The sequence below is a fragment of the Nicotiana tomentosiformis genome, chromosome 1, assembly GCF_000390325.3.
Source record: "Nicotiana tomentosiformis chromosome 1, ASM39032v3, whole genome shotgun sequence".
Classification (NCBI taxonomy): Eukaryota; Viridiplantae; Streptophyta; class Magnoliopsida; order Solanales; family Solanaceae; genus Nicotiana; species Nicotiana tomentosiformis.
This window is the reverse complement of record NC_090812.1, coordinates 16,696,801-16,840,979: the sequence shown is the minus strand read 5'-3', so window position 1 is coordinate 16,840,979 and position 144,179 is coordinate 16,696,801. Positions and strand designations below refer to the sequence as shown.

Sequence of the window (144,179 nt, the reverse complement as noted above, 5' to 3'; positions counted from 1 at the left end):
TTGGTATCAGAGCTCTAGGTTCATAGGTGTCATGAGTCACAAGCAGGTTTAGTAGAGTCTTGCGGATCGGTACGGAGACATCTGTACTTATCTTCGAGAGGCTATGGAACTGTTAGGAAATATTCACTTCTTTGACTCTTTATCATGCGATATTGATTTAGCTTGAAACATATATCTTATATTCCTTTGTATCCACTCGTGTATGACATTGCGCACTCGGTATCAATTGTGCGTCGACGGTTCGTGATGCCGTAGATGGACTATGAGGGAGCCTGAGATGCTCAAACATTGCCTCAACGTGTGGTTCCGACTAAAGATGCGGGCGTATTGAGAGATCACCTAGTGAATCATGTGGGGGTGCAATGGACGTTGGCGTATGGTTGATTTATACAAGCTGTGAAGGTTATTATTGTGGATCATCGGACGTTGTGACCTATGACTTCGCTCCGAGTGGGGGAGTCCACTACCAATGGGTGGATTGAGGGGTCATGTGTTATATCAGTTTTGGCCTGAAATGTATATATGTGGTACTGAAAGGTTCCCTAAAATTTACACATGTTTAAGACCTGAGATTTTGTAGAGGATAGGGTTGGGACTTGCAGTATGTCCATCTCCTTAATAATCCTATACTTCAATACCAAAGGAGTTATAGAAACAACTCTAAATTTGTAGAAGGTCTACTCAGCGTGGACGTCACTGTTGCGGATTTGGGGGGTGCTTCGGAGGAAGTACACTTGTTGACGAGAGTCTGGACTATGTGGTTCGTGACAAGATTTGTCTATATGGAGCTCTACTTTTGTGATCGTTGTGTATAAATAGGGGTAAGGGTTACCCCAAAGAAGAATCGAAGAGTATGTTAAGAAATGGGTTATCTCAACAGTGTTGAGTCAGCATAACAAAAGAAGAAATTTACCTTGGGAGAGATAATTATCCACCGGTGTTCGTGGCAAGCCTATGAAGAGGGCAGACCATCCAATGCAACACTGCCCACTTGGCTCAGTTCTCAGAAACGCTTTTGAAAGAGTGTGTTTCCCGGACTCTCCGTAATGCGTGGCGCATAGGGTTTGAACGGTTGCGTCAGGTCACCATTGACAGTGTCAGAATATGCCATCAAGTTCAATAAGTTAGCCCGTCATACCCCTACTTTTCTTCCTATAGCCAGAGGGAGAGTCCACGGACTCATTAAAGGACTCAATTATGATCATAAAATTTTGTACGACTCGGGAGCTACAAGCTGATACTTCATTTTTGCTAGTTGTACAAATTGCCAAGATATTAGAATGTGTTCGGGGTGAGGAAAAAAGGAAACTAAGGAGACCAAGACGTCTCTAGGTTTTGGGGGATTCAGTAGATTCTACTCTGCAAGTATAAATCATTATGGAAGGGGCTCGGGCAGTCGGCCAGCCCAGTCCGCACATCGGATTACTCGGGGTGCTCCAGTAAGTTCTTTTAATGCACCACCAACATGAGTTCCTACAATGGTTATTCCAGTTATCTGGCAAAAACTCAATATGAGCAGCCTAACCCGCAAAGGGGTTGTTATGAATACGGTGATACTAGGCACATCATGAGAAAATTGTCCCAAACTTGGGAGAGACTTATTTCATCAAAGCACTCAGGCTACGTGACCCATTGCAGTTACTCCACCACCCACACGACCAATTAGGGGTGGAGGACAGACGGGTAGAAGGCGTCCTAGAGGTGGAGACCCAGCCGTTGATATATTTATTTTATGGTATGGCGGAGGTCGCTACATCAGTTGGTGTCGTTACAGGTACGACCTTGATATAATATAAAGGAATAATTTCCTTAACTTGATTCGGTTCTGAGTATCGATACGAGTCCTCCTATTGTGCTCCACTTATGAGTGAGTTTCATAATTCTATAATCTACTTATATGTTTACTCCTGTTGGGAGATTTCATGGAGATAACTATGCCTATCATTCCATGCTGGTCACTAATAAGACCTATGAAGCTAAATGTGGTTTTCTGTTACTCATTTCGGTAAGTTTTGATGTAATTTACGGATAATTAATTATAAATTGTGAATTATATGCCCTACCGATGTGGGGTTCATTATGTGTTGTGATTTTCTTTTTTAACGGAAATTATTTAGAAGGAGCAAATGAAAAGTTTCGATTGGCACGATGTGCATATTACTTGTGACTCAGAACCGAGGACGAGATCCTCGCATTTTAATATAAACTAATATGTTTAAACTGGGCTACGAGCTGTGGTGGAAGTTATATAAGGACGATATCCTTGTGAGGAAAATTCTTGTGTTTAAGTTCTCCCTTGTGAATTTTAATTTGTACTATAGTACTAATAGGGAGTCATGCCTGTTAGGCTTATTTGAAAATTCTATATGAAATTCTCTATGCATACTTGCCAATTTTGTGTTGTAATTATTGAGTTTTAACCTACGAGGTAGGTTCCCTCCCAGGTGATGTTAAATGTGACTCATTAATTCGGGTAAATAATTATGAGGTTTTCATGCCTCGTATCTCGTTATCAATATTGTGAAGGTTTGAAACGAGATTTTTGTTAACATGAAGTTAATTGACGATTTTGTAATTGATTATGAACAACTATTAAGACCAGATTGACCTAGAAGGGTGCTCCATTCATATGGACCAAGGAATGTGAGAGAGCTTCCAAAAGCTCAAGACAGCTTTGACTACAGCCCCAATGTTGGTATTACCTACAGGTTCAGTGTTTTAGATTATGTATTGTGAAGCGTCGCGTATTAACCTCGGCGCAGTGTTGATACAAGATGGTAGGGTGATTGCCAACGCGTCCAGATAGTTAAAGGTGCATGAGAAGAATTATCATGTACACAACCTTGAGTTAGCAGTTATTGTTCATGCCTTAAAGATTTGGCGGCATTATTTGTACGGTATCCATTGCGAGGTCTACACCGATCACTGAAGTCTACAACATCTGTTTAAACAGAAGGATCTTAATTTGCGGCAGTAGAGATGGTTGGAGTTTCTTAAGGATTATGATATCACCATTCTCTATCATCCTGGGAAGGCCAATGTAGTGGTCGATGCCTTGAGTCGTAAGGCGGAGAATTTGGGCAACTTAGCATATTTACCGGTAGCAGCGAGGCCTTTAGCCTTGGATGTTCAGGCATTGGCCAACCAGTTTGTTAGACTAGATGTTTCCGAGCCAAGCCGAGTTTTGGCTTGTGTGGTTTCTCAGTCTTCTCTTTATGACCGTATCAGGGAACGTCAGTATGATGACCCTCATATGTTTGTCCTTAAGGACACAGTTCAGCACGGTGATGCCAACGAAGTCACTATTGGAGATGAAGATGTATTACGGATGCAGGGTAGGCTATGTGTGCCAAATATAGATGGTTTGCGCGACTTGATTTTCCAGGAGGCTCACAGTTCGCGGTACTCCATTCATCCGGGTGCTGTAAAGATGTATCAAGACTTAAGATAGCACTATTGATGGAGGCGGATGAAGAAAGACATAGTGGAATATGTAGCTCGGTGCCTAAATTGTCAGCAGGTGAAATATGAGCATCAACGACCAGGTGGATTGCTTCAGAAGTTGGAAATTCCAGAATGGAAATGGGAGCGGATCACTATGGATTTCGTTGTTGGGCTCCCACGGACTCGGAGGAAGTTTGATGCAGTTTGGGTGATTGTGGATAGATTGACCAAGTCAGCTCATTTCATTCCTGTGATTACTACTTACTCTTCAGAGCAGCTGGCTCAGGTATATATTCGCGAGATTGTCAGACTTCACAGTGTACCGGTATCTATCATCTCTAACCGGGGTACATAGTTCACCTCACGAATTTGGAGGGCTGTACATCGAGAGTTGGGTACTCGTGTGGAGTTGAGTACAACATTTCACCCTCAGACGGACGGGCAGTCTGAACGCACTATTCATATACTGGAGGATATGCTTCGTGCGTGTGTGATAGATTTTGGGGTTGCTTGGGGATCAGTTCTTACCACTTGCGGAGTTTGCTTACAATAACAGTTGCCAATCAAGCATTCAGATGGCTCCGTATGAGGCCTTGTATGGTAGGCGATGCCGGTCCCCAGTGGGTTGGTTCGAACTGGGCGAGGCTAGGCTATTGGGTACAGACTTGGTTCAGGATGCCTAGGAAAAGGTTAAGTTGATTCAGGATTGACTTCGTACTGCCCAATCTAGACAGAAGAGTTATGCGAATCGGAAGGTTCGTGATGTTGCATTCATGGTTGGTGAGCGGGTATTGCTCCGAGTTTCGCCTATGAAGGGTGTGATGAGGTTCGGGAAGAAGGGCAAGTTGAGCCCTAGGTATATTGGGCCTTTTGAGATTCTTGAGAGAGTTGGAGAGGTGGCTTACAAACTTACACTACCACCTAGTCTCTCTGCGGTTCATCTGGAATTCCATGTTTCCATGCTTCGAAAATATCACGGCGGCCCGTCTCATGTGTTAGACTTCAGTTCGCTCCGGTTGGACAAGGATCTATCTTATGTTGAGGAACCAGTGGCTATTTTGGATAGGCAGGTTTGAAAACTGAGGTCAAAGAACATTGCTTCCGTGAAAGTTCAGTGGAGGGGTCATCCGGTCGAAGAGGCGACTTGGAAGACCGAGCATGATATGCGCAGCTGTTATCCACACTTATTCACCAGCTCAGATACTTTTTCTAACTCCGTTTGAGGACGAACATTTATTTTAGAGGTGGAGACTGTGATGACCCAAAATGTTATTTTTAAATTTAATAATTAATTTTGTATTCTAAGACCTCGAAAAGCACTATTTATCATTCATCGACTTGCATGCGCAGTTCATAAAATTTTTCGGAAAGTTTTTAGGTGAAAAATGGATTAAAATATGAATTAGAGCTTTAAAACTCAACTGAGTTGACTTTGGTCAACATTTTGAGCAAACGGACTCGGATCAGTATTTTGATAGTTCCGACAAGTCTGTATAGTGATTTGGGACTTGGTTGTATGCCCGGAATTAAATTTCGAGGCCTCTAGCCCTAGATATGGAATTTTGATGAAAAATTAAAAAGTTTAAATAGTGACCGGATGTCAAATTATGTACAAACGACCCCATAATAGAATTTTGATGATTCCAACAGCTCTGTATAATTATTTTGGATTTAGTAGCGTGATAGGAATTTTATTTGGAAGTCCGTAGTGGAATTAGGCTCGAAATGCCAAAAGTTGAATTTTTGGGAAGTTTGACTGGGGGGTTGACTTTTAGATATCAAGGTCGGAATTCGATTCTGAAAATTGAAATAGGTCTGTTATGTCATTTATGACTTGTGTGCAAAATTTGAAGTCATTCTGAATTGATTTGATATTTTTCGGCACAAGATATAGAATTTGAAAGTTTAAAGTTCATAGATTTGGATTTGAGGTGCGATTCGTCGTTTTAATGTTGTTTGATGTGGTTTGAAGCCTCAAATAAGTTCGTATTGTATTTTGGGACATATTGGTATAATTGGTTAAGGTTCCGAGGGTCTCGGGTGAATTTCGGAAGGTAAATGGAATGGATTTCGGACAAAGAAGGCTGCTGAAAATTGCAGAAATTTCGCCAGAAATTTCTGGTGTGTGGAGCCAATTTTGGAAGCTTATAACTCTCAATTCATAAGGAATCAGAAAATTTTCAAAACATGAAAGTTGTAGTAGTTTGATTCTAGTTTCCATAAAGTTAAATCATTCATTATTTGGACATTTGTACAGAATGTTATGATGGATTGAATGAGGACTAGTAGAGCAGTTTTGCCAGAAATTTCGCCAGCAATTTCTGATGCGTGGAGCCGACTTTAGAAGCTTATATCTCGCAATTCATAAGGAATCAAAAATATTTCAAAACATGAAAGTTGTATTCGTGTGATTCTAGTTTTCAGAAAGTTAAACCATTCATCATTTGAATATTTGTACATAAAGTTATGATCGATTGAAAGCAGGCTGGTAGAGTAGTTTCTGGTGGATTTTTAGTGACGGAAAATGGACTTTTAGTGTCGGATGGGAAGAAACTTAAGGACCAAAAATGGTCATTTCATTCATTTTGTTTTGAATTTTTGGAGCACGGTTCTTGGGCGATTTTTACGGGAAAACATTGGGGTAAGTGTTCCTTATCCTATATTGATTATATTTCATAATTTCATACTCATTTATATCATGAATCCGTGAATTTATGGAAGAAAAATTAAGATTTTTGCAAAATCTTCCAAAAACAAAAATTTAAGATTTGGAGGTCGAGTTGTTATCGGAATTTGGTAAAATTGATATAGGTGGACTCGTAATTGAATGGGTTGTCGGATTTTGTAAGTTTCGCCAGATTCCGAGATGTGGGCCCCATGAGCAAAATTTGAGCTAATTTCGGATTTTATTGAAAAATATAATATCTTCTTATGAAATTGATTACTATAATTTTTGTTGACTGTATTGAATTAATTATGACTAGATACGAGTCGATCGGAGTAGAAAAATCGAGAAAAAAGCATAATACTTGGTTAAATTGGAGCAAGTCGAGGTAAGTGACTTGTCTAACCTTGTGTGTGGAAAATTTTCCTAGGATTGATAATTGTAATGTGTGGAAAGTCGTGTACACGAGGTGACGAGTGTGTACACGGGCTAAATGTGAAAGATTATATTTTTAATTGTGTGGATCAATGTTGCGCATTAATTAAATTATTTTATTTTGTTATATCTTCATTATTGATTTAATGTTTATATTTTAAATTTGCTTGACCTTTTCCTGCTAATTGTTTTATCTGTTTAGTTGGAACTTGGTTTCTTTTATTCTGTGCATTATTTGACGGTTGATTTCCTTTAAATTAAATATTATTAATATGAAGTATTTAACATTTTTAAACTTGATATTGAAGCAACGTATTAAAGATTTTGAAATATTATTTTCCTGAATTATTTACTCCTAAATATTTTTGTAAGATTTTTGTACTCATTGTGATAGAGCAGTGAGCTCTTTATTGTGGAAAAATATTATTGTTGAATTATTTTGACATAAGCCGTGAGCTCTTTATTGTGAAAAAAATATTATTGTTGAATTATTTTGACATGAGCCGTGGGCTCTTTATTGTGGAAAAATATTATTATTGAATTATTTTGACATGAGCCGTGAGCTCTTTATTGTGGAAAAATATTATTGTTGAATTATTTTGACATGGAAAAATATTATTGTTGAGTTATTTTGACATGAGTCGTGAGCTCTTTATTGTAACAATACTATTGATGAATTATTTTGGCAAGTTAAATTATTTGAGCACCTGAGGTGCAAATTGTGATATTGATACGCATGCGGTGGTATAAGGTCTGGGTATCTAAACGCATGCGGTGAGATAAGGGTGGCTTGATACGCGTGGCTAGTAGGGGGAACTACTAGAAGTCATGCGGTGTGATAAGGATGGCTAAAACGCGGGATGCTATTTCGGGAAAAATATGTTCTTTAAAATAAATTGTGAAGGCTCCCGCGGTGAGATAAGTAAATGAGATATTGTGAATTTGTTTATGATTTGGGACTACGAGGGGGTACCTCGGGAGTGCCCTTGTTGATATTGATTTATGGCCGCAGTTGCCTTTGATTATTGTTGTGATTTTCTTAAAGTTGAAAAGAATTCTGTTTTGTTTCCACGAGGTATTTATTTGCCATTATTTGATGTAATTAAATGTGACATACTACTTGATTAATTTTCATTATCATTTTATCTTATAATATCGTTTAAATATTTTACCATGCCATTATTTATTCTCCAGTAGGGCCTGACCTGACTTCGTCACTACTCTACCGAGGTTAGGCTTGGCACTTACTGGGTACCGTTGTAGTGTACTCATACTACGCTTCTGCACATCTTTTTGTGCAGATCCAGGTACATCTTATTAGACCATACATCAGTAAACTAGTTGTACGAGGAGACTTCGAGGTATATCTGCCAGCGTCCGCAGACTCCGGAGTCCCCTTCTATCTTACTATGTTGTCTTCTTTATTTGCTTTAGACTCTAATGTATAGAGACATAGAGAATAAATTCTTAGAAGCTTGTGACTTATTTCTACCGGGTTTTGGGAGTTAAAATTATTTGCATTGTAGTTTAATTATTTCAGATATTTATTATTATTCCGCATTGGTAGGCTTACCTAGTCTTAGAGACTAGGTGTCATCACGATATCCTACGGAGGGAATTTGGGATCGTGACACTAAGTTTTTATTTTTAGTTGTTTGTTTAAGGAACTTTGTATATCTCTTCTAGTTCATTGTCCTTCGTAGCCGTGTAATATTAATAATCAAATTTTCAATCTTCACATTGTATCTCTTTTAATTTTGATTGGTGTAGCTACCAGCATTCTAAATAGAGTATTGAAATTTGTCCTTCATAACTAAAAAGAAAATATTTTTTTTTTGTTGAAAAAGAAAGTACTCTTTCTACAACATAAAAATAAAATACTCATTTTGTTGAAGTAAAAAAAAAAAAAATTCTACATCATGAAAAGAAAATACTCATTTAGTTAAAAATGAAAAAAAAAATTACTACATCATAAAGTAATACTAGAAACAAAGTACTTGTCAATTTTTGTGTTTTCTCTCACTGCCGTGATAGTAATTTAATGTTTTCATTTGTCTTTTTTAGTTTTGTGTTTTGAAGTTTATCAACTGAAAGGCCTAGGCAATATAGTTTGAACATAAAAAATAAAAAAAAAAGGTGGGGCGGGGTTGGGGTGAGGGTGGGGGGGGGTGAGGGGTGGGGGTGGGGGTGGGGTGGAGTTGGTGGGGGTGGATTGGTGGGGATGGGGAATAGGGTGGGGAAGGTTGAAAAAGAGTTTTAGAAAATATTTTCCCTTCTCTAGATAGGAAAAATATTTTCCTCCAATTAGAGAAAAATGAGTTAATGAGGAAAATATTTTTTAAAACATTTAAGCCAACTAAACATGAGAAAATTGAAAAATATTTTTCGAAAAATATTTCTCATTCCTACCAAACACACCTTAATGTATATTTCTAAACACGATATATGTACATGAAATTCAAAGTTACTCATTCATAGCAAACCTTGTTTTTTTCTGAACTTTTAATACATCATAATCAGATCGAATTAAAATGGACATGAGATTAATTAGTAATCCAACAATAAGATTCTCGTGATATTAAAGATGGACTGTTAATCTTCGAATTAAAGATATATGGACTTGTAAGATTATTTTGATTATTAATAATTAATGACATTAATTATACATGTTTGTATTGCTACACAATAACTATAAGTCTATAACATAGATAAATTACATTATATAACCTAGTCATTTAATGGGCAGTTTAATTATTTTCTTATTGAGATATTTATTTGGAAGTTGGAACTAACCAAGTACGTGACTTCAACCTTGTCCAAATTTTTTAGTATATAGTAACCAAACACAGGATAGTTTGAGCATATCTTATTTAATTTGGAGATTGTTTATCCGTAAAACGGTACAGTTGAATTTATACGTGGTTTATAGGCAGCCTTAAAATTGAAATAGACAGCAAATATCTTGGTTCCGGGTGTAGAGCTACCAGGAGCAATAAGAACAATACAAATAAGCAAGAAAGTAAAATGTTATTGAGATTTTGATTGAATATAGTGTATGCTTGTCACTTTTTTTTTTTTTTTTTACAATTTTAATAGAGCTCACTATTTATAGTTGTACCTAGGGAACAAGGTCCTTGGATTAAGCTTCTCTTTAATAACAATTATGAGGGCCATTGAAGGATGTGTAACGGTAGGCACTGAATGCCATATTCTCTGTAACGGATCATGCACTTAATGTTGTAGAATATTTTTCATTGAATGCTACCGTATGACGGTATTAATTTTGTCGTTATAAGTATCATTCTCTCTTGTGACAAGAGAGATCATTGCCTTCGGGTTTAGCTATCTTCTGCCTTCGGTTCCACGTGTCGCTTTCTCATGCGATCATTAAATATGAACATATTTTATCCCATACAGATAGTCTCCCTGCTTTCCGGTGGCATAACTTTATGTCACCGGGAAGTTGGTAGAAATACCTTTTTTGGCGGGAAATCCTCTCATCCCCTCTCAAAAGTTTATGACGGTTGATTAGACATATGTCTCTCCGTATTTAATGCCTCGAACACGCGTCATCCCACGATTTAGCATCACTTTTGCCGGTTATGGAGGGAATTATGGCCACGATTTTAACCGCCTATACATTTACTTATACGCATCAAACCTCTTCATTTACACTTCATAATTCTCTACACTTTCTCAAACTCTCTTTACTCAACTTGTACTTTGTCTTCAACCTTTGTTTAACCTTCTTTTTGAGAGAAAATCTTCTCTCCTTTCTGATAAAAAATGGACTCTTCTTCCAGAAACTCTAGTTCTTCAAAGCACAAAGGTAAAGATGATGATGATGCTCCTCCTACGGTGAGCTCCATCATCCCAAAGAGTCTTGTCACCACCAAAGACTTTGAAGAGAAGTATCCTTCTGCTCACCCTCGTACATGGGCCGTTAGCATATATCCTTCTTCCATCCGTCCTTCCAGTATTCCTGATATGAAGGAAGACTGCCACTGTCAGGATTTAGACATTATCGCTCCCGATCTGGAGGAGCGGATAACCTTACCCAGGAAGGGTTTTACTTATTTTTACATGTATCCCTTCACCTTTGGACCGTTCTCTTTAAGTGGAGAGCTTGACTCCGTCATCGTGGAGTTCTGCATCCGCTACCAGGTGTGCTTCGCATAGGTAAGTCATTTCGTGTGGAGGATGGTCGCTTGTCTTCGGCGCCTGTGCCAGGAGACGGGATAAAAGTTAACCCTAGCTCGATTGATGAACATCTATTCCCCCAAGATCTTACGCGAGGATTGATAAATTTCAGCAAGCACGACCAGCATGCTCTGCTATCCAGCATGGATGATGACAACGACTGTGGGTGGATGAAATGGTTTATTTCAGTCGTTACCAGTGACATCATTCTGCCTACAGCTTCATCCTTTCCGGAATTATGTAACTGCACTCGTAAGTTCACCATTTGTCTTTTCTTCCGTTAAAGATCATTCCATATAGTTATTGACCCTTTTTCTTTCGCTTATTTCAGCGACTCAGTGGGTTCCACATAGGGTTGAAGTCTTGGACCAGTGGGTCCAAAATATTTTGGATGTTACTATGTACGAGACCCGCATGTAGAAAGAACTGGCCCTTAAATATGGGTGGAAGGCTAAAAATCATGGTAAGTCAAACTCACATTATTCTTACTTTTTCGTATAAGGAAGTTATTTAACCTTTCTCTCATGTTGGATTCAGGTCTACCCCGTGGCTCAGTTGTCGTCCCCGAGGAGAATATTTTGGCTAATCCTGTTGATGCGGCGAGGCTACTGTAGGAGGCTTTTATACAGACAGGTGTCTCTGGGCCTGCTTCTGGTGTGAGTGCTTCTTCTCGGAGTCCCCGACCGGAGAACAAGCAGCCAAAGAGAAGATGTTCCACAGTGGCTGGGGGAAAAAATAAAAAGGCGAAGAGTGTCGCTCCCGAGTCGTCTCTGGAAGTTGTGGTGATGAGCCCCCCGCCCGGGTCGGGCATAGACACCGTAATGATTGACGATGATGGGGAAGCCAGCAGGGAGGGGGCTTTTCTACATAGAAGATGACGACATTCCTCAGCTCAACAGACTACTCAATCTGTTGAGTTGGTTACACCAACCGAGGACGATGCCTCTATACTCTGGGGGAGTATGAGATGGTGGAAAATGCTAACTCTCGCTTTTGGATCCTAGTTGTCATGCCCGGTACCATGAGGCTGAATACCAGGTCCCTTCCGTCTTCGGTTGATGAGCAACCAACAACCAGCAACGCACTTGCTAAAATCACTTCTCATCCTTCAATGCCATCAGCTTTATCTTCTTTTTCACCAACTCTTCCTTCGCCACCAGCAATTATAACATCATCTCCACCGGCCGCAACTGCCCGAGAATATGATGTCCCTCTCCCCAGTCCCCAGTTTATGGTAACTTGGGGCAAAAATATTCTGCCCCCTCAGAAGATCCGCAAAGGAGGAGGAGCGTTACTCTCTCCGTCTCCAGCGTATGCCACATGTTGTCCCGGCCGATGAAACTTGCAAACCATATGAAGCCAAAGGCTTCAGAAAAAGACAGGGAAAAGTTACAAGCTCTCTCGGGAGAGAGTTTGTTGAACAATGCTATGCACAACGCAACATCGGTATATTCCTCGTTTCCTTCGTTATCTCTTCTATCTTTGATATAGTAGGATTTTGAATTTGCATTTTTTGTTTTGCAAGCCAAGTCTCTTGCTTCCGAGGGCCTTCAAATGTTGATTCGAGATAAGGAGGAACTTACGTTCGAGCAATGTCAACTTTTGGCCGAGCGGGACCAAACTGTTGTACGTCTCTCAGAGCTAGAAGCTAGAGCTGTTGAGGCTGTTGTGTTGGAGGCTCAGTTGCAGCAAAGCGAGCAAGAAGTGGAAACCCTTAGCCAATAAGTCACCCCATTGAGGGCTCAATTTGAAAAAGCCATGGCAAAATGTGTTGAAATCCATAATGTCGTTCTTGCTGCATCCGATCGCGAGGCTGCCTCTGCTGAAAGATTGAACAATTATGAGGCGGCCTTGAACTCCAAAACAGAAGAACTTGCTACCGTCGGGGTGAAGGATGCCCAATTGGAGGAGAAACATAAGAAGACCATTGAGCATAATAGACTTTCCAGCTCTACTGTCCGTGACCTTGATGTCAGCATGCGGTCTGTTAGATCCGGGAGGGAAAGCCTTTTTGTTGAGGTTGACCAGCTTAAAGAAGAACTCAAGCACCTAGCAGCTTCCCTCGTTGTTGAAATAATATGCTATGTACAATGTGAGGAGAAAAACCTTGGAAGAGGCTAAAGTGGGTGTCATTGACTTTGATGCCGAAATCGCTAAAGCCCATGAGCTAGAGTTGGCTGCTAAAATGGGTCTTCTGGCCAGACCTGATGCTACCGATTCTTCTGGTTCTAGTTCTGAGTTCTTTGGCACTGAAGAGGAGCCGTAAAGCGATGATGCTGAAGGCCAAAATGACGAAGGTCAGGATATCGAACTGGCGACGGATCTACCTGATGGTAGGTTATAATCCCGTGTTTTAGTCGCTTATTGCACTCTAATTCACTGCACTTTACTTATATTGAGCTTTAATTAGGCGTGTTTTGCACCTATTGTGTGTTTTACGGCATGTAGGAGTGATTCCGAGCTATGCAGATATTGTGGAATAAATTCATGCTATTTTTGGAGCTTTGAAGTCTGAGTAAAAGCCCAAGGATTAAGTCGGAACCGAGTTCGGGGATCAATGAATAATAGTGGAACGAAATGAAGAATCGAACAGGCATACTGCGCAGTGTCCAGTAAAATGTACATAACTTTTCGCTCGGAACTTCGTTTGGGCTCCACAATATATCATTGGAAATCTATTTAAAAGGGATACAACTTTCACGTTTTACACTTTCCCAAATTCCCAACTTATACAACCCAGGTGCGCGACCAAGTTCGTGGTCGCGCATTGGGAGCGCACTTGAGGCAAAATGGTGTGCAAAGTGCGCGACCAGGTGCGCGGTTGAGCATGTCCTGTCCGAGAAAAGCCCTATTGTTACATTTCGCATTTCGTACGTTAAAGTTTCGTCATAAGTTAATCGGCGTAGGCTCGAGAATGAGATTATTTTTTTAGGTTATAAGTATTTATGCTATTTCTAACAAGTGATAAGTGAGTGCAGTGAAGATTAAAGGGTAAACAAATCAAAGAATGAGTATTCGTTGAAGTTTGTCAATTTGGAATAAAATACGGTCCAAGCTATAATACCCCGTATTTATGGACTAGTGCCATACAAGGTACTACATGACCATGATAGTAAGATATATAAAGTGTGTTAAAAGTAATTAGTATTTTAAGTAATTTGAGATAATTCTTAATTAATGTGGATAATTGGTTAATTATAGATTTTTAGTGGGAGATTAATATGTAATTGGAAATTGGTGGATAAGTTTGGTGGAAACATTACCCCAACATGGAAGCAAGGGGTTAAATGGCTAAGACTAAAAATGACTCTTGGGCTATATGGCTAGGTGGCATGTTTAGGGGGATTTTGGCAAAATAATCCTTACAAAAGTGGCGCCCACAAACCCACAATTATAAGAGACCTTCTTACCTCATTAAGGTGTGATGTTAGGTTTGCTAAGTAACGGATGGAGCTCAAACAATTCATTAAAGAGAGATATCATACGGATTTGAAATAGCAACGTGATTTGCTACAACAAAATTCATATGAGACTACATAATGTAATAGCAACTTGATTTGCAATTCTAAGGGAGCCCGGTATAACCTTTCTCAAGAATATCATCCGAATTTTTTCCTACTTCGATCTCGCCGTTACGTGTTTTATTGCGATTGACGTGTGTTAGAGGGATTGTCAAGAGAATTGGCTCAGGTATGTTAAAGCTACCCATTCTTTCCTTTTGGCATGATCCATATGATACAAACGAAACGAGCAAACACACAACTTTCATAAATGTCTCTATTCGTAGAAGCACTAGGGGTGCCTCTGTTCTTGAATTCCCATGTGTCTTATTATTATATCTTCTGTTCATGGTTCTCAGAAAAATGCGTAATTGGTAAAGTTTATCCGAAAGGCATATTGATCTTATGACATTCCGAGAAATCTTATAAACTTACTTCTTATGCATTTCATTCAGTTATACATGTACATTGACCCATGACCATATGGCATTATATACACGTATATTATATGTATATGGGATATGGAAAAAGGTTACGGCTTTATATACGCACCACCACCTGATCAGTTGGTATATGTTGATAATTTTGCCTACAGAGGCCGAGATGATATGTACACATATACCTATGCATGATACGACATTTATACCCATATGCATGACGTTAAAAATGTTTCAGGATTCACAAAGTTATTTAAACTTACAGGCGGATTCCTTTACTCCATATTTCTTCTATGTCCTTTATGTACTGATTTTCATGCCTTACATACTCAGTACATTATTCGTACTGACGCCCCTATTTCTTAGGTCCTGCATTTCATGCCCGCAGGTGCAGGTAGATAGGCTAACAGTCCCCCTTTTTAGGGTCTTTGATCAGCGACAGTTGGTGTGCTCCACTTGATCCTGAGCTGTTACTAGTTTTGGTACGCTATTTTTGGTATGTAGATATGGGTACGACGGGGCCCAGTCCTGTCTTTTATACAGTAGTACACTCTATTAGAGGTCTATAGTTGGATAGTATGTGGCCTTGTCGGCTTCCAGTTTTGGATATATAGTTGTCTATAGCAGACTTGTCGGCTCGCCCTACCATATTCGGCATGTATATGTATATATGTATTTTGGGCATGTTTTCCTCGCATATGTTATTCACGTAATTCAGCAGTTTATTGACATATGTTATTCATGACCTACCCTTAATTCATGTATATATATTAGATGCATGCTTAGGGGTGTTCGACAGGTAGGACTCGGACACTCGTCATGGCCTATCGATTTGGGTCGTGACAAAAGTAGTATCAGAGCAGTTCTGTCCTAGGGTTGTCTATAGACCGTGTCTAGTAGAGTCTTATTTATGATTGTGTTGTGCACCACACTTATAAACAGGAGGCTACGGGGCATATAGGATGTTATCATCCCTTCTTATCTTAGATCATGCGATATAAGAATTCATTTTCCTAACGATGTGTTATATTGTCAGCGATTCCTAAGAAGGCTACAGTCACACATAAGGGCAAGTCCATGGCTGATGAGACTACTAGTCGAGCGCCACAAGTTACCAGGGCTCGGGGAGAGTCTCATAGTGAGATTCCATCTCATACTTCACATACCCCGCCTTCTCCAAAGGAGCTCCGAGGGGTACCAGCTCCAGCGCCTGCCCCTATACAACCAGCTCCTCAGCCAGATGCACCGGGGCAGGAGATGAGAGATGTTATTCAGCTATTGACTCAATTAGTAGCCGCATAATCTCGGTGTCAGGAAGTAGGTATTGGTCATGCAGATAGGGTCATCAGTGCGAGGGTTCGTGATTTCATTACTTTAGACCCTTCGGTATTTACTGGAGCATATCCAAATGAGGACCCTCAGGTATTTATCGATAGGATGCAGAGGACTTTGAGGGTAATGAAGGCCACTGCCACTGAGTCAGTTGAGCTAGCTTCCTATAGATTTCAGGATGTTGCAGTTAATTGGTACGAGTCTTGGAAGTTGTCCAAAGGTGAGGATGCCCCTCCAGCGATATGGTAGGAGTTTACAAAGGCTTTTCCTCATCATTATCTACCACCAGAGCTTAGACGGGCTAGAGTTGATAGGTTCCTGACCCTTCGGCAGGGTAGCCTGAGTGTTCAGGAATACAGTCTTCAGTTTAATTCATTGGCTAGGTATGCTCCCACTATTGTAGCTAAGATGGAGGATCGAGTTCACCGGTTCGTGATGGGGTTGGAGCTGCACCTGCTTAATGACTGTATGTCGGTCTCACTTCAGCCAGGCATGGATATTTCTCATATTCAGGTATACGCTTAGGGTGTAGAGGAGCATAAGAAGAAGCATAGGGCCTAACGTGAGCATGATAGGGTCCAGAGTAAGAGAGCGAGATCTTCGGGACCTTCTGGTGAGTTTCGAGGTGGTCAGAGACAACAATACCCAAGGTATCTAGCCCATCCATCGGCCAACTCACCCCCTCAGTTTGCCGATAGGAAATTTGATCGTTCCACATATTCAGGGCCTAGTCAGAATTCCAGGGCCTCAAGTTCTCAGTATAGGTGTAACGACCTGACTTGTTATTTTAAGAATTTATGCCTCGTTCAGTGACTTAAGGTCTCGAGCAGCCTCGCAATATGTATTATGACCCGCGTGTGTGGTCGAGTTTGATTTACGGATGATTCAGAGTGATTTGGGACACTTAGTCCCTAAGACGGAAGCTTAAGTCTTAGAATTTTGATCGTAGTCAGAACTATGTGAAGATGACTCCGGAATGGAGTTCCGTCGGTCCCGTTAGCTCCGTTGGGTGATTCTATACTTAGGAGCGTGTCCAGAGTGTGAATCTGAGGTCTGTAGCCAATTTAGGCTTGAAATGGCGAAAGTCGAATTTTTGGGGAATTTGACCGGAAGTGGACTTTTTGATATCAGGGTCGGAATCCGATTACGGAAGTTGGAGTAGGTCCATAATGTCAATTATGACTTGTGTGAAAAATTTGAAGTCATTCCGGATTGATTTGATGTGTTTCGGCACAAGTTATAGAATTTGAAAGTTCAAAGTTTATACATTTTGATTTGGGGTGCGATTTGTCATTTTGATGTTGTTTGAGGTGATTTGAGAATTCGACTAAGTTCGTATGATGTTTTAGGACTTGTTGGTGTATTTGGTTGAGGTCCCGGGGGCCTCGGGTGTGTTTTGGGGTGGTTTCGGATCATTTCGGCCAGTTTCGGAACTGTTGTATATGGTATCTGACTTCCTTCTTCGGGAACACGAAGAGAGTCATGCGAACGTGAAGAGGAGTTTTGAGGCTGATGGGATTTGTCCTTCGCGAGCGCGAAGAAGGGCTCGCGAACGCGAAGGTATACCTGAAGAACCTACGCAAACACGAGAGGCCAGTCGCGAACGCGTAGAAGGAAGGAGGGGACTGGGCCTGGAGCCATCAGCCTTCACGAACGCGAAGCTTCAATCGTGAACGCGAAGCAGTAGGACCTGAGTGCATCGTGAACGCGGGAGCTTAAATGTGAACGCGACGATATGTATGGCAGGCCTTCGCGAACGCGGCGCTGGTAACGCGAACACGAAGAAGAAATTGAGGCAGCGAGTTTTTTTGGCCTTCGCAAACGCGAGATAGAGGTCGCGAACGCGAAGTAGGCCTATCTGGGCAGAATTAAAAGTCCCAAAAATGAGAGTTTGAGTTCATAACTCAAAATCAAATTGGGAGATCGGTAGAAGGCGATTTTTGGAGAGATTCTTGCGTGGGTGTTTGGGGTAAGTGATTCTTATCCAGTTTTGATTAATTTCCATGATTATGTCTTGGAATCCATTATTTAATTCAGATTTAATGGAGGAAAAATCAAGATTTTTATAAAATCTTCCAAAAACAAAAATTTAAGATTTGGAAGTCGAGTTGTTATTGGAATTCGATAAAATTGGTATGGTTGAACTCGTATCGGAATGGGTGTTCGGATTTCATGAAAATTATGTCGGGTTCTGAGAGGCGAGTCCCGCAATGACTTTTGTTGACCTTTTGGAATAAAATTTTAAGTCGACGTATTATTATCCAGAATTGTTTCCGATGAATTTTAATGAAGTTATACAATTAATTTGGATAGATTTGAGCTGTCCGGAGGTCAATTCAAGCAAGAAGGCTATTTTGGAATATCGGCCTAACTTCAAAAAGGTAAGTGTCTTGTTTAACCTCGAGCAGGGGAATTACCCCTTAGGAATTGAGTCTTATATGCAAATTGTGTAATTGAAAACCATGTACGCGAAGTGACGAGTACGTACTTGGTTTATATGTGCAAATTTTATTGATTAAAAATTCTTATACGCTCTTATGTATTAAATTGGAAATTATTGACACTCATTAAATCCTCTATTTGTCATGCCTAGATCCTTGTTTGTTGAAATTATTTTTAGATGATGATTTGGTGTGATTGCCACATTGATTTTTATGTAAAATATTATTTTGTTGAGTTGTTCACTTCCGGATATTTTGTTAAGATTTTTGTGCATATTATGGTCGAGCCATGGGCTCCTTATTGTGAAAAATAAGGTATTGTTGATTTTTGTGGCAAGTTGTGATATTTGAGCACTTGATTTGCAATCTGTGATAAGTTGTAATATTTGAGCACTTGATGTGCATCTGTGATAAGTTGTAATAATTGAGCATTTGATGTGCAATCTATGCTATGTTGTAATATTTGAACACTTGAGGTGCAGTTTAGGAGATGTGATATTGGCACATTATATTGTGGGAGTTATGTTCGGGTGATTGCACGAGGTTTCTGTCGTGCTATTATTACTATTGATTTATGCACATGCGGCGTGACAAGGCGGGCTATTTATATATATATGTGGGTCTGCGCATGTGGCGAGATAAGGTGGGAACATTATTATGCATGTTTGGCGAGACAAGGCGGGCATTACTTTACTATTGCACACGTGGCGAGACAAAGGGGGCTATGTCGAGGATTGATTTGTGATGGCCTGGGGGCATTACTGCTGTTGCATATTTATTTTGGGACTACGAGGCGGTACCTCGGGAGATCCTCTGTTGAGCACTTACTTCGGGACTATGTTTGCACTTGCCCTTGGTTATTTTGTTTTTCCGTAATTTATAAATTCTTGTGTTTTTCGTGATGTATTATTTGACTTAATATTAAGTATTTTGGTATTTCTTGATGTATTGTGTTGACCTTGACTCTTTCGCACGAGACCTTGAGGATTTGTATTTTTGGGTTGTACTTGTCTTTGATGATTGAGTTGTTTTAAATAAAAGAAAATTTCCAGTATGTTTAATTTAATAAAGTTTATATCCAAATCAGTAGTTTATCTGATGTTTCATTTTAATTAAAATGTTATTTCTCCACCCAAATGATTCTAAAATAAATTTATTCATTTATTGATTTCTTACTTGATTTAAAGATTTTAACCTTACTTTATTGAAAAATAAATTGATCCTGTGGATCTTATATACATTGAGGATATTGGCACGTGAGTTGTCCGTGAAGTTGAGATATGAAATGAGGGCACGAGGTGCCGGGGAAATATGATGATTTAATTATGGGCACGAAATACCTTGGAGATATGAAAAATGGACTGAGACCCGTGTTTATGAAAAATATGAAAAATGGGTTGAGACCCGTGTTTATGAAAAATATGAAAAAGGGCTGAGACTCGTGTTTATGAAAAATATAAAAATGAGCTGAGACCCGTATTTTTATAATTATGAAATGAGATGTCACATGGTGACTTGTTAATTGAAGCATTATATTCAAAATATTTATTTGGAAGGATTTTTATTTAGAAAGTATTATATGAAAGAATTATATTTGAAAGATAATTATTTGAGAAAAATTATATTTGAAAGAGAGTTAATTGGTAGAATTATATGTGAAGGATATTTAATTGAAGAACTTGATTTAACTGGATGTAATTGTATTTATTAATTGTTGAGCTATATTAAATGGTGACCTTATTATCTTACTGTGCATATCATTGGTTGTTTTATGTTGCCTTATTGTGATATCACTGGTTGAGTTGTTGTTATCATTGCTAGTTATTTTCCAATACTATTGTATACTGCTATATTGCACAGGGTATTGGACTAGTGAGTGTCTTGACTGTACCTCGTCTCTACTCCATTGAGGTTAGTCTTGATACTTACTGGGCACCGCTGTGGTGTGCTCACTCTACACTTCTGCACATTTTTGTGCAGAGCCAGGTATTGGAGATATCGGACTTGATCAGAGTTAAAGCGCGGTCGTAAAGATTAAAGGTAGAGCTGCTTGGCCGTCGCAGTCCCTTGGAGTCTTTTCATTTCATTGTACTGTTAATTTGTAATCAAACAATATTGTATATTCGCTCCTCGTGATCATTCCATGTATTCAGTTAGAGTTCGTGACTCAGTACTACCAGTCTTGGGAGGTTGTATATTCATATTTATTCCGCTGTTAGTTTTGGTTACTTATTCAAAAAAAAGGCTTCAAAATGTAATAGAAATAGGCTTACCTAGTCTTAGAGACTAGGTGCCATCACGACGCCTATGGTGGGATTTTGGGTCGTGACAATAGGGGTGAGTCAAGTCAGATGAGGCCGCCCTTGCCATGATGTGCTCAGTGTGGTAAGCAGTATGTCGAGCAGTGCCATATGGGGTTGGGTGTTTGTTATAATTGTGGTTATCCAGGCCACGTTATGAGAGATTGTCCAACGAGAGGTGGTGCAAGCATAGTTCAGCCAGTGAGATCCGTAGCTGGTTCGTCATCATCAATACGACCCCTGGGCAAGGTTCACAAGCACCAATCGGTCGTGGTAGAGGCAGAGGTGGAGCATCTAGCTCGAGCGGTCCTCAGAACCGCATTTATGCATTAGCAGGTCGACATGATCAGGAGTCGTCACCTGATGTTGTTACAGGTATATTATTAGTCTCCTCATATGATGTACATGCATTGATTGACCCAGGTTCCACCTTATCATATGTTACTCTATTGGTTGCTAGTAAGTTTGGAATAGAACCTGAGTTGGTTAAACCTTTTGAGGTGTCCACACCTGTTGGGGATCTAGTGATAGCTAGGCGAGTATATAGAGATTGTACAGTAGTAGTTCATAGTCGATCTATAATAGCAGACCTAATTGAGTTAGATATGGTAGAATTTGATGTTATACTGGGCATGGATTGGTTGGCTTCTTGTTATGCTAATGTTAATTGTAGATCAAAGATGGTTCGATTCCAGTTCCCAAGGGAGCCTGTTTTGGAGTGGAAAGGTAATACAGCATCACCGAGAGGTAGGTTTATTTCCTATCTCAAGGCAGGGAAGATGATTAGAAAGGGCTATATTTATCACTTAGTTCGGGTAAGGGATGTGAAAGTAGAGTCACCAACCATTCAATCTATCCATGTGGTTAATGACTTTCCCGGCGTTTTTCTCGATGAGTTTCTAGGTCTTCCGCCAGAGCGAGAAATTGAGTTTTCTATTGACATATTACCAGATACTCAACCAATATCCATTCCTCCCTATAGAATGGCACCTACAGAGATGATAGAGTTGAAGGAACAACTAAGGGACTTGCTTGAAAAAGGCTTTATCAGACCTAGTACATCATCGTGGGGAGCAATGTGTTATTTGTAAGGAAGAAAGATGGTTCCTTGCGGATGTGTATTGATTATAGACAGTTGAATAAGGTAACAATCAAGAATAAGTATCCGCTCTCGAGGATTGATGATCTATTTGATCAGTTGCAAGGTGCCAAGTGTTTCTCGAAGATAGACTTGAGGTCCGGGTACCATCAGGTAAGGGTTAAGGAGAAAGATATTCCAAAGACAGCATTCAGGACCAGATACGCGCACTTTGAGTTTCGTGTTATGTCATTCGGTTTGACCAATGCCTCCGTAGTATTCATGGATTTGATGAACCGTGTGTTCAGAACCTTTTTAGATCTGTTCGTGATTATATTTATTGATGATATATTGGTGTATTCTCGTTCAGAGACTGAGCATGCAGATCATTTGCGTACTATGCTTAGAGTTCTACAAAAAAGGAAGTTGTATGCAAAATTCTCTAAATGTGAATTCTGGTTGAATTCTTTAGCTTTCCTTGGGCATATTATTTCAGGTGAAGGTATTCGGGTTGATACCCAAAAGATTGAGGCAGTGAAGTCTTGGCCTAGACCCACGATACCGACGGAGGTTCGTAGCTTCCTCGGTTTGGCAGGTTATTACAGGAGATTCGTAGAGGGATTTTCTTCTATTTCAACACCATTGACAAAGTTGACTCGGAAGGGAGCTAGGTTTCAGTGGACTGATGCTTGCGAGCGGAGTATCCAAGCATTGAAGGACAAATTAACTTCAGCACCGGTTCTAACACTCCTAGAGGGAACTGATGGTTATGCTATCTATTGTGACGCTTGGATTGGGTTGTGTACTGATGCAGTATGGTAAGGTTGTAGCTTATGCTTCTAGACAACTAAGAAAGCACGAGAAGAATTACTCGGCCCACGATTTAGAGATAGCCGCGGTGATTCATGCACTAAAGATGTGAAGGCACTATTTGTATGGCATTCATGTTGATATCTATATGGATCATAAGAGCCTTCAGTATATCTTCAAGCAAAAGGAATTAAATTTATGTTAGAGGAGATGGTTGGAGCTACTAAAAGACTATGACGTTGATATTTTATATCATTCGGGGAAGGTGAATATAGTAATCAACACCCTCAGTCGTAGATCTATGGGTAGCATGTCATATTTACAACCAGAGAAGAGTGGGATAGCCCATTACATTCATCATCTAGCTAGTCTTGGAGTTCGATTACTGGACTCAGGTGATACCAGAATTACTATACAGGACACGACAACATCCTCTTTAGTAACTGAAGTGAAGGAATGCCAGTACGAGGATCATGTGTTATCTCATTACAGGGATACAACCCCTCAGAAGGAGAAGACACCATTTGAGATTATAGGAGATGGAGTTCTTAGATATCGAGGACGATTATGTGTCCCTAATGTTGGAGGGCTGTGCCGGCAGATTATGGGAGAGATTCACTATTCTCGTTATTCTGTCCATCCAGGAGAAACAAAGATGTATCATGATATCAGGGGAATATATTAGTGGGACAGAATGAAAAAAGATATAGCGGAGTTTGTTGCTCAGTGCTCTAACTGCGAGTAGGTTAAGATTGAGCATCAAAAAACCCGGTGGATTATTGGAGGCTATAGAGATTCCGACTTGAAAATGGGAAGTAATTAATATGGATTTCATCGTAGGCTTACCTCGTACCCAGCGCAAGTTTGATTCTATATGGGTGATTGTTGATAGACTTACAAAATCAACCCATTTTCTGCCCGTTAGGACTACATATTCCGTAGAGGATTATGAAAGGCTTTATATTAAGGAGATAGTATGACTTCATGGTGTCCCTATATCTATTATCTCGGATAGAGGAGCTTTGTTTACAGCTAATTTCTGGAGGTCCTTCCAAAAAGGATTGGGAACTCAGGTAAGTCTTAGTACAACATTATATCCCCAAACAAACGAACAAGCTGAGCGTACTATTCAGACACTTGAGGATATGTTACGAGCCTGAGTGATAGACTTCAGGGGTAGCTGGGATACTCATCTGCCGTTTATTGAGTTCGCCTATAATAATAGCTATCATTCCGGTATTCATATGGGTCCATACGAAGCCTTTTACGGACGGAAGTGTAGGTCGCCTATCGGATGGTTCGATGTTGGGGAAACTAAGTTAGTAGGATGAGAGCTGGTACAACAGGAAATCGAGAATATTAAGCTTATACAGGAAAGGCTATTAGCAGCTCAAAGCCGTCAGAAGTCTTATGCGGATAATCGATGACGAGACTTGGAGTTTCAGGTTGACAACTGGGTATTCCTAAAGGTATCACCAATGAAAGGCGTTATGAGGTTCGGTAAGAAAGGAAAACTTAGCCCTCGGTACACTGGACCATATAAGATCTTACGCAAGGTAGGCCCGGTAGCATATGAGTTAGACTTGCCTTCTAACTTGGAGCCTGTGCATCTATTCTTTCATGTGTTTATGCTCCGTAAATGTATCAGAGATCCTTCTAGAATCGTGCCAGTTGATGATGTTCAGGTCCCAGAGCAGTTATCATATGAGGAAACTCCCATTGCTATACTAGATAGACAGGTTCGGAGATTGAAGACTAAAGACGTAGCTTCAGTGAAAGTACTTTGGAGAAATAATAATGTGGAAGAAATAACTTGGAAAGCCGAATAAGACATGAAGTCTAGGTATCCTCACTTGTCTCCTCTTCCATAGGAGGATCTGACTAAGACATCATAGCCTTAAGGTTCGTGTATGGATTCTTGTGTTAGTTATTATCATTGTTCGTGTGAGGCTATTGTCGTTATTGATGATTGTGGCCCTATGTGGCATTGAATTATCGGGTTTTCTATAGGAAGGGTTGGTAGTAGTGTTGTTACAAAGGCGACTCTGCCAAAAATTTATATAGATCCCGGGGAGTTAAACATTCGAGGACAAATGTTTCTAAGGGGGGAAGGATGTTACATTTTGCGTTTTCGTACGTTAAAGTTTCATCATAAGTTAATCGGTGTAGGCTCGAGAATGAGATTATTTTTGAGGTTATAAGTATTTATGCTATTTATAACAGGTGATAAGTGAGTGCCATAAAGATTAGAGGGTAAACAAATCAAAGAATAAGTATTCATTGAAGTTTGTTAATTTGGGATAAAATACAGTCCAAGCTATAATACCCCGTATTTATGGACTAGTGCCATACAAGGTACCACATGACCATGATAGTAAGATATATAAAGTGTGTTAAAAGTGATTAGTATTTTAAGTAATTTGAGATAATTCTTAATTATGTGGATAATTGGTTAATTTTGAATTTTTAGTGGGAGATTAATATGTAATTGGAAATTGGTGGATAAGTTTGGTGGAAACATTACCCCAACATGGAAGCAAGGGGTTAAATGGCTAAGACTAAAAATGACTCTTGGGCTATATGGCTAGGTGGCATGTTAAGAGGGATTTTGGAAAAATAATCCTTACAAAAGTGGCGCCCACAAACCCACAATTATAAGAGACCTTCTTACCTCATTAAGGTGTGATGTTAGGTTTGCTAAGTAACGTATGGAGCTCAAACAATTCATTAAAGAGAGATATCATACGGATTTGAAATAGCAACGTGATTTGCTACAACAAAATTCATATGAGACTACATAATGTAATAGCAACTTGATTTGCAATTCTAAGGGAGCCCGGTATAACCTTTCTCAAGAATATCATACGGATTTTTCCCTACTTCGATCTCGCCGTTACGTGTTTTATCGCGATTGACGTGTGTTAGAGGGATTATCAAGAGAATTGGCTCGGGTATGTTAAAGCTACCCCTTCTTTCCTTTTGGCATGATCCATATGATACAAACGAAACGAGCAAACACACAACTTTCATAAATGTCTCTATTCGTAGAAGCACTAGGGGTGCCTATGTTCTTGAATTCCCATGTGTCTTATTATTATATCTTCTGTTCATGGGTCTCAGAAAAATGCGTAATTGGTAAAGTTTATCCGAAAGGCATATTGATCTTATGACATTCCGAGAAATCTTATAAACCTACTTCTTATGCATTTCATTCGGTTATACATGTACATTGACCCATGACCATATGGCATTATATACACGTATATTATATGTATATGGGATATGGGAAAAGGTTACGGCGTTATATACGCACCACCACCTGATCAGTTGGTATATGTTGATAATTTCGCCTACAGAGGCCGAGATGATATAACGGGATGCCCTTAGAGGCTTGATGATGTTATGTACACATATACCTATGCATGATACGACATTTATACCCATATGCATGACTTTAAAAATATTTCAGGATTCACAAAGTTATTTAGACTTACAGGCGGATTCCTTTACTCCATATTTCTTCTATGTCCTTTATGTACTGATTTTCATGCCTTACATACTCGGTACATTATTCGCACTGACGCCCCTATTTCTCAGGTCCTGCATTTCATACCCGTAGGTGCAGGTAGATAGGCTAACGGTCCCCCTTTTTAGGGTCTTTGATCAGCGACAGTTGGTGTGCTCCACTTGATCCGGAGCTGTTACTAGTTTTGGTACGCTATTTTTGGTATGTAGATATGGGTACGACGGGGCCCAGTCCTGTCTTTTATTCAGTTGTACACTCTATTAGAGGTCTGTAGTTGGATAGTATGTGGCCTTGTCGGCTTCCAGTTTTGGATATATAGTTGTCTATAGCAGACTTGTCGGCTCGCCCTACCATATTCGGCATGTATATGTATATATGTCTTTTGGGCATGTTTTCCTCGCATATGTTATTCACGTAATTTAGCAGTTTATTGACAGATGTTATTCATGACCTACCCTTAATTCATGTTTATATCTTAGATGCATGCTTAGGGGTGTTCGACAGGTAGGACTCGGGCACTCGTTATGGCCCATCGGATTGGGTCGTGACACATATTTCGCTAAGAAAGGGTAGTTTCGTCCGGAATTTGCTTTGGGAGCGGATTAAATACCCCAAAACACCATTTTTGACACACTTTTGACATACATTAGACCTAGGGGAATCTTAGGAGAAGAAAGAGAAGCAATAGCACAAGGATTTCATCCATCCTTCCTCACTCAAATCCGGGTTTGGATTGTATTTATGTTTTCCTCTATTTTTGTTTCATTTGTGATGAAATCCTCCAAGTCTATGGAGTAAAACCTGGGTTTTGATGGATTTGGTGTATTGATGGTTGTTTGTGGATTATAACTCTATTTTTATGTATTTGAATCATTTTTGGAAGATTCAATTGTTGCATCTATGTTCACTTATGCTTGTATTCGAAAGAGGCATAACTTGTGATATATTTGCACTATATTGTTGGTTGAGTTCCTAGATTCTTCTAAGTAATCGAAAAAGGCTAGTTGAATCCTTGATTAAACCTAGTTAGGAGGATAATCTAAAGAGGTTCTCCTAAAGACCAATCCATTACGAATTCTTGCATATCTTCACCTAGCTTAAATTGGTGCATATTGTGAGGTTGAGACTTAATCGAGAGAGGAGTTTCTACTAAACAATTATACTGATAATTAAGTGAATTTGAGAGACTCCCTTGAATATTAGAAGTGAATTATCTAGAGTTAGATCTCGAACAATTATCTTGCACCTATCCTATCAATCCATATTTTATCCCATTGATAACTCTCTTGCTTACCTTTGTTGAGATTGTCATTAGTCAATAGCTATAGATTTTAGATTATTAATTATATAAACCTCAACTGTTGATCCTCTTGAATAGCAATCTAGCTACAAACTATGATAATACTGTTTAAATCCAATCCATGTGGACACGATATTATACTATACTATATTTGACTAGCGAGCACAATTTAAGTGTGTGTTTTGAGCTCGTCTAATTTTGGCATCGATGCCGGGGATTGGCAATTAATAGTGTTGGAAATAGTTTTTAGTGCTAATTCAGGAATTTATTTTTATTTTTACTTTTATTTTTGTTCTTCACGGGTTTCTCCTCCGTGTGCAGGCAACAGGTTAAGTTCGTGGTGTATGACACGATCTTCTTGTAGAGAAGTAATACACTACAAATCGGAATTGGAAAAACACCCGCGGCAACTGAGGAAGGAGAAAGAGTTTACCATAAGGTTCTTGGGGCAACCTTCAACCCAAGAACACATGGCTAATAACGATGACAATGAGATAGAGGCAGCTGCAAAGATAGCTGCTGAGGCAGCCCATAGATCTGCTGAGAAAATTGTCGAAGACAATATGGGTCGAAGATTCAATCTAAATCAACCCTTGATTGAAGACCAGTTCAAGAATGCGCTACCAAGGCCTGGTAGAGCATTGGGTGACTATGCCAGACCAGTCTACAATCAAGGATTGTCAAGTGTTAGAGCACCTCCAATTGCAGCCAATAATTTCGAGTTGAAGCAAGGTTTTCTTCAAACCATTCAAAGCAACTGTGTTTTCATAGGGAAGATGAACGAAGATCCAACCACGCATCTGATGGACTTCGAGGAGATTATGAACACTTTTCAATATAATAGGGTGTCACAAGATGTAGTGTATTCAAGGGCATTCCCCTTTTCACTTAAAGATGATGCGAAGCAGTGGCTTCGAAGCTTGCCAAATGGATCAATTAGAACATGGGAGGAAATGACCAGAAAATTTCTTGATAAATATTTATCCTTAGCCAAGACATGCAAGTTTAGAAGAGAAATCCATAACTTCTGCCAGAAAAAAAAATGAAACTGTTTTTTGAAGCATGGGAGAGGTTTAAGGAGATAGTTAGAAGATGTCAACATAGCGGAATTGAACTCTGAATGTAACTGCATAATTTTTGGGATGGATTGACACCGGCCTCACATAGAACTTTGAACAATGTAGTTGGAGGCCCTTTTATGAAGAAGACTCCAAAGGAGATAGTTACAATTCTTGATGAACTATCCGAAGATGCTAATCAGTGGCTCTCTGAGAGTATGGAAAGAAGAAAATCAACTGGTGTTTACCAAGTTGATGCTACTACATCTGCGCAAGTACAACTTGATGCTATGGCTAAAGAAATACGGAATCTAACTGTAGCTTCGATGCAAAATGTATGCCACCCAGCTTGTGATATATGTGGAAGAGGACACCCCACCCATGAGTGAGAAGCCTCAACTAAGGAAATGAATGCTATAGGAAACTATAATGTAATAGGTCAGAGGCACCCCGACTTTTCATGGAGTTCACATGGGGGTACTACATATGCATGGCAACAAAACAACCCTAGATTCCAAGAACAAGGAGCTACAAGTTTTTCAAAATCAGTAGAGGCAGCAGTATCACTCTCCACAGTCGAATCAATCTAGCATGGAAGATCTTATGAAGACCTTCATTATCAAGACAGATGAGAGGCTTCATGCCCATGATGCAGCTATCAAAGAATTGAGTACATCTTTTCGAAGACTGGAAAAACAGGTTTGGCACTTAGCTACTCTAATGTCGGAGAGAGCCCCAGGAACACTTCCCGCTGATACAGAGAGAAATCCAAAAGAAACAGTGATGGCTGTAACTCTGAGAAGTGGGAAAGTGTTGAAAGATCCCACCCTGATCCAAAATGACGTGAACTTTGAAAAACAAAGTGAGAAGCAGTTGAAGGGTGATATTGATTAAAAGAATAAAGGACCGATGAAAACTGAGAAAAAGAAGGAAGAAAAATCAAGAAGGGCGGAACATGATGAGAGCAAGCATATGTCTGCACTGCCTTTTCCCCAAAAGCTAAGTCGAGAAAAGCTGGACAAGCAGTTTGAGAGATTTCTAGATGTGCTGAAACAGGTTCATGTAAACCTACCATTCACAGAAGTGCTCTCACAAATGCCGGCTTATGCCAAGTTCTTGAAGGAGATTCTGACAAATAAGAGGAAAATAGAAGAGACCTCAGTGGTCAAGCTCACAGAGTTTTGCAGTGCAATATTGCAAAACAAACTCCCACAAAAGTGTGTAGATCTAGGGAGTTTTACCATACCTTGATCTTTAGGTACTACTAATTTTGATAAGTCTCTATATGATTTCGGTGCCTCAATTAATTTAATGCCTCTATCTACTTACAGGAAACTGGAGCAGGAGATTGGAGAGATAAGTTCTGCACCAATATCTTTGTAGTTGGCAGACCAAATGTCACGACCCAAACTCCCTCCGTATAACATATTGATGGCACCTAGTCTCTACGACTAGGTAAGCCTAACAAATTGCGGAATATAACAAAAACGAAAGTAAAACTTGGCAACTAACAGCCGTGGATAACTGAATAACTAGTAACAAAGTCACTCGACATGTACAATAACCAATACTCTATAAATACATAGTCTTCCCAAAACCCGGAACATCGTAAGTCATAATCTACAGAAGGAAACTAGTATCCCTATACACCAGAGTCTAACAAAAGAAGTACGTAAGGTAAATGACATATGAGAGAATAGAGGGGGGACTCCAAGATCTGCGGACGCGGCAGATGTACCTTAAAATCTCAGTACAGCAACAAGCACTCACAGCTAACAGCGGGGCTGATAAGTAGTACCTGGATCTGCACACAAAACATATGAAGAAGAGTAGCATGAGTACACCACAACAGTACCTAGTAAGTGCCATGCCTATCCTCGGTAGAGTAGTAGCGAGGTCAGGTCCTGGCCCTACTGGGATATAATAATAAAACAGATTCTATAATAAAAATGAAGTAAAAAAGGATAAGACAACAACAAGTATTCACAAAGCAATAACAACACCGCACAATGATATAGCAACAGGGGCGCTCCCGAGATACCGTCTCGTAGTCCCAAAAGTAAATATACATGGAGAACTCCCGAGCTACCGCCTCGTAGTCTCAAAAGTAAATATGCAGGGAGAACTCCCGAAAAACCGCCTCGTAGTCTCAAAAGTAAATGTGCAAGGAGAACTCCCAAGGAACCACCTTGTAGTCTCAAAAGTAAATGTGCATGGAGATCTCCCGAGGAACCGCCTCGTAGTCTCAAAATTAAACACACAGCTCAAACCGATAGATACAATAATTAATAGCAAGAATTTTACAGTTAAGACTGATAAACATCAAGGGAAAAACAGGAAATCAATTAGGCATGCTGCACAGAGTTCAAATAAGCAGTTAAAGCACGTAGATATTGGATATTAGACTGAACAGGATAACTACACATATTGGAATAGCTCAATTAAGACTGAAAAATAGACTAATACTCATTTAAACGGTATAACTTCCAATTTAAGGAAAAACATGTTGCTACACAGTAAAAAGAATCGGGTTTTACAACAAATAACCTATGTGCGTACTCGTCACCTCATGTACACGGTGCTCACATATCACAAAAGTACCAAATCCTAAGGGGATTTCCCCCACACAAGGTTAGGCAAGCCACTAACCTCGAACCAAACTCAATCAATCGGTGACAATGCCTTTTCCACGAATATCCGACTCTGAATGGCCCAAATCTAGCCAAAATCAATTACATAACATAAATATAACTACAAGGAACTAATCTAGCTAATGAAATCAAAGCTAAAGCAAGAAATTAGAAAATCGCCCTAAAAAGCCTCCCCGTGCCCACATCTCGAAATCTGGTAAAAGTCACAAAATATGAACACCCATTCACTCACGAGTTCACTCATACCAAAATTACTCAAATTTGATACCAAATTCTCGATCAAAATCCCAAAAATTGACCAAAGAACTTTTCTCAACTTTTTCCCAAATTTTCAACCCCAAATCCGAAACTAAATGGAGAAAACAACTATAGATTAATGGAATACAACCAAAAATGAGTTAGGAATCATTACCCCAAAGCTTTCTCTGAAAATCCCTTGAAAAATTGCCAAATTACGAGCTCTTAAGTCCAAAAATGAAGAATGAAATCAAACCCTCACACTTAGCCCTTTTCTGCCAGAGATCTCGCTTCTGCGAGCCTTCAACCGCATATGCGGTACCGCACCTACGGAATTTCCATTGCAAGTGCGGATTTCACTTAAAACTTATCGCCCGCTTCTGTGGTCAAATGGTCGCACCTGCGTGTGCGCACCTACGGACCTATGTCCACTTCTGCGGTCCCCCACCGCTCATGCGATCTAACCAGCGCATCTGCGGGCATCGCATATGCGAAACTCACCTCGCACCTACGACCCCTGACCATTCATTTCAAAACCGCTTCTACTCTTAAACATCCGGTCTCCCCACCGCAGGTGAGAAAATACCAGATGTCTGAAGGTTTCAGCAATTTCCTAAGTCCAATATTTCTTCCGTTAAGCATCCGAAATACACCCGAGGCCCCCGGGACCCCAACCAAACATACCAACCAATCCTAAAACACCATACGAACTTAGTCGAGCCCTTAAACCACATCAAACAATGCTAAAATCACAAATCATCCTCCGATTCAAACTTAAAGTACTTGAAACTTCCAAATTCGACAACCGATGCCGAAACCAACCAAACCACGTCCGATTGACCCCAAATTTTGCACACAAGTCATATTCAACATTACGGACCTATTCCAACTTCTGGATTCGGAATCCGACCCCGATAACAAAATGTCCACTACCGGTCAACATCTCCAAAAATTTGACTTTCACCATTTCAAGCCAAAATGAGCTATAGATCTCCAAAACACAATCCGGACACGCCCCTAAGTCCAAAATTACCTAACGGAGCTAACAGAACCGACGGAACTCCATTCCAGAGTCGTCTTCACACAGTTCTTACTACGGTCTAAAACTTAAGGCTTAAACCTCCGTTTAGGGAATAAGTGTCCCAAAATACTCCAAAAACCAAAACAAAATCTCCCGGCAAGTCACAATAGAAGAAATAGGTACGGGGGAAGCAGTTAATAGGGGATCGGGGCAATAACTCTCAAAATGACCGGCCAGGTCGTCACATCTTCCCCCACATAAAACAATCGTTCGTCCTCGAACGAGTATAGAGACATACCTGAAGCTGTGAAAAGATGAGGATAACGGCTGCGCATATCCTGCTTGGTCTCCCAATTTGCCTCCTCGACCGGCCGACCCCACCACTGAACCTTAACTGAAGCAATGTTCTTTGACCTTAGATTTATGACATGCCTGTCCAAAATAGCCACTGGCTCGTCAACATAAGATAGATCCTTGTCCAACTGGACTGAGTTGAAATCTAATACATGAGCCGGATCAGCGTGATAGTTCCAGAGCATAGAAATGTAGAATACTGGATGAACCCCTGTAAGGTTGGGAGGTAAGGCAACCTCATAAGCAACCTCCCCAACACGCCGCAACACCTCAAAAGGACCAATGTACCTTGGGCTCAGCTTGCCCTTCTTTTCGAACCTCATAACGCCCTTCATAGGCGATACCTGGAGCAAGACCCACTCTCCAACCATGAATGTTACATCGCGAACCTTCCGGTCCACATAACTCTTCTGTCTGGACCGGGCTGTGCGAAGTCGATCCTGAATCACCTTCACCTTATCTAGGGCATCCTGGACCAAGTCTGTACCTAATAATCTGGCCTCGGCCGGCTCGAACCAACCCACTGGGACCGACACCGCCTACCATACAGAGCCTCATATGGTGCCATCCGAATGCTCGACTGATAACTATTATTGTAGGCAAACTCCGCAAGTGGCAAGAACTGGTCCCATGACCATCCAAACTCCATCACACACGCACGAAGCATATCCTCTAATATCTGAATAGTGCACTCGGACTGTCCGTCCGTCAGAGGGTGAAATGTTGTGCTCAGCTCCACTCTAGTACCCAACTCATATTGTACGGCTCTCCAGAACCGTGATGTAAACTACATACCTCGGTCAGAGATAATAGATACTGATATGCCATAAAGCCTGACGATCTCACGGATATAAATTTGAGACAACTGCTCGGAAGAATATGTAGTCATCACAGGAATGGAATGAGCTGACTTGGTCAGCCTATCCACAATCACCTAAACTGCATCAAACCTCCGCTGAGTCCATGGGAGTCCAACAACGAAATCCATAGTGATCCGCTCCCATTTCCACTCCGGAATCTCTAACTTCTTAAGCAACCCACTCGGTCGATGATGCTCATACTTCACATGCTGGCAATTTAGGCACCGAGCCTCATACTTTACTATGTCCTTCTTCATTCTCCTCCACCAGTAATGCTGTCTCAAGTCTTGATACATCTTTGTGGCACCCGGATGAATGGAGTACCGCGAGCTGTGAGCCTCTTGGAGAATCAACTCCCGCAACCCATCTACATTGGGGCACACATAGCCTGCCCTGCATCCTCAATGCACCATTATCTCCAATAGTGACCCCCTTAGCATTACCGTGTTGAACCGTGTCCTTAAGGACAAAAATATAGGGGTCAGCATACTGATGCTCCCGGATACGATCATAAAGAGAAGACCGAGAGACCACACAAGCCAATACTCGACTAGGCTTAGAAATATCCAATCTTACAAACTGGCTGGCTAAGGCCTGAACATCCAACGCCAATGGCCTCTCTACTGCTGGTAGATATGCTAAACTCCCCAAACTCTATGCCCGACGACTCAAAGCATCGACCACCACATTGGCCTTCCCCGGATGGTACAAAATGGTGATATCATAATCCTTAAGCAGCTCTAACCACCTCCTCTGACGCAAATTAAGATCCTTCTGGTTGAACAGATACTGCAAACTCCGGTGATCGGTGTAAATCTCACAAGGGACACCGTACAAATAGTGTCGCCAAATCTTCAAGGCATGAACAATAGTTGCTAACTCAAGGTCATGGACAGGATAGTTCTTTTCATGCACCTTCAGCTGTCTGAACGCGTAGGCAATCGGCCTACCGTCCTTCATCAATACCGTACCGAGACTAATCCGCGATGTATCACAATATACAGTATAAGACCCTGAACCTGTAGGCAATACCAATACTGAGGCTGTAGTCAAAATTGTCTTGAGCTTGTGAAAGCTCTCCTCACACTCCTCTGTCCACCTAAACGGAGCACCCTTCTAGGTCAACCTGGTCATAGGTGTTGCAATAGATGAGAATCCCTCTATAAAATGATAGTAATACCCTGCCAAACCAAGAAAACTCTGGATCTCCGTAGCTGATGATTGTCTAGGCCAACTCTGCACTACTTCCACCTTCTTCGGATCCACTTGGATCCTATCACTCGATACTACATGACCAAGAATGCGACTGAGTCCAGCCAAAACTCACACTTTGAAAATTTCGCATATAACTTCTTTTCTCTCAAGGTCTGAAGCATAGTGTCGTCAATAAACACAACGACGAATGAGTCAAGATAAGGCCGGAATATACTGTGCATCAAGTGCATAAAAGCTACTGGGGCATTGGTCAGCCCAAAAGACATCACAAGGAACTCGTAGTGACCATACCGAGTCCTGAAAGCAGTCTTCGGGATATCTGGCTCCTGAATCTTCAACTATTGATAGCCGGAACATAGATCAATCTTGGAAAATAACCTGGCACCCTGTAGCTGATCAAATAAATCATCAATACGAGGCAATAGATACATGTTCTTTACTGTAACTTTGTTCAACTGGCGATAATCAATACACATCCACATAGAACCATCATTCTTCTTCACAAATAAAACAGGAGCACCCCAAGGTGACACACTGGGCCGAATGAAGCCCTTATCAAGAAATTCTTGTAATTGTTCCTTCAACTCCTTCAACTCAAGAGGAGCCATACGATATGGAGGAATAGAGATGGGTTGAGTGCCCGGTAATAAGTCAATGCCAAAATCAATATCTCTGTCGGGCGTCATGCCTGGAAGATCAGCTGGAAACACATCTGGAAAGTCCCTCACTACTGGAACTGACTCAACTGTATGGGTATCAATACTAAGATCTCTCACATAAGCTAGATACGCGTCACACCCCTTCTCTACCATTCATTGAGCTTTAAGAAATGAAATAACTCTGCTGGGAGTATACTCTAAGGTACCTCTCCACTCAAATCATGATAAACCTAGCATAGCCAGCGTCACGGTCTTAGCGTGACAATCAAGAATAGCATAATGGGGCGACAACCAGTCCATGCCCAAGATAACATCAAAGTCTACCATGTTGAGTAATAATAAATCGGCTCTTGTCTCAAAACCACTAAGAGCAATCAAACACAACTGATACACGCGGTCTACAATAAGAGATCTCCCCTAGGAGTAGACACATAAATAGGGGAACTCAAAGAATCCCTAGATACGCCCAAATACGAGGAAAAATAATAGGACACATAGGAATATGTAGAGCCTAGGTCAAATAATACTGATGCATCTCTGTGACAGACCAGAACAATACCTGTAATGACAGAGTCAGAAGCAACTGCCTTTGTACGAGCTGGAAGAGCATAATATCTAGCCTGGCCTCCCCCTCTAGGGCAACCTCGACCTCCCCGACCTCCACCTCGAGTTGGCTGAGGAGGTGGGGTGGTAGTTGGTGCTAGAATCATAGCCTGAGGACTCAGTGGAGCATGTGGTGGCTGAGAAGTCTGTGGAGGTGCACCCTTCCTAAATCTGGGGCAATCCCTCACCATATGGCGAGTGTCGCCACACTCAAAACAAGCTCTCGAAGAGCATGACTACTGTGACTAGCTCGGGCCAGGTCTGCTGGGCTGGCCGCTAAAAGCACCCCGAGCAGAAGGCACACTAGATATTGTCGATGCATAATAAGGCTCCTGGGGCCTATAAGGGGTTGGAACACCAGTGGCGGCTAGAAGAGCTGAATGTACGGGGCGACTCATATAACCCCTACCATGGCGAACTGCTGGGGCACAGGCACCAAAATAAGAACCAGTGTCTCGAGACCTCTTGGCCTCTCTCTCCTCTCTATCCCGGGTAAGCATGCCGTCCAATCTCCTGGAAATACTCACAATCTGCTGGTAAGAGATATCCATCTCCAACTCCCTGGCCATACTGATCCTGATGCTGGGGTGGAGTCCTTCAATAAAGCGATGAACCCTCTCCCGACCAGTAACAACCAAGGCCGGTGCATGTCGGGCCAAATCACTGAAATGAACAGCATACTTTGACATAACCATAGAACCCTGGCGCAACTGCTCAAACTCTGTGCGCCATGCATCCCTGAGGCTCTGAGGGACATACTATCTCAAAAACATATCCGAGAACTGAGTCTATATGAGTAAGGTTGCCTCATCCGGACTACTCAACTCATAAGCACGCCACCACTGATAGGCTGCTCCTCTAAGCTGGAAAGTGGTAAAAGAAACCCCACTCGTCTACGCTACGCCCATAGTACGGAGAATATGATGACACTCCTCCAGAAAACCCTGAGCATCATCTGTAGCCGATCCGCTGAAGGTAGGTGGGTGGTACTTCTTGTACCTCTCAAGTCTAAGTTGTTCCGCCTCAGAAGCGGTTGTCCTAGTCTCGTGCTGAATCGGAGCTACCGGCTGCATCGGTATAATCTCTGGAACCTGGTCGTCCTGAACCCACTGCTATGGAGTATCAGCGACGGGAGTTTGTGCTCCTTCTCCGGCCTAAGATATGGCAGGAGCAAGTGGAATCAATCCAGCCTGAGCTAAGGTGCTGAACATGCTCAGAAACTGGGCAAGGGTCTCTTGGAGAGCTAATGCAGCAACAGGTGCCTCAGGTGTCTGCCCTCCAGCTGGAGCTACTGGGGGCTCCTCTATGGCAGCTCGTGCGGGTGCCCTGGCTGCACCGCGTGGACGTCCTCGGCCTCTACCCTGGCTTCGACTCGCGGCTCTAGCAGGGGGCGCGGGTGCCTGGTCATCAGATCCGCCTGTACGTGTCCTCACCATATGTGAGAGAATAGAATACATAAGTTTAGAATTTTTTTTGATGTCAATAAATTTCGCACGACAAGGAATCAAAGAAGTATAATTTTTTCTAACAGTTCCATAGCCTCCCGAAGATAAGTACAGACGTCTCTGTACCGATCCGCGGACTCTAATAAACTGGCTTGTGACACATGACACCTATGAACCTAGAGCTTTGATACCAATTTGTCATGACCCAGACTCCCTCTATATAACGTCGTGATGACACCTAGTCTCTACGACTAGGTAAGCCTAACAAATTACGAAATATAGCAAAAACAAAAGTAAAACTTGACAACTAACCGCAATGGATAATTGAATAACTAGTAACAATGCCGCTCGCCATGTACAATAACAAAACCCGGAACATCGTAAGTCACAAGCTATAGAAGGAAACTAGTATCTCTATACACCAGAATCTAACAAAAGAAGTACGGAAGGTAAATGATATAGGAGAGAATAGAGGGGAGACTCCGAGGTCTGCGAACGCGACAGATGTACCATGAAGTCTCTGTACAGCAGCAAGCACTCTCAGCTAACAGCGGGGCTGATAAGTAGTACCTGGATCTATACACAAAACATGTGCAGAAGAGTAGCATGAGTACAACACAACGGTACCTAGTAAGTGCCAAGCCTAACCTCGGTAGAGTAGTGACGAGGTCAGGTCCGGGCCCTACTGGGAAATAATAATAAAACATATGCTATAATAAAAATGAAGTGAAAAGGGAGAAGACAACAACAAGTATTCACAAAGCAATAACAACACCGCACAATGATATAGCAACATGGGTGCTCCCGAGATACCGTCTCGTAGTCCCAAAAGTAAATATACAGGGAGAACTCCCGAGGTACCGCGTTATAGTCTCAAAAGTAAATATGCAGGGAGAACTCCTGAGGAACCTTCTCGTAGTCTCAAAATTAAATGTGCAGGGAGAACTCCCGAGGAACCGCCTCATAGTCTCAAAAGTAAATGTGCAACATTTGAAGCTGTGTGTTTACTAATAAAATCAAAGCTAAAGCAAGAAATTAGAAAATCGCCCTAAAAAGCCTCCCTATGTCCACGTCTCGGAATCTAGTAAAAGTCACAAAATATGAACACTCATTCACTCACGAGTACAGTCATACCAAAATTACTCAAATCCGATACCCAAATCTCAATCAAAATCCCAAAATTCGGCCTAAGAACTTTTCTCAACTTTTCCCCAAATTTTCAACCCCAAATCTGAAATTAAATGGAGAAAACAACTATAAATTAATGGAATACAACCAAAAATGAGTTAGGAATCATTACCCCAAAGCTTCCTCTGAAAATCCCTCAAAAAATCGCTAAATTCCGAGCTTTCAAGTCCAAAAATGAAGAATGAAATCGAACCTTCGCACTTAGCCCTTTTTCTGCCACAGATCTCGCTTCTGCGAGCCTTCAACCGCATCTGTGGTCCTGGACCTACAGAATTTCCATTGCAGGTGCGGATTTCACTTAAAACGCATCGCCCGCTTCTACGGTCAAAAGGTCGCACCTGCGTGTGTGCACCTGCGGACCTATGTCCGCTTCTGCGGTCCCCCACCGCTCCTGCGATCTCACCAGCGCATCTGCGAGCATCGCAGATGCGGAAATCACCTCGCACCTGCGACCCCTGACCATTCCTTCCAAAACCGCTTCTGCGCTTAATCATCCACACGTGCGGCCCCGCACCTATGGTCTCCCCACCGCAGGTGCGAAAACACCAGATGCCTGAAGGTTTCAGTAACTTCCTAAGTCCAATATTTCTTCCGTTAAGCATCCGAAACACACCCGAGGCCTCTAGGACCCCAACCAAACATACCAACCAATCCTAAAACACCATAAAAACTTAGTCGAGCCCTCAAACCACATCAAACAATCCTAAAATCACAAATCATCCTCCGATTCAAACTTAAAGAACTTGAAACTTCCAAATTCTACAACTGATGCCGAAATCAACCAAACCACGTCCGATTGACCCCAAATTTAGCACACAGGTCATATTCAATATTACGGACCTATTCCAACTTTTGGAATCGGAATCCGACCTCGATATCAAAAAGTCCACTACCGGTCAACATCTCCAAAAATTCGACTTTCGCCATTTCAAGCCTAAATGAGATATAGATCTCTAAAATACAATCCGGAAACGCCCCTAAGTCCAAAATTACCTAATGAAGCTAACAGAAACTCCATTCTAGAGTCGTCTTCACACAGTTCTGACTACGGTCCAAAACCTAAGGCTTAAACGTCCGTTTAGGGACCAAGTGTCCCAAAACACTCCAAAATCCAAAACGAAACCTCCCTGCAAGGCACAATAGCAGAAATAGGTACGAGGGAAGCAGTTAATAGGGTACATAGGCTATAACTCTCAAAAAGACTGGTTGGGTCATCACACCAAATGACTTTAATACTCAAGGGAATAGTTGAAGATGTCTTAGTACGGATAGATAAGTTTGTATTTCCTGTGAATTTCATAGTGTTTAATATGGAAGAGAACAATGAGGTCCCCCTCATACTAGGAAGACCATTCCTAGAAATGGGTAGAGCAATATTAGATATACATGAGAGAAAACTCATGCTTAGAGTGGGCGAGGAGACTGTGATTTTTGAGATGGATGTAGAAACAGGGGTAAAAAGGAAGAAGCTAGTTGCTAGTGTTGTGTGGAAAGTGAAGGGAAAGAAAGAGAAGACTGCGGCGAGCGAAAAAGATAAGTGTGGGGTGTATCCAAGGAAGGCCGAGAAGAAGTTGTCTGCATGGATGTGTGCATTAGTTGGGGCACGAGGGATGGAGCCCAACTTCGATTCAAACCCCGACTAGATGTTCAGGGAAGTTGTCCTTACCTCTTTATTTTTATTTGAATGTTATAGGTACATGACACAATTTAAAGTGTGGGGTAGAGATGTATATATGTATAGAATGTATAAATGTTTATGTGTGTTTTTGTAATTCATTTGATTGAAAATTTTGATTTTTCCCGACGATGGATGTCATTCGACAGGTTTCTTGAGGGATTAAGTCGAAGAAAAAAATAAATAAATATATATATATATATATATATATATATATATATATATATATATATATATATTATTTTCTTTAGATAGTATAATAATTCCTCCTTGATTTTTTTTTGTATCGCGGTTCTTTTTCAAGGGTTTTGTTTGAACCAGGTATAGTTAGTTTTAATTTTATTTAGAAGTAGGAAACCTTGTGCTGTGATTTTAAATGAAAGCAATATCTCTTGACTTAATTATGCCTTGAGAATAATAAGTGCTATAGTTGTGACGCTTAGACTCAGCTTTTTGACTCTTTTATAAGCACCTTAAATTATATGATCTTAACCTTAACTGCTTTGACTAGAGTGTCTTGATGAGCCCGATCCTGAGTGAGTTATGTGCCATGTGTGTGTGAGGTTTTGTGTTATTCTGTGCATTGTATTTGATGTCTATAACTTACCCCAGTATATTTGCAAAGCGAAATAGTAGTTTTGTTCTGTCTTAGAAGTGATTTAGGCATTTCTTTGTTGAGCCAGATATATGTGTTTACCCACAAAATTATTATGTATCTTAGACCCCCTCTGAGCCTAAAATCTTATTTCTTTAGCAACCACATTACAAGCCTTACCCATTTGTTTGAATTGACCATCTATTTGAACCATTTACCTCTCGTGAGCACTTGAAATTGTATGAACTTTGTAAAGGTTGAAGTGTGGGGTGGTTGGTTTGGCTTTTGAGTGGAACTATTGAACTAAGGAGAAAGGTGCACATTCTTGAAAACGAAAGAGCCACTTGAATTGAAAAAGAAAAAAAATATAAGTGTATGATTGTGAAAAATATTCCTTGATTGTGGCTACTTGATGTAATTATGCTTAAAGAAGTAGGGAGTTAATGTATATTGATGTGAAGGTGGAGTTATGGTTTGACATAAGTGTGGGATTTTGAATGGTCAATTGTATGTATTAAAGTGCTTAGGGAGGTGTAGTCAATATATCCAAATATATCCTACCTATCCCGCAGCCTACATTACAACCAATTAAAGTCCTACTTGATCCTTGACTAAATAAGCTCAATTAGTAGATTAGTACACTACGGGCAAGCTTATGGTACATTTTTTGTTGCAGATAAATGTTGTTCTGAGAATGAGCGAATTCTTCCTATCTTGGGTTCGTAATTGTTCTTAAACTTTATTGTTTGTGGAACTACTCTCTATTCTTGTGTAAGGCACTTGATTCATGAAGGAATGGTAATGTCATTGACCTCTGTGTTAAAGTAAGTGAGCAGGTTGTGAAAAATACGTGGTGTTGCTGAGTTAACTCTTGAGGCGAGGATGTTACGGTCTTGTGCATAATCTTTTCTAATATTCTTGGTGTGATGAGTTAGGAGAGTTGTTTAAAAAGGTTATGTCTTTGTGAAGAGTAGTTTAATTTCTTGAGGACGAGCAATGGTTTAAGTGTGGGGTGTTGATGGTAGGTTATAATCCCGTGTTTTGGTCGCTTATTGCACTCTAATTCACTGCACTTTACTTATGTTGAGCTTTATTTAGGCGTGTTTTGCACTTATTATGTGTTTTATGCCTTGTAGAAGTGATTCTGAGCTATGTAGATGTTGTGGTATGAATTCATGCTATTTTTGGAGCTTTGAAGTCTGAGTAAAATCCAAATGATTAAGTCGGGATCGAGTTCGGGGATCAACGGATGATAGTGGAACGAAATGAAAAATCGAGCAGGCATACTGCGCAGTGTCCAGTAAAATGCACATAACTTTTCGCTCGGAACTCTGTTTGGGCTCCACAATATATAGTTGGAAAACTATTTAAAAGGGAAACAACTTTCATATTTTATACTTCCTAAATTCCCAACTTATACAACCCAGGTGCGCGACCAAGTGCACGGTCGTGCATTGGGCGAGCACTTGGGGCAGAATGATGTGCAAAGTGCGCGACCAGGTGCGCGGTCGCGCATGTCCTGTCTGGGCAAAATCCTATTTCGCTAAGAAAGGGTAGTTTCATCTGGGATTTGCTTTGGGGGCGGATTAAATACCCCAAAATACCATTTTGACATATATTAAACCTAGGAAAGCTTAGAAGAAGAAAGAGAAGCAAGAGCACAAGGATTTCATCCATCCTTCCTCACTCAAATCCGAGTTTGGATTGTATTTATATTTTCCTCTATTTTTGTTTCATTTGTGAAGAACTCCTCCATATCTATGGAGTAGAACCTTTTGGGTTTAAATAGATTTGGTGTATTAATGGTTGTTTGTGGATTATAACTCTATTTTTATGTATTTGAATCATTTCTGAAAGATTTAATTATTGCATCTATGTTCACTTGTTCTTGTAATTGAAAGAGGCACAACTTGTGATATATTTGCACTATATTGTTGGTTGAGTTCATAGATTCTTCTAAGTAATCAAAAGAGACTAGTTGAATCCTTGATTAAACCTAGTTAGGAGGATAATCGAAAGAGGTTCTCCTAAATACCAATCCATTACGAATTCTTGCATATCTTCACCGAGCCTAAATTAGTTCATATTGTGAGGTTGAAACTTAATCGAGATAGGAGTTTCTACTAAACAATTGTACTGATAATTAAGTGAATTCAAGAGACTCACTTGAATATTAGAAGTGAATTATCTAGAGTTAGATCCCGAACAATTATCTTGCATCTATCCTATCAACCCATATTTTCTCCCATTGATAACTCCCTTACTTACCTTTGTTGAGATTGCCATTAGTCAATAGCTGTAGATTTTAGATTATTAATTATATAAACCTCAACTGTTGATCCTCCTGAATAGCAATCGTGCTATAAACTACAATAATATTGTTTAAATCTAATCCCTTTGGACACAATATTATACTATACTATCTTTGACTAGCGAGCACAATTTAAGTGTGTGTTTTGCGCTCATCACTACCCACTTTTCCTCGGGGTGCGGATGCTTCCCTTCTTCCGGGTTTGGGAGATACAGCAGCTTAGTTTTTGATTTCATTTTGTCAAATTTTTGTACTGGTGTCGTTTGGCACATTCATAGTAAATAAAAACACCTTTTCGTTCAAGTATCGTATCGTTTCCCTTTCTGCGTACTTTAGTTTAAACATTTCCGCAAGTTTGCTCTTTGCGTCTTTTTTCGTTTAAGTGCTTGCGCAAGTTTTACGGTTTGCGTCTGATCATGCAAGGCTTTGGGTATATTTTCCCCCGAAAGCATTTGGATTCCGGGCATAAGTTCTTCCGAAATCAACTCTTTAACGTGAGGGTTTTCATAAGAGAGGGCCCTCTTATGTTTACGGTGCTCTTGAAGATGATGTCTCCTATTTATTACGGCACTAGCATTTAAAGTACTTGTTTAACTTTTAAATGATAAAATCAATTCATCATTCAGACAAGAAACAAGATAGAAATAAAAGGACTTTACTTTATTCCTTCTATTTTCAAAAGTACATTAGCATTCTTTGTGCTAAAAAGAAATTGCAATTTCTTGTGGCTAACTTGTACAACTTATTTCTATAGGGATGGCTGTGCAGTTCTCGGTCCTGATGATACAATTATGTTTCCGGGTTTTGTATTTCGGTTGAAGTGGCAGTCGTTGCTTCCATATCCTCATATCATTCCCCAGTGTTCAAATGCGAAGAATGCGAATTAGAACACTAGGAGTTTTATACCTTCGAGGATTCCACTAGTGAATTACTAGATAATCTTCAGTTCGGTAACAAACCTCACTTACCCTTAGGAATTTATGCTATCGAGCCAAAGATTATCCAACAATCCCCCAGTGGCTTGCATTTGTGAACGATCGGGTAATCTCTGTTCGACAGCAAACTCAACTTCCCGGTAGGAACTTTGCTATCGAGCAAAATACTATCTAAGTGCTCTGTAGTGGTTCGTTGCTTGTGTGTCTTATCATTAAAAGGTCTTATTGTGCTGTTAAAACTTCATTCGTAGTATGCTTTCTGTTGCTGCCTCGTTAAAAACCTTGCCAAAAAAACCCAATTGGGACAAAAATCAGACGAAGGAAAAAAGAGTGCAGCACATACTTTCAGTACATGTGATGTTCATCAGCAATAGTATCTCTTGAGGTGTGCCACATTTTAGTTTTTTAGCAACTTTTCTCCATCTTGATTCTCTAACTCGTATGACCCTTTTTCGGTGACATCAGAAATCCGGTAAGGACCTTCCCATGTTGGACCTAGCTTTCCCGCAATGAGTTTACGGGTGTTCTGAGTTACTTTCCTTAAAACCAAGTCTCCTACTTTGAAATAATGGAGGTTGGCTCTTCGATTATAATATCTCACTATTCGCTGCTTTTGAGATGCCATTCTTATATGCGCCAAGTCCCTGCGTTCATCGAGCGGCTCCAAATTGACTAATATTGCTTCACTGTTTGCTTCTTCATTTGACCGAAAATACCTCATGGTAGGTTCACCTACTTTCACCGGGATTAGGGCTTTTTCCCCGTACATAAGAGAATTTAAATTGGATGTTGTTCGGTATGCCCATAGTACGCCTGAAAGCTCTTTGAGCCATTTTCCTTTAGCTACTTCTAATCTCTTTTTGAGATTTTGTATGATCACTTTGTTCGTTGATTCTACTTGGCCATTTGCGCTCGTGTGATAAGGTGATGATGTGATCCTCTTGATTTTTAAATCTTTAAGGAATTTTGTGATTTTTGCGCCTATAAATTGCATCCCATTGTCGCAGGCTATTTCTTTTGGTATCCCAAATCTGCAAATTATGTTCTCCCACATGAAATCTACCACTTCACGTTCGTTTATCTTCTGATAAGGACCTGCTTCAACCTACTTAGAAAAATAGTCAGTTAAAATCAAAAAAAATCTTACCTTACCGGGAGTCGGTGGTAGTGGTCCAACGATATCCATTCCCCACTTCATGAACGACCATGGTGACAAAACTGAGGAGTGGCTCTGCCGGCTGATGTACCAATGGTGCATAGCGTTGACATTTATCACATTTTTGAACATAAGCTTTGGTGTCTTGTTCCATCGAGGGCCAATAGTATTCTGTCCTTATTAAATTTGGTATTAAGGAATCTACGCCCGAGTGGTTCCCGCAGATCCCTTCGTGGACTTCTCGCATAACATAGTTAGCTTCGGAGGCTCCCAAACATCGGGACAACGGGCCTTGGAAAGATTTTCTATATAATTGACCTCCTTTGAAACTATATTGTGCGGTCTTAGTTTGTAGCGCCCGAGATGCCTTAGGATCCTCAGACAGTTTTCCGTGTTTGAGATAGTCAATAATTTCGTTCCTCTACTCCCAGACCAAATTAGTCGCGTTTACCTCGTACTAGCAATCCGCGTCTAGAACCAAGTGCATAAGCAGTACGACCGTATCGGAGTCCGATCCTTTCATTTTTGTGGATGAGCCAAGGTTCGCTAATGCATCTGCTTCTGCATTTTCTTCCCTCGGGATATGCGTGATTGACCTGGAACCGAGTGAGCAGAGCCTGAACCTTCATTACGTATTGTTGCATGCGTTCCTCCTTGGCTTCGGAGATCCCATAGACCTGATTTACCACTAACTGGGAATCACAATTGATTTCTATGACCTCGAAGTCCAGTCCTCGGGCCAATTCGAGCCCTGCAATCAAATCTTCATACTCCACCTCATTGTTAGTCAGCGGGATTGTTCTTATGGCTTGCCTTAGGGTTTCCCCCGAAGGTGTGGTTAGTACTATGCCGAGCCCGAGCTCTTTTACGTTGGAAGCTCTGTCTGTGAATAGGGTCCAAACTCCTGATGTCGATTCTCATACCATCACTGCTTCTTTGGTTGCCAAAGGTAATAGTCCCAGACTGAAATCGGCCACAAAGTCGGCCAAAACTTGTGACTTAATCGCAGTCCTAGGTTTATATTCTATGTCAAATTCACTCATTTCGACGTCCCACTTGGATAGACTACCCGAAAGTTTGGGTTTATGAAGGATATTCTGCAGGGGAAAGGTGGTCACCACAGCTATCAGATGATATTGAAAATAAGGCCTTAGTTTTTGAGCGGTGACTACAAGGGCTAAGGCCAATTTTTCCAGATGTGGGTAGCGAGTTTCTGCTCCCGTTAAAATTTTACTAACATAATAGATAGGAGATTGCGTACCTTCATCCTCACAGACTAAAACAGCACTTACCACAACCTCCGAGACTACTAAGTAGACTAACAATTTTTCGCCTTCTTCCGATTTCGATAATAACGGAGGACTTGACAAATACCTTTTCAAATCCCTCAAAGCCTGTTGACATTCCAGGGTCCATTCTTTTTTAGCAGCGAGAAGAAATGATGGCATTTCTTTGAAGACCGGGAAATGAATCTGCTCAAAGCGACCGATCTCCTTGTTTGCCTCTAACCCTCTTTTACGCTTGATAGAAGGTCTAGGATGTCTTTGATGGCCTTGATTTTATCGGGGTTAACCTCGATCCCCCTTTGTGACACTAACAATCCCAGGTTCTTACCGGAGCTGACCCCGAACACACACTTCTCGGGGTTAAGCTTCATGTTGTGCTTCCTTAAGATGTCAAAAATTTCTTGCAAGTGTTTGAGATGATCACCTGCATTCAAAGACTTAACAGGCATAACATCTATGTGAACTTCCACGGGTTTCCCTATTTTCTTTTCAAACATCTTGTTCACGAGCCATTGGTAAGTAGCTCCGACGTTCTTAAGCTTGAAGGGAATCACGTTGTAACAATATGTGCCGAAATTCATGATGAACGAAGTTTTTCCTGATCCTCCGGGTCCATTTTGATTTGATTGTATCTGGAGTAAGCATAGAGAAAACTCATTAACTCATGCCTGGCCGTTGCATCAATCATTTGATCAATATTTGCCAATGGTAACGAGTCTTTCGGACACGCCTTATTTAAGTCCTTATAGTCTACGCACATACAAAATTTATTCTTCTTCTTTGGAACTACTACTGTGTTAGCTAGCCAGTCGGGATACTTTATCTCTCGGATTGAACCGATATCAAGAAGGCGAGTTACCTCTTCTTTGACTAATTTATTTCTGGCCTCGGCAATAGGATATTTTTTCTGTCTTACCAGAGGAATGCTAGGATCCAAGCTTAGCTTGTGTACGACCACTTCCGGCGGGATACTTGTCATATCCGCATGCGACCATGCAAAATAATCGACATTAAATTAAAGAAATTCAATAAATATAGACCTGAGTTTGGGGTGCAGTCCTGTCCCCAAGTGGAATTTCCTCTCCAAGAATTTTTCGAATAATGCTACTTGCTCAAGTTCTTTCGCTGTGAACTTTGTTGCGTTCGTCTCTTCTGGTACCTGAAAATACCTTGGTACTTGATAGGATTCTGATGCCCCTTCCCCCTGGTTGACTTTTCTCAGCTCGGGAACAAGCGTCGGCTTATGTAATTGCTATGTCGCATGCTCCTTCCCTTTGCTACTGGAGACTAAGATTGCATTCATCTCTCTTGCTGCCGGTTGGTCACCTCTTATTTGTTTAACTCCCTCGGGAGTTAGAAATTTCAGCAACTGATGATATGTTAATGGCACAACCTTCATTTCGTGCAACCATGGTCTCCCCAGGATGATGTTGTAACTTATATCGTCGTCTACTACCTCGAAAAGGGTCATCTTCATCACCCCCTCGCCATTCGTGGGTAGCAAGATCTCTCCCCCGGTTATCACGCTTGCCATATTGAACACGGCGAGGAGTGTTGTGGCCGGAATGATATTTCCAGTGAGCTTGGCTTGCTCCAACACTCTCCATAGGATAATATTGGTCGAACTTCCTGGATCCACCAGAACACGTTTAATTTTTAAATCTAAGACATTTAAAGAGATTACTAGGGCATCGTTATACGGCAGTAGCAGTCCATCCATGTCTTCCTCCGTAAAAGTAATGTCATCTTCAGCAATTTTCCAGAGTCTTTTATTGTGGGACACTAATACCTTCGTCTTTTTTTCCGCCAAAAATGTAACCCCGTTAATCTCGTTCCCCCCGAAAATCATGTTGATCATCAGGCATGGGGGATCTTCTCCTGCTTTTGAAGGCTCTGCATTATCACGATTGCGAACGTAGTTGTTTTTAGCCCGGTCGCATAAACATTTCCTGAGATGGCCGTTTTTCAGCAATGTCGCCACCTCTTCGTGCAGATACCGGCAGTCCTCAGTCTGGTGACTGTTTGTCCCATGGTATTCACACCAAAAATTAGGATCCCTCTGGCCGGGATTAGATCTCATTGGCTTCGGGAAACCGTGCTTCTTTAATGTTCCTCATAGTCGAGACCAACTCTATTACGCTGACATTGAAGTTGTATTTGGAAAGTCTGGGGGCAGGAAGAATCTGACGTTTCATTGTTCTGCAACGACCTGTTATTTCGGCCGCGATCAGTTCTACTATTGGTAGCGAATCTATCCGTCGACCGGAAATCTCTGCCACGTCCTTTGGCCTATTCATAGGGCAAAAACTGACTCCTCAAAGACCGTCGATCTGTATCGAAATTGTCGTTCAATTTCTCTTTATTCTTCTCCTGGTCCCGACCCTTAACCGACGCCGAAAAACCGAGTTGATCATCTTCAATCCTTATTTTCGACTCGTACCAATTGTGAACATCCGCCCAAGTTGTTGCCTGGAACTCGAGCAAACATTTTTTCAACTTCCAGGAAGCGTCAGAACTTCTCGGCTTCAGACCTTTGGTGAATGCTTCGGCCGCCCATTCGTCCCGAACAGCTGGTAGCAGCATCCTTTCCTTCTAGAATTGGTTACGATCTCCCGCAGCAACTCAGACTCTCCTTGCGCAATCCTGAATATATCGGCCTTTCGGGTCTGTACTTTTCTGGCCCCAACATGAGCCTTTATGAAAGAATCTGCGAGCATATCAAAGGAGTCTATGGAATGCTCGGGCAAAAGCGAATACCACGTCAGGGCTCCCTTCGTAAGAGTCTCCCCGAATTTCTTCAGCAAAACATACTTAATCTCGTGGGGAGCTAAATCGTTTCCCTTCACCGCCGTTGTATAGGTGGTGATATGCTCTTGAGGATCCGAAGTCTCATCATACTTCGGCACATCTGGCATTTTAAACCCCTTCGGTATCAGTTCTGGTGCCGTGCTTGGTTTGTATGATAATTGTGTGTACTTCTTTGAGTCCGACCCTTTCAGCACTGGTGGTGTGCCCGAAATTTGATACATTCAGGCGTTTACTTCTCCCATAAATCGCATGAGTTCGATTTTAAAGGGAACGCTCTCGTTGTTGTGATCAGATCTGTTCCCCCGGTCCCATCGGAGCCGACCCCACACCCTCGGGGTATTGTTGTCGACCCTCTGCGTCGTTTGGTTTACGGGAACACCAGGAAGAACTGAGCCTCACCCATTCGCGTTGTTGGAAGCACTGACAACGCACGCTTCAATTCCTTCATGACCTTATCCTGCAGTATGAGATGGCCTATTATGGCCTCATGTTGCTCCTGCAAGACCCTGACTGCTTCGACGACGTGCTCTTCTTCAGCATCATCAGGAACTTCCTCCCAAAAATGTCGCGGATATCGGCCGTCGCGGACCGGCATGGCCTCGTTCCCCTCGTTGCGGGTGTCACTGATTGAATCCTCGTGCTAATGCTGATTTCCTTGGGCCTCAACGTTGTGTGTATTGTTAACACCATTATCTGTCATTTTTAATGATTTTTGCTAAGAACAAAGAATCACACAAGTTAGTAACAGATGTACGGATCAATTCAATTACACGACTGTCTATGCCCCACGGTGGGCGTCAAACTGTTTATCCGTAAAATGGTACAGTTGAATTTATACATGATTTATAGACAAGTGAATTAATTTGATCCAAAAGTAATTGATGAATTAAGCAGAAATATAAGACTTAGACTTAAAATTGAAATAGCCGGCAAATATCTTAGTTTCGGGCGCAGAGCTACCTGGAGCGATAAGAACAATACAAATAAGCAAGAAAGTAAAATGTTATTGAGCTTTTGATAGAATATAGTGTATGCTTATTAGATTTTTTTTTTTACAATTTTAATAGAGCTCACTATTTATAGTTGTACCTAGGGAACAAGGCTCTAGGATTAAGCTTCTCTTTAATGACAATTATGAGGGCCATTGAAGGATGTGTAACGGTGGGCAGTGAATGTCATATTCTCTGTAACAGATCATACACTTAATGCTGTAGAATATTCTTCATTGAATGCTACCGGATGACGGTATTAATTTTGTCGTTACAAGTATCACTCTCTCCGATGACAAGCGAGATCATTGCCTTCGGATTTAACTATCTTCTGTTTTTGGTTCCACATATCGCTTTCTCATACGATCATTAAATATGAACATATTTTACTCCTTACATAGATATGAGATGGAACCTTGCTTGACCGAACATACCTTGTTAGTTAATGTCACCTAACCAAAACAGTCCATATTGTTTTTTACTCAGCATACAATTTTTACAAACAACCATAGGTCCTAAACCATTTTAAGGAAAAAAAGTGTTACAGTTCTAAGCAACATTTCTTAATTATTAAATCCTCTAATTTCTGAGGAATAATACTCGCGAAGGACCAATTAACCATCAGAATTTTCACATTTGTCTCGCTTAACAAAAACTAAGGATAATTTTGTACACCTAACATGTGTGTGTGAGAGAGAGGTGACACACCACTTTATTTTCGAAAAATTGTACTCCATTAAAGTTTGGAATAACAAAAGGGATTAAAATATGAGCCATGATTTGGTAAGACATATACTTCTTATTTATTTTAGTGTGGCTAGCTAACATTTATTCTAGATGTTCTAAGTCGCCTAACTTAGAATTTTCTATCAAAGGCATGCTTTAGTTTTATCAGAAAATAAAATGAACCGTTTAATTAAAATGACTCCTATAAGTCTATCAACTTGAAATTTTGGAAAGTTCATTTAATCCCTAAAGGAAGCTGTTAGATATCCTTTGGACCTCGAGTGGAATGCGATACCTGTCTAATCTAACTTAATTTTTCTACATTTTGGTTAAAACATTTAATATGAAAAACAAATAATATTACCTAAGCATTTAACATCATTTCAAGTGCTTAGGAATCACGAAAACTAACCTAGTTAGTTCCCATTTACAACCCTCTGAACCAAATGTTGGCATTTAATAAAGGGGCTATTAATGCGAGAACTAAAAAGATATCAACCAAATATTGCATTATTGGTGTAAGAATTAATACAAATACTATTCCAAATAATATACTACTATTAAGACCACGACTCTTAATGTTACTTACTTTTTTGTGAGTTAACAACTTTTGTAAAATATATTGAAAGAGTCACGCAACTAGACTCTAGACCTAACAGCCCAATTAGCCATCTTAATAGCTATGTTTCTTTCTTTTTATACCGTCTAGGTTGTAGAAACCTGATGCAGGTAATAACTAATATGTTATAATAAGTTAAATTAAATTAATCATATAAAAGATCTTTACACTATAAATATAAATAACTTAACTTCATTTTTCTTTTGCATTTTGAACCTCACATTTAAGTCTCCCCGAGGGGATTTTGGTGTCTTGGCCGTGTACGAGATATCGAAGTAACTAATTCAGTTGGTGAACTTTGTTCCCATTGTTAGAGTAAGCAAAACAGAAATCTTTAGCATATGAGTAGTTTGTTATAACATTTGCGATAAAAGTATATAAGGTTGTCTCAGAACTAAAATTGCATTATACATTATAATATTTATACTAAAATACATCTTTATATTTTTCTAATCCTTAAACAAATATAAAGATTTAAACCAAGCACACTTTAGTGGTGACTTATTGTTAAAGTATCTTCAGTGGTAAGCACATACAAAATATTGGCGAGTGGTGAGCGATCAGTGCAGCAGTTATAAGTCTTAAACTATTAAACTTTGTCACTGATCACTGCTAAAGCAACATTTATATGTCTTTAAATCAAAGCACATAAAAAGTAAATTAGGCTATAAGTTTCTTAAGAGGTTATTCAGGTAAAAACATGACACTTGGGTTGGACTCAAATTTAAATTAGGCAACTAAATGTGCATACTATAACTTCTGTATTTCGATATATCAAAATTCTGATATCCTAATATCGAGACCGAACCGAAGAACCGATATCCTAATACTGAAAACCAAAGAACCGGAACCGAAGAACCGAATTTGTTCGATTTGGTCCAGTTTTTCGGATTTTTTGGTTTTAATCCCCACCCCTACTTTTGAGTATCAAATTACAAAAAAAGGACAGTAAAGATTCAGCTTGCAATTAAAGATATATGAATTTAAATATTTATTATAAAGGTTCAACTAAAATATAAAACATAAAGTAACAATATAAATTAAGAATTTTAGTCAATATAAAATATAGTTCCAAAGAAATAATATTGTGTACCTGACATTATTTATTATTTAAATGATGATTTAAATACATCAAAATATATCATTCAATATATTTAAAAATTTACTCTTATAAATCACTATAAAAAAGAGAGAGAGCTCTTTATAATAGAGAGAATATTCCAGAGAGGAATAGGAGAAAGAGAATAAAATAATAATTAAAAAAAGAGAAGAAAGGCATAGTAGAAAAAAAGAAAAAGAAAACATTTAAATTAACAAGGGATAATTTGAAAAATATAAATTTATTGCAAGGATATTTTTGTCTTGGACAAATTATTTTTTGTTTCTGTTTCTTGAAAGAAGCTAGAATTTGTAGTTTTTCCCCAAAAGCAGAAAAATTGCTTTTGTTACTGCTCAAATGCATTCTTTCATCCTAGCCAAACATTACAACTTTTTCAAAAAGTATTTTTTTGAGCAAAAAATAATAATACTTTTGACCTGTAAGAAGCTTGACCAAACATGCTCTTCGTTTTGTGGAGTCCTAAGTTAGAAGAGGCCAACGACCTCTTAAAGCAAAACCAGGAACCTAATCAGCATGCCAGACAAGAATACATATCAAGGTATAATTATATATGTTTAGTAAAAAAATTTGACGAAAGAGTGTCGCGTGACACCGCTTCATCCAACGTATGTCCGCCCTTGAGTGAGAGAGGTGACACACCACTTTTTTCTGAAAAATAATACTCCACTAAGTTTGGAATAACATAGGGGGTTAAAATACGTGCCATGATTTGGTAACATATATACTTATTATTTATTTTAGTGTGGCCAGCTAACATTAATTATAGATAATCTAAGTCGCCTAACTTATAATTTTCCATCAAAGGCATGCTTTAGTTTTATAAGAAAATAAAATGAACCATTTAATTAAAATGACTCCTATAAGTCTATCAACTTGAAATTTTAGATTAGGAAGTTCATTTAATCCCTAAAGGAAGTTGTTAGATATCCTTTGGACCTCGAGGGCAATGCGATACCTATCTAATCTAACTTAATTTTTCTACATTTTGGTTAAAACATTGAATATGAAAAACACTACCTAAATATTTAACATCATTTCAAGTGCTTAGGAATCACGAAAACTAACTTAGCTTGTTCCCGTTTGCAACCCTATGAACCAAACAGAGGCGGATTGAGAATTTAAAGTTTATGTGTTTCTACCGTAATTTTATATTAATATACAATAATAATTGGATTCATAATTATATATTTATAAATATTTAGAGAATTTCTTAATAAAAATACAGGTTCTATGCAAAAGTTACTGGGTTCCGAGAACCCAGTAACAACACTCTAGATCCACCACTGGAACCAAATGTTGTCATTTAATAAAGGGACTATTAATTAATGCGAGAACTAAAAATATATCAACCAAATATTGCATTATTAGTGTAAGAAATTAATACTAATACTATTTCAAATAATATACTACAATTAAGACCACGACTATTAATGTTATATACTTACTTTTTTACTATCAGTTAACAACTTTTGTAAAATATACTAAGAGAGTCACCCAACTATAACTCTAGACCTGATAGCCCAATTAGTCATCAATAGCTATGTCCTTTTTTAAATAAATAAAAAATCGCCTATGTTATAATAACTAATAAGTTTTATACTAAGTTAAATTATATTAATTATCTAGAAAATTCTTACACTATAAATATAAATATTTAACTTAACTTCATTTTTTCTTTGCCGTGCACGAGATTGCTAGCGATCGAAGTAACTTATTCAGTTAGTAGACTTTGTCCCCATTGTTAGAGTTAGCAAAACTGAAATTTGTAGCATATAGTTCGTTATAACATTTGCGATAAAAGAATATTAGGTAGTCTCAGAACTAAAATTGCATTATACACGTATAATATTATACCAAATACTTTTTTTTCTAGAATCAGTGACTTGAAAGTTGAAGTTTTTTAAAAATAAAATTATGTCATATGTGCACGTCGTATAGGCAATACAAATTAGTTTCTTGAAGTGAAAGAAATAACCTTTTCAAATATTAACCTCGTAAGTTATCAAATATATTGTCACCAAAGCGATATAATAATTGTCCCATCAGAATTTGATTGTCATATACCTATATTTGAATTTCATTACCCTAAAATATATCATCATGAAATTAGTTACAAATCACACACGAAATAATCATCAAATTCCAAGTGTATGCATGTAAATGGCCAAACTTTTTTGCATGTCAATAATCAAATAATAAACTTTCAATCCCAACCACAACATGTTGAGTAACTCTCAAAGAAGTGAAAAACAATAAACAATCATAAAAGGCGCACATGCAAAAAGATAAAGTTTTCACCAAAAAAAAAAAAGGGAAAGCGAAGCAATACTAGCACTAGCATAATGAAAAAAATGTGAGAAACAAACTATAGATTTTTTTATCTGAATATACTTTGCTCGTATTAAAAGGAATAAACAATTCAAAATTCTATTTATTTAAGTTTTGACTAATAAAGTTATTTGTCCCATATATTAGTAAGTGGTAACAAAATTCACTAAACTAATAGCATGTTTGGCCAAGCTTCTCAGCAGGCCAAAAGTGTTTTTTAAATTTTCTCAATTTGAGGTGTTTGGCCAAGCTTTTTTTTTTGAAAAAAGTGTTTTTGGCTAGAAGCAGAAGCAGTTTTGAAAAAGCAGAAAAAAATAGCTTCTCTCCAGAAGTAGAAGAAAAAACAATTTTGACTTTTCTTCCTACCAAAAATACCCTTTGTAAAATATTATATATACCAAAATAACCTTACTTAGTTTAAACTATTAAGTAATATAAAATGACTTTTGGGATGAACTTTCATATTTATTGGATGATTTTTGTTATATTTAAATTATCTTGAAAGAATAAAGTACCTTTCAATTTTATTTTTATATTTTACTTAAATAAAATTAAAACTTAATTATTATCTTTAATAATAAAATTTTGTAATTATTTATCTACTTATATATTAATTATTAAGCAAATCTCTTCATGTCCTTATTTGTAATTTGACACATAAAAGCACTTTTTGAAAAGCTTGGCCAAACACAAATTATTGTTCAAAAGTGCTTTTCAAATTGATTAGTCAAACACAAACTGATTTTCTCCAAAAGTATTTTTTGAAAAGCACTTTTAAAAAAAATACTTCTCAAAATAAGTTAATTTTTCCAGATTGGCCAAATAGGCTATAATTCTCATGGACCTATCATCTTTGCTTAAGGAGAAATATTATAAGGGGTTCATAAGACAATACTATCTCAGATTCACATTATTTGTCATTTTGATAAAATTAAATTTGGTGTAGAAAATTTAACATTTTAAATAAATAAAAAATACGTATTAATACCTATTTTTAAAATGTATAAAAAAAACTTAGAGCACAGCTAATATACACCCAAAAAAAAAATTAAATTTAAATAGGGAGGACTATTTTTTCACCTTTTAATCCCACTGTGCTAATATTGTTTTCAAAAACCCATCCACTCCTTTTCTCTTTTATTTGTAATTCCTTTCTCTTTCACCTTTGCTTCTACCCAACGCTTGCTTTGCCCAATCATTCATTCGTTTTTCTAATGCAATTAAAAAATATTCACTTGAAAGCTTTTTAGCTTAGTGGGAGTGAAGTGTAATGGCATTCATTCTACTATTATTAGTAGTAAAGTAATAATATGTGAAACAAAATAAACAAAAGAAAGGCATATGCTCACCTTGAACCCATACTTGGCTTTGAGTAGACCCAGTTGTCAATCCAGCTTTTAGACAGAGAAAATTCTTAGAGAGAGAAAGAAAGTAGTGAAATTCTTACATAGGGAGGGAGAAAAGAGAAAGAGACAGATTTTCTACAGATGCTCTGGACATGGGGAAATTGCAAGGACAGAGACTGCCTTTGCAGCAGCAGCAGAATATCGATGGTTCTAGAAACTTCTTCTGTCGGAGATGTTGGATGGGTGTTTCTAGAATCTTCAGTTTCAAGTGTCTCGTGGTTTTGGTACTGAGTATTGCCCTATTTCTCTCTGCCCTATTCTGGATCCTTCCACATCGTTCTAAACCATCTGGATTTGACGCCAAACAGGCAATCAAACTTGCCGGTGAGTTTCCTTCTACTTTTAGGGTTTCATCATAATATTTCAGAATTCTTTTTAGTTTGCTGTGCAATTAGGGTTTTAAGATGAATTAGGGTAGTGCAATTAGTGTTTTTAGATGAATTAGTTTTGGATTAAGCTGTAGTTGACTGATCGATTGAGTAGCACTATGTTTTTGGTTTTATTAGGCTTATTTATACATGTATGTAGGCTCTGTTGTTTTTGTTTATCAGGATTGTTGTATTTATGGTTTGCTGCTTCACAGAGTTCTAATCTTGTTAGGCTTAATCATCGTATGCTTGCAACGGCTCAGGCGCATTTAATCTCTTGGTCTCTTGCTCTTGAGCCTGGCAGTTCAAATGTATAAGTTATTCACATCTCACCACATTCAGAATACAGTTTGCGTCCTATCAATATTTGTACAAAATAGTTGAACTGTTCACACTCACCAAAAAAATATGAGAAAAGCACATTATCTTTCTTGACGACGTTCTTCTGCTAGTAAAAATATAACGAAGAACTTTCTCCTTAGCTGCTTAGGATTTTGGTGATGCTTTATGCCCGGATGCCTTCAATGAAAAAGGGTAAAGGAGATGAAAATACTGATCAAGATAGATGGATCCCTATCTTATCTTGCTTTTATAAATGGAAGTCCTAATTTCTTTCTTTTGGCAGCACAGAAGTAAAAGTTAATCTTTCTTTTTTGTTTTCCGGGGGCTACTCGTGATTGTTCTGATAATAGCCAGGGTGTGGTGCTGTAAGGTCTGCTTCACAATTTTATTCCTTTCTGCAAAAGTTTGGACTGTAAATAGTCAATAGACACTGGATTACCTTTGTGCTTCCATTGGCTGGTGGAATTTTAGTCGATAGTGGAAATGCTCTTGACCTTGCTTGTATCTGTGTTGATTGTAGTCTCAGTATTTTCCTATTAGTTTACCAGATGAAAGATAATGTCCTATTTAAATTTTACATGTTATGTGACTGATTGATGTGGATAATCTCTAAAAATTGGTGACCTTTCCGATCTTGTTAGCTGTGGAGACTGATTTCCCATTCATTTATTTATCGCCTTTGGTATTTTAACCCATCATCAGTTCTTAGTGTTGCTGTGTTCTTTTGTTTTCAGCCACTACTCAAGCATACTTCAGATTGGAGAAGCCAGTTTCAGATATTGTTCCCCACATTGCAAGACTGGAGTATGATATTTTGGAAGAGATTGCTATCCCTGGCATAAAGGTTTGCAACCTTCCTCAAAATTAAAATCTTGTTTATATATGCTGTCTCGTTTCGGTAGAGTGCAAGTCAGCTTGACAATGGGAATTTTCAGGTTGCAATCCTATCCGTGCATGGAGCAGGTGTGGCTAACCAGACTGACGTAACATTTGGTTTTCTTCCGGATCCAGTTGATTCTTCTATTACTCCAGTGTCCTTAAGTCTATTGAAGTCTGCTTTATTAGATCTATATCTTGGAGATACCAATCTGACACTGACTTCCTCGATATTTGGACGGACGTCTTCATTTGAAGTCTTGAAATGTCCTGGTGGAATCACTATGATGCCCGGGCGCTTATCCTTTTTGAACCTACCCGATATCCTCTTCAATTTTACTCTCCATAATTCTACCGATGAAATAAGGGAAAATTTTATTGAGCTGAAGGAACAACTGAATTTTTACTTATGTCTCAGGAAGGATGAGGTATATCATAATTTAAATGAAATCTCTTTTTCTTTTCGAGTTGATATTTCTGGATGGGCTTAGATTTTGGAGGCATCTGAAAGCTAAGACTTGGGCATACTTTAGACAGGACTCCTTTTGGAACCAAGGCAAGAATACAAACACATTTATGCCGAGCAGTTTGTCCATGCTTTGTCTACTTAATACATCCTCTCTTAGGTCTAGCTTAGTCCTTTTTCATGGCTTAGGAATCACCGTAACACTTGCTTTACTGTTATGTTACTAGTTAACTCAACAGATTAGTTCTATGATACCTTTTTTCTCATTCTCAAAATGTTCTATGGTTCATTTTTATGGGAAATAAACACATCAAATGACATATGTAGTGTTATTTCTTGATTTTTCATTTGGTCCATGGTGCACATGCTTGTTCTTGATTTTTATATTTCTTTTCAAGGAAATTTCCATTTCAATAGTTTTTTCCTTATCTTTTAGAATGAGTTTCTTTACTTTTTGCTTACAAACTGTGTATTTTTTTTCTGCTGTGTGTTATCCACAGATGTTTTAATAGTAGAGAAGATATTCTATTTCGACGTATACTCCTCTATTTTCTCTTTTCTTTTTGACGATTTTCCTCTTCACATTATAAATACGCTACACAAGCATAGATGAATCACTACAGAAGAAAGAAGTGATATTCCTCATTTCTTTTTCTTTTAGCTATTCATTGGGTTGTATCTGAATTGCAATTCCTACTTGATGCTAAAAGGAACATAATGATACACAACACGTGTGTCTGAAGTTTCTTTCTTAAATGGTGAATAAAGAGATCAATGTTTGTCAAAAAAATAAAGCTATGCTGGATATACGTCAGAGATCTTGGTGTATCCGGTTTTAATAAGATTTCCCTGTCAGAAATTTGTGACATGTGTGCAATAGATCTGTTGTCAGGAGTTTCTAGAAATGTTTTTCCTTTGCTGAGGCTGTCATAAGCAGTTCAATATTACTGAAAATGAGATAGAAAAGGGGTAAACGCATATATACTTTCTTAATATTTTATTGACATTTGGTCATATATGAAACTGCATGAGATATAATTATATAATTTCTGCAACATTTGCGCGGATTATTTTGAGAATCCTATGATAAGATTGAAAACAAATTTAGTTAGTCATGCTTGCATCCCAGCCTCGGCCATTCATTTCCAAATATTTGGAACAAACTATATCAACTCTCTGCCACCCTGTACTGATGTGCTATCAAAGTTATCTAACTCCCTATGGGCAAGTTGATATGTTTTTGTGCTAGGAATATCAATTTTGCTGCTTTTTCCCATCCTATTTTTCATTTTTCCTTGTCTGGAAAATATAAAAGTGGGTGCAGATGTTACTTGCTTCTTTTCGTTCATGCTGTTTACCATAGTACATTTCTGAATTCGATTGTCATATCTGACTTGTTTTTCTTTTATTTTCTGTCAGCATGTATTTTTACAGGTAACAAATAAAATTGGCTCTACTAAAGATCCCCCAGTTATTGTCGAAGCTTCAGTATATTCAGACTCTGGGAGAATACCGGCTCAGAGATTACAACAATTGGCTCAAATAATTATGGGATCTGTTCCTGCAACTAATCTTGGCCTTGATAACTCTATTTTTGGTAAAGTGAAGCAAGTAAGTTTATCTTCCTTTCTAAACCGTACTGTAGACTCTGCCCCACCAACTCTTCCTCCTGCTCCAACTCCAGCTCCTTCTCCAAATGAACCTTTGTGGCCATCACCTTCCCCATCACCAGCTGTTTCTCCATCTCCATCTCCATTTCCATCTCCCTTGCCCAACTGTCATAGGTTCCTACGATCACATGCTAGGCTTCATTGTAGCTCAACTCGTGAAAAAGAGCCTAGCAGTTCTCCATCTCCCATGGCTGATCCACCTTCTCCTGTGACAAATACTGTTCCACGTTCAAGTAGTTCCAGAATTGCAGCAAGCCCATCACCATATGCTCCCAGTCCTGGTCCTTCTCCTTTATCTGCTGAATCATATGGCTCTGGTAACACGAGGAATGTAAGAGGTGACGTATCTCCTCCACTAATGTCTTCCTCAATCTCATCTTCATCATCATGTAAGTTTCTCCTCTTTACTTGATCTTTATATTCATGCAATCACAATGATACATTGTTGTCATTTTGACTTGCTTTTACCTAGTGGTAGCATCTATCATTTGTTTGAATGGCTAAGAACCATTAGGGAATTTGTGACTTTAAGATGTCTCAAGTGATATCTCTTTAGCTACAACAGATTCTGTTTTAGAGGTAGCGAGAAATAAAGTGAAAAAGGAGGAAGCTCTTTCATGGCAACCGTGTTATGACCATTTCCGTGCGGACCTTGTGATATAATATTGTAGGAATCTGTTGTATATTTGTGCCCCTCATTAGCTGTTTGTTTTGGTTTCAAGTATCCTATTGACGCTTTTTTTCTTGCAGCTTTTGCACCTGGCTTTTCTTATAAGGAGATTTGCTTATTCTGGTTATTCGGATTGGCAGTACTTCACATCCTTAGTTGAACATGGTGACAATGTCACGTTCTCTTTCTACAAGAAATTCTCATTTTCAAAGAAGAGAGAAGTATACTTAGCAACAAGCAGCTTTATTTGACTAGGATTCTAGCATCTTTTGCCGGTTAGTTTGTGGTTACCATGAGAAGCCATGTTAACCCTATATGAACAGAAGAAATCACAGGTCAAAGCCAAAAGGTGGCAGGCCTCTAATTGACACAATTACTTCACATGAAGACATTAAAAGATGTTTCTTCCCGAAGGGAATGACTACTCAGGAAAACAACAGTTTCAGATACATGCTCATCTGCAGGTTTTCAAGGAGAGACCAGTCGTAAGATGTGTTTGGTTCTTCTTGAACAAGCTGCAAAACATGCAACAACACATTATATAACCTCACTATACATGATGTATATTCTTACTTTAAACTGTAATTAGCTGCTTTTGATGTGCTGAACTTCAAATAGCAGCCTTTTGGCTCTCTCTGTCTATTGTTCCAAACTACTGATTGGTATCGTTCTTTTTTCTGGACCGAGAAATCTTCGGTGGCACTCTCTGTTGGTTAGTGTCGCTTAGTTCAGAAACTGAACGTTATATGGTCAATTAAGCATTTAAAATGAGCACGTCTTGCAAATAATCAAGTTCATAACGTGAACCAAAATTCATGAACTCGATTAAGACACCTGAACTTGCAAAGTACCTCGGAAGGAAAATGGATCCTCTTCCACACATTTAAGTAAGAATAAGATATATGACAATTTGAAACAAAACAATCAACAAAATATTGAACATTTAGTAATTGGATTATTTTACAAATGGATGTAGTTTAAAGTCTCATGGTGAAGTGTACAATAAATAACAGACCAACAGCAATCTAAATTAGATTACCAAGAACCTCGACATCTGCCTAAAAACCTATATAATGACAGGTAAACAGAGGTGCCATACAGCTTATCAGGCCTCCATCTATAGTTAATGAACGCGACAGGAAGTGACCTCTAATTTGCTCCTTATTTTTCTGGTCACATATTCCCTATTCAAAGGCAAACTATATACAGCACAGACCTGTGAACTGGATCATTACCACAAGTGTATGAATAAATGGACGCCACTTTTTCGTATGTATTGGAAAAATCAGTACAATTGCAGGTGGCCAAGGCTTGAGTCAAGTTAGCTAGCGCACTAGTAGTTGAATAGTAGGGATTATGACTTGTCCCTTTTAGTTTGAATAATAGAGAAAATTGGTGCCGTGTCAGCAAAAACTCGTCGGCCTTCACTGGAGATGGATTGAATCTTCCACGCTGGGCCAAGAAGCCATGACACTGCTCCTCCTCCTATTAAGCCTCCAAGCTGAAATGTTCATGAGAGAACACTTAGAAAGTCTTACAACCATTAAAACATATTCCAATATAAAGCAATCATTTTACTTTTATATATACATATACACACTTATTAAACACGTGGAAGGGCATAAAAAAACACAAGGAAAACAGAACAAGAGATTTTTTTTTTGGGGGGGGGGGGGGGGTGGTTGAGGAAGTATGAAGAAGAAAAAGAGGACATGACCATAAGAGGAATGAAATATCTTCCCATATTACTTTCTTAACTTTGAATACAGATTTGGTAGCAAGCATGGACCTTGCAGAATGTACTTCAATAAGCGGAAACCGCCTTTTACAAGATGAATAATCCTTTGTCAAATCATAAGACCCCCAGAGATTTTGCATCCTCGAAATTTAAGCTCTTAAAATATGGCTTGCGGAATGGTTATGGGCAGAGATCTTAGATTTCCTGTTGTTCTTTGTTCTTTTTGCTTGCTGGGAATTAAAAAGAGCAACAGAATGGAAGAGAAGAACTCCTCAACAAGAAAGGAAAGATGATGTAGGAGATGCTGGAGTGCCATTGATTGTCATTACAAATCAAAAGCAGGCTCATCCAGTAATGTGGTAAAAGCACGAGCTTTGGTGAACAAAGGGCAGCCCGGTTCACAAGGCATTCCGCATTCATGCAGGGTCCGGGGAAGGGTGTAATGTAGACAACCTACCGTAATGCAAGCATTAGTGGCTGCTTCCACGGCTCAAACCCGTGACCTATAGGTCACACGGAGATAAGTTTACCGTTGCTCCTAGACTCCCCTTCACTTTGGTGAACAAAAAACATAAATACTGAGAAAATGATGCAGAAGTTAAATATTGCTATACTTACATGTCCCCAGTTGTCGATCCCTTTGTTCAGTAGTCCAATAGCCTGTAAGAGAAATGATTGCCAGCAGTTGATGAACAAGGAAAAGGAAATATTAAGAAAAGAGATCAAACTTGACACTTGTGAATCAGTAAACATGCAAGTATTATGGTACCGAACACAGATATGAGCAGCCCTCATGAATACTCTGATATTACTTTAAAGTTAAAAACCTTAAACCGCTAACTAGCATCTTCAACCTATGAAGGTTCACAAGAATACACACTTTTGGAGGATATGCTTAATAATAAGATCTGTGCTCTATCACTCGCATGGTGAGTGCCAACAAAAGGGCCTGGAGCTGAATAGATGATATAGTACTTTACCATATTTAAAACAATCACATTTGCTATATATCGAAGATCCCCCTCAGTGCCTTTTACCATGCCTCTATGCCTCAAAACAAACACTGCAAAAGATCCAACCTGGTAATGACACGAAAACATGGATATCAGTATTTCATAGATAAATGAAAAAGCAATAAGTCTAATTATTTAATTTCCTTGACTGCTATTGTGACAAATAGATCCTTGTAGCGGCCAGAAACAAAACTTCAGTATCCCAAGTATTCTCATGATAACTGAAACAAATGAGGCATTATTTTTCCTAAACTACATACAACTAGAAGGTAAGTTAACTTTTACCTTATCAAAAAAAGAAACTAGAAGGCAAGTTAATTTTCGCAGTAAAATGCCAATGGGATTTACACATCAAGCGTCCAGAGATCAATATACAAATGAGTCCACATAAGCAGATACATTTAGAGATCAAAGAGTTGGACAATGTAAGTGATAAGAAATCATGAAATAGCATGAGATAGTAATCCCAGCTGCAAGCACCATAATAGCAAGTCCACTAAAACTGCAAAAGGAAAGCAGAACTTACTAATCCCAAAATTGCCCCTGAGGCACCAACTGCAGGTGCCTTGCTAAGCCAGTAACTCATGGCTGAACCTGATCTCTTTCAGAAGATGCAATCAGAATCACAGTATAATAGGAATTACTTCTTTGAAATACGAATATGTCTTATATGGTGATGTGTCTTACTTGCAATTGCAGATGTCAAATACAACACAACATATCTTCTAGGGCCACTGATTTTTTCAACACCAGGTCCAACAGAATTCAACGAATAACAATTAACCTGAAAAGAAGCCACATCTGCTTTAAAACCTTAAGCAAAGATGGATTTAGGAATCCAGAAAACGTGAGTCAAGTCAAACCAAGAGATGGCCTATATTTGCATGCAAGAATGAAGAAGTAATCAGCCTCCATAATTGCCCTTTGTTAATAAGACTGTTAATCTGCAAAACATATCAATCAACCATGTGAAAGAAAATATTGTTGATATGAAAGAAATTATATCAGCAATTTTACACTTTTAATCCAGTCTAACCTTGGCTCCCCAAAATAAAAGCTTTCCATCAGTTGCAACTTGTGCAATATAGACCCTGTAGTGAGATAGAAATTGTTAGTTCTCTGTGTAACAGTAAGCTCTTTGTCCCTTATACCAATCAAAACCATATTTAAAAGGTGCCTTTTTCTGGTTTTACTTTTTCCTGATATTTGCAAGAAGGCCTTTTTCTTCATTCTGAGCGGCGAATGGGAAAAAGATCGAATTGACTTATATAAATATTAATCCAAGGTAAAAACAATATCATCGTATTTGCTCCATTTTGGTTAAGAATACTAAACTTACAATATGTTAAGAGCAAGGAATATGTTGGTCCATTTTCTTTCACTAGAAAAGAATGATCTAGACGACTTTGAGGATGACTTCTGAAATTGTTTGAATTCCCTTCTACTTTCATCAGCATTGAAGAATAATAAGTTCGTGTGTGCGCCAGATAAGACATCCTGTGACCATTGAAGGATATTGAATCCAGTAACATGAACGGTCCATTTATGCCAAACATCCTTCAATTTAGGCCCATGACCATGACAATAAATATGCTGTACAGCAACCAAAGTGGTGGTTAAGATCTTTGCATTTCGAGAATTCCTTGCGACTGCTAGGATAAGGAGATATGTATTACATCAAAGCAAATCAGACGATGTTTCAACCAAGGTAAGAACTTTTCAAGCAGAGCTAGTTTACAAGAATCCTATCCAAATATATTTTTCGTAAAAATAATTTAGAGAAAATTCAGCTATATACATTGTGGAAAATATTTAAAATATATACATTTATACTAAATTGGCACCCGTTGTCACAAAGGATTAGTGTGTGCAGCACCAATTAGTTATTAATCCATTATCCCAAGTGATTAACTAATTATATCATAAATTCGAGCAATATAATCACATTGAACTGAGTTTAATCAAATTAATTGGAACCACAGCAAAAAAAAAAAGGCATTTAACTTTACAAACACTGCAAGGATCAACAACCCACAGCAAATTCATAAGAAACGCAATCCAAAAAGTTACCTTGATAGAAGTTTGAAGAAGATAAGTGAGGCGGATACGGCGGTGGAGGAAGTCTCCGAGGCGGAGAGCGGCGGCGTTGGTGATGAGGTGGCTGGTTGTGGGACCCCATGTGTGGGTAAACTTTGGATTATTGGATGGTAGAGCTGCCCAACCCGCCATTTCCATTTTGCTCCGTAAAATTCTTAAACCCGAACCAAATACCCGCTATTTTAACGAGTGGTATTCGAGTTTATTGCTCTAACGTCCCTCTTACTTTATTATAATTGCAGATGACTCCCTTATAGTTCTGTTTTTAATTTAATTTAATTCTTATTTCCATGTTTTTGTCATTTTATATTTCCGAGAAACTAAATATGCACTAATTTAACAAAATTGAGCACTAAAAACTTCCGTCTAGTAATTCAAATTGAATTTGCTTTGTCTTTTTTTTTTCTTTCTTTTGAGGTGATCATAGTGACAGATCCAATATTTTAAAGTCATGAATGCTTAATGACTTTTAATCATAAAGTTGCTAATACTCACATAAAAATCCGTTCATTCATTGTGTTTCCGAAAATCGGGTACCAGATAACTCTATTTGCAAATTTTATTATTTTTTTTGTGTAAATTATGTGTTCGGGTCAATGAGATTGGGTGCTTAGCACCTACCGTGGTGCATTTTGACATGAACAAAACTCATACATGTAATACATAAAGTAGAACTCTATATAATAATTCAGTTTTTAGATACATTATATTATATTTTTCTTTTCATGAATCAGTCTTAAGAAACTTGCTTAATTACCGTATAAAACATGTGACCTATTATATCACTAGATTTATAACTTGAAATTGGTTAATCTATTCCTTCACCTAACACAACAAACATGTTACCTAATTATTTATTTTTTTAGTGGTTTGTCATCATTCTAATTTCTAAGACAAGCTTTACATCTTGAAATTGAGGTTGCTGCTAGACATAATTTTGATCATTAAGAACAAATAATAGAAATATTGGTCCACAAACTACATTGTACATTCTCCCTTATGAAATAAAATGAGGCTTCTTTTTCTCCCCTTCACATTTTTCTTCCTCTACTTCTTGCATCTTTCTGGCTGAAAATAAATCCATGACTTTAATAGTCGAATCACAATGTCCTTGAAATCCATAAGCCATCAGCAACATTGATTTCTAGAGAAGAGTTCCAGCTGAAACTAAATTACTGCAATAATTATAAGTTTCCAAATATGTTAGTAGATTACATAGCTAAAAGTAGTGCCGTTTTCTTTTATGTTTGTGAGCCTTGTGATGCTCTGATCCAATCCAATTTTCATACTTTCAACATTCATGCTTATTCTTATCAACCTCTTACTGGATGTTGACTCATCAAACACCGTGATACTAAGTATTAACCGATCCGATTTTTTTTAGTTGATCTATAAGCTATAATAACAGATAACTCTTCATATCGAGTCTGATATAATAATAATCTAGAAAATAGAATCACGACCTGCTATGTCCGGTTAAATTACATTGATAATATAAAGTTCTTTACATTATCGGCGCATATAACGTTAATCTCTTAATTGGGAGGGAAGAATGGGTACATACCTGCTGAGTCTTTAATCTCTTAATTTGATCCCATTCACAGGTAATTTCCATGCACAGATTCAATTCAGAATGATATAGTTGAATTGTAAACATACCTGCTTAGTGACTAATGAAGCAAATAACGATAAAAACAACCTACTATGCACAGTTCCTTAAATGGAATAAAGAACCAACTAAGCAGCAACCAATATCAAGGAAAAGTCCAAGGGTTCCACCAAGCTCTCCCTGTCCAAAAATCAAATATTTTTCTTTAGTGAAAAATTAGACCATTTTAAATGGAATAAAGAACCAACTAACCTGTAGGAAAAGCAGAAGTTGCAGTCTCAAAAGGGTTAAAATATCTCTGTCTCCAACTTGACAGCAAACTAAAAGGCCATAAAGAGGTAAGCTGAGTCCAACCCCAAATTAGAGGATTCCTCATATTCTCCTCTTCTTCTTCTTCTTCTTCATTAAATTCATTTGTGTAACCATGTTGGTGTTCATTGTTTGAGAAACCTTCTAGCTGATATCTACAAACCGGACAAGTATTATGCATTCTAAGCCATGGAACAATACATTCAGAATGGTAAAAATGCTTGCAAGGAAGCTCTTTAACTTGTATCCCAACTTCAAACTCATCTTTACAAACAGGACAAACAGAGTCATTTGCCAAATGGTTTGCATTTAGCACAATTCTTGGCAATGCATCAATTGCTGAAGATGGTGCTGGAGGCGGCCCTGGCCTATAGTTATGAGTCAATTCTTGAACGAATGGCAAAGAAAGCGCGTTCTCATGAGGAGAAACAGGCCTAATAGGTTGATCATCAGGACCAATAAATTGGAGAATGACGCGAGCACGTTGTCTAGTCCGATGATTTTGATCACTATTATTGTTTTGTTGTCTGATTGATGGATCAGTCATGAGTGCCAAGGCATCAAGAAGGCGAGAATTCGAGGATGGTTGTGGTTGTAGCCTTGTGACATCAGAAACTATTACCCTAGGCCTTGTAATATCAAGTTCATAGTGAACTTGGCCAAAACAAGTAGGACATAAAATTTCAAATGGATTGGCTGAAGTTGTTCTGATTGATCTTTGGCAATGTCTGCACCAGTAGTAATGGTATGTTCTCATTCTCTGGACTCCATTGACAATAACTCGAGGGCGATTTCGAGGGATCAATGACATACTCTTTTTTGGGAAGAAAGAATGCTAGGAAATGAGTTATAGATTTTGACAAATTAGATGAAGGAAAGTCACAAATGCAAAGGCTTTAATAGAAGAGAAGGGAAGGAAGAAAAAGGATGGCTTTTTGGAAATGCTTTGCACTTTGAGATTCTTTATCCTCTGGATACGATATTTCTGCAGCTTCCTTAATCCACTCCTCCTACCAAAAGTAAAGTATAAGACTAATGTATTGGCAACAGGTAATGGTGTTCTCAATTCTAATACACGAAGAAACCCATTTTCAAGGTTCTTCTTTTCTCCTTTTTATTTTTTTTAATAATAATATATCAAGTAAGTGGTTACTCTGAATCTTGCGGATCTACTGCCCAAATTATGGTGTATGCCAACCCACCGTTTCTTGCAAAATTAGATATTTTATGTACATATTTTTTAGATTTAATCTAATATTATCTGTTGGCGGCTATGTTCCAAAAAAACTAATTGATACACGTGATTGAATTATATATCTGTCTATGCTTAGGACGCGAACAATTAATTGTCATTTTAAAATATTTGTAGAATAATTGTGCGAACAAAAAATATATACAATGTACTAGGAGTAACACTTTTTATTATTTTTAATGGGTACTTATTAGGCAACTTTCAAACTTATATAAGCGCAATCAAGTATGCCATAAAACATTGTTAAGAATTTTGAACTTCTGAAGGAATTTTTACGTGATATTTGTAAGATGGCCAAATCATGGTAATCAGTGTTTTTTATACTGGACTTCAGTATTAGAACGTAGATGTCAATTATTATTTTTTTGAGCTTACCGCTTGCTAATTTTGCTTTTTACAGTAGACAATAATTTAGTAAAATTCTATATCAAAATTCAAGAGAAGATGGAATCATTGTTCATCATACATGAATCAACTTAATATAAGTCATGTTAAATGAGGACATATTTATTATAGTAATTTTTATAGTACTTTTATTGAATAAAGAAAATCCTGGCCATCCGCTGTCCTTAGCATACCTCACCAACCACAAAAAAGAAACAACGAAAAAAAAAAAGTAACTTTAAATAAGTTGATTTAGCATTTTGAGTTTGGGGTTTAAAAGGAAAAGCAAGGGCGAAGGAGTTAATAGGCAACGGATTGGGTTTGTCGCGTAGTCGGCTAATTTTCTCCCCTTCATCTTCAAAAACCTCACCCTTTCGTTTCTCTCTCGCTCTCTCCCCCTCAACGTCTGCAGTCTGCTCTGCTCTCTCAGAGAGTTCCATACCCCCATGAAGAAAATCTTTACATAAGTTTTCTTCCTATCCTAACAAGAAAAAGTTTGAAAAAAGAGAAGAAAATGTCTCATTCAGTATTCCAAACAGCACAAATCATGCCTATCAATACCCAAATCATCCCTTCTTCTAAACCCCACTTATCTTCGAAACCCTTATTGCCCCCTTCACTCTGCCGCCCTTCTCTTTTCGCCGGCAAAGTTCGTAAAACCAACGTTGTTATCATCAAGGCTACGGCGTCCCCGGCTGTCGACGGCGACCCTATGGCCGTCTTGGAACGCTGCTTTCAAGCTTCACCTTCTCTCGATTCTCCGGCGTCGTCTTCGGTTATGTACGCCCCGGTAATGAAGGGAGGAAAATACGGTGCGTTTGGTGCGACTACGTTGGAAAAATCGAAGCTTGATTTGACCCAGCAGAAGCAGACCAGGTCTAGCCCTGAGGTTTGTTGCGTTTTCCCCCTTTATTTTCCGTTCCCCCCCCCCCCCCCCAATTTTGTAGCTCCAGCTGATTGCTAAAATTGGAGGTAGAAATAATATAGTGATAGTTGAAAAAGCTCTGCCTAAAAATAAGATTTTTAATGTTTCAGTGAGGTTCTTTTTAAGCTGAAATTACTGTCAAAAACTTAAATGCTTGGAATTTAGCAAGTTCTAGCGTTTTGGCCATTTCCCAACTAGCTTAAATTTTGAGGCTTTGTTGATTGATTAATATAGAGATTTAGGCATTGCCTGCTTGGTCTTAGGTTCGTCATATATCATTTTATGTTATTCTTGTAACAAGAGAAGGCTCTTTCTATCATTAAGGCATGCTTACCAAAATTAAGTTGATATTCAAGATTTGACTGGCTGACACTCGAGCTGGAAATTTTCTTGTATTTCCACTTTTATCTTCATACTTAAGTCGTAGTTTAGTATATTGCTAACAAAGGTTGAAGGAGGTGTAGAGACACTGCTGTGTATAGAATGAATAACTGTATAGATGTTTCTGTTCTCCCCACATGTTATGCTGGAGACTGGGAATAAAGAGTTTTTCCATGTGCGATTTCAATTGCTATTCACAATTGATTGACAAAGGTCTGGCCAGCTCTGACAAATAGCAAAAATAAAATGCAAAGTTGGTTAAAATTGACTCTGCCTAAAATGGCAATGTGTTTAAGAATTAATAATTCTGAAGTTGCTTACTAGATTCGAGATGTGTCGTATGCCTTTACCAAATGCATCTTGTTGCTATTTTTTTCTGTTTTAAGCATCTTTTCTTTTCAATGAAATGGAAAAGTGAAAAAAAAAAAAGACAAGAGAAGATATAGCATTCTTCTTGAATGCACTTCTTAGTTGGGTGTAGATGGTGTGGAGTGTCGCTTCTGCTGCTATATAACATATAGCATTCTAACCCGACTATGTTGAGAACGATGCGGTCTCTCTCTCATGATCTTAAGCTTCATTGTTAACCTTGTGCTACTATTTAATAAACATTTGATTGAGCAAATTTGCTAATAACTTGGCCACATCACAGCTTTCAACTGGCGGAGGAGGTGGAAATATGGGAAAGAATCTAAATCATGGCGGTGGTGATGGAGGTGACGATGGTGGTGATGATGACGATTACTTCGATGATTTTGATGATGGTGATGAGGGAGATGAGGGTGGACTCTTTAGGAGACGAATGATACTGCAGGAGGTAAGAGGCCTCTGCAAGTGGAAATTGTTTCTACTTAATTCTGGGTTTATTCTACAGGGTTTATTGTACAGTATCATGTCACTCATAATTTTTCCATGTTGCCCAGTTGTTTGATCGTAAATTTGTTGATGCCGTGCTGAACGAGTGGCAGAAGACAATGATAGATTTACCAGCTGGACTTCGGCAAGCCTATGAAATGGTAAATTACTCTATTGAGTAGTCTTATTTGGTTGCGTTATTTCTATGTCTAACTTTAGTTTCTGCTTGTTCATCCAGGGATTAGTCAGCTCTGCCCAAATGGTGAAATTTCTTGCTATTAATGCTAGGCCCACCATGGAGAGATCTATTTCTCGGTTACTTCCTCCAGGATTATCCAGGGCATTCATTGGCAGGTAAGATATCATTATTACAGTCCTCAAAACACCCCTAGGGCAATTATTTTGGACAAAAGCCTGTCTGTTAGATACATAGTATGTAATGGCATGTCAGAAATATCATTGCTGATCAGAATTCTGTCTGTTTAAATTAAGATCATCTCAAAATATCTTGCATTCTTCAGGTACGTTTCTTAAGTGGGGATCTTAGATTCTTAGTAGCTCAGTTGGTTAGTTATCCGAACTTTCACCTTGTTGGTAAGGGTTCGATTCCCCACTTTGTAATCCCCTCCCCTATTTCTCCTTCCCCTACCCCTACCCCTACCCCCCTATGTATAATAATAACTTTTTTAAGAGTACGTTTCTTACCATTGCAGCCATTACCCAGGCCACCCGGCCCGGACCACCCAAAATTTTTACGGACCATCAAAAACGACCTAAGGAACATCGGTCACCGTTCCGCCATGACCGTTCCTCGGTTTTTGGCGTTTTACGGCCATAAAACTGGAATTCGGCTCGATTCCCATATTTACTTCAAAGCCTTATGGTGTTGTTAGCTTCACAAGCATTTTCTTGAAGGTCAATTCCTTTTCTCTAACTGGCCGCTAAATGAACGAGATGTAAAGACTGTCTGAATGTACTTAGAAGAATTAATGAAATGAATCAAATGGAGGGGTGAAAAAGATATCAACCCAATACCATTTCCTGGGCACTCAGCTGCCAGGGTTTGCCAGGCTTGTTCGAGATCGTGAAAGATCTTTGAATGAAGCAGAGCTTTTTTTATGTCCAAGAAATCTGTCTGTGGCTGCAGCCTATGAAACTTGGGCATAATGGGCCCGCCCCTCTACCCCGCTCCACTTAAACACCAGGCTTAGTTCGCATGGTGCAGAACTCGAACCTGTGACCTAAATCACAAGTTCCTCACCCTTTTCCACGCATTCAATGAAAGAGCTGCTACTGCAGTAGTGAACCAAAGAAGACAAAGCGCCAAAAGGAACTTTCTTTCTTCTTAATTCTGCAGCCAAAATGTGGTTTTGTGATGGGATTTCTATTATGTCATGTGATGAGCTGGCAGGATTGTGTTTGATCTGCTGATGGAGGAGCAGCAGTCATGTTTTTTCTTTCAAAAACTTGAAAGGAAATTGATAGCACCAATTTTCGACAAAGATCAAATCAAACCAGCAAAACCTATAAGATATAAAACTTTGCAGGATGGAAGTTGCTCTGGCTATATCAGTCCCCAAACTTTAATGCTTTGTAAATCCATGGAGCAGTTTGACACCTTAGGCTATGTCATCTAAGCTTTTCTGAATGTAAATGTTGTCTAATATGTTGCTGTCTAAACCATGTCTTGAGTATTCAAGTTTTTACCACATATTGAAGCCCACATTTCCAGTTTCCTTATTTTTTTCTGGATTGTCTTTCTGTGACAGGAAGATCGCAGATCCGGCATTTGTATACAAGCTGCTTCTGGAGCAGGCAACTACAATTGGTTGCTCAGTGTGGTGGGAGATCAAAAACCGTAAGGAAAGGTACTTTGTTTTTTTTCCCCTTTCTTTTAATGTTCTATTTGTTAAATTTTTTTATTTGGCGGGGCATTGACGGCTTTCTTCAAGCCACCCCACCTTGGGCAATCTTATCTGGTTCAGAAATGTTAAAAGCAAATAAAACTCACTACAAGAGGATTGACTTAGTGCACATGTTTTGTTTTACTCTGATCTAGGATTAAACAGGAGTGGGATCTTGCACTTCTTAACGTTCTAACTGTAACGGCTTGCAATGCTGCTGTTGTTTGGACGCTTGCTCCTTGTCATTCCTATGGGAATACATTCCGCTTCGATTTGCAGAACACATTACAGAAGCTTCCGAACAATATCTTTGAAAAGAGTTATCCTTTAAGAGAATTTGACTTGCAGAAGAGAATTCATTCTTTTTTCTATAAGGCAGCAGAGTTGTGTATGGTTGGACTCAGTGCAGGAGCCGTGCAAGGGGGTCTATCAAATCTTCTTGCCAGTAAAAAAGAGGGAAGGTAAGCATTTTTTGGCATATGGGTCATTTAATTTCTCCATTTAAGTTTCATTCATTTAAGGGAAATGTAAAGTATGTCATTACTGATGGCTTCTTTCTACCATTCACCAGGTTATCAGTGAGTATCCCATCTGTGAGCAGTAATGCACTTGGTTATGGGGCCTTCCTTGGTGTTTATGCAAACCTGCGTTACCAGCTGTTGAATGGATTTGACAGAGCTGTAATTAGTTACTTTGATGTTATTGGGGTGGCTCTCTTCTTCAGCACTGCCATGAGGTATTTAGCTGGGAAAATAGATGATATCATTGCATTTTGCAAACCGCAGTTTTATCAGAGTCAATTTCATGTTTTGGTAGTTTACTCAGGAAATTAGTTTTTTCCATTTTCTATCTCCTTCCTTTTCTAACATTGATACAAAAGATGATTACCCCTATGAGTAAAAAGTTGGTTGTGGTCCTTTTCGGCTATAATTTGCACTTCTGTCAGGTCTATAGTATTTTCTGAGTTCTTCAGATGCAGTACTTAATGACTGCAGTTTTAAGAGCAATTTCTGTTTCTGTAAAAGAAAGATTACCATCTGTATCCCAAGACTAGATGAAATTATATGCAATATCTTGGATTAGAGGTCAGGATATATTTGTGTATATCGTTGATCTTGTAATAGTATTGGTGTTTATTTGATTTGATCTTTTCCAGCACTATAATATTTTTTTATTGTTATGCAGAGCCTTGAATGTTCAAGTAGGAGAGACATCAAGGCTAGCTTGGCTTGGTGTGGAGGTGGATCCATTGGCTCATTCAGATGATGTATTGAAGGCGTACAGTCGGCCTACTGAAGGTCTCGAGCAGTCATCGTCAAAGTGGTTCATATCCAAGAATGCCATTGTTTCCGGGCTCGGGCTTCTTGGTATTAAACAGGGTCAGAATAACTCAACGACTGAGGGTGAAACACCAGCAGCTCCCAAGGCTCGGAGAAAAAGAGTAGTCAAGAAAAAGGTAGCAAGTTGAGCCTAGGTAGTTGATATAGTAGGCCTTCAACTGCTCAATTTTTGCAAACCTGAGTCTTGGATGAGGATTTTTGGTCTAAAGAAGCTGAGATGCAAGTTCAGTTATCATCATTACAGCTGGAAGTGATGCAACTGTTCCAGGATGCTGGGAAAGCCGCATCTCAGTTGTTTCCTCATTCCTTTCTAGATTTTTATAACAAGATTTAAGATTGAAGTTTGCAAATCTTTTCAATGGCTAGGTTGTAGGTATATTGCTGATCAATCATTTTTTTTCAGATGCTTATAGTTTCATGGCTACACCTTATCTACTTTCTTTTTCTCACTGGTAGTGACGTAGTAGTGTCATGCACTAGAGCTCTATTATGAGTACGTTTACTTGTTAGGCAGGGATTGAGAAAACTTGGCCCTTTTTCATTTCTTTTTTGTTATGTTTTTCCTATTCTAATCCAACCAAGATGTACAAACTTCCACACAAGGAGTGACAGCTTTTAATCTTTTCCCTCGTAATTATTCTGTTCTGTTTGATATTTCTATTAATGTCAGCCTACTTGTTTCATCCCTTTTTAGTATAATATCTAAATCAAACTAATATTAATAGTGCTAGTGAAACATCAAATTTAAGTTGGTTTGAATATATCCAAAAACTTAAGATGCGTGGTAATTATGAAGACTGAGTACAATACATAATTGGCTTGCAAAAAGTTCACCATTCTTCCCAACACGATCCCTTTCTCCTAGCAGGTGAGAAAAAGAAAAACAGGGATGGGCAAAAGTGAAACGAACTAAACTACTAATATATTGAAGTTTGAAAAAAACTAATATATTGAAGAATTACACACTAACGAACTACATTAAGTAAATGCTAATTATTTATATATTGTTCATTGCTTTGATGTAAACATGTACATCTATCTCATTTTATGTGGGAAATTTCCCTTTTTAGTTTGTTCAAAAAAGAGTTACTTGTTATAAATATGACCCAAAATAACAATATCAAACAAGGAAAAACAAGCTAAGATATATAGAGAGAAAGAGAGGAAGAGAGATTCTTATTTCTTCTTCAATTGTGTGTTTTTCCTATCTATTACAAGGCCTTTATATAGGCATGAAAAGTGAATAAAAATATGTCATTGAATATGTCATTAAGCATAGAAATATGTCATTAAACATTTGAGAAGATCATGGAGGAAGAGTAGACATCCAACTTATTGATTTCTCTTATAACACTCCCCCTTGGATGTCCATAGATAATGTGCCTCGCTAAAATCTTATTAGAAAAAAATCCTATTGAAAAAAAAAATCATAGTGAAGGAAAAAGAGTATACATGTTTAGAAATACGCCTTTTGGTTGCCTCGTTAAAAACCTTGCAAGGAAAACCCAGTGGGACAAAACCTTGTAAGGGAAAAAGAGTACAACGCGTATTAACTCCCCCTGATGAGAGCATCAATTCACATCCTTGAGCTTTCGCATCCCAATCTTGTATACTAGTTTCTTGAAGGTTGACATCGGTAGAGATTTGGTGAACAAATCAGCCATATTATCACTTGAACGGATCTGTTGCACATTGATATCACCATTCTTTTGAAGATCATGTGTGAAAAATAACTTTGGTGAAATGTGCTTTGGCCTATCCCCTTTTATGAATCCTCCTTTCAATTGGGCTATGCATGCTGCATTGTCTTCATACAAAATTGTGGGTAATTTATCACACTTCAAACCACACTTGTCTCGAATAAGGTGTATTATAGACCTCAACCATACACATTCTCGACTTGCTTCATGAATAGCAATTATCTCAGCATGATTAGATGAAGTAGCCACTATTGATTGCTTAGTCGATCGCCAAGATATGGCAGTGCCTCCATATGTAAACACATAGCCTGTTTGAGATCGAGCCTTGTGTGGGTCAGATAAATACCCAGCATCGGCATAACCAACAAGATCGGGACTGCAATCATTGCCATAAAATAACCCCATATCGATAGTCCCTTTTAGATACCGCAATATGTGTTTGATTCCATTCCAATGTCTCATTGTAGGAGCAGAGCTATATCTTGCTAAGACATTAACTGAAAAAGTTATGTCAGGCCTTGTAGTATTAGCAAGATACATAAGTGCACCAATTGCACTAAGATATGGTACTTCAGGACCAAGAAGTTCTTCATTCTTTTCTTGAGGTCGGAACGGGTCCTTATTCACATCAAGTGATCTAACAATCATCGGAGTACTTAATGGATGTGCTTCATCTATGTAAAACCGTTTCAATACCTTTTCTATGTAGGCAGATTGATGAACAAAAGTCCCGTTTGCCAAATGTTCAATTTGCAAACCAAGACATAATTTTATTTTTCCGAGATCTTTCATCTCAAATTCCTTCTTTAAATAATCAATTGCCTTTTGGAGTTCTGTAGGAGTTCCAATAAGGTTTATGTCATCAACATATACAGCAAGTACAACAAACTCTGATGTTATTTTCTTTATAAAAATACACGGACAAATGGTATCATTTATATAACCTTCCTTTAATAAATACTCATTAAGGCGGTTATACCACATTCTACCTGATTGCTTTAGACCATACAAAGATCTTTGCAGTTTGATTGAAAATATTTCCCGGGACTTCGAATTATGTGCATCATGCATTTTAAATCCCTGGGAAATTTTCATGTATATCTCATTATCAAGTGAGCCGTAAAGGTAGGTTGTAACCACATCCATTAAATGCATGTCAAGCTTTTCATGGACAACAAAACTAATGAGATAACGGAACGTAATAGCATCCATAACAGGAGAATATGTCTCTTCATAATCGATACCAGGCCTTTGTGAAAATCCTTGTGCAACAAGGCGTGCCTTATATCTTTGTACCTCATTTTTCTCATTCCTTTTACGTACAAAAACCCATTTATAGCCAACAGGCTTAACACCATTTGGTGTTTGGACTACAGACCCAAAAACTTCACGTTTTGCAAGTGAAGTTAATTCGGCCTGGATAGCATCTTCCCATTTTGGCCAATCATTTCTCTGTCTACATTCATCAACAGATTTTGGTTCAAGATCCTCATCTTGTTGCATTATTTCAATAGCGACATTATAAGCAAAAACGTTATCGATAACAATATTATTTCGGTTCCATCTTTTTTTCGTTAAGACATAACTTATTGAGATCTCTTCATTCTTATCATTTTCAGGTACCTGAACCTCCCTTGAGGTTTTATCATTTGTTATGTCTTTGTGCTCTTCTTGAGTCACTACCTCCGTATTATGATCACTTTGATCATTTGCTCCTTTTCTTTTTCGAGGATTTTTATCCTTAGAACCGATAGGTCTACCACGTTTCAAGCGTGGTTTAAAATTATTTGCTTTAATTAATTGTCCTACCGGGATATCCACTCGAATTGGAGCATTAGCAGCTGGAATATGTGACTTAGTCACCCTTGGTAGGTCAGTGAATGCATCTGGCAGTTGATTTGCAATATTTTGCAAATGAATTATCTTTTGAACCTCTTGTTCACATTGATTTGTTCGAGGATCTAAATGAGATATTGATAATACATTCCAATCTATCTCGTTTCTCAGCTGCTTATTTTCTCCCCCTAATATTGGGTATACTGATTCATCAAAATGACAATCAGAAAATCTTGCTGTAAATAAATCTCCAGTCATAGGCTCCAGATATTTTATAATAGAAGGAGATTCATACCCAACATATACTCCCAACCTTCTTTGGGGACCCATCTTTGTGCGTTGTGGTGGAGCAATTGGAACATATATCGCACAACCAAAGATTCTAAGATGAGAAATATTTGGCTCCTGACCAAAAGCCAATTGCAATGGGGAGACTTTATGATAACTTGTGGGTCTTATCCGCACAAGTGCTGCTGCATGTAAAATAGCATGACCCCATATTGAAATGGGAAGTTTTATTCTCATAAGCATTGGTCTAGCAATTAATTGGAGGCGTTTGATCAATGATTCCGCTAGACCATTTTGTGTATGAACATGAGCAACCGGTTGCTCAATTGTTATCCCAGTTGATATACAATAATCATTAAAGGCTTGGGATGTAAACTCACCAGCATTATCAAGATGAATTGTCTTAATTGCATAATCTGAAAATTGTGCTCTTAGCTTTATTATTTGAGCCAACAATCTCGCAAGTGCTATATTGCGAGTTGATAGTAAGCACACATGTGACCATCTTGTAGATGCATCTACCAAAATCATATAATATTTGAATGGTCCACATGGAGGGTGAATGGGCCCACATATATCACCATGTATATGTTCCAGAAATGTAGGAGATTCCATCCTAATTTTAATAGTTGATGGTCTAATAATTAATTTGCCTTGAGAACATGCAGCACAAGAGAATTCTTTAAATTGAAGAATCTTATGGTTCTTCATTAAATGTCCATGTGAATTCTCAATTATTTTACGCATCATAGTAGAACCAGGATGACCCAACCGGTCATGCCAAATAATAAAATTATCTTGATTAGTAAACTTTTCATTTACTATGGCATGCGTTTCAATCTTGCTAATACTTGTGTAGTATAAGCCGGAGGAAAGAGCAGGTAACATTTCAAGCACATATTTCTTACCAGACATTATTGTAGTAATATAAATATATTCAATCTTTTCCTCATTTGTAGTCTCAATATGGTAGCCATTTTGGCGAATATCTTTGAAACTTAATAAGTTTCTTTGAGATTTACTACAATATAGTGCTTCATCAATAGCCAAATTTATTCCTCTTGGTAGTAATAAATTGGCTCTTCTAGAACCTTCAATTAATTTTGTACTATCGGATATTGTATTAACATTGGCTTCTTTCATTACCAAATAAGAGAAATATCTCTTATCTCTTAAAATAGTGTGTGTTGTAGCACTATCCAGAAGACATATATCATCTTTATTAATCTTGAGTCTAACTGAAGACCGGGAAATTTTCATATTCTTCATAAAAAAAAAATTAAAAAGTATATTATAAGAAATACGAAAAACAAACAAAATATATATTAAGAAATACATTAGGAATGTAGAAACTAGCAACACATGATATATTAGGAAAATACACTTAAGAAAAATAAACTAGTTGCAAACATAACAAAATGACAACTTTTATTATAGCTTCATTCCCAGTAAGATGATTAGTTCTTCAGTCAATATCCTCAAAGAAGTCTCCAGCTTCTAAATGAGTAATATTTGCTAGGCCTCCAAAATCATCATCTTTATATGCAAGATGTGCCTCAGAATCATATTTGTTTGAGGGACCTGCTTTATCATCATTATTTTGAAAGGTTAAGTGTGCCTCCACATTATTTTCTTTCTTTCTAAGGGAGGCTTGATAAAGTTTGACAAAATAATCTGGCGTACGACAAATGCGTGCCCAATGACCTTTCATACCACATCGGTGACACATACTAATTTTACCTTTTGAAGGATTAATTTGAGAACCCTTATTATTTTCCTGTTTACTTCCACCATAATGACGATAATTATTTCGTCCCCTGCCACGTCCACGTCTACGTCTACGACTATGTCCACGACCACGGTAATTATTTTGTTTTCTTTCAGACTTATCATATGCTGCTACAGTATTCACTTCCGGGAATGGTGCTGATCCAGTGGGACGAGCTTCATGATTTTTCATTAATAGAGTATTATTCTGCTCTGCCACAAGTAGGCATGTGATTAACTCAGAATATTTCTTAAAACCCTTTTCACGGTATTGCTGTTGTAGCACCACATTTGAAGCGTGAAAAGTAGAAAATATTTTTTCTAATAAGTCCTCATCTGTGATAGTGTCTCCACATAATTTTAATAGAGAACTTACTTTAAAGATAGCCGAATTATACTCACTTACGGTTTTAAAGTCTTGCAACCTTAAATGTATCCATTCATACCGAAATTTCGGTAATACCGTAAGTTTTAGGTGGTCATATCGATCCTTCAAATTAATCCATAACTCAAGTGGATATTTTACAGTTAAATATTCAGTTTTTAACCCTTCATATAGATGATGACGAAGGAAAATCATGGCCTTCGCTTTATCCTGATTTGATGCTTCATTTTCTTGTATAATAGTATTTCCAAGACCTTTAGCGTCAAGGTGAATTTCAGCATCAAGGACCCATGATAAATAATTCTTCCCGGTAATGTCTAGTGCCACAAATTCTAGCTTTGACAAGTTTGACATATTGAAACTAATCACAAAAGTAAATGGGTTAGAACAAATATAAATAACTTTCAATGAAAATATACTTGTAAAAATAAATCAGACAACTAATTAAGAAGTTGATCACTTCAAATATGTAGTATAAAAAGTAACATATAATATATATATGTCAAATAAACAAGAATTATGGAGTATATGAATAAACACAAAGAGATATATTTAATATGGTAAAAGAAAAGTAATTTATTATAAACGTGGATTTGAGGAATAACCATATACGGTGATAAAAGTGAATGTATTCAAATATTACTTTCCACCAATTGTAAAGTAATTTAAACTAGTATGTACAATAATTACTTTGTCACTTTGGTTATCACTATTTTATTTTTGTAGAATGTCTTGAAGATAAGTTTTGCTCTACGCAAGTCCACACATATTTATTAAATTATTTTTGTTAGTTTAACGCACTTAAGATCTATATCTTATATTTTCTTTAACAATAAGCAAGGTAAGAGAACTTCAATAACATGATCAACTAAAATAAATGCTTAACAGTATATGAATTTGTTAATAAATAGCATATTGGTGCATATATATTACCATAAACTAAAAGAATATATAGTGATATACCTGAAGGAGAATCGAACACAACTAGGATGTGATTGTAAAAATGAAGGTGACAATCGTGCTGATAACGTGTTATAAATATAACTCAAAATAACAATATCAAACAAGGAAAAACAAGCTAAGATATATAGAGAGAAAGAGAGGAAGAGAGATTCTTATTTCTTCTTCAATTGTGTGTTTTTCCTATCTATTACAAGGCCTTTATATAGGTATGAAAAGTGAATAAAAATATGTCATTGAATATGTCATTAAGCATAGAAATATGTCATTGAATATGTCATTAAGCATTTGAGAAGATCATGGAGGAAGAGTAGACATCCAACTTATTGATTTCTCTTATAACATTACTATCTTTTTTATATTTAACTATCTTTTTCTATATTTAATTTTAACATTAAACTTTTTATGTTATCCTTGAAAAAAAAATTATAGCTCTACAATTATTTATAATTTATTTGAAATTACAAGTTTAAAAAATATTTTTTCTAGAAAACTTGATCTTCACTGAAAACTGCCACATAAATGGGACGGAGGCAGTAAGTTTTTTCCTAGTAAAAAAACGAGTTGGTGGGTGTGGTTTAATTGTCATAAATTTTAGGTACCATAATTGGCAAAAATAGAAAACAGAAAAAAGAAACCATGTCCATTTGTTTGAAGGGATGACGTGTCGCTTTAGATGCCTCACAATCCCTATCGAAAAGAACACAAGTCAAATTTTCCATTTTGACTTGCCGGATGTGGGATCACCTCTGTAGTATTATCTCGTTATCATCTCAGCTTCGAAATAGATAACATAACCTCACATCTCCATTATCGCCGGCGGTCGGCGGCGAAATGGAAGCTCTCTACTCCACCATTCACTATTGGCTAGTTACTCATCCTATTATCATCAGCTTCCAATGGAAAGAAGGCTCCACATTCGGTGCATCACCACTTTTCCTCACACTCACAGTCCTCACTTACCTCATTCTCACTTTCTCTTTCCACACTTTCCCTCTTCTCCCTCCACTCTCCCCCGCCGCCCTCCGCCTCATCTCCGCCGTTCACAACCTTATCCTCTCCCTTCTCTCCCTCATCATGGCCGTTGGATGCTCCCTCTCAGCCGTCTACCAAATGCCGGAAAATGACTGGACTTGGGTCATATGCTTCCCAGCCAATCACACTCCTCCACATGGACCTGTCTTTTTCTGGGCTTACATTTTTTACTTCTCCAAGATTCTTGAATTTTTGGACACCCTTTTGATTATTCTAAGTGGGTCTCGAACAAGACGGCTGTCGTTCCTCCACGTGTACCATCATGCGGTGGTGGTTGTCATGTGTTATTTATGGCTTTCTTCTTCGCAGACTCTGTTTCCTGTGGCGCTTGTTACTAATGCTTCAGTTCATGTGCTAATGTACGCTTATTATTTTCTGTGTACCTTGGGAGTACGGCCACGGTGGAAGAGATTGGTCACTGACTTTCAAATTATCCAGTTTGTATTCAGTTTCCTGATTTCGGGTTTGATGTTGTACTATCACTTTACCGGGTCGGGTTGCTCCGGGATTCGAGGATGGTGCTTCAATGCAGTTTTCAATGCTTCTCTTTTGGCACTCTTCCTTGATTTTCATTCTAAGAATTATGCTAAGAAGAGGAAAGATTAATTAGACAAGAATAAGCTGTCGTGATATTGTATGCATGGGAAATAACTTTCATCTTAATTAATCTTGACATGAGCTTGATTTTTGCTCTGCACTATTTTTTGATAGGCTATTACTCATTTCAGAATAGTTGAATTTACCTATCACCTATTCCATTATGAAATGAATGAAAACTAAATGGGCAAATTAGCTCTGCTTGTTGTCTATTTAAATAACGAATGAACTGGAAACTAACTGAGCAAAATCCATCTATTTTCCCTTTTCCGGATTTTTTTTTTCAAACACGTATTTGTTCATGAAAATTTGTGACTAACTACGGAAACTTATTAACTACAGAAATGTGCATGCAATGATCGAGCAATCAGTAGCGTACGCAAGATTTTTCATTAGCGGTATCATAATTTGAAAAAATGAATAAATAAATAATTTATTGTACTTGTAAGCGGTGTCATTTTCTATATTTATTCCTAATATTTTTATTTTTCTTATACATAACTAGTAAAAAAATTCGGCGAAGTGGTGTCCCGTGACACCGCATATGTAACGATCCCGACCGGTCGTTTTAAGTATTACAACCCCGTCTCCCATTTACTACTCAAATTGTGCTTTTCGATTGTTATTTGACTTGCCGGGGTAATTGGTTTGGGTCCGGTGAAGTTTTGAAATAATTTAGAACACTTAGTTCCAAGGTTTAGAACTTAAGTTGAAAAGGGTGACCGGATGTTGACTTATGTGTAACGACCTTGGAAAAAAAAATTTGCTAAGGAAATTAATGTTTCGTGGTGCCGAACTAGGTTTACGTGTTTGAGAATTGCAGAAATTCTTCGCGGCTCGCAAGCTCGTCGCGGCTCGGACCTTTTGGGTTGAACAATGCGCCAATGAGTAAAGGAAAATTTTTGCCGAAAAAAGGTCATTTCTGCGGCCCACTATGCGATCGCAGAATCACTCTGCGGATCGCATAATGGCGACAGAGTGAATCAGAAGTGGGGCAAGTTTGGAGGAAGGTCTGCGGCGCATTATGCGACCGCAGACCAGTTCTGCGGTGCATTATGCGACCGCAGAACAGGTATGCGGACCGCATAATGACTGCAGATTGAAACAATGTTGCCCAGTTTCAGAGGGCCTTTTTGCGACCCATTATTTGGGCCGCATGAGCATTATGTGGATGCATATGCGACCACAGAGTGTGTTTCGGGGCTCCATTTTCTGGTTTTTATAACCCGGCCCTATTTTGATAAATAGCCTTTGGGGCTCATTTTGAAGGCAAAAATATGATATTTAATTTAGATAGAAATGAGAGTGTTCTAGAGAGAGGAAGAAACCCAAGTGCTTTGTTCATCAAGATCTTGTTGAAACTTTAAAATCCAACAAGAAATATCACAAGATCTTCACCCAAGAGGTAAGGTTCTAACCCTGGTCTTCAATTTTGAGTTTGGGTAAAGATGGGTGATTGGGAGTATGATTCTTGGGTGTGAGAGTGTTATTTATACATACACATACCAATAAGATTTGTGGAAAGATTGTTGAGTTCAGATGGGTAAAGATTGGGTTGAAAATTGTATAAATCTTCAAAGACTTTAATTGAGGATTTGAGGGTCAAGTTGATGTCGGAAATTGGTGAAATTTGTATGGTTGGACTCGTGGTTGGATGGGCGTTCATATTTTATAATTTTTTTCGGGTTCCAAGACATGGGCCCCACATACGATTTTTGAGTGCAATTTCGGATTTTGTTGGAAAATTTGTATTTTCATATGGACTTAATTCATATAATTCGTATTGACTGAATTGAATTATTTGTGACTAGATTCGAAGCGTTTGGAGACCGATTCGCGAGGCAAAGGCATAGCAGAATAGAGAATTACACGGTTTGAGGTAAGTAACAGTTCTAAATTTGGTCCCGAGGGTATGAAACCCCGGATTATGTATTATGTGATTGGTTTTGAGGTGACGCACATGCTAGATGAGGGGTGTGTGGGAGTGCACCGTAGGAATTGTGACTTGGTCAAATTCCATGAAACTGTATAGTTGAATAATCTGTGCTTATATGTACATCTCCATGTAGTAGAGAAATTGAATCACAAATCATGTTTAGATTATGTGTTGACAATGTAAGGACCCACAAAGATCGTGTACATGTTGAATTATGTGCTAAATTGTTATTGTGTACTGAGTCACAGTTTACTTATTTATTTTATCTCAGTCTCTATTGTTCATTATTGATGCATCATACCGTTATTGTTTGGGTTGATTATCATGATTATTGAGAGCCCGAGAGACTGAAGAGATTTATGATTGAGTGAGGCCGAGAGCCTGATTGTGAGATATTATACTATAGCATGTGAGTTGTTCGTGCGGATCCATATATTATACTATAGTACGTGAGTTATCCGTGCAATACGTGAGTTGTCCGTGCGGATCCAGATATTGATACTATAGCACCTGAGTTGTCCGTGAAGCACGTAAGTTGTCCGTGCGGATTCAGATATTGATACTATAGCACGTGAGTTGTCCGTGCAGCACGTGAGTTAGTATGAATTATAGCGCTTGGGCTGAAGGAGCCCATCCAGAGTCTGTATACACCCCCAGTGAGCGCAAATACCTACTGAGTGCGAGTGCTGAGTGAATGGAATGGCTGAGTGACTGTGGTCCTGAGAGGATGCATTTGATTTCATTCTTATTGCACTACAGTTATCATATATCACTATGTTGAAAATTTCTGAGAGATATTATCTCCTGTTTCAGTTGAACTTGATATGAAATTACTGTTTTGGCCTTAATTGTTAAACTTGAAAGCATGCCTACTTTATTATGTTGGAAATTTCTGTAATTGGACTCAGCGTGAAGCTCGTCACTACTTTTAGTTTTTTATTTAGTATTGTTACTTGCTGAGTTGGTTGTACTCATACTACACCATGCACCTCGTGTGCAGGTCCAAGTAATTTTGGACACGGCGGTTGCTAATTCTCAGAGTTTTATCTGTTGGAGATTATCGAGGTCGTTGCTTGGCGTCCGCATACCTTGACTCTCTTTCCTTTCAGTTTTTGTACTGTTATATATTTTCAGACAGTGTTTTTAGCAGTCAGACTTTGTTATCAGTTAGATGGTCATGTACTCAGTGATACCGCATTTTGAAAATTTATATTATGTCAGTAATTTGTGAGATGTTTCTATGGAAATTCAAATATTATAATCTCAAACTTAAGAGAAAATGTGATTTATTGAGGTTGTCGGCTTGCCTAGTATTGAGATAGGCGCCATCACGACAGGTTAAGATTTTTGGATCGTGGCAGCATAGGACAAGGTGTATATGCCCTTGAGAGCAAGGGTGGCTCAACGGATCTTGTGGCCTAAGGTGAAACCATATTAAGAGGATACTAAATTTATTTATAACGTATTTATAACAATCGTATCCTTTTCCTCTGACTAGAGGACTTGGATGAAGACTGCTAACAAAGGTAAGATTAAAACGTACCGTTGTACGTAGACAACATTTTTGTTATTAAAAAAATTTAATTTATTTCATTTGTCATTTCTCTTTTTTTGTTCTCTTTTTTGCTTGATAATGTGAAAGATTGTTATAGCGAAGTAAAAGATGGAAGACGAGATTTGTACGAAGCGAAGAGATGAAAAAACGAAACATAACGTGATTAAGATTATTGCAGAGAATATCATATCGATGTAAAATCAAGAGGAGTTAAATGAAAGACGTTTAGGTGAGAAAAAAATACATATTTAATTAAGTTGTGATATGAAATAATTTTAATTTTGCAACTAATCTTTCAACTTAATTGTTGAATTTATGAATGATTAGTTACATAGCATGAAAAAGCTATTATTTATTATTTAAATACGAAATTACAAATGGTGTCAGTATCGCATATATTCTTTTTTTTTTTTTTTTATTTTCTTCAAAATCAGTTTTTTGCCATATTGTTTAAAAATTTAATGACTATTCATCTCCCACTATCTTTTCGTGAATCAACTTCGAAGAAAAAGAAAATATAAGCAATCATTCTATGATAGTTATTCATTGAGTATAATTTTAATTCCTTTAGCAGATATTATTATATTTTTTCTTATCATTTGCACCATGTGAAAAAATTATTAATCTAAATGTACTTTTCTGAAAATATCATGTCTACATTCATTTTATATTTTTCGTTAAAATTCTCTTGCACAATTTTACTCCATTGAATTATTTTCAATGTTTTACAAAAATTTTAGGATACTAATTTTTCAATTTAGTGGAATCTTCCTTGTGCGAACATATAAATATGTGAAGAAATTTGAAAAAAAAAAAGACCTGATAAATCAAGTTTGATAGTGCATAATTGTTCGGCTACAGAATGAGGATTCATCTATTTTACTGGAAAGATTATAAGAAAATGCCACAAGCAGAAACATGAAGTCCAAAGTCAAGCGAAAAGATAATTATTCTACTATGATGACTGATAGAGAGGATATTTGGAGCAAAAATTATTTGTCTGCTGTGGAGATCTAATAATGAATTAAAATGTTTAGGTTTGTCAAAATCTGTTTTGCTTGATTCGTTAGTGTTGATGAACAATCCAATCTTAGTAAGACCAGTAATGGAAGTCGATTTTACATAACTAGGCATACACGTGCAACGCGCGTGAGGAAAAACTAGTTCCTATAGAAAAAGGATAAAATTAAAATTGAAGAGTGAGCAAATATACTAATTAATGAGGGAAGAAATTAGCATAATTTATAAATTTATTGTATAAAATAACTTCAATCAAGTAACAAAAAAATATATTGTAACACTTTTCTTTATACTAATTATTTGTATAAATGAAATGTACATAGATGCTTAATAGAAAGCATTCATCCCGTGATCCTAAAAGTCCCATGAGCTCCTAAATCTCAATTAGTTTGGAGGCCAAAGTATGTTAACAAAAATGAACAGCCAATTAATGTGTGAGACCTAAAAGTAATTCCACAGTACATGTATGTAATAAAGGAAAATTAGACATCACGATTCTTGCACCTTTATGTTAATATTGAAATATTAAGAAAATAGGTCACTAGTAAGATAAGAGAGGGAGAGAGACAATTGTAACGAACACATAAGTTTCTAATGTTCGGAGGTAAGGAATAATCACTTGATTTAAGGAAGAAGAAAGGAAGCCTTCTCTTGGCTGGCCACAGTTTCTAATGTTCACTCTCCATTGCACGTATTCTTCTCTTAACTTTTATTTTTGACATCTTTTGTTCTTGTTATAAACTCACTTGTCTTACACTTCTTTCACTATCAAGGCTCAGTTACACTACTTGTTAGAGTACATAATGGTCATGGCTTCGCACTTCACTAATTCATCTTCCAAAGTTTGGTTTCTCTTGCTTTCTATTGCCTTAGGTAACACATTATCTCTCCTTCCTTCGTTTTTCTAATAAGAGATGAAAAAAGTTAGCGAGATAGCTCACTTGGTGAGCTCCTTAACCTTTCATCACGTAGATGGAAGGTTTCAGTCCCGTACTCCCTTTCTCTCCCGTTAAATAAAGGGGAAATGACACTGTAAAAAAATATTTTATATCGTCTGGATTGATAGTACAAAATCTTTCTAAGTTATTTCGTTTTACTAACACATAGATTTTTCTTGTGTTTCAAGCTCAAGGGAGAATTAGTCTTTCCTTTTCTTTACATTTTTTGATCATTTTATATTTGTGAGTCTCGAGTCTTGATATAATTTTTGTGTGACAGGGATAAAATTGTCCGAGTGTGCAAATATTACCATTATAAACTATTGTAAAGAGACAGTATGGCCTGGAATTACACCTAAAAACAATTTCAGTGGAGATGGTTTTGAACTGAAACAAGGCCAATCTGCCGTCTTTACTGCCCCGGCCGGGTGGAGTGGTCGTATATGGGGTCGAACCGGCTGCGACTTTGACAAAAACGATAATGGTACGTGCCAAACCGGTAGATGTGGAACCGGTCTAAAATGTAACGAACCGGGTCAGCCTCCAGCTTCAATTGCCGAATTTACCCTTGGAGAAACTGATTTTTACGACGTTAGCCTTGTTGATGGTTTCAACTTGCCTATAGTAGTAAAACCTGTAAATGGCAAAGGAAATTGCAGTTCTGCTGGTTGTGACAGTGATCTTAGGCCAAATTGCCCTTCTGAGCTAGCTCTTAAGCTGGACAACAAGACGATCGCTTGCCGGAGCGCGTGCAACGTCTTCGACACCGATGAATATTGTTGCCGGGGTACATATAGTAGTCCAGTGTCATGTTTGCCTACAAATTTTTCAAGGATTTTCAAGACAGCATGCCCTGTGGCTTATAGCTTTGCCTTTGATGACCCAACTAGTGTCATCACTTGCTCTTCTACTGACTATGTTGTGTCATTTTGTTCTTCAAGGTAAGCAATTCTAATCTTCTTAATAATAAGTCCTTTTTCTTTTTTAAATAACAGTGATGTCAGGTCAGCTTGTGCACACCTTGACTAATCCACTAGCACAAAAACTTGGTAACTCCACCACTAAGATTTAGACTGACAGTGGCGAAGCTAATAACTTCTCCAAGGGTGTTCAAATTTAAAAGAAGTAAAAAATTCTCGACAAAGAGTGTTCAGTATATATTATATACCTCTAAAACATAATATTGTACTTATATACATATTGTAATTTTCGACGAAGGGTGGTCAAGTGACCACCCTTATGACCATGTAGCTTCACCCAGTAGACAAATTGAAAGAAATCGCTTAGCGCTTTCTGTCATTGTTGGAATTTGAACCATAGTCTTCTGTAGTTTTTATCCCACTTCATTGAAGTTCGACCCACAAAGTTGGATGAAGAAATCTTTTCTTTTGTTGAAACTGCAGGAACCAGACAGAGTGTACAAATAAAGGCAAAAACGTGACATGTAATGGAGCATATGGATTGAAGTCACTCTTTCAACCAAAGCAGATATTGCTGGTTGGATTGACAACAGTGATTAGTCTTGGAGGGGTGATGTTGTGACAGAATCTTGTACAGAATCAAATCTTTTTTGAATACCTGTTGGCAACTACATTTACTTTTCTCATTCATTTTAAGGATTTTGATTGCTTTTCCTTGTATTTTGAAATTTTGTTCACAATCTCGAGAGTAGCAAGACCCCAAGCATAGTGGGAGCTTAATGCACCGAGCTGCCCTTTTTAATCTCAAGAGTAGTCTTCAAAAGTGGGAAAACATCAATATTCGGCCATTTACCCAAAGTGCACGTGTGTTCAAATTCTCATTAAAACTGCATGTCTGGGATATTATTCTTTTATGCTTAGAAGATGATAATTCACATCTCTCCCCCCCCCCCCAAGAAAAGGAAAAAATGTTAAGGTAATGAGATCACAGGAAATAAGTAACTTCTACTTTAACAACTTAGAAAGCCCAGCGATGAAAACAACAATAAAATCACATTATCTTATATTCTACTCCCTCCGTTTCAATTTATGTAAACTCATTTGACTGGGCACGGAATTTAAGAAAAGAGAGAAGACTTTTGAACTTGTGGTGTGAAATGAGACACATATATTTTGTGTGACTATAAATCATTACATAAAAGTAAATTGTTTCCAAATAAGGAAAGAGTTTATTCTTTTTGGCACGGATTAAAAAGAAAATAGGTTCACATAAATTCAAACAGAGGGAGTAATGCATTGTCTCCTTTTCAGAAGACATTCATACAAAATCAATTACCATTTCATCTAGGGTCCAAGAGGCTAAACTATAAAATCCCACCCAAATGATACTGTTATTAAGAGCAAAAATGTTTTGCTGCTTCATCTTCAACCTGTCACTCCTACTGTCACCGCCAACTAACCGGATAAAGAACAAAGACAAGAGAAAAGAAAATACCTAGAAGAGAATTTACAATAACCTACTGCTTTAGCTGTTTTTCTGGTTTTACTACATTACTGGACTCCTTTCTTTGGCTTGGTGCATCAGACTCATCATCCTCAAATGGTAGCACGACAACTGGGGTGGCAGGCACCGTGTCCCACCGCTCCTTCAGAAGGCTCATGAATCTCAAAACCATTTGCCTTCGGAAAGTGAGTTCTCGGGTGAATGCATCAAAAATCAGGAAAGCAGCTATGTACTTGAATGGAACAATTAAGAGAATGGTTGCACCAAATAGTAGTGCCAGAGCAACTTCCATCGTGATCTGACAAAGATTTTGAAAATTAACTCAATTTAAGTAAAGACAAAATGAAGTATTAGATAAGAAATAATGCTATTATCCTGAAGTTCAAGTAATATATAGTAGTAGACTCAGCATTCAGCATTTATTGACCCCTAAAATAATTACTCAAAGTGGACCTAAATAAATATTTAGGACAATAATCTCAGTAAATCCAGAATATGCAGAATCGATTCCCTAAAACAATTAAAAGGGATCCAGCATAGCCAAAAAAAAATTTAAGGAGCTACAACTAATTGTTAGAGAGGTCCTACGGTGCTTAAGGCTAGATGTCTTCTATGGTTGTATAGTTGGCATAATTTAGTTCCTAATGACTGTCATAAGAAGTTTTTTGATTTTGTCAGCTCTTTTGTACTTCTTGCATCTTCTGGAGAGGTAGTGCGGGCTAGAGGAGGATGCAGATTGTCGATACATTACCATCCATTGTGGATTAAGTTCCCCCCTCCGGGGGGGGGGGGGAGCAGGAGTTGATCCGAACAAGTTTCTAAAAGGAGTTAAGCTCAAAGTTAAGTGCTATAACAGAAGAAGGCAACATATCATATTAGCTCTATGCAGAAAGTGCAACTTTTGGTCCCTCAAGAAAAATGATTCATTTTAAAATATAGTGCAAATCTCAATTTTGGTTAACAAAGAGGGTTATTGACATTGAATTAGGTGTGGAATTCCGAGTGGTGTTAGAATTAGGGATATAGCTGCAAGTGGTTGGGGATGAGGAAAGTTCCTGTGATGACGAGTGGAGTTGGACAAGGGGACTGCTGTATGTTCACTAAATTTAGCCATCGAGAAGGAAATGATTTAAAGGAAAAAGAATCTTCTAAGTTTCAGGTATTCACCTGCACTAAATTCACCTAGTGTTGCTTCTGCTGGGATCAGACTGATTTAACAAATTGATTGACTAGAATAATATTTACTTAATTACAGGGACAGAGTGAGAATATTAAGAGCAAATTTCCCTATTGTTCAGAACGAGAATTAGACATCATCACCGAAGCAACTAGACACTAGGACATAATAATATACTGCTTATTAAGTAATTCCAATTGCCCGCCAATTTTTTGAAGGAAACAATTGATGTCTCTGCTATGTAGTAGGGAATTGAGAGGGCTTACATAATCTATCTACTTTATTTGATCAAACAGAATCCTTTTAAAATAGCTAAAATGAATCAAATAATTGAAGGGATCAACTCTTGAAGAGACTGTTTAAAGTTTTACTCCTAAGCTATTGTTATCTGTCCTTAGCAGGCATATTTTGAGTAGCACACATTTTAAGCATAGCACTGGCAATGTTTTTCAGTTCTTTCTCTGGCCACAGAAAGACAGACCTGATTTCATAGCAAGTGATGTTAAAATTAAGAAGCAATTACAAAGTTTCTCAGGAGATACCTGAGGTTGGCCTGCAAGAATGATAGCTCGAATCTTGAGCAGCGACACATTCAGGCTCTGCAGATACCTTTCCACTTCACGCAAGGCCTCTTTAACTGCGATAATTTTCTGTAGTGTGTTTGATGGTGGTTGATCACGTATTGTTACCTTTCCAAAATATCTTCCAAGCCGACCTTGTTCCTTGAGCCCCTTAAGTAATAACATGCCAGCAGCCAAGACCATCAACATTGCTGGGAAAACATAAGACAGCATATTCCTGATCCCAGAAAATTGAGTGCTGAGTAAGTCATTGAAATTAAGATAGATAACTTTAACATATGAGGAATAAAGTCAGGAGCATGCTCACAAAATAAAGTAACAAAGTTAACACAAGTCAGCAACAAATTACTCTGATGCATCATAAATATGTATGGATATTCATGGCCCATATTCACTGCAATTGTGCTTATCCTTTAAAACAAGCAACAGGAGAAACTTATACATTATACAATTTTTTCCAAATGCACACGTATGGGCGAAAATTTAAGAGTACAACAGTGTAGCATTTCCCATGAACTTTCACAACCTGCAAAAAGAACTTTTGAGAATATGGTTTTCAGAAACTAACTAATTTTTAGATGAGAAATGCTGTAAAGACCATTTGGGAGGTTTAGAATGGTCTCTCAAATTAGCATGAGTCTAATGTAAAAATTAGATGCAAGATGGCAACAATCCCAGAAGATAGCAATATGGTTCCAGTTGGATAAAAATCATTAAGACCAGTAATGAAATTTTTATCCACAAGAAGTTTCTTTCAGTGCCAAGCAAATTATTTATTGGGACTTCGTGGACATATACGTATTCTACAGAATGCATCCACACGTCTCAGCAAACATTAAGGTGTACAGGCAAACAAGATCAATGTCAGTAGACTTCTCGATATACGGAAATGCACTTTTACCTGAATATAAGTGTATATACAAGTGCAAGAGAAGAGGCAGTCAATAGGGGATCCTCCCAACGCCTAAGTTTCTCAAAGTTTTTTACCACAACTGTTAAAGGAAACACAAGTTCCTGTCAAGAAGGGGGAAATCAATAATCAACATTATTGATAAAAGAATTAGCTTGAGTAAGAATTAGAAAACACAGACAACAAACAACAAGGCTGATCATAGAACCAAGTCCAACAAGCTATTCTAGCCAATTTCTTTCAATAAAGGAAGAGAATAGGGGTGTCAAATGGGCGAGTTGGGCCGATTTTGAGCAGGTCAAAATAGGTTGAGTCAATAAATGCGCGGGTCATTGACCCGCCCAAAAGTTACTTGGGTTGAAATGGGTCAAGATAGGCTAAAATTTGGGTCATAACCCAACCCGCGCAACTCTTACCAACCTTTAATTAAGAAAAGTATAATTAGTAAATAAGATATTTTTTTCTTTTGTTATGGTCATATATAACATATCAAACAAAAAAAAATATTTCTAAGATATTTTAGCAAAGTTACTCATGGATCAATTTGGGGTAAAAATCAGCCCAACTTTAAATGGGTTGAGATGGATTGGATCAAGATGGGATGAGTTCTTGGGCGGGTTGGGCAGTTCATTTGGGCTTAGGCCAAATTTGACAGCCCTAGAAGAGAACAATACCATTAGCAGCACAAACTTAATATAGTGCCACATCTCTATCACATTAAGATCCGAGTCCAGTCCTCTTCCACAATGATTTACAATTCTTATGAAATCTTGATAAAAGCTTCTAATGTTGTTTTTTCCCCTCCGAAAATAATCGATGGTTCTTTCCCTTTTTTCTTTTTTCATTTTCGAATCATGGTAGGTTCCTCATCCCTCCCCTTGAATGGAGAAGTAACCCTGGTTAGATGTTAAGCCGCATGCTTTAACATCCAATATAATAATGAAGTAAAAGAACTGATAGAGGTTCAAAACTGAAGTCAAGTTCATCAAGATTTCAGTTCACAAAAAAAGAAAGAAGAAAAGCTGCCTAAGTTGAAGCCATAACCACGAAACTGTCCGCAAAAAAGTAAACAATAGTCTTAACTAGTGAGGCTTCTATAGTTTTTTTTTATTATTTTATAATACTGGAGTTCAGACCACTTGCACGCACCTTCACTACTTCACCGGCACTTGTATCTTCCCACACTATAGGTACCGGGCAACTCTGCCTATCGAGACTTTGGCAGATGGGAAGTGTTGAAATGTGTGACCATCTCATCTAAAAGCTTAAGCTATTAGAAAGAATACACTTTTATTTACTTAATTATGTCTTTTAACACGCCCCCTCATGCACGTGTTTGATTCTTTTTGATAAGCCAAGCACCTGAAAATTCTTCTTGATAATGGATGGCAGTGAGACACAAACTAGGACCTTTGCCTGCTATGCTATACCATGTTGAAGTGTGTGATCATCTCATCCAAAACTTAAGTTGCTAGAGATAGCACTCTTTTATTTACTTAATTATGTCTTCAACCGGAAGAAATTGGCCTAACTGTTTTTGTCTCTGCTCGAGTTTTAACTCCGGTCTCCATGGCTTTCTTTCCAACTTCATCAACCACTAGGGCACACCTTTGGGTAGAGTGAGGCTTCTATAATTTTTCCAAGCACAAGAGAATATCAACATATCAGCCTACCTTGTGCAAAAACAATTAGCAAAGCTCTCAAGTAATCCTCGGCGACCATTCAAATGCAAGTCCTTTTTGGAAAAGAAATCTTACAAAATTTATCATGCTTATTGTCCTAATTATAACCAAGCATTTAAATATTTAAACCCATGAATGAATTTCAAAAAGGTCGTTTAATGTTCTGGAGTTACGAGATGTATGAATGCAGACTAATCAATCCAAAAGTCAGAAAAATTTGCAGGCAGAAAGAACAGAAAAGGAAAGAGATAAGACAACCTTAAAAAGGTCAATGTTACTAGGTATCCCTTCAATCATTGCGGCATCAATTGTGGCTTGTGTTTTCTCCGCAACTTGATATTTATCTCTACAGGTCACTGCTGCTTTTTCCATCAAATTCATATCAGCGACAATAAGATTTTTACTGAAAACTATCCCCCGTTTCGACAGAGAGTTCTTCCAAAAAGCAAGAGAAGCACTAGAACCCCATGATGGAGACTTCATCCACTTCCGCAGGTACACACTTCCATCTATGTCAAACACATGACTACTACTTTCTGTTGCCTCGTTTGTGGATTTAGGTGATCCCCCTGATTGATACTCTTGATCAGTCACTTTTGCAATCAATGGTCCACCCCAACAATTAACTGCTAGAGTTTGTAATACGACGTTACCATAAGGTGCATTTTGTAAATATGAGAACTGAACCAATTTAGTTGGCTCCTCCAAGAGCTTTCGAGCATATTGAAGAGCCTGGAGTCTCCTAACAGCATTGGTAGTATAAGAAATTGCTCTTGCCTTCCCTTTCTGGGCGCCATAGACATTGTACACTGATTGATCACCTTCCTCTGGTCCAAATTCTCGTATGAACTTGTATAAAGCAATTACTTCACTGATGCATGCATACCACACATCCCGTCTCATTTCTCCTCCCCAGTCCACAAATTCTAATACCCATGTGTCCAACCTGATATGAGTGCAATAAATTTAGAGCAGAATATATCTATAAGCATTTCTAAATCAGCTAAAAGAAAAAATCCACTACAAGATGCAAAACCATCTTAAAAACTAAATAGGCTAAAAAGTAAGTAGCATTAGCCATTATTATTTGTAAAGATAACAGTAGTCATTATTACAAGTACGAATGCAGGTTACAGTTTCGGGAGGAGGGGTTGGATATTTCATATAGCAACTTCCCATTCTTAATGGAAATGGGAAACACAAGGAAAAAATAAGAGCACATAAATTAAACGATAACTAGTTGTCCAGAAGGATGTTGCAGGGAGAATTTGACATCAAAACAGAAGGAAAATAAACGAACAAAAAAGAAATCACATAAAACTATAATTTCAGTCAGAGAACCTGTATAGTCAACTAACATGGGGAAGGACAAATGATTTCAGGATTAACAAGTCTACATTCAAATCCAGGCTCGAACCAAAGCATGAAATTCGTTGGGAATTGGAATAAAGAAGAAACAAAGGAACATCTCTGTCCCAAGGCCGATATGACTTTGACAAAGTGCCTCATATGATAAATCGAGAGGTATAAGGATTCCGATCAGATGCAAATTATTAGTTAGTCATATGATAGTTTTGGTGATTAGTTAATGTGCTTCCTTTTAAGATTGGAATGGATATGTGAAACTTGAAGTTAGAATGCAACTAAGAGCATTTCCAGGCCTACCTTTAGTCCTAAATGGGATTGTCTCAGTTATGGCTCCTGGTTTCTTTTAATGAATTGGAAAACTTGAGTTTCACTACAAGATGCAAAACCATCTTAAAAACTAAATAGGCTAAAAAGTAAGTAGCATTAGCCATTATTTTTTGTAAAGATAACAGTAGTCATTATTACAAGTACGAATGCAGGTTACAGTTTCGGGAGGAGGGGTTGGATATTTCATATAGCAACTTCCCATTCTTAATGGAAATGGGAAACACAAGGAAAAAATAAGAGCACATAAATTAAACGATAACTAGTTGTCCAGAAGGATGTTGCAGGGAGAATTTGACATCAAAACAGAAGGAAAATAAACGAACAAAAAAGAAATCACATAAAACTATAATTTCAGTCAGAGAACCTGTATAGTCAACTAACATGGGGAAGGACAAATGATTTCAGGATTAACAAGTCTACATTCAAATCCAGGCTCAAACCAAAGCATGAAATTCGTTGGGAATTGGAATAAAGAAGAAACAAAGGAACATCTCTGTCCCAAGGCCGATATGACTTTGACAAAGTGCCTAATATGATAAATCGAGAGGTATAAGGATTCCGATCAGATGCAAATTATTAGTTAGTCATATGATAGTTTTGGTGATTAGTTAATGTGCTTCCTTTTAAGATTGGAATGGATATGTGAAACTTGAAGTTAGAATGCAACTAAGAGCATTTCCAGGCCTACTTCCTTTAGTCCTAAATGGGATTGTCAGGACAAAAATAAAGGAAATGATACAGTCCAAATGGGATTGGTTGGAGAAGCTTACGCACTGAGGACCTGAAGTGACAGATACAGCAGAATCTAGAAGGTCAAATCCCAGAGGCCCAACTCTTGTTCTCTTTACGAGTGAACCTTCTCCTGTAAGATCCAATCTTGATGCATTTCTTTTCCCCGTCAAACCAACTGCCTGCACAACACCAGAACAATTATATAAAAAGTATCTCATGTGCATACTGTTCAACTAGCCAAATCAAACGAATTTCATCATCCATTTGGCTCAATTATTAGGAGTATAAAGGAAATACCAACTAAACTTTACACTCAAGGATGAAACATCTCATGAGACCTTTACGCTCTCTTTGGAAGTATATAATTATTATGAGTACCTCAAAGTAAAGAGCTCTATCAGTCAATATTAGTTTTCCTGGCCATGCCATATTATTCTCCCATTTAAGAACGGGGTGTTTTCCACCGGAAGCAATGCACAAGATTCTCTCATCATGGAGGTGGGCGTTATCTTTAAACTGGTATGACTTCCGTCCTTCATGCACTCTAAAATAAGAAAATGAACATCAGAAAAATTATATTGGTGACTTCAAAATTTCAAGCTTAGTCAAGAATTTTCTACATAAGTTCCTTTTAATGAACAAAAATAGGAATTAATAACAAAATTTCCCCCATTACTGAAAAGGATAGGACTACTCAAAATATTAATAAAACCAAACAACTGAAATGTTAAGAAAATGAAGAAATTGTAGGAGATTTCAGAAATGAATACTCTGAAGCTTTTGTATTCATCCAAATCATAAATACTTGCCTTATTCAGAATTATGTGATAAGTTCACTTCCTCATAGTCAAGTGGACAAATTTTCTGGCATATTTTTTTACATGGATTTAGCATTTTTATTAAAAAAGAAATAGTTACTCAGTAGTACGTCAAACTCTTATGGAATTGTAACAGTACGCCAAATTGTCAAGAAATCCAGCTCAGCTTTTGATTTGTCAAATTAATAAACTACATATTCTCTAAGAATTACGACTTTCTGTGTATGTGAGCTGATAATCAACCATAAATTTGACTTGTGCAATCACATGCACATAACATAATAACGCTTTGGAGAAGAAACTTTTGTAAAGGAAACTAAAAAGAGAGGGTTCTCACTTGAGAAGTTCACCGATGTATGTGGACCATGAGGTAAATGAGATACCCTTATCATTACCAGCAAGAGCTTTGAAAAGGTTGTGCGCTGTTGCCCAATCAGCTATACCAGCAACAGCAGGAGCAATACGAACAAAAGCCTCTTCTCCAACAAGTCTTCTCTTCAGCTTCAGCAGGAACAGATATATTTAGGTTACAGCAACAGAAGTGTATGCGACAAAGTCTAGAAAAATAAATTAGTCTTCCTCAAACACGAAGAGGCTTGATGTCATATATTTGTCTTCATAGTATTCCAGTGAATTACAATCATGAAACACTCAGTTGAATATAATACATGAATAATGGAGAAGCCATCTTTCCAAGTTTGCAAATATTAAATATCCTAGCAAATTAAGGAGAACTTTTTATTTTTGATCGTCAGGGAAGCAATTAGGATACGTGGAAAGCAAAAGTGAGGTCTGCACTAAATATGACCGAGAACCAAAAGATTTTCCTCCTCACTGCATTCACCTCCAGCCTCTACTTTCCTAAACCTTCTTCATTCTCAGCAATTTCTTTTGTAAATTTTAACAGATAAAGATATATAGTCATTGATATTGCCACCGAGGGGTGTTCACCAACTATGTCAAGCATTTCCAGTTTATTCACCCCTAAAATGCACTATTATGACTGCAAAGGGATTTTATCATCCACCATTTTACAGCACATTTACGCATAAACTATTCACTGTTTGAGTTATGTCAAATGTTTGAGCTTGTTCTTGGAAAAAATCAAGCAGCCTCCAAAATTATACTCAGTTAAGTGGGAAATTTGTTAAACTTCAACAGTCGAGCTTGATCTGACTGCACATCACCAGAAAACAGAAAGAAAAGACAGAATATATGTGGATTCTTGGCAGAGAGGTTGAAAAGATGGTATCAACTAACATATCAGTTCTAGAGCATACACATCACCAGAAATTTATCTTCTTTGGCAGATCATCAGAAGAGTAATATAAGGTGTCATACAATTGTAGCTGATGCTATCTTATTTATCCATCAGCTGACTTTTAAAATGCATCTATAGTTAGATTAACAGCTTAGCACTAAAAGCCTGAAGCCAACAACCTATACTTAAAGTGGCCCACGTCACATTCAATCCAACCTATCATCAATGAAATCTAAAGATCGGAGAAACAACCTGGAGAGAATGCTTCTCTGAAACTTTAGCTTGGGAGTCTCCTCTGCTCCTATATGGTCGCTCCCAGGCAAGCATAGTTACGAAAATCAGTCTCTGGAATGCAGGTTCCTGCAATCACATCTGAAAATATTAATAATAAGTAGACATAAATCTTAAATTTTACCGCTCATTCCTACCTGAAAATATTGAGTTTGCATTTTGTTTAAGTAAAACTCTAGAGCCACTTCATGCATGGAAAGAAAAACTAGCTAACTGGAAACATTCCAATTCCTAGAGGAACAAGGAGAGATCTCAAGGTTTCTATCTTTGTTTATCTTCTCTTCCTTGATCTAAAAGGGTTCAAACCGACATTTTACTGATCCTAGACTACAGCTTTCAGATTGTGCTGAATCAACACAACAGCAAAATTTAGTTCTTCACCATAAAAGACAAAATATCCAGCAAGATATTGAAACTTCTTTTATAAACCAAAACCAAAACCAAAAGTAGAATTAAAAACGTTTAATATCCATATATAAAGAGATGATGACTGACAGGATCACAAAGATACTTCAAGCCAACTAAGAGTTACATGTTCTCTTCTTCAGTTTGGATTTGTCTTCTGTCAAATCATCAACAAGCAGAGACTACTTAAAGGATTAGGGCTTAACCGTACAAGAAACTTTTCACGATATTTTAGAGCTAATAAATGGAAAATTGGGCTCTGCTTAATTGGATCGGAGGGGTGGGATTGAGGAGCAAACTGAACATAAGACTTCTAGCTCCAAAAAGAATTTCAGTTTCACAAAGGCAAAAAATTGATGTTATGCTCATCAAAAGCTAATGAAAGACTAGAAAGGAAACACGAAGTTAAGCCAACAAACCTTCAGGCAAGGATGAAGGAGAGAAGAATCCTTCGACAGAAACCTAAAGCAGCAGTATTCAACCAAACTGCGAGCATCACTATGAACAGATTCAGGACCAAGTGCTTTGAATATCTTCTGCATTTTCTTTCCAGTCAATCCGTTCATCCTGCATGTCTATCATATGTCATATACAGCTCCAGAGTTTAATTTAGAAAAACATATATTACTCATCATTGGTTTGTCGGGTATTGAAGCTAACCACAGATAGCAACAACTGTAAGCTCAACTCCACAAGTTTAATACTCAATCGCAAGAATGACTTCCTAAAACGAGCGAAGGTTGCAAGGACAAGCATATACAAAAATGTCAAAAACTTTTGCACCACCTAACTCCAAGAGGATTAAAAAATATATTTCACCATATCATGATAATTTTTATTTGGATTTTTTCCTAAACCAATTAAACTCCCCCCACTCCATCTCCCCCTCTCTACAATAGCAATAACAACTACTTCCCAATCTAGCTAGTCTGCTACATGAGTCCTCTATATCCATTGTGCTTCATTTTGGACATATTCATTCTAATGCCAATAACTTATCTTTTAAGACAAATTAAGGTTTTCCAAAACTAAAGGTTCTCTAAGCATCACCCTTATCCCTAAACTGACACATTAATATCTAACCAAACTAAACAAACTCCTGACAAGCACCAAACCAGATATAAATGTCCGATACCGACGAAATCTTTATCCCAACCAGTCCGTATTGCCTATATGAATTCTCTGCTCCCATTGTGTTCTGTTAAGTTAACTTTGCATGGATTTCAAGAGATAGCAAGTTTTTTCAAGACAACCACCCTCCACCCTCCATGATTAAGTATACGTTATTCCCTTATAACACATTCTATCATCATAGTTTTGAACATATAGATTGGGTATTTGGAGGTCTATGTAGGATAATGACCAAACCAAAAATTGTGATATAGAATAAACTTCGAGAATTCCTCATCTAGAAGTTTTGCAATCCTAACCCAGTATGTCCCAAAGACGCCCAAGATTTGGATGTGCTTAAATGTGCCACAAGATGAGAGGTCAAATTTTTTAACCCCTTCCGTCGAATTAAAACATGACATCATGTATGCATGTTAGAACTTGGATTATTAATTGAATTTCAACTCATTAAAAGATATGAAATTGTATAAAATACTACTTCTATTTCAATTTATATGAGTCTTCTTATTTTGGTTGTTCCATCAATATATCATATTACACAAACTTTCACAAATTTCAAAAACTAAGTACATTTAACTAACTAATCAAACTTTAATGTGATGTTTGCTCTGTTAAACAAACATTGCATGTATCGCCTTAATAGCAACTGCCACTTATATTATATACAAGTCAAATGAACATCTTCAATTTCATGCCCAATCAAATGGTGGCACTAAAATTGATATGATGGAGAATTATCATGAAAGTGACTTATCGAAGAAAATTCCTTCTCAAAAAGAAAAAGTGACTTATCAAAAAAAAAAAATTATAATGCAAGTGTGTCAAACATTATAGATGTCTCAAAATAGAAAGTGTGATGGAGGGAATACAAGTTTTTTTTTTCCAAAGAAAGAAAAGGCAAGGCCTAGTTCATGTCAGCCCATGCCAGCATGTCTACAACAGACTTACTGATCCTTTCACGTTATTCACATCAAGAAACACACTTCCTATACGAAAAAAGAGGCCATTATTTTATTCATTTTAACATTGTTCCCATTATATAAGCTATATAATCAGATTGCTCAAATATCCAGTCACATATAGGAACATACTCCCCAGCCGGAATACCTAACGGTTTAGCTAGAACACTGCACGGGTCAATACGTACAACGCCTATTATCCATCATTTACAGTTAGGACTACTGGAGTATCTAATCCCATTTGCTCCACTAACTTTTGTCTCTCAATGTCAGCCCAACAGAGTTTTTTGCCATAGTTGTTCTTTCTCATTTTTATGCGTTTCAACACTCAACCAAAAGTTCTCTCTATATTCACCCATTAAGAACATTTCATTAATTACCTCAAGTACACTTGAAGGACTTTATCTGAATGAATTGTCTCCTAAAAGAACTCTTTGTCAACATAGATAGGACCATTAAAGTGTCCAGAGAGGACATTCTGAAGAGTCCATGCCCCTGAAGAAAACCTCGGAGAAAATTATCTGAGTAGCTTTTTAAGAGATTACTCTAAAACCAATCAAGAAAAGAGAAACAAGAAGGGGGGGCGGGGGGAGGGGGGAAGAGAGAGAGAGAGAGAGAGAGAGAGAGAGAGAGAGAGAGAGAGAGAGAGAGAGAGAGAAGAAGACTTCTCTAGAAACCAATTTAGTCTTAAAACATGTTCATAGACCAACTTTTCACACTGAACTATTATAGGAGAATGACTCCTGTTACTGACTTGTCTAATAAAATGCCTAAAATGACCTTTTAAGGGTCCAATCCCTCAGGAAAAAAATTGACAAAATAACTATGTGGAATATCTTTTAAGAGAATATTTCTCTTTTGTACAAATAAGGTTCTAGCACATGCTCAACAAACATAAAGAGGGGGACTCCTTGGCATGAGGAGATGTCTCAAATTACCTTAAATCTATCGGCCACCCTGCCTTTTTCGCAGGATATTCACCACAACACATAAGAATCCAAAAGAATTACACTTACAGCAGGCACTTCCAAGATAGACACATAAAATCAAGCATCTTGATGCAGAAATAGGTGGTTCCAATCAATGTGACCACAAAAATGTATCTTACCTGCTAAATTGCTCAATGGAAAGAATAGCAGCTACAGAAAGATCACCATTCAGTGTTTGGCTATCAACAGTCTGCTCAGCCATGAATGTGTCCTCCATATCTTGAGTATCAGCATGCACACTGGTTCTTTTGTCATTTACAGTTTTTACCAGCGGTGAAGTGACTTCATTGAAAAAGTTGTGTGTCTTTGACAGCCAGTGATTTACTGATTCTTGCACTCTACCTGTAAAAGGAAGTGACTGTATCAGAGCAAGAGTAAGCTCGGAGTGCTACTTGTTGGAAAACTGAATAACCAATTTAATCATTGTTTAGCTGCTAACCTAACAGGAAAGGTGGACCTAAACCGTCATCCTTTTTTTTCTTTTTGAAATATAGTTTCGCATGTAAAATGTCAAGAAGAAGAAAAAGTTACCTTTGAATATTATTTCAACTCTCCTGCATAATCACATAGAGCACAAAACATGACATCTTAAAGTAGCTCACTACATCTGTGAAGCTTAATATACAAATAAATACAGCACTAGCACTACCACCCCCAAGCCATAGAAGGGGGAAAATCAATATTGGTGAAAACATATTGTCAATAACCTCAAAAGATTCAATCTTCATTCAATTTCCACTTTTTCTGAGGGTGCATCAAGGTCATTTACAGTGGAAAACCAGTCCCAGTGGAAACTTCTGCTTCAATTAACAAGGAGAGAAGTTTGTCCCAAGGCCAGTTCAACTATACTTACTGACATAAGCTAACTAAAAAGCACTGGACCTAATTAAATGAATCTTGAAATTATAAACAAATAAAAAAAGACCAAGAAGAAATAAATTGAAGTAGGGGAAAGGAAATTGGTGCACTCACTGGTATCAATATCATTGAACTTCCACTTCCTATCACCCACAAGATTGAACTTGAACTTATGGTCCGAAGAAGAAGAAGAAGAAGAAGAATTGTTGGTGCAGCACAGAATCTTGGGCGAAAATGGAAGATGGGAACGGTAATGGAGAGCATAAAAAGCAGGTGATGGGCTAACTAGTTCTACTCCTGCAAGTAATTTGCTGTGCATCTTTTTTGTCCTTTTGGCTCTGAACTTTCAAAAACCATTTAGTTTACTTCTCTTTTTTCTGAGATGAAAGATTATTTGTGGAGTGTTTTGTAGAGAACTGAAGACAGTGATCTTTCTTTGTTTTTCCTCCTTTTTTTGGTTTTTTTTTTTTTAGTTTTTAGGATCTGACATCAAAATAATGCATCGTACGGTCTGCTTGCTTTATGGATGTAGTTGGCAGGTCAAAGCTCGTTCGCTTTTCATATTTGGGAACGGCCTCTTTGAAGACTTGGAGTTCTGGAAACTAACATTTGGTCCCTAATTTCCAACCTTGGCTATAATCTAATAATATGGAGTATCTTTTTTTCATAAATTGAACTCATCTTTAAGCTTGCCTAAATGGACAACGATCCACTGAAAGTAATTTGAGATTTTTTTGGAAAATTGAAGTTGGGTTTTTTTAGATGACTTGAACCGGAGAATTTAATATTATTTGTATTAAATTAAAAAATTATTAATTTAAGGAGTAAATAAACAATCTAGGGCCAGAGATATTTCTCATTATTATGTTATTGCTCTTTCGTTGATGGAGCAATAAAGTTTGATAGATTGCGCTATTTTTAAGGTTTGACAGAAAATTTAAAAATGATGCCAAGCTCGTGATTTTAATATTAATTCACATGGGGTCTTATTTTAAGTGTAAATAAATTTTTTCTGGTTGAATTTGAAAATACAGGTTCCAGATGACTCACATGTTTATTTTGTCTCAAATTATCTTCTTCTCCCTTGGTGTGCTCATTTTCCACGTTGCTAAATCTCTGGTATGTGTTATTATCAAGGGCACTTGAGTCGGTCATAGCACTCATCATTGTACTTACAATTGTATCACTTTTGGTAGAATTAGTGAAGCAAAGCATTTTGATTCATTTTTATAGAGTATTACAATACGAACTGATCACGGGTTTTTCAAAGAACTAACCTAGATAGCCGTAAACCCGACCGTTTAAACTAAAAATAGCCAGTTGATGTATAATATATGTATAACCCATATATAATATGTTTTTAATTGTATATAATCTACGTATACCGGTTAGAAAAAATAAATAGTAAATTTGACCAGCTATTCGTGCAGTAACAAGGATATTTTCGACATCACGTATTAGTAGTAACTAAAGAATTTTACTTAAACTAGTAGCTACGTTAGAAACCGAACACTAAGATTTAAATCTTACTGGTATGAAAAAGGATATTACAAATATGTATTTAACAACAATATCCACTTCAAAATGGGAGCTTCAGGGCACCAACTTTTTCTCCCTATAGCAATTTGCAATGGAAAATGTCAACTGTGACTAGAGTTGTACAAGAAGAGAAAATAATGCTTAATACCAAGCTGCTATTCATTTTTCATCAGTATATGTTACAGGAATATCGAGCCCTAGTTGTACTCATATATCCTAAATCCTATCCTCTTTTGCTTTTCTGTTCATTTCTTTCTTCCCTGCTTTAAAATTTACATCTTAGCAATGCTGTATATACAAAACATAACGTTGCTACTAACCAACCACCAGTTTCCGACCCTCTTCGATCTTCCTCAGTATCAGCTCCTTGTTAAGGCAAGGAGCGCTCCATCATTGTTGAAGTGTACTGTGTATCATAGAGACTACTCTTATTTGCAGGTTAAATGAGTTGATTCTTGCAACGCCATTGTATCATCTCGTACACTCTTTGAACAAAATCAATCTGTATAAAGCTATTGTGTTAGACTGCTGCCTATTGAAGAACTATCATCTCGAACTAACTCCCCGACCGGGTTCTCCTGAGCCCACATAGCTGCATCCGTGTAACCTTGTTCAAATAGCTTATCAAGAATATCATCTTCTGCTGGCTCAAGCGCCCAACTGAAAAGCTGCAAATGTGGCCAAATTAGATGAGAGAAAACTTGTTATTGGTCTATCACTAGAAGAACCAGGCGATTGACCGTAAGATGTTCAAGTACCTGGCGGGGAGTCGCCCTATTTTCAGGGTTGCAGTCAGGACTTATCCCAATTCCTTGCAATCCCAACCGACTGGCTGGAAAAGCACAAACGCGCACCTGGATACAACCAATCAGTTGTTAACTGCCTCCAGCAATCAGATGAAAAGAAATCAATATCCTGATAAGTCACCGCTGTTTCTATTGTGGAACTGACAGGTAAAAAGCATAAACTGTTAGCACTAACGGGTGTGGCCTAGTGGTCAATGGGGGCAAACCTTGGAGACCAGGGTTCAAATCCTAACAGAGACAAAAAGAAATTAGGTGATCACTTTCCATCTAGCTAAACCTCTCTGTGGTGGGAGGTAGCAGGTAACAATCGAGGTGCGTGTAAGCTAGCCCGAACACCACCATTATAAAAAAATGTTGCTAATAAATGCTGGAAGACGTAACATGAGAGGAAAAGACAAGTAGATTACTAATCAAACATACAGATAAAATCTTAAGAATTATAGGTAATCAACAACCCAGGGAGATTTTCTGAATTTATAGCTATTAGGTTTAGGCTATATAAGAGAACATAAGGACAGGGAAAATGCATTCTGATTTCAGATAACTTATTAAACAGGAGAGACTACTAATTTACAGCTGAGAATAATGTGTATATTAGCAACTCCGAACTAATTCTAGAGCCACAACAGACAGGGCTTCAGTTGACAACTAGTTATCAGATGACTTGATTTAAATATTTGTCTACAGATGTCCGAAGTCAATTAAATAAATGTCCAGAAGGTAACAGAAATATCTCTTAATGGGTTGGATTGATTTACCGTCACCCTCTACAATATAAAGTGAAGTGAAGTCGGGTGAATAGACCAGGCCTTTAGCCTTTTTTTATGAACTTCATCAAAGTCACAGCATTTTTCTTAGAACTGCAAGTTGGTTATTTGAAACGTGCTTCCTCTCCAAAGATTATTTCAATGCACAGGACATACAATGGCAAAATCAATCCGCAACTGGCATACATGAATGACAAAGCTTATTTCAATGCACAGGACATACAATGGCAAAATCAATCCGCAACTGGCATACATGAATGACAAAGCAAGGTAGTCATGACTGGATGTGCAGTATAGCGGACTACTTAATTAATTTCTTCAGAAGTTACCGTCTGGGCAGCAGACGTAGGTGGCATAAATAGTGTTAGTCCCCCATCAATACAAAGTTTATTCCTGAAAAGTGTGGCTGGCCTTGGAGCAAGATATCTGTGATTCACGATACTTTGAAGGTTTAGATTAAAGGTTTAGATTGGAGTGTGAGCAAAAAGAGAAGCTAATAAAGCCAGAAAGAATGTGTACCCTGGGATAAAAGAAGAAGTAAAGACAGCATTGATAAGATCCTCCTTAGAATCAAACTGATCAACCAATAAGCCTCTGGGCCTCCAAAGTATCTGTGTTACAGCAACTGAGATGAAATGACTACATCATTCTCAACCCACATAAACCATATTGTATTGCATAAGAGCTTCAAAATATCAGCTTGCACGAACAAAGGTTAGTCTACACTTACCACGAACTCTTCCGTTGCACCTAATATGAGCATCATATGGAAGAAATTTCTCAAGAATTTCTCTAAGAACAGCCTGGTACAGAATGACATTTTTTAGATGCTTTAACATTTAAATACCAAAAAGCTAAATACTTGTCATCAAGAACAGTACTCTAGATCTCGATGACACGAGATAAGCCAATTTTAAACATGTCAAGTTATTTTCCAGTGACATAGAGACATTTGCATTCTGTCACCAAATAAGAGATTACAATTTTATGTGGACAAATCAAGTCATGATTAAAATTTCTATACGTCTGTCACTTAAATCTTTTACTCTTAGATGCCCAATTCATACACTTTGACTGAGGCAAACACATTAAAGTTATCAATTAATCTATTTCATTTTCACGAATGACTACTATTTATTTATCAAATCTGTTTCATAGACTTTGACTGAGATCAAACCTATCAATTATCTTAAAAGATTACAATTATGAACGTATATGATTTTTATAGCCTGCACAATTAAGAAATTATGTCATGACACTTACACCAAGGCGAAATGCTGTCCCGCTGAGCCGACAATCTTGAGCTAATATTTTGGTAGCATCTAGAGCCTCTTGCATACTCGCACCAGAAGCAACCACTGCACATACAATTGCACCAGCAGAAGAACCAGCCAGTGGTGTTGTCTCCTGGGAAAGAAGAAATATGTCGGACTAAGAAAAGTCATCTTCGTAGTTCTAATTTGTAACCAAAATGAACATCCAACCAAGACCCTCCACCAGTGTTTAGAGTCCGGTATAACGGTTTCTTAACCTCTTGACCTTAATCCTCTATCTCTCAATAAGCTTATTAGCAAATCAAGCTGCTTGAGTATTCAAGGCAAAAGCTCAATAAAATACTTATAAAGAAAGGCAAACAAAAAGGTCCATAGCAACTTAAATTCTCAAAGTATTATCCCCATTAATAGTAAATTCTCTTCTTTCCGTAAAAATCCCTTTCTTACACATCATGAAGTACCATCATAGCAACAAACATTAGGCCCAAACTCCAGATCTCAAGTCATATGATCAACAACAATATCCAACAACAGATGTAGCAAGTACTTGTCCAATTTCTTCATCTATCCTAATTCCTATGTGATGTGCGGGGTTAACATACATGTCCCCGAATCCTCAAGTTCCTCCAAAGAGCAATGCACTATGAAGTGAGCTATACACACCCAATTTGGCTCGGACATCTGGCACTCGATTAATGTCACTCGCCCATCAATAGTTAAATCCAATAAATATGTATCAATATACTACGCTAAGTTCTTATAGAAGTCTATATAAGATCTTTCAACTACATCTTAATCCCAATTAGTTGGTGTCCCCTATAAGAATCCTCTACATGCGTTTTGTTATATTCAAACTATCAATTCACTAACTGAAAGATATAATGGGTAAAGATATTCTTAGTTCTTTACATTCTCTATAAAGTTCTCCATTTTGAATGTATTTACCGGCATTTTGCTGGTATAAAGCAATTATACCTCAATGAAGGGGAGTTTTGGAGCAACGGTAAGGTTATCTCCGTATAGGCCACAGGTTCGAGCCGTGGAAGCAACCAATAATGCTTGCATTATGGTAGCATGTTTACATCAATACCCCTGGATGCGGCCCTTCTCCGAACCCGGGATGCTTCATGCACCAGGGTGCCCTTTTTAAAAACAATTATGCCTTAACCCCAAGCTGCATTTTGCTGGCATACATCAATAAAATATTAACTGGTAAGGAGCTGAAGCAACATTCTCTTATATCCAAACGAGCTCAATAGTCTATTACTATGCTCATCGCGGTTCATCCATTTAGATTCCCATTTCCTCCACTCCCCTTCTCCAAAGTAAAATAAAACTTGTTATGGATTAGCAAAAAGATTTTATTTTGATATTATCTTACTTGATCAACTACAGAACCAAGAGAACAACAAGCAGTATTATTCGACAACCAAATACTAAATAAAGTAGAATATACCAAACCTTGATATAGCCCTTCTCAATGAGAAGCTTAGCAACCCCAAGATGATAAGGAAACAAAAGCCCAGCAGCAGAGAAGCTAAACCCAGGGCTAGTCACCGTTTTCATGCTCTTCTCAGCTTCCACGTCTTTTTCCCTCTGCTCCCACACAACCTCCGGCTGAACCGGATCCTCAACCACCGCCGCTATCCCTTCCTTTCGCCGTTCCCAAAAGTACGATTCACTCTCTTCTGCACCATTAACTATACTATTCCCACGCCTCAAAACTCGCGATGCAATGCCGAGGAAAAGCTCGCCGGTCGCCACCGCGAATGACTTCTTCTCCGCGGCTGCAGACTCCAGCGGAGGAGGGGAAAAGGGAGGTTCTTTGAGGGTGGGTGGTTTTGTATTGGGGTTAGGAGGAGGAGGAGGGGGTGGAGTAGAATTGGCGGAGAAATTGAGGGTACGAAGTGGGAAAACGAGATGGGGATTGGATTTAGGGTTTAAAGGAGGGCGAAAAGGACGAGGGTTTGAGAGGAAAAGGGAAGACATTGATTTGTGATTACGTTGTGAGGAAGATGAAGAATTGGAAGAAGATGTTTGGTAGGTAAAACGTTTCATATGTATTCGTATATGTTTCGTCCAAACGTATACATGCTTCTTGTATACTGCTTCTTGGAACTTATTATATGTACGACATGACATGTATAAACAACGAAATGCAACTGTTTATTCTGTGCTCTGCAAATTTGTGAGTTTTGAGACATGAAACTCTGTTGGTTTTGCCAGGGAGATCAATTGAAATACGAAAAGAAATACTACTATTTCTGCAGTTTGCACCGCATCTTTTGGATTTGTTTCTTTTTCCGTCTACTCCGGCTATTTATTTATTTTTTCTGCCAGGAGTCACTTTCAATTGAGATTCCTTTGCTTATAAATCTTTTTTCCTTTTTTCTTGTCTTAAAAGAGATGGGTGTTATAAAATAAAGACCGTAAAGTAAAGACAAGTATAGAGAGAAATTGATATATTATTCAACTTCAAACTTATGTACATAATGAACTGAATTCTCCTTTATTTATATAAGAAAGCAAGTTGTTGTGTAAGCTGCTACTGCAAGCTGCTGTGTAAGCTGCTTGTAAGTTGATGCTGCAAGCTGCTGTGTAAGCTGCTGCTCTAAACTGTTGAGCCGCCAGATATAGATAATCTTCTATCATGTGTAATATTTATCCATAGCGGAGTACCGAAAGGATAAACTTCTTCAGGAGGCTTATTACTAAATAGATAAACATATTTATGGCGGAGTCTCATATGGATAAACTTCTTCAGGAAACTTATTTACAACGGAGTACTAAATGAACATCCATAATATAATATATTCATAACACTCCCCCTTGGATGTTCATTAAAAGATAATGTGTCTCGTTAAAACCTTACTAGAAAAAAATCCCGTGGGAAAAAATTCTAGTGAAGGAAAAAGAGTACACATATTTAGTAATACGCATTGCTAACTGCCTCATTAAAAACCTTATAAGGAAAACCCTGTGGGAAAAAACCTTAATAAGGAAAAAAGAGTACATCGCGTATTTTACTCCCACTGATGAAAACCTTGTTTCAAATATTTAAGTCTCCGCATTCCAATCTTGTATACCATCTTCTCAAAAATTGAAGTTGGTAAAGATTTGGTGAATAAATCTGTCAGATTGTCACTTGAACGAATTTGTTGCACATCAATGTCACCATTTTTCTGAAGATCGTGTGTGTAGAATAATTTTGGTGAAATGTGCTTCGTTCTATCTCCTTTTATAAATCCTCCCTTCAATTGGGCTATGCATGCAGCATTGTCTTCGTATAAAATTGTGGGTCTTTTCTCACATTCCAAACCACATTTTTCTCGAATAAAATGAATTATTGATCTCAACCATACGCATTCCCTACTTACTTCATGAATAGCTATTATTTCAGCATGATTTGAAGAAGTGGCAATAATAGATTGTTTTGTGGAGCGTCATGATATGATAGTACCTCCACATGTAAACACGTATCCGGTTTGAGATCTAGCTTTATGGGGATCAGATAAATAACCTGCATCTGCATAACCAACAAGATCTGTACTATCTTTGTTAGCATAAAACAAACCCATATCAAGAGTTCCCTTTAAATATCGCAATATATGCTTAATCCCGTTCCAATGTCTCCGTGTAGGAGAAGAGCTATATCTTGCTAGTAAATTAACAGAAAATGCTATGTCAGGCCTTGTAGCATTAGCAAGATACATAAGTGCACCTATTGCACTGAGATAGGGTGTTTCAGGACCCAGGAATTCCTCATCCTCTTCTGGAGGTCGGAACGGGTCCTTATTCACTTCAAGTGATCGAACAACCATTGGTGTACTCAATGGGTGTGCTTTGTCCATGTAAAAGCGTTTTAAGACCCTTTCTGTATAGGCAGATTGATGGATAAAGATCCCGTCTGCTAAATGTTCAATTTGCAGACCAAGACAAAGTTTTGTCTTCCCAAGATCTTTCATCTCAAATTCTTTCTTAAGATATTCAATTGCCTTTTGGAGCTCTTCTGAAGTTCCAACAAGATTTATGTCATCAACATAAACAGCAAGTATAACAAATTCTGAAGCCATTTTCTTTATAAAAATACATGGACAAATAACATCATTTATGTAACCCTCTTTCAGCAAATATTCACTGAGGCGATTATACCACATGCGCCCAGATTGCTTTAAACCGTACAAAGATCTTTGTAATCTGATTGAGTACATTTCCCGAGATTTTGAATATGCTTCAGGCATTTTAAATCTTTCAGGGATTTTCATGTAAATTTCATTATCAAGTGACCCATACAGATAAGTTGTAACCACATCCATTAGATGTATTTCAAGTCTTTCACGTAAGGCTAAACTGATGAGATATTGAAATGTTATGGCATCCATAACGGGTGAATATGTTTCTTCATAATCGACTCCAGGTCGTTGTGAGAATCCTTGTGCGACAAGGCGAGCCTTGTATCTTTCAACTTCATTTTGCTCATTCCTTTTTCGCACAAAAACCCATTTATGACCAATTGGTTTAATACCAGCAGGTGTTTGGACTACTAGTCCAAAGACCTCTCTTTTAGCAAGTGCGTTCAATTCTGATTGAATTGCCCCTTGCCATTTTGGCCAATCAGATATTTGTTGACATTCTTCGACAGATCGGGGTTCAAAATCCTCACTATCTTGCATAATGTTAAGTGCAACATTAAATGCAAAAATATTATCCACTACTATTTCAGATCGATTTAAATTAATCACATCACCAGTAGAACTTATTAAAAGTTCTTCGCTCACTTGAGTCTCGGGTTTATTGATTTCTTCAGGAATCTCATAACTAATCAGATCTTGGGTCTCTTGAGGAGATCCCTTCATAATATCATTTTGATCATTTGTCGATTTTCTTTTTCTAGGATTTCGATCCTTAGAACCCATAGGCCTACCACGCTTTAGGCGTGCTTTAGGTTCACTAGCTCTCATGCTAATAGATGGTCCTGCTGGGACATCAATTCGAATAGGCACATTCTCTACAGGGATATGTGACTTAGTTATCCTTTTCAAATCAGTAAATGCGTCTGGCATTTGATTTGCTATATTCTGTAAATGGATGATCTTCTGGACCTCCTGATTATATATAGGGGTACGTGGATCAAAGTGAGATAATGATGAAACTTTCCACACAATTTCTCTTTTGATTTCCTTTTTCTCTCCCCCTAATTGTGGGAAATTTGTTTCATCAAATCGACAATCTGCAAATCGAGCAGTAAATAAATCTCCCGTCAATGGTTCAAGATAGAGAATAATAGAGGGTGATTCAAACCCAATATATATTCCTAACCTTCTTTGGGGGCCCATCTTACTTGCGCTGCGGTGGTGCTACTGGCACATATACAGCACATCCAAAAATTCGTAGATGGGCAATATTTGATTCATGACCAAAAACTAATTGTGACGGAGAATATTTATTATAATGTATTGGTCTTGCTATCAATTGCAGTCGTTTAATAAATGACTCTGCAAGGCCATTTTGAGTATGAACATAAGCTACCGGATGTTCAACTTTTATCCCAAATGATAGACAATAATCATCAAAAGCTTGAGATGAGAATTCTCCAGCATTATCAAGACGAATAGCCTTTATAGGATAATCTGGGAATTGTGCCCTTAATCGAATTATTTGGGCTAATAACTTTGCAAACGCCAAGTTGCGAGATGATAATAGGCACACATGAGACCATCTTGAAGATGCATCTATTAGGACCATAAAATATCTAAACAACCCACTTGGTGGGTGAATAGGTCCACATATATCCCATGTATACGTTCTAAGAAGGTTGGGGACTCAATGCCAACCTTCATTGGTGATGGTCTAGTGATCATTTTGCCTTGATAACAAGCATCACAAGAAAATTCATTATTTGTAAGAATCTTCAGGTTCTTTAATGGATGCCCACTCGAATTTTCAGTAATTCGTCTCATCATTATTGATCCAGGATGGCCCAAACGGCCATGCCAAAGCACAAAAGTATTTGAATCAGTAAACTTCTGATTTACGATAGAGTGTGTTTTAACTATACTAATCTTTGAATAATATAAGCCAGAAGATAAAGTTGGTAACTTTTCTACAATGCATTTCTGGCCAGAAATATTCTTTGTAATATAAAGATATTCCACATTCGTTTCATCTATTGTCTCAACATGATACCCATTTCGGCGGATATCTATAAAACTCAACAAGTTTCTTCGGGACTTGGAGGAGTATAATGCATTGTCGATAATAAGTTTTGTTCCCTTAGACAGAAATACAATAGCTCTTCCGGAGCCTTCAATCAAACTTATATTACCAGAAATTGTAGAAACATTTGCTTTTTCCTTATGCAAATAAGAAAAGTATTTCTGCTCTTTGGATATGGCATGAGTTGTTCCACTATCAACTATACAAATATCTTCATGATTGGTCTTTGATCCAAACATAATTTGAGGATTATCCATATTCTTCAAAATGACATAAACAAAATAAATATGATAGTAAACATTATAACTTTTATTTATGTACAACAATTACATAACTATACTATCTACTACAAATAACAGAAATAAAAATATTTACATCTCTACAGATTCACTACCGATCACATGACTTGTTTCTCCTTCTAGGAGTGCAAAGTAATCAGCTACATCCAAATGCATGAAGTCTAAATTATCTTCAGAAATAAAATTTGCTTCAGCATTTTTTTCTGTCTTCTTCAGGGAAGCTTGATATAGCTCAACCAGGTGCTTTGGCGTACGACATGTACGTGACCAGTGCCCTTTTCCTCCACATCTATAGCATGCATTTTCTGGTTTTGCTGTTTGCGCCGCTTCATGCTTTTGTTCCTTCCTTTTCCACTGCTGGTGGTGAGGAGGGTTCTTTGGTGCATTATTATTACCACGATTAGAGTTTCCTCCCCGACCACGGCCATGACCACGACTGGGGCCACGTCCTCTTCCACGTTTAGCTTGGTGGAAGTTCGTCTCATTCACTTCAGGGAATGGACAAAAACCAGTAGGTCGGCTTTCATGGTTTTTCATTAATAGCCCATTATGTTGCTCGGCTACAAGAAGATGTGAGATAAGTTCAGAATACTTTTTAAATCCCATCTCTCGATATTGCTGCTGCAGGAGCATATTTGAGGCATGAAAAGTGGTGAAATTTTTCTCCAACATATCATGATTAGTAATATTATCACCACATAGTTTCAATTGGGAAATAATTCTGAACATAGCAGAATTATACTCACTGATAGATTTAAAATCTTGTAGCCTTAGATGAGTCCAATCATAACGTGCATGTGGAAGAACTACCATCTTCAGATGGTCATATCTATCTTTCAAATTACTCCACAGTATGATTGGATCTTTAACAGTTCCATTTTCAGGCCCTCATCAAGGTGATGGCGTAAGAATATCATTGCTTTGGCACGATCTTGGTTTGATGCCTGATTTTTATCTTTGATGGTGTCTGCCAGACCCATCGCATCAAGATGAATTTCGGCATCAAGCACCCAAGACATGTAGCTTTTGCCCAATATATCCAGGGCTACAAACTCAAGTTTAGAAAGATTTGACATTATTTAGAAAAAGAAAGTTCGTACCTCTGATACTTTCAAAGTATTTGCTCGAGATGGCAGAGTCTCGTGCTGATAACGTGTTATAAAATAAAGACTGTAAAGTAAAGACAAGTATAGAGAGAAACTGATATATTATTCAACTTCAAACTTATGTACATAATGAACTGAATTCTCCTCTAATTATAGAAGAAAGGAAGCTGTTGTGTAAGCTGCTACTGCAAGCTGCTGTGTAAGCTGCTTGTAAGCTGCTGCTCTAAACTGTTGTGCCAGATATAGATAATCTTCTATCATGTGTAATATTTATCCATAGCGGAGTACCGAAAGGATAAGCTTCTTCAGGAGGCTTATTACTAAATAGATAAACATATTTATGGCGGAGTCTCATATGGATAAACTTCTTCAGGAAGCTTATTTACAACGGAGTACTAAATGAACATCCATAATATAATATATTCATAACAGTGGGGTATACTTTCCTACTATATACTATAAATAAGCGGGAATTTGAGCTGCCTCCGGTTACAAAGAGATGCATCTGGTTACTATTTTATTTGGGTCATAAGCAGCGGCAGAAGCACATGGTAGAAAGTGGGTTTAACTGAACCATATTCGTCAAAAATAATACTGTGTATATATATAAATTACGATTAAAGTTGCATAAATTTTGTATAAATATTTTATTTAAATCCACTTGACAACTACTATTTTACGACTAAAATTATTTACTTCTAAGATTAAACTCGCTTGCACAAAATCTTGCTAAAATGATTGATTATTGTAGCTCACCTACAAAATTTTGAACGTGTTGACCAATTGAACCTTGGTTATATGCATTCGTAATGAGGGCCCACTTCCCCACCACAACCCCTTTAACTCTTCATGTGTCCTCATTGTTGTTGGTGCCATTTGAGCTCATCACATTCGCAATCATTAAATACGTAGAGCATCTTGTAAAACTTTATTTTTGGAGGGCACAAAGTAGCTTTTAAAGAAAAGTGTAAGAACAAAAATTATTTCTTTCCGGAGCAACTAGCAGTAATGAGAGGGGAATGGATTGAGCTAACTGTGAAAAGAATGAGTTTAGACGGGTTAAATGTAAAAAATAAATCCAACAAAAACAAACGACACTGGCTACACATGATTATTCAAAAATGTCTTATATTCAGCCGCTTCAATTGATTTATCAAAAAATCCTTATTTTTCTCTAAACACAAAAAAGAAAAAAGAAATGAATTCTGTTGGGTTTTTTCTAAAGGGTGTGAATGAAAAATGGAAGAGGCACCTCTTGGATTGCACCTCGTCACCTTACCCTTTTATTGCCTGTAAATTTAGAGGCTTGGCCTCATTTTTCAGACATGGAAAATCTGAAAACTTCTCTCCTCTTTTCTATATTGTTGCATTGTTTTTCTAAATAAACAAAATATCAAGTGTGATTTTGCTCCATTAGTTTAGTTTGCTGAAGTTCTATAATTTCGATTGCTAGTATTACATAATAGTTTTTCCGTTCTATCCTAGGAGGAAGTAATCAATAACCTTGAGTAACATTGAAATGATTAAATTCCTTAAGGACACACAAGTAATTTGTAGGCTCGAAAATTATTTTATGTTTTATTTATTGAACTAACATTTCTTTACTTCTCTAATTTTCTGGTTTCGAACACATATTACCAACAACCTTAAGGAACTTAAACTATTTTTGGATGGTTGTTAGAGAAGAAAACCAGAGCGAAAATATTTTTTGTGATTAATGAACACGCAATATTTTTGAAATGAGGCCGAGACTTCCTTGCACATGTGGGGGTTGGGCCGCATGATTGATTGAGAATTACGTAGAAATGGCGTGGGGTAGCCACTTTTTAATGTGGTATTTAATTTTTATTCAGCATTTTTAATGTTGTGCGAAAATAGCCATTATTCTATTAAAATTAATACAAAAAGACGATTTTACTCGTTCTTCATGAGTGTTGTGTAAATATTAAGGACACCATGTCCTTAATATTTACACAGCACTTATGAAGTTAGGAACATGATGTCCTAAAGTTTAACAACAGAATGTACAAATACAACGTCCTTAATATTTACACAACACTCATGAAGTTAAGGACACCATGTCCTTAATATTTACACAACACACATGAAGTAAAGGACACCATGTCCTTAATATTTATACAACACTCTTGAAGTTAAGGACATTGTGTCCTTAATATTTACACTGCACACATGAAGTTAAGGACACCGTGTCCTTAACATTTACACTGCACATATGAAGTTAATGACATGATGTCCTAAAGTTTAACAATAAAAGGTGCAAATACATGACACTTTGTTCTTAATACTTATATAGCACTCATAAAGTAAGGATATTGTGTCCTTAACATTTACACTGCACATATAAAGTCAAGGACATGATGTCCTAAAGTTTAAAATAGAAAGTGCTAATTCAGGATACTTTGTTCTTAATATTTATACAACACTCATGAAGTTACAGACACCATGTCTAGTACAAAGGTCTTTTCGTCCGGTCGAATAAAAGTTTATTAAAATACTGGCTAAAAAGTAAATACATTTTAAATAGTGACTTAAGAGTAAATACATCTCTAATTAATGGCTAAATGTACGCTTCCCCCGAGAATTATGGCACAACCTATTTCTTAGAAAAGCAAGAATTGATGCGTTGTTGTTTCTCGTACACCTTTTTGTTGCATTTTGCTGGTATATGATGGGGTAAAGTTATATCAAATTGTATACGGTCAAAAATTGGTTAGTCTTTCATACGAATTGGTCAAAATGGTAATGTATTGGATCGAAGAGCGTCTTTATAATATCATGTTGAGATCCGAAGTCAGGTCATCAAGCTTCGAGCCCTAGGGACCGATCAATGTCGAGCTCGTTATCATTATCGAGGTCGAATCCAAAACGAACTATGATGCGAAGTGAAGTTATCGAGCTTATGAGGCAGAGACCGACCAACACTGACCCCGAATCAATACAAGGCTCCGAGTCAGAATCGAGATCGAGTCAAGATCGAGAGCTCGAGTCGATATCAAGCTCGAGTCAATATCGAGCTCATAGACAAGAGTCGTTGCAACCTCACTAGAGGAGAGAATCCTGGTAGGAATTATGGAAACGCTGATTTATCATGGGTCTCCCACTATGTATTTTTAATTATATCTAAAGTAGGATCCCTCCACTATAAAGGGGATAGTTATTATCTCTTACACGCATCAAATACCTTGAAATACTAAACCGACGGGACAACTATCACGTGCATCATGATCGAGCTCGATGTAAACGTTAGCTTATATCTGATCAAGTCGTTGGAAAATCATATCGTTTCTCGCCACATCCTTCCCGAGAAATGACGGGACTATCTATATACGATCAAAACTAATTTTGGCCTTCGTACGTCTGATCGAGATGGGAACATAATGGACCGAAGAAAGTCTTCATAATATCAAGATGGGATCCGAAGAAGACACAAACGAGCATCAAATTTCAGGTACAGGTCAAATACCGAGCTCGAAGTCATTATCGAGCTCGGGTCCGAATCGAACTATGATGAGATGTGATGGAATCAAGCTTAAGGGTCCAAAGCCAACCAATACTGAGCACAAGTCATTACCGGACCCCGAGTCAGCATCGACCTCAAACTCGCATCGAGCTCTAAAACTGAAAACCAACAATACCGATTCCGATCAAGATCGAGCTCATAGACAAGAATTGTTGCAGTCGCACTAAAGGAGAGAATATCGGCGGGAATTAGGGAAAAGCTAATTTATCATGGGTTCCACACTATGTATTTTTAATTATATTTAAAGTAGGATCCCCCCACTATAAAAAGGATGGCTATATTTCTGTAAGGACCATGTTTGACATACATTGTAACTGAGATATCATACACTCTTATATTAAAGAGTTATCTTTTTTTAGATTCATAGATTGATTCATCATGCTTAATCCATAAATCATATTCTTTCCAACTTTGCTTATTTTTCATTCTCTACAGTCAACACTCGGTATTTCTATTCATTTTTACGATTTGTGTTAAGTTATACTACATACCCTTAGAACTACATACAAATTTAACTCTATCCATTTTTCGGGTAAACAGTTTGGCGCCCACTGTGGGGCTAAGGATAAAAGTGGCTATTTGACACGAATATCTGAAATACTCATCGTTTCACGCTTATTTTAAAGCATCTCTGATTTTAGACTAGCAACAACGAACTCTCGATTAATGGCCTTGCCTATCGGCAACGAAGTTGGCTTTCAAGATGAGAACAATAACTTGGCGCCTGGTGGTGAAAGTCGCTCGTCAACGCTGTTGGAGCTCAAGTCGAAGTACCATTGGACGTTAACTCACATGTGGCCATCGAGGCAGGCCAACGTTCTGAACCTGAAAATTGCATTCATGGTGGTACTCGATCCGTAGATCGAGATACCCATAACGTTGAAGAAAACGGAGTCAGCTTGCGTATGATTTTCGAAATGTTGCAAGCTCAATAGGTAGCAATAACTCAGTTGCAGAGTCAAACCCAAATACCGAGCAAGCCGGAGCCCAATCCGCCCTGGGAAGTCACCCACAGAATGGAACCAGCTATAGTGAGGTCAAATGGGCAAGAATCGGGGACTAGTCCCGAAATTGTTAAGATGTTCGAAGAACTGACAAAACGAATAGAATGAGGAGAAAAAAGGATCGAAGAAAACAAGAAAAAAGTGGAAACGTACAACTCCAGGGTTGATAAGATCGCGAGGCACCCCCGATATTGAAAGGCTTAGATTCCCCCCCGAGCGCGGCCCCTAAACCAATCCTAAAGAAGTTTCGCATGCCTAAAATTTCTAAGTATAATGAGATGACCGAACCCAACAAACATGTCACCTCTTACACATGTGCCATTAAAGGAAACGATCTAGAGGATGATGAGATAGAATCTGTATTATTGAAAAAATTCGGTGAAACCCTATCGAAGGAGGCAATGATAGGGTATCATAATTTACCATCTAACTCTATCGATTATTTTTCTATGCTTGCAGATTGTTTCGTAAAAGTACATACCAGGGCCATAAAAGTCGAGACCCGAAAGTCAGACCTATTCAAGGTAAGGCAAAAGGATAACGAGATGCTAAGAGAATTTGTATCTCGTTTCCAAATGGAGTGAATGGATCTACCACCAATCACAGACGATTGGGTTGTTCAAGCTTTCACTCAAGGTCTGAACGAACGAAGTTCGATGGCTTCATGGCGGATGAAGCATAACCTAATTGAATACTCAGCTATAACTTGGGCCTATGTGCACAATCGGTATCCCTCAGAGGCCGGTACTCAAACGCACTAAGACATCGGTTATGAGAGAAAAACGACATCGAACTTGGGATTACGCACATATATGAACCTTGTCCTTTAATGATGAAGATGCAGAAGGAGTCATGCAACCTCACAACGATGCACTGATAATATCCGTACTTATGAATAAAACTAAAGTTAAGCGTATGTTAATTGATCCAGGTAGCTCGGCCAACATTATTAGATCGAAGGTTGTAGAACAGCTCGGTCTACAGGACCAGGTCGTACCCGCAACCCTGGTTCTAAATGGATTCAATATGGCATGTGAAACTACCAAAGGCGATATAATTTTGTCGATAAATGTGGCTGGGACTATCCAGGAAATGAAGTTCCACATAATAGAAGGCGATATGAGATATTTTTGGAAGGTTGTGGATCCACAATATGAGAGTTGTACCTTCAACCTTCCACCAGATTCTTAAATTCTCAACATCGGAGGGAATCAAAATAGTATATGGGGAAGAACTGGCCGCAAGGGAAATGTTTGTCGTCGAAGAAGCAATTTCGATATCCTCGCCTTCATCGACAAATGGGTCGGGCTCCAAGGGGGACGTGATGCCAAATAGCAATCACATACGTCAGCTTTGACCCAACTAGAAGATCAGAAGATTGACGAAGATGATGAGAAAGGGATCCATCGATCCTTCGTGGTCCCCGATGATTCCGACGCTACCCAATCAACAGTCGAAGAACTAAAGCAAATCGTACTAATCGAATATCTGCTCGAACGAAAGGTATACCTAGGAACGAGATTAACCTCCGAACTCAGGAAAAAGCTTATTCGATTTCTTATTGATAACATAGATTATTTTGCTTGGTCCCATTAAGACATAACATGGATCCCACCGGATATAACGACGCATTGGCTAAGTCTGGACCCTAGGTTCAAACCGGTGAAGCAAAAGAGAAGACCCCAGTCTAAGGTAAAACACACACTCATAAAGAACAAGGCAACTAAACTTCTCAAAATAGGGTCTATTCGGGAAGTGAAATATCCCCAATGGTTAGCCAATGTAGTTGTAGTCCCTAAAAAAGGGAACAAGCTTAGAATAAGTGTAGATTACAAGGATTTAAACAAGGTGTGCCCCAAAGATTCTGTTTCACTGCCTAACATCGATCGCACGATCGATGCCACGACCGGCCACGAGATCCTTACTTTTCTCGATGCTTATTCTGGGTACAATCAAATCCAAATGAACCTGAAGAACCGAGAAAAGACTTCGTTTATCACTAAGTATGGAACCTATTGCTATAATGCAATGCCATTCGGGCTAAAAAATGCAGGAGCTACTTACCAACGCCTAGTAAATAAAATGTTCAAGGAACAAATAGGTAAATCAATGGAAGTTTATATTGATGACGTGCTAGTTAAGTCCTTGCGCGCAGAGGACCATTTAGCTCATTTGCAGGAAACATTTAAGATTTTAAAGAAATACAACATGAAGCTCAACCCCGAGAAATGTGCTTTAGGGGTCGGGTCGGGTAAGTTTTTGGTTTCATGGTATCGAATTGAGGGATCGAGATCAACCCCGATAAAATCAAGGCCATCGAAGACATCACCGTCGTGGACAGTGTAAAAGTCGTGCAGAGGCTAACGGGACGGATTGCTGACTTAGGCCGATTCATTTCAAGGTCGTCAGATCGAAGGCACAGATTTTTCTCTCTGCTAAAAAAGAAGAACAATTTCGCCTAGACCCCGAAATGCCAACATGCATTAGAGGAATTGAAATGATACCCATCGATCCCACCACTGCTGCACACTCCAAAGGCAGAGGCGAAACTTTGCTTGTACTTGGCAGTATCAGAAATCACGGTAAGTGGTGTCCTAGTTCGAAAAAGATCAAGGTACACAATTTCCCGTTTATTATGTAAGTCGAACCTTAGGGGAAGCAGAAACTAGATATCCACACTTTGAGAAATTGGCACTAGCACTGATAAGTGCCTCTAGAATGTTAAGACCATACTTTCAATGTCACCCCATATGCGTATTAACCACTTACCCACTTCGTAATATTTTACATAAGCCCGAACTATCAGGCCGATTGGCCAAATGGGCCATCGAACTTAGTGGGTACGATATCGAATATCAACCCCGGACGGCCATCAAGTCTCAAATTTTAGCGAATTTCGTGCCCAATTTCACGCCAAACCTCGTACCCGAAGTCGAAAAAGAACTCTTGTTGAAATCAGGTACATCATCGGGGGTATAAACCCTTTTCACAAATGGGGCGTCGAACCTAAAAGGGTTCGGGCTAGGCATCGTTTTAAAGTTGTCTACGAGTTGCACTATTAGGCAATCTATCAAAACTACTAGGTTGACTAACAACGAGGCCGAGTATGAGGCCATGATTGCAGGTCTCGAGTTAGCTAAAAGCTTGGGAGTAGTAGTCATTGAAGTTAAGTGTGAATTTTTACTGGTGGTAAATTAAGTAAACAAAACCTTCAAAGTTCGAGAGGATATAATGCAAAGGTATGTGGACAAACTACAGGTAAGTTTGCACCGTTTCAAAGAATGGACTTTACAGCATATACCTCGAGAACAAAACAATGAGGTCGATGCACTTGCAAATTTGGGATCATCGGTTGAGGAAGATGAGATCATCTCGGGGACTGTCGTTCAACTCTCGAGGTCCGTGATCGAAGAAGGTCATGCCGAGATAAATTCTACAAGCTTAACCCTGGGATTGGAGGAATAAGTATATTGAATGCTTGGAGAAGGGAAAACTCCCATCGGACCCTAAACATTTGAGGGCCATGCGAACCAAAGCTGCTCGATTCACATTGACTGCAGATAAAACATTATACCGAAGGACATTCGATGGACCATTCGCAGTATATTTAGGTCCAGGAGACACCGACTACATCCTACATGAGATTCACTAGGGTACTTGTAGAAATCATTCTGGTGCCGATTCATTAGTCTGAAAAATAATCAGAGCAGGATATTATTGAATCGATATGGACAAAGATGTAAAGGATTTTGTTCGAAAATGTGACAAATATCAAAGGTTTGCACCAATGATCCATCAGCCCGAAGAGCAACTTCACTCAGTCATATCCCCATGTCCATTCATGAAATGGGGAATGGATATCGTCGCCCCTTTGCCATCGGCCATAAGTAGAGCTAAGTTCATTTTATTTATGTCTGACTATTTCTCTAAATGCGTTGAAGCACAGGAGTTTGAGAAAGTAAGAGACAGAGAGGTTATATACTTCATCTAGGATCATATCGTATATCGATTTGGGATACCCGCCGAAATAGTGTGTGACAATGGGAAACAATTTATCGGCAGCAAAGTGACAAAATTCCTCGAAGACCATAAAATAAAAAGGATATTATCGACACTGTATCACCCTAGTGGGAACGGACATGCTGAATCGACGAACAAGACTATCATTCAAAACCTAAAGAAAAGGTTGAACGACGCTAAGGGAAAATAGAGAGAAATCCTACCCGAGGTTCTTTGGGCATATCGAACAACATCAAAATCCAGTACGGGGGCAACCCCGTTCTCCTTAGTATATGGTTGTGAAGCCTTGATTCCAGTCAAAGTCGGGGAACCCAGTACCAGGTATCGATATACAACAGAAGAGTCAAATCACGAGGCTATGAATACTAGCCTCGAATTATTGGATGAAAAAAGAGAATCCGCTGTCGTCCAATTGGCCGCCCAAAAGTAGCGGATCAAAAGATACTATAATCGAAGAACCAATCTTCTCCATTTTAAAATCGGGGACTTAGTGCTAAAGAAAGTCACTCTCAGCACCCGAAATCCAAACGAAGGAAAACTAGGTCAGAACTGGGAAGGACCGTATCAAATGCTCGAAAATGTCGGCAAAGGATCCTACAAACTCGGTATTATAAACGGCAAACAACTACCAAGCAATTGGAACATGTCACACCTAAAACGATACTACTGCTAAGGTACGACCCTCCCATGTTCGTTTATATTTTAAAACTAACCCTTTCATGAGTTCAATCAAGAACAAGGATGGATCATTCAACACGAAGCCTTAAGTCTAAAAGCACGTGTTGCACTCTTTTTCCCTTAGATCGTTTTTATCTCAAATGGTTTTTTTGCAAGGTTTTTAATGAGACAACCATTGATCTTGCTAACTTAGAACAATTTAACAATATCCGAGACCTCTTTACAATCAACCTGGAATATTGGTGGGGCATTACCTTCAAATATATCAAGTTCGATACAATAAAGTTATTTCATAACAACAGGGTTCCGATAGGAAAATTTGTAAGAGCCAAATGGTCAAAACGAACCATGCTCGTGTAGATTGATCGATCCCTGGTACAAAATATAAACACATGTATAATGACATGAAAAGAAATTTCTTTGCCCATATCTCATGTCTCACAACCCATCATCTATTTCATGATCTATTACGCAAACAAGCTCAAGGGCCGATGATTACCCCACAAATCGGGGACTGCCATTCTACCATTAAGACTACGGGTTACTCTCACTTCGAGTTCGAGCAAGCACTCACTAGACTACTAAGCCTACGGGCTACTCTTATTTCGAGTTCAAGCAACTACTCACTCGACCATTAAGCCTACGGGCTACATTACTTCGAGTTCGAATCACTCACTCGATCATTAATCCTATGGACTACATTACTTCGAGTTCGAATCACTCACTCGACTAATAAAGCCTACGGGCTATATCACTTCGAGTTCGAGCAAGCACTCACTCGACTACCAAGCCTACGAGCTACTCTTGTTTCGAGTTCGAGCAAATACTCACTCGACCATTAAGCATGCGGGCTACATTACTTCGAGTTTGAATCACTCACTCGATTAATAAATCTTACGGGCTACATCACTTCGAGTTTGAGTAAGTACTCACTCGATTATTAAGCCTACGGGATACATCACTTCGAGTTCTAGCAAAATCTCACTCGACTACTAAGCCTACTGGCTTACTCTTATTTCGAGTTCGAGCAAATACTCACTCGACCATAAAGCCTACAGGCTACATCACTTCGAGTTCGAGCAAGCACTCACTTGACTATTAAGCCTACGAGCTACTCTTGTTTCGAGTTCGAGCAAATAATCACTCGACCATTAAGCCTACGGGCTACATTACTTCGAGTTCAAATCAATCATTCAATCATTAAGCATATGGGCTTCATTACTTTGAGTTCGAATCACTCACTCGACTAATAAATCCTACGGGATACATCACCTCGAGTTCGAGCAAGCACTCACTTGACTACTAAGCCTACGGACTACTCTTATTTCGAGTTCGAAAAAATACTCACTCGACCATTAAGCATGCGGCTATATTACCTCGAGTTTGAATCACTCACTCGACTAATAAATCCTATGGGCTACATCACTTCGAGTTCGAGCAAGCACTCACTCGACTACTAAGCCTACGGGCTACTCTTATTTCGAGTTCGAGAAAATACTCACTAGACCATTAAGCCTACGGGCTACATTACTTCGAGTTCGAATCACTCACTAGATCATTAAGCCTAAGGGTCGGCCCATAGGCTTTAAATAGTATTATTACCTGCTCGGACAAATAGGTCTGATCTTGGTGAGCCTTGCCCAACTCAGCTCGGAGGTCTTTGATTTTCTCTCCCTTTTGCCCTAAGAGGAGTTTAAGGATGTTCTTCTCCTCTATGACCCATTAAAGGTCGGCCTCGTATCGACGCAGCTTGGCTCGAGACCGAGAACATACTTCTCGATGAACTGTTGTGGCCTACGAAGAAAGAAGAAAGGAAGAAAAGAAGTTAGAAAAGAATAGCAAACATGAAAGTGGTATAAACTAGGGGAGTTAGAGCTTACTCGATTTAGAGCTTGCTGCACTTCACAGAAAAGTCCTGACACATCACTAGGGCCAGCAACATCCTCGACACCAGTAAACAAATCACATAAGGGGTCCTCTCCTTCATGAGATCGGTTTATCTCGAGGGCCCCCAAAGTTTGGGCTTCCCGAATCGCTCCTTCGAAAAAGGCAGGGAGATTGGGCAAGTCTCCGATTATTATTTCCCCAAGCGACTCACTTGGGGCGTTCTCCTCAGTTCAGAGAGCTTCAGGATCAACCTCTTCTGATATACCCACTGTTTGTTAACTTTGGTGGGAAGCATCCTTGATCTCTAATGATTTGGGGACTCTGCCCGAACCTTCCTTCGATATCTCCTCATTCCGAGGCGGAGCTTTATAAATCACCATCGACGCAGCTACCTTTGGGGCACTGATGGTTTTCTTTATTCGGGCCCATCGTTTTCTTCTTCTTCTTCCTTGTCTTCATCCCTTAGACATAGAACTAATTCCATGGTTAAATGTATGGTATTCTTCCTCGGCTTACGAGTTATCCTCGTCTTCGGTTTTGGATCTTCGGAAGTAGAGGCCTTTTTTCTCTTATTATCCTTTACCAATTTTGGAACAGAGATCGAAGCCTCTCCCTCGCCGGGAGGGGGACCGCATCTTTGTCCACACTTACATACATGAAAATTGATTTAAGTATATGGAAATCATCTCGTTCGAATTACCAAAGATATGAGAAAGAGGCTTACCATGATTTTTGGCCTCATATCGGTCCTTTGACAAATCGCGCCATGAGCACTTGGCTTATATGGAGATCGAAGCTAGATCCCGTACCTAGTTCTTGAGGTCAAGAACTGCAATGGGCATCCAAGGAACCATTGCATCGCAAAAAGAGGATAACAGTGAGAAAAGAAATAAAGGGGACAAAATAGTAGGAGATAACAATAGAATTACACTTACGCTACATGTTCCACTCCTCGGGAAATGGCATCTTTTCAGTCGGAATCAGGTCCGAAGTCTTAACTCGAACGAACCTGCCCATCCAGCCTCGATCCCTGTCCTCGTCTATGCTTGAGAATAGAACCTTGGTAGCCCGGCGCTGAAGCTTTATTAACCCGCCTCGAAAGAGGTGAGGGCAGTACAATCGAATGAGATGGTCGAAGGTGAAAGACATCCCCTCAATTTTGTTCATTAAATAACGGATTAAAAGAACGATTCACCAAAAAGAAGGATGGATATAGCCTAAGGTTATTTGGTATTGGCGGTAGAAATCAATAATAACAGGGTCGAGGGGACCTAACGTGAAAGGGTAAGTATACACACTTAAAACCCTTTTCACGTAAGTAGTGATATCTTCTTCAGAAGACGGGATTACTATTTTTTTGTTCTCCCAATTGCAATCTTTATTTAGCTGTTTGAGGTGCCCCTCAGTTATCGAACACATATACCTCGATACTAGCTCACATCGACCGGGAACCGACGAGCCTTTATCGACCTTAAAATCGAAGGTAAGAACACACTCCCCCAGGTACACACTCCTCAGGCCGTGGCTCCACCGGTGTTTTGTCGTCGGCAGGTTGTGAAGAAGAAGTGTTTTCTTTCTAAAGAATGGTTTTTGATGTTTTCGCCATTTTTGGATTTAAAGATCGAAAATAGAAAGAGGTAACAAAGATTTGATATTTTTTGAAGAGAGATTTTGCAGTAAAAAAATCACAGATTTACAGATAAACTCATAAGATGCAAGAAAGAACTTTATAAAATTTCGAGACTGGAGATGCAAAAGTGGTAAATGGTAAAGAAAGGGGCTATTTATAGATTAAGCAACGTCAGTTCAGTATCAATAGTGGTTGACCATCGTCTGACACGTATTAAATGCCTTAAAAAAATAAACCGAAGTCATGAAGTTAGGGACATGATGTCCTAAAGTTTAACAATAGAAGGTACAAATACAATGTCCTTAATATTTACACAACATTCGTGAAGTTAAGGACACCATGTCCTTAATATTTACACAACACACATGAAGTAAAGGACACCATGTCCTTAATATTTACACAATACTCTTGAAGTTAAGGACATTGTGTCCTTAATATTTACACTGCACACATGAAGTTAAGGACACCGTGTCCTTAACATTTACACTGCACATATAAAGTTAAGGACATGATGTCCTAAAGTTTAAAATAGAAAGTGCTAATTCATGATACTTTGTTCTTAATATTTACACAACACTCATGAAGTTACACACACCATGTCTAGCACAGGAGTCTTTTCGTTCGGTCGGATAAAAGTTTATTAAAATACTGGCTAAAGAGTAAATACATTTTAAATAGTGACTTAAGAGTAAATACATATCTAATTAATGGCTAACTGTACGCTTCCCCCGAGAATTATGGCACAACCTATTTCTTAGAAAAGCGAGAATTGATGCGTTGTTGTTTCTCGTACACCTTTTTGTTGCATTTTGCTGGCATATGATGGGGTAAAGTTATATCAAATTGTATACGGTCAAAAATTGGTTAGTCTTTCGTACGAATTGGTCAAAATGGTAATGTATTGGATCGAAGAGCGTCTTTATAAAATCATGTCCAGATCCGAAGTCAGGTCATCAAGCTTCGAGCCCTAGGGACCGATCAATGTCGAGCTCGTTATCATTATCGAGCTCGAATCCAAATTAAACTATGATGCGAAGTGAAGTTATCGAGCTTATGAGACCGAGACCGAGCAACATTGACCCCGAATCAATACAAGGCTCTGGGTCAGAATCGAGCTCGAGTTAAGATCGAGAGCTCGAGTCGATATCAAGCTCGAGTCAATATCGAGATCATAGAAAAGAGTCGTTGCAACTGCACTAGAGGAGAGAATCCTGGCAGGAATTATGGAAAAGCTGATTTATCATGGGTCTCCCACTATGTATTTTTAATTATATCTAAAGTAGGCTCCCGCCACTATAAAGGGGATGCTTACTATTTCTGACACGCATTAAATGCCTTGAAAAACTAAACCAATGGGACAGCTATCGCGTGCGTCATGATCGAGCTTGGTGTAAACGTCCGCTTACATCTGATCGAGCCGTTGGGAAATCACATCGTTTCTCACCACATCCTTCCCGAGAGACGAGGGGACTATTTGTATACGGTCGAAACTGATTTCGGCCTTCGTACGTCTGATCTAGATGGGAACATAATGGACCGAAGAAAGTCTTCATAATATCGAGATGGGATCTGAAGAAGGCACAAACGAGCATCAAATTTCAGGTACAGGTCAAATACCGAGCTCAAAGTCGTTATCGAAATCGGGTCCGAATCGAACTATGATGAGATGTGATGGAATCGAACTTAAGGGTCAAAGGCCAACCAATTCCGAACCCAAGTCATTACTGGACCCCGAGTCAGCATCGACCTCAAACCCGCATCGAGCTCTAAAACTGAAAACCGACCAATACCGATTCCGATCAAGATCAAGCTCATAGACAAGAGTTGTTGCAGCCGCACTAAGGGATAGAATCTCGGTGGTAATTAGGGAAAAGATGATTTATCATGGGTTCCCAACTATGTATTTTTAATTATATTTAAAGTAGGATCCCCCTACTATAAAAGGATGGCTATATTTTTGTAACGACCAAGTTTGGCATACATTGTAATTGAGATATCATACACTTCTATATTGAAGAGTTATCCCTTTTTAGCTTCATAGATTAATTCATCTTGCTTAATTCATAAATCATCTTCTTTCCATCTTTGCTTATTTTTCATTCTCTACAGTCAACACTCGATATTTCTATTCATTCTTACTATTTGTGTCAAGTTATACCACATACCCTTAAAACTACGTACAAATTTAACTCTATCCATTTTTCGGGTAAACAATACTTCATTTCAAGAATGACAAATTTGGATCAATTAAAAAAAATACGGTGGCTTTCTTTTGGTGTTCGACACAGTCGTTGCTATCGATACAACGAGGATTACCAAATTCCATTTTTACAGGGAGAGATTTAGCCAATGTTCAAATGCGAGAAATTTATTCTCTCCGAATTTGACAAAACAATGTGTCTGTTTTGATGAAACAGTAGATTCTATATAAACTTAGCAGCCCTTATGTCAATGCGGTGACGATTGCAACCCGCAACGTATATATAAGTTGGCACAAAACCGAGTTTTGTTGTCTTCTGCTTATTTTTAATTTCCTACCCTATGTGTTTTACAACTGCTAGGGTAAGATACTTGTTATGTGATGATCTAAAAAACAAATATTTTTTGGTACATTATTTGGTAATATGCATAAAATTATGTGAAAGAATATTTTCAAGATTTGTAAGATGTGAATTAAACTTACACTAATACTTGAAAGTATTTTTGAGATCATGAATATAATATATGTATTACATATGTTTGTTTGATAAGAAAATATATCAAAATGTTGAAATGTTTAGGGGTTATAATGGTTTAGTTGGAAAGACATTTGAAAAGAAAATCAAAATACTTGTGATTTTCTACCCCTGTTTTTGGAGAAAATTAAAATTCTCGTGATTTTCTACTCCCGTTATAGAGACTAAAATCTTCGTGATTTTCTACTCCTATTTCGAGATTAAAATCTGCGTGATTTTCTACTCGTTCGTTGAGATTAAAGTCTTTATGACTTTCTACTCATTAGTGGAGATTAAAGTCTAAGTGACTTTTTACTCGGTTTGGAGATTAAAATCTTTGTGATTTTCTACTCCAATATATTATTCGGGTTGAAGATTAAAAAACTTCACCATTTATTAGATTCGGTATCAGATATTACTCTGTTAGAAGATTAAAAATTTCACCGTTTTATTAATTCTGATTGTGTAAGATTGGTTTGAAGATTAAAAAACTTCACCATTTATTCTGGCTCTGTCGTGACACAAATAACAGTTCTTGTGGTAGGCTCTACAAAGTAATAGGGGCAGCAAATATGAATCTCCTTTATAAGAAATATGTTTAGAATATAACATCATTCGCCAAACGACTGCCCTTTACTCACTGCAATCTAATGGAATTGCGAAAAGAAAGAATAGAATGTTAAAGGAGATGATGAATGTCTTGATGATAAGTTCTTATTTACCCCACAACTTGTGGGAGGAAGTTATTCTTACAGGTAACCGAATACTCAGTCAAGTTTCCCATAACAAGACGCGATCCATTCCATATAAAAAATGGAATGGAAGGAAGCATGTCACAACCCAAAACTCAACAACCTATCGTGATGGCGCCTAACATGGTACTAGGCAAGCCGACACTTCAAAATACTTCTATATTTTAAAATGAAAAATAAGAATAACACAGGTTTTAATCAACAAAACTCTAAAAATGGATAGAAAGTTAAAACCAATACAGAAATTCTCAACATCAGGGGTCAGTGAGTACATGAGCGTCTAAACATCACAAATCTGGGAGTACTGTCTATAATAGTCTGAAACTAAATACATAAAGCGGAAAGATAGGAGAGGAGAGACAAGGTCTGCGAAACGCTGGGAAACTACCTTGAAATCCCCAAACGATCAATTGTGCAAAGGAATCAACACCCACTGTGTCCGGAAATACCCGAATCTGCACATGAAGTGCAGGGTGTAGCGTAAGTACAACTAACTCAGTAAAGACTAAATAAAGGACTGAAAGTAGTGACGAGTTTCACAGTTATAGTTCAATTACAGTAATTTCAACATAGGAAGGTAGGCATGCTTTCAAGTTCGACAATTTAGGCCATAATAGTTAATCCATGTCAAGTTCAAGTGAAACAGAGTATAATATCTTTCAGAAATTACAAGATGGTGATATGTGACAACTGAAGTGCAATAGAAATGAAAGTCAAATGCATCATCTCAGAGCAACAGTCGCTCGGTCCTCCCATTCACTCCAACCTCACAATCACTCATTCCTCACAGTTACTCATTCCTCTCAATCGCTCAACACTCGGTACTCGGTACTCGCACTCAATAGGTACCTGCACTCACTGAGGGTGTGTACAGACTCCGGAGGGGCTCCTTCATCCCAAGCTCTATAACAAGCCAATTGTGGCATAAATCAATGAAAACCATTGCGGCACACAGCCCGATCCCATAAATATCCTCACAATTAGGCCCTCGTCCTCACTCAGTCATCAACCTCTCCAGTCTCTCGGGCTCTCAGAAATTATGATAATCAGTCCAAACATCAATGATATAATGCATCAATAATGAACAATAGAGACTGAGATGTAATATGCAAGTAAAGCTGTGATTGAGTACAAAACAACAATTTAGCACATAATTCAACATGTGCACGACCTCCATGGGTCCCTACAGTTTCAATACATGGTCTAAACATGATTTGCAATTCAATTTCTCTAATATGTGGAGAATATACGGATAATAACAGATTATTCAACTACACAGTTCCATGGAATAGACCAAGTCATAATTCCTATGGTGCACGCCCACACGCCCGTCACCTAGAATGTGCGTCACCTCAAAACCAAACACATGACACATAATACGTGGTTTCATACCCTCATAACCAAATTTAGAATTGTTACTTACCTTAATCCGAGCAAATCTCTACTCCAACATACCCTTGCCTCGCGAAACGGCCTCCGAATACCTCGAATCTAGCCATAAACAATTCAATATAATCAACACAGGCTAAAGGAATCAATTCCAGAAGAAATATACTAAGTTATTAATCAAAAGTCAAAAATCTACTTAAAAGTCGGTCCCCGCGCCCACATCTCGAAATTTGATAAAAGTTACAAAATCCGAAAGCCATTCAACCATGAGTCCAACCATACTAAAATTACCAAAATCCATCGTCACTCAAATCCCCAAATCAACTCTCTAAATCCCTAGCCTCAAACTCCCAAATTCCACCTTAAATACACACAAACTAGGTGGGAAATTCAATGGGGAAATAAGATTATTGATAAAAAAAAAAGAGCACAAGTGACTTATCTCAAGAAGCCCCTTGAAAATCCTCTCAAGAATCGCCCAAACCCGGGTTTGAAATGTTAAAATGAAGCAAAATCGCGAACCCTTGAATTTAAGTGTTCTGTCCAACCCTTCCGCTTCTGCGGAAACTTAACCGCATTTGCGGCGTCGCAGAAGCGACATTCCACCCGCTTCTGCGGTGAACCACTAGAGCTGGGCCTCCACTTATGCGGTCCTCTCCCTCGCATCTGCGCAATCGCAGGTGCAAAATTCTCATCGCACATGCGCACACTTCGCTTCTGTGACCATCACGCCGCATATGCGGCCACGCAGGTGCGGAAAACTCCTCGCACATGCGACCACATTCCTCCCCAATCTTGGATGCATATGCGCTTCTCAGCTCGCACCTGCGATCAAAGCTCCGCAGGTGATATTACAACAGCAGACTCCCTGCTTCAGCCATGCATCAAGTCCAATTTTCGATCCGTTAACCATTCGAAATCAACCCGAGGCCCCCGAGACCTCAACCAAACATACCAACAAGTCCTAAAACATGATACGATCTTAGTCGAGCCCTCAAATCACCTTAAACAACATCAAAAACATGAATCGCATCCCAATTCAAGCCTATTGAAACTAAGAAATTCTAACTTCTACAAACGATGCTGAAACCTATCAAATCACATCCGATTGACCCCAAATTTTGCACACAAGTCACATTTGACATTACGGACCTACTCTAACTTCCAAAATCAGAATCCGATCCTGATATCAAAAAGTCCACTCCCGGTCAAACTTTCCAAAAATCTAATTTTTCGCCATTTCAAGCCTACTTCCACTTCGGACCTCCAAATCTCATTCCAGACACGCTCCTAAGTCCAAAATCACCAAACTGAGCTAACATAACCATCAAAACTTCATTCCGAATTCGTTTACACATACATTAACATCCGGTCAATCATTTCAACTTAAGCTTCAACCTTTAGACTAAGTGTTTCATTTCATTCCAAAATCCCTCCGCACCCGAACCGACTACCTCGGCAAGTCACATAACATCTATAAAGTATAAAATGAGCAATAAATGGGGGAACAGAGCTACAACTCTCAAACCGATTGGCCGTGTCGTTGCATCATCCCTCTCTTAAACAAACGTCCATCCTCGAACGGGTCTAGAAACGTACATGGAGTCTCAAATAGGTGTGGATATCTGCTCTGCATCTCCCGTTCGGTCTCCCAAGTAGCCTCTTCAACTGGCTGACCTCTCCACTGCACCTTTACTGAAGTTATGTCCTTTGACCTCAACTTTCGAACCTGCTGATCCAAAATGGCCACCGGCTCCATATCATAAGTCAAATCACCATCCAACTAAACGTGCAGAAATCCTAAACATGAGACGGATCGCCGACATACTTCCGGAGCATAGAAACATGAAATACTGGATGCACACTCGACAAACTAGGTGGCAAGGCAAGCTTGCCATCCATCCAATCCTCTAGAGTACCTCAAAAGACCCAATATACCGAGGGATCAACTTGCCCTTCTTTCCGAACCTCATAACACCCCTCATGGTGAAACCTTGAGCAGTACCTTTTCCCCAACCATGAAAGCAACATCACGAACCTTCCCGTCGGCATAACTCTTCTGTCTAGACTGCGCTTTACGAAGGTGATCCTAAATCAATTTAACCTTGTCCAAAGCATCCTGAACCAAGTCAGTACCCAAAAGCCTAACCTCACCCGACTCAAACCAACCCACCAGAGATCTACATTGTTTCCCATACAAATCCTCATACGGAGCCATCTAAATGCTCAACCTGTAACTGTTGTTGTAGGCAAATTCCACGAGCGGCATAAACTGATCCCATGAACCCTCAAAATCAATGACACAAGCGTGTAATATGTCATCCAATATCTGAATAGTGCACTCGGACTGTCCGTCCATCTGAGGGTGAAATAATGTACTCAGCTCAACCTAGGTACCTAACTCTCATTGTACTGCCCTCCAAAACTGCGATGTAAACTGCGTGCCCCAATCTGAAATGATGGACACTTGCATACCGTAAAGGCGAATGATCTCACAGATGTAAATCTCAGCCAACCGCTCTAAAAATAAGTAGTGCCAACTGGAATAAAGTGTGCGGACTTGGTCAGCCGATCCACAATCACCCAAATAGCATCAAACTTCCTCGAAGTCCGTGAGAGCCCAACTACAAAATCCACGGTGATCTGCTTCCATTTCCACTCTAGGATCTCTAGCCTCTAAAGCAATCCACCTGGTCTCTAATGATCATACTTTACCTACTGATAGTTAAGGCACCAAGCTACAAACCCCACTATATTATTCTTCATTCTCCTCCACCAATAGTGTTGCCTCAAGTCCTGGTATATCTTTGCGGCACCTGGATGAATAGAATACCGCGAACTGTGGGCCTCTTCAAGATCAAATCACGTAGCCCATCAACATTAGGCACACAAATCCGACCTTGCATCCTCAACACCCCATCATCCCAAATATTAACATCTCTGGCATCACCGTGATGAACAATGTCCTTAAGGATAAGCAAATGGGGATCATCATACTGGCGCTCTCTGATGCGATCATATAAGGAAGACTAATAAACCACACAAGCTGGAACCTGACTGGGCTCCAAGACATCTAATCTCACGAACTGGTTGGCCAAGGCCTGAACATCAACTACAAGAGGTCTCTCACCAACAGGAATGAATGCAAGGCTGTCCATACTCACTGACTTTCTACTCAAGGCATCGACCACCATATTGGCCTTCCCGGGATGATACAGAATAGTGATATCATAGTCCTTTAGCAGCTCCAACCATCTTTGTTGCCTCAAATTTAGATCCTTTTGTTTGAACAAGTGCTAGAGACTCCGATGATCTGTAAATACCTCACAAGACACATCGTAGAGATAATGCCTCCAGATCTTCAATGCATGAACGATGTCAGCCAACTCCAAATCATGAACATGGTAGTTTTTCTGATGGGGCTTCAACTGACGTGAAGCATAAGCAATCACTCTACCTCTCTACATCAATACGCACCCAATACCAATCCGAGAAGTATCACAATACACTGTATAAGAACCAGAAGCTGAAGGTAAAACTAGAACTGGAGTTGTGGTCAAGGCAGTCTTGAGCTTCTAAAAGCTCTCATCACACTCATCCGACCACATGAAAGTAACACCCTTTTGGGTCAATTTGGTCAAAGGCGATGCAATAGACGAGAAACCCTCCACGAAGTTACGATAATAACTGGACAAGATGAGAAAGCTTCGAACCTCCATAGCTAAGGACCTAAATCCTCTCACTAGACACCACGTGCCCCGAGAACGCCACCGAACTAAGCCAAAACTCACATTTAGAGAACTTGTCATAAAGCTTCTCCTCCCTCAACCGTTGCAACACAAACCTCAAATGTTGGGCAGGCTCCTCATGGCTACGAGAGTACACCAGGATGTCATCAATGAACACTATAACAAACGAGTCAAGATAAGGCTGAAATACAGTGTTCATCAGATGCAGGAATGCTGCTAGGGCGTTGGTCAGCCCAAAAGACATCACAAAAAAACTCATAATGACCATAAAGGGTCCTAAATGTTTTCTTTAGAATATTCGAGTCCCGAATCTTTAACTGGTGATACCCAGACCTCAAGTCAATCTTAGAGAACACCCTCGATCCCTGAAGCTGGTCAAATAGATCACCTATACGCGGCAACAGATACTTGTTCTTGATTGTTACTTTGTTGAGCTGCCTGTAGTCGATGCACATCCGCACAGTACCGTCCTTCTTATCCACAAACAGAACCGGTACACCCCAAGGCGACACACTAGGCCTAATAAACCTCTTATCAAGAAGTTCTTGAAATTGCTCCTTCAATTCCTTCAACTCAGCTGGTGCCATACGATATTGAGGAATATAAATGGGCTGAGTGCTCGACACCAAGTCAATACCAAAGTTAATATCCCAGTCGGGCGGCATGCCTGACAGGTCTGCAGGAAACACATCCGCCAAATCTCGCACCACCGGAACAGAATCAATAGTAGGAGTATCAACACCAACATCCCTCATAAAGGCCAAATAAGATAAACAACCCTTCACAACCATCCGTTGGGCCTTCAAATATGAAATCACTCTACTGGGAACTATAGAGAACCTCTCCACTCAATCCTTGGTAACCCCGGCATTGCCAACACCACAGTCTTAGCGTGACAATCCAAAACAATATGACATGAAGACAACCAATCCATACCCAAGATCACGTTGAAATCAACTATACTAAGCAGTAAGAGATCAACTCTAGCCTCCAATCCCCCAATAGTCACTACACATGACTGATATACACAGTCTACAATAATAGTATCGCCTACTGGCATAGATACATGAACAGATGAAACTAAGGACTCACGGGGCATATCCAGATAATGAGCAAAATACAATGATACATATGAGTAAGTGGAATCAGGGTCAAATAATACAGAGGCATCCCTATGGCATACTTAGACAATACCTGTGATCACTGCATCTGAAGCCTCGCATAGATGAAACCTGAATCGGGATAACTGCTAGAAGGACATGGCATAGATGAATCCTGAATCGATAGAGCATGGGACGAACTCTGAGCAGGAAGGGCACTGAGAGATGACTGACCATGATGAGCACTGCATGAACTATGGTCGGATGATACACCATGGTGAGTTGGACGAGCCGTCTGAGCGTGCCTATAAGGACGACCCCTGCCGTGGTAGAACTGACCCCAGAAGGAACACCGTTGAAACCACCTGATCCACGAGGCCTCTTGGCCTCCCACTCACCACGCTCCTTTCTGTGGACCATCTCTATCTGCCGAGCAATATCAACCACCTCGTCGAAAGTAGCACCAGATACCCTCTCCCGAGTCATATGCAATTGCAACTGATATGTGAGACCATCAATGAACCTCTTAATACTCTCCCTATCAGTGGGAACCAACCAAACTGCGTGACGAGTCAACTTAGAAAATCTCATCTCGTACTGCATCACAAATATGCCCTCCTGACGTAGATGCTCAAACTGTTTGCGCAACTCTTCCCTGCGAGATTGCGGCACAAACTTCTCCAAGAAGAGAACGAAGAACTCATGTCATGAAAGTGGTGCTGCACCGATTGGCATGCACCTCTCATAAGTCTCCCATCATCTGAAGGCAGCCCCAGTGAACTATAAAGTAGTGAACGAGACCCCACCGGTCTCCAGAATACCCGCAGTGTGAAGAATTCGCTAGCACTTATCCAAGAAACACTGGGCATCCTCTGACTCAGCCCCGCTAAATGATGGAGGCCAGAGCCTCCCAAATCTCTCTAATATCCCTTGCTCATCGTCAATCATAACGAGGACCACCTGGGCCTGAGCAGCTGCAACCGGCTGGGCTGGTAGTACCCCCGGTGTGTGGAGCCCCTGCACCACATGCTCTGGAGTACGAGCGGCGGGAGTTTGAGTACCTCCCCCGGCTTGAGAAGTGGCTGCTACGACCGGAACAAAGACCGCATGAGTAAGGCTGGTGCACACCTTCAAAATCTAAGTCAAGGCCTCCTGAAGGCTTGGAATCACAATGGTCACAACTGGTGCCTGACCTAGTCCCACCGGCTCAGCCGTATCTGGTACCTGCTCCTGAGCTGGAGCAACTGGTGGATCTGCAGGTGCTGCTCTAGCTGCCGTACGAGCTGCACCTCCGAACCCTACTACGGCTCCTGTCGCGACCTCAGCCTCTCGCGGCCCTAGCTGGTGGTACCGGTGGTTGTCCGTCTTGTCCAGTAGCACGTGTCCTCACCATCTGTGAGATAGTAGAATAAGAAGTTTAGTTACCGGAATCAACAAGTCCGCACGACAAGAATACAAGAATGTGAAGTTTCCTAAGGATTCGACAACCTCTCGAAGATAAGTACAACGTCTCTGTACCGATCCACAAGACTCTACTAAACCTGCTCATCACTTGTGAGACCTATGTAACCTAGGCTCTGATACCAACTTGTCACGACCCAAAACTCAGTCTGTCGTGATGGCGCCTAACGTGGTACTAGGCAAGCCGACACTTCAAAATACTTTTACATTTTTAAATATAAAATAAGAATAACACACGTTTTAATCAACAAAACTCTAAAATGGATAGAAAGTCAAAACCAATACAAAAATTCCCAACATCGGAGGTCACTGAGTACATGAGCGTCTAAACATCACAAATCTGGAAGTACTGTCTATATAGTCTGAAACTAAATACATAATCCGATATAAGTTCACTACGAAAATTCAAAGGAAAACCTACTTATCCAGATGCGATTAATCCTTACTTGTGAATCACACAATGTTTATGCATATTTTTTTAAATATGGTCATTCCCCATTCATGTGGGGGATTGTTGGGTTTTTTCTAAATGGTGTGAAATGAAATGGAAGATGCACCTCTTCAACTTACCCTTTCATTGCCTATAAATTTCGAGACTTGGCCTCATTTTTCAGATATGAAAAATCTGGAAACTTCTCTCCTCTTTTCTACATGGTTGCATTGTTTTTCTAAATAAACAAAATGTCAATTGTAATTTGCTCAGTTTGTTGAGTTCGCTGAAGTTTTGTAATTTTGATTGCTAGTATTATAGAGTAGTTTTTTCGTTCTATCATGGGAGGAAGGAATCCATAACCTTGAGTAACATTGGATTAAATCCTTTAAGGACACACAAGCAATTTGTGGGCTCGAAAATTATTTTATATTTTGTTTATTAAACTAACATTTCTTTACTTCTCTGATTTTCTGGTTTCGAACACAAATTACAACAAATTATTCAAAGAAACTCCTAAAATGCTACGATTTATATAATTAATAATAATAAGTATTTGCTTTCGATTAAAAAAAATGACATGTGTTATTTGCAATAATTTTTTTAATAGACAATAGACAATACATCAATCCTTAAAAGAATACCCGGAGAATTCTTTTGCAAGCAAACGATGTTCAATATAGTGCTTGGTAGAGGCAGACCGGGAATGTAGCATTCGGGAAGTCGATTCATCAAAATCCAGTACTTTCGTTTATGAAACCTAAATTAATGTGTAAAAATTTTCTAAAATTATAATAAATAATATGTCTGAACCGACAATTAAAATAATAATAAATTCAATAATTAGCCCATCCATAATTTTTTTTTAATTTGTAAACCTACAATAAGAGCACTACAACAAAGATTGAACAATAAAATAGTAGTAGTAAAATGACATGAAAAAATGGAAGCTTACTTTTTTTAATTATCAATTATAAATAGAATAAAATAATTAGAAGAACAATAGAATATTATCAAAATTTATGAGTTCATGATAATCATCTCAAGGTTAGATTATATTGTTGCGAGCTTTCGTTCGTATAAAAAATATATAAAGAGAGATTAGAGAACGATCAATTAATGAAAGTGTCGTTAAACAACATGATTTGAAATAATTAAAAAAATATTTGGAGAGAACTGAGATAATATTTGAAGTTGATATTAGAGAAAATATTAAGAAATTAGGTGTTTGTTCAAAAATGAAAAGAAATAAATCGTTTTAATTTTTGCTTGAACATACAACTTTCTCAAAATGCAATGTGACGGGTTGAGAAGGATCTTATGACTAGGAGTATTCATGAAAAATTAAAAATTTGAATCAAATTAATTTAAATTAGATTCATATGAGAAAGTTTAACCGACACTGAAGTATCATAAAGAAACCACAAGAGTTGAGAAAGCGAAATACATAGAACTGGAGGTGCAAAATATGCATATACTCATGCCCATCATACTTGCAACATATCAATCAATACTTAGTTAATTTTATGTTTCAGAAAAAAAATATGTTCTCGTCGACCATCCCAAGAAAAATAAGAACAATATTAAGTCATCATCAATTTCATAAAGTAACAGGCTAGACGATCCATAAAAAAGCAAACATTCACATTTTAATATAGTATGTAATATGGTGAAAGTTTTGGAACAAAATTCCGTGCCTTTGTGTTGGATTATATTTATAAAAATTGTTTAAACTAAAGGAAAAAAATTCATTTTCTATTTACTATAGGACACATTTTCTAAAATCTTGAGTTAGCTTTGATTTTGGAACCCACATTTGTCACATTACTTGAATAACATGACTTTGTGCTGACTAAATGTGCATTTCAACTTCACAAAAGGACTTAGAGAAAATAATTTCAATAAAAATAAGGAAAAAGACACTATGTTTGAAAGAAAAAAGAAAACTTTAAGAGATAACAACTTTACAAATTTTTTTAGTATGATCAATTTAGGAATACGTCTGCAATATTATTTTTGTAATTTTCTCAAGGTAATTTTTTTGTAGTTTTTAAATGTAATTTTATCTTTGTTAAGTTAGATTAGTAATTAAATTAAGTCTTTTAATTATCACCATATAGATATATCAGAGCACAATTTTATAAGGACAATTTAAGTTTTTTCACTAAAGTACTATTAAATAGGGAATTTGATAATAGAAGTATTGTTACTTAAAATCTTTATATTTTTCTTGATATACTAAAATATTACAATTGCCAAAATTGGTTAATCAAGTTTAAATTAGTTTTGAATAAACTTGATTGTATTAAGCATTAATATGTTATAACTCAAATTGACTTCAACATAATTGTTTCGGATATAGTAATTGTTTTTGTAAAAAAAGAGAGGGCGAAGAGAGACTATCTATTTTGATCATGCAAATAGTGGCATTTTGATTACAAGGTCAAAAATTCTACATCACCAAGTGACTTCTAATTATCTTTGATCAACTATCCCACTGTTCCTATGATCTTTTATAGATGCTTTATCCCTCAAATGTTCCAACAAACTTTATTTAATTAACTGCTAAGCAACTCTAAAGGACAAAAAGAAAACTTTACCAACTTAGCTAGGGCAATTGGGTCCGGGCTGAGCCCGGGCACACCCTCGCTAGTATATGTATACATAGGCGTGTTCATAAAATTCGAAAAATCGAACCAAACCGACAAAAAAGACCGATACTTTTTCGGTTTGGTTTGGTTTTGGTTTTGAATTTTAAAAACCGACCAAATTTGGTTTGGTTTTGGTTTTAATCAAAAAATAACCGAAAAAACCGAATATAGATGTAGCTATTTAAAATTTATTATTATACCTATATATATGTATATTTTTATACAAAGTTTCTAATATTTTATGTTACATTTTAATAGTTTGCATTTTTAGTCTAGTTCTTTGCTATTATAATAATCTAGTTTGATTAGTAGTTTTCTTTTGCT

General features: G+C 38.4%; 10 protein-coding genes and 1 non-coding gene across 17 annotated transcripts; 4 read left to right on the top strand and 7 right to left on the bottom strand.

The window, feature by feature from the left end:
* Positions 1-28,469: 28,469 nt before the first annotated feature.
* Positions 28,470-28,578, bottom strand: LOC117273475 (small nucleolar RNA R71). The gene has a single exon (XR_004503479.1). It is a non-coding gene; the product is annotated as a small nucleolar RNA R71 (small nucleolar RNA).
* A 19,391-nt stretch (positions 28,579-47,969) lies between these two features.
* LOC138903154 (uncharacterized) lies at positions 47,970-48,797 on the bottom strand. The gene has a single exon (XM_070191090.1). It carries the CDS (start codon positions 48,795-48,797, stop codon positions 47,970-47,972), a length of 828 nt encoding a protein of 275 aa, XP_070047191.1.
* Positions 48,798-56,625: 7,828 nt separating this feature from the next.
* Positions 56,626-61,795, top strand: LOC104120532 (uncharacterized). Its single transcript, XM_009632311.4, has 5 exons — positions 56,626-57,037; positions 58,158-58,267; positions 58,359-58,727; positions 60,185-60,824; positions 61,186-61,795. Exons 1-5 carry the CDS (start codon positions 56,806-56,808, stop codon positions 61,263-61,265), a joined length of 1,431 nt encoding a protein of 476 aa, XP_009630606.1. The 5' UTR covers positions 56,626-56,805; the 3' UTR covers positions 61,266-61,795.
* A 219-nt stretch (positions 61,796-62,014) lies between these two features.
* On the bottom strand, positions 62,015-66,143 carry LOC104120531 (RHOMBOID-like protein 10, chloroplastic). 2 transcript variants are annotated; one of them, XM_009632310.4, is made up of 9 exons: positions 65,927-66,143; positions 65,196-65,505; positions 64,893-64,947; positions 64,720-64,800; positions 64,544-64,640; positions 64,383-64,450; positions 63,824-63,922; positions 63,462-63,503; positions 62,015-62,606 (listed from the first exon to the last, which is right to left on the bottom strand). In XM_009632310.4, exons 1-9 carry the CDS (start codon positions 66,033-66,035, stop codon positions 62,460-62,462), a joined length of 1,008 nt encoding a protein of 335 aa, XP_009630605.1. In that variant the 5' UTR covers positions 66,036-66,143; the 3' UTR covers positions 62,015-62,459. The 2 variants fall into 2 exon arrangements, with proteins under 2 accessions (XP_009630605.1, XP_009630603.1); XM_009632308.4 differs by having other exon boundaries at positions 65,196-65,449; positions 65,927-66,116.
* A 709-nt stretch (positions 66,144-66,852) lies between these two features.
* Positions 66,853-68,797, bottom strand: LOC104120530 (probable E3 ubiquitin-protein ligase RHC1A). Its single transcript, XM_070178395.1, has 3 exons — positions 67,815-68,797; positions 67,518-67,742; positions 66,853-67,128 (listed from the first exon to the last, which is right to left on the bottom strand). The coding sequence occupies exons 1-2, from the start codon at positions 68,680-68,682 to the stop codon at positions 67,708-67,710; spliced, it is 903 nt and encodes a 300-aa protein (XP_070034496.1). The 5' UTR covers positions 68,683-68,797; the 3' UTR covers positions 66,853-67,128; positions 67,518-67,707.
* Positions 68,798-69,775: 978 nt separating this feature from the next.
* On the top strand, positions 69,776-75,546 carry LOC104120529 (protein RETICULATA-RELATED 1, chloroplastic-like). The gene is made up of 8 exons (XM_009632306.4): positions 69,776-70,396; positions 71,466-71,630; positions 71,737-71,829; positions 71,907-72,022; positions 73,438-73,536; positions 73,728-74,033; positions 74,144-74,308; positions 74,758-75,546. The coding sequence occupies exons 1-8, from the start codon at positions 70,022-70,024 to the stop codon at positions 75,038-75,040; spliced, it is 1,602 nt and encodes a 533-aa protein (XP_009630601.1). The 5' UTR covers positions 69,776-70,021; the 3' UTR covers positions 75,041-75,546.
* Positions 75,547-80,041: 4,495 nt separating this feature from the next.
* LOC138905443 (uncharacterized) lies at positions 80,042-81,981 on the bottom strand. Its single transcript, XM_070193988.1, has 2 exons — positions 81,852-81,981; positions 80,042-81,249 (listed from the first exon to the last, which is right to left on the bottom strand). Exon 2 carries the CDS (start codon positions 81,240-81,242, stop codon positions 80,202-80,204), a length of 1,041 nt encoding a protein of 346 aa, XP_070050089.1. The 5' UTR covers positions 81,243-81,249; positions 81,852-81,981; the 3' UTR covers positions 80,042-80,201.
* A 598-nt stretch (positions 81,982-82,579) lies between these two features.
* On the top strand, positions 82,580-83,580 carry LOC104120528 (fatty acid elongase 3-like). Its single transcript, XM_009632305.4, has one exon. The coding sequence runs from the start codon at positions 82,683-82,685 to the stop codon at positions 83,487-83,489; it is 807 nt and encodes a 268-aa protein (XP_009630600.1). The 5' UTR covers positions 82,580-82,682; the 3' UTR covers positions 83,490-83,580.
* A 5,085-nt stretch (positions 83,581-88,665) lies between these two features.
* Positions 88,666-90,701, top strand: LOC104120527 (pathogenesis-related thaumatin-like protein 3.5). Its single transcript, XM_009632304.4, has 3 exons — positions 88,666-88,864; positions 89,210-89,870; positions 90,333-90,701. The coding sequence occupies exons 1-3, from the start codon at positions 88,795-88,797 to the stop codon at positions 90,469-90,471; spliced, it is 870 nt and encodes a 289-aa protein (XP_009630599.1). The 5' UTR covers positions 88,666-88,794; the 3' UTR covers positions 90,472-90,701.
* A 396-nt stretch (positions 90,702-91,097) lies between these two features.
* LOC104120526 (uncharacterized) lies at positions 91,098-105,347 on the bottom strand. Of its 3 annotated transcripts, XM_009632302.4 has the most exons (12): positions 104,957-105,347; positions 104,104-104,326; positions 101,325-101,472; positions 100,462-100,569; positions 99,286-99,449; positions 98,509-98,674; positions 98,173-98,309; positions 96,357-96,649; positions 95,962-96,272; positions 94,013-94,125; positions 93,073-93,328; positions 91,098-91,651 (listed from the first exon to the last, which is right to left on the bottom strand). In XM_009632302.4, exons 1-12 carry the CDS (start codon positions 105,159-105,161, stop codon positions 91,367-91,369), a joined length of 2,409 nt encoding a protein of 802 aa, XP_009630597.1. In that variant the 5' UTR covers positions 105,162-105,347; the 3' UTR covers positions 91,098-91,366. The 3 variants fall into 3 exon arrangements, with proteins under 3 accessions (XP_009630597.1, XP_009630595.1, XP_009630598.1); XM_009632300.4 differs by having other exon boundaries at positions 95,962-96,649; positions 104,957-105,345; XM_009632303.3 differs by lacking the exon at positions 104,957-105,347 and having other exon boundaries at positions 95,962-96,649; positions 101,325-101,480; positions 104,104-104,234.
* A 1,169-nt stretch (positions 105,348-106,516) lies between these two features.
* On the bottom strand, positions 106,517-111,524 carry LOC104120525 (uncharacterized). Of its 4 annotated transcripts, XM_009632299.4 has the most exons (7): positions 110,690-111,522; positions 109,218-109,361; positions 108,685-108,757; positions 108,474-108,579; positions 108,284-108,380; positions 107,140-107,235; positions 106,517-107,049 (listed from the first exon to the last, which is right to left on the bottom strand). In XM_009632299.4, exons 1-7 carry the CDS (start codon positions 111,368-111,370, stop codon positions 106,894-106,896), a joined length of 1,353 nt encoding a protein of 450 aa, XP_009630594.1. In that variant the 5' UTR covers positions 111,371-111,522; the 3' UTR covers positions 106,517-106,893. The 4 variants fall into 4 exon arrangements, with proteins under 4 accessions (XP_009630594.1, XP_070034449.1, XP_070034454.1 ...); XM_070178348.1 differs by lacking the exon at positions 108,685-108,757 and having other exon boundaries at positions 108,474-108,565; positions 110,690-111,524; XM_070178353.1 differs by lacking the exon at positions 106,517-107,049 and having other exon boundaries at positions 107,159-107,327; positions 110,690-111,524.
* Between the last annotated feature and the right edge of the window lie 32,655 nt (positions 111,525-144,179).

What these genes read in the sequence shown, in the direction of transcription:
- LOC138905443 (XM_070193988.1), bottom strand. Translation starts at nt 81,242, where the DNA reads ATGTCAAACTTGTCAAAGCTAGAATTTGTGGCACTAGACATTACCGGG.
- LOC138903154 (XM_070191090.1), bottom strand. Translation starts at nt 48,797, where the DNA reads ATGAGATCTAATCCCGGCCAGAGGGATCCTAATTTTTGGTGTGAATAC.
- LOC104120525 (XM_009632299.4), bottom strand. Translation starts at nt 111,370, where the DNA reads ATGTCATGTCGTACATATAATAAGTTCCAAGAAGCAGTATACAAGAAG. An exon ending in GGACAGCATTTCGCCTTGGT is followed by an intron (nt 108,758 to 109,217) that starts GTAAGTGTCATG and finishes ATTCTGTACCAG; the next exon opens with GCTGTTCTTAGAGAAATTCT. An exon ending in CTACGTCTGCTGCCCAGACG is followed by an intron (nt 107,236 to 108,283) that starts GTAACTTCTGAA and finishes GGTTGTATCCAG; the next exon opens with GTGCGCGTTTGTGCTTTTCC.
- LOC104120527 (XM_009632304.4), top strand. Translation starts at nt 88,795, where the DNA reads ATGGTCATGGCTTCGCACTTCACTAATTCATCTTCCAAAGTTTGGTTT. An exon ending in CTTGCTTTCTATTGCCTTAG is followed by an intron (nt 88,865 to 89,209) that starts GTAACACATTAT and finishes TTTGTGTGACAG; the next exon opens with GGATAAAATTGTCCGAGTGT. An exon ending in GTGTCATTTTGTTCTTCAAG is followed by an intron (nt 89,871 to 90,332) that starts GTAAGCAATTCT and finishes TTGAAACTGCAG; the next exon opens with GAACCAGACAGAGTGTACAA.
- LOC104120532 (XM_009632311.4), top strand. Translation starts at nt 56,806, where the DNA reads ATGGGGAAATTGCAAGGACAGAGACTGCCTTTGCAGCAGCAGCAGAAT. An exon ending in ACAGGCAATCAAACTTGCCG is followed by an intron (nt 57,038 to 58,157) that starts GTGAGTTTCCTT and finishes TTTTGTTTTCAG; the next exon opens with CCACTACTCAAGCATACTTC. An exon ending in TTGCTATCCCTGGCATAAAG is followed by an intron (nt 58,268 to 58,358) that starts GTTTGCAACCTT and finishes GGGAATTTTCAG; the next exon opens with GTTGCAATCCTATCCGTGCA.
- LOC104120526 (XM_009632300.4), bottom strand. Translation starts at nt 105,161, where the DNA reads ATGCACAGCAAATTACTTGCAGGAGTAGAACTAGTTAGCCCATCACCT. An exon ending in TCCTTCATCCTTGCCTGAAG is followed by an intron (nt 100,570 to 101,324) that starts GTTTGTTGGCTT and finishes ATGTGATTGCAG; the next exon opens with GAACCTGCATTCCAGAGACT. An exon ending in CAGAGAAGCATTCTCTCCAG is followed by an intron (nt 99,450 to 100,461) that starts GTTGTTTCTCCG and finishes TTCCTGCTGAAG; the next exon opens with CTGAAGAGAAGACTTGTTGG.
- LOC104120529 (XM_009632306.4), top strand. Translation starts at nt 70,022, where the DNA reads ATGTCTCATTCAGTATTCCAAACAGCACAAATCATGCCTATCAATACC. An exon ending in GCCAGTAAAAAAGAGGGAAG is followed by an intron (nt 74,034 to 74,143) that starts GTAAGCATTTTT and finishes ACCATTCACCAG; the next exon opens with GTTATCAGTGAGTATCCCAT. An exon ending in TTCTTCAGCACTGCCATGAG is followed by an intron (nt 74,309 to 74,757) that starts GTATTTAGCTGG and finishes ATTGTTATGCAG; the next exon opens with AGCCTTGAATGTTCAAGTAG.
- LOC104120530 (XM_070178395.1), bottom strand. Translation starts at nt 68,682, where the DNA reads ATGTCATTGATCCCTCGAAATCGCCCTCGAGTTATTGTCAATGGAGTC. An exon ending in AACTTCTGCTTTTCCTACAG is followed by an intron (nt 67,743 to 67,814) that starts GTTAGTTGGTTC and finishes ATTTTTGGACAG; the next exon opens with GGAGAGCTTGGTGGAACCCT.
- LOC104120528 (XM_009632305.4), top strand. Translation starts at nt 82,683, where the DNA reads ATGGAAGCTCTCTACTCCACCATTCACTATTGGCTAGTTACTCATCCT.
- LOC104120531 (XM_009632310.4), bottom strand. Translation starts at nt 66,035, where the DNA reads ATGGGGTCCCACAACCAGCCACCTCATCACCAACGCCGCCGCTCTCCG. An exon ending in TTCTTCAAACTTCTATCAAG is followed by an intron (nt 65,506 to 65,926) that starts GTAACTTTTTGG and finishes TTATCCTAGCAG; the next exon opens with TCGCAAGGAATTCTCGAAAT. An exon ending in TTTTATTTTGGGGAGCCAAG is followed by an intron (nt 64,801 to 64,892) that starts GTTAGACTGGAT and finishes TATGTTTTGCAG; the next exon opens with ATTAACAGTCTTATTAACAA.